Source organism: Notechis scutatus, chromosome 4 (genome assembly GCF_049901735.1).
Source record: "Notechis scutatus isolate UNSWTSFEM ecotype Mainland chromosome 4, rNotScu1.2, whole genome shotgun sequence".
Taxonomy (NCBI): Eukaryota; Metazoa; Chordata; class Lepidosauria; order Squamata; family Elapidae; genus Notechis; species Notechis scutatus.
Window position 1 is genome coordinate 68933604 of NC_142012.1, and position 144179 is coordinate 69077782.

The following is a 144179-nucleotide window of genomic DNA, read 5'->3' on the forward strand; positions in this document are numbered from 1 at the left end:
TTCATTTAACCTGGGGGATAGTGTTTATGTGATGAACTATGCTGGGCACCCACTATGGCTACCAGGGCTAGTAGTGGAAATAACAGGGCCTTACTCTTATACAGTAGAACTGGAGGGTGGAAGATTATGGAAATGCTACATTGATCAATTAAGGGGGTGGGACAGATCCCAACAGTTAAGTGAGTTGAGAGTGGGAGCTGCAACCTCTGAGAGAATGCTGCTAATAAGCGATAGCCCTCCCATCAGCAATGGTGCAGATGCACTCGTTGCAGATCAAGAAGAGAACTTACCGGTGGAGTCGGAACCAGCTAAGGTGGTGTCGCAGTATCCTGATAAAGAAAGAGCGGCAGAGAGTCTTCCTTCATCCACAGGCAAGGAGCTAAGATCTATGCGAGCAAGGCGTTGGTCGGCCTATCTGGATGACTACGCATGCACTTCACTAAGGGGGGAAGTGTTACGTACGGAGTCTTCACTCAGGTCCGTATACTAGGGGATGCGATATGGCTTCCTGATTGGCTGGCCACTGGACAGCTGAAAGTATAAAAGAGCTGTCAAACAGAACCACCTTTGGTTGCCGTTAGTGCAGGGGGCAATAGCTGACTGCCCATTGGCAACCCATGTTAGCAATAAACCTTTGCTAGCCACTGTTATTTTGTTTCACCTCAGTTCTTCTCCTGCCAATCGCAAGATCTAACACTGACCAGGTAACATGATCATGAATGTATAGTTTGCTCAGTTTATATATAGTAGCTTGCCATGTTAATGGGGTGTGGTTTGCTTGATAGTTCCTTGATTAATGTCTTCTATTTCATTGTTTGTCTGGTGTTAATTTGAATACAGCCTGCTGGAAAGCATATGTTCTGGTCTTTTTGTTTCCTTATATTTGTATAAAATAATATTTATTGTTCTGATTTTATTGTATCAATATTTTATAAATATTTATTGTAATGTATATGTTGTAATGTAATAATATTTTTATTGCATTAGTTTTAGATTAGAATTGACTCATGGATGAAAAAATAAATGGTTTTATTTAAAAAGAGTGCGTAGTCCAAATTCAATCCAAGTTTCCAAGAGTAAGATGAGGTAGTCCATAGGTCAAAATTGCATAGCAGAATCCACAAAAAGGGCATTGGTACTTACCTGATATGCCCATTCTCTGTGAGCTGTTCAGAGCATCCAGAAGTGGAGGTGCTTCAGTCTGAGTGCTTCAGATAAGACGATCGGGGGATTAGATAATTGCCTGAAGCGGCTGTCTCAGGCTGCCTGCAGAGTGGCAGGCTCTGCCAGCCACAAAGAACTGCTCTCCAACTGATCGGGGGGATGACCTAATAGAGCCACAAGCCTTGAAATCGCCAAATTAATTGGGGAAAAATTTACAAGCTGAATTAACCCAATAGCAAACCTGAATTTTGACTAGCTGAATCAGAAAACTGTTCCAGTCAGGGAGTGCACAACCTCTTACCACGAAGGCTGAGCTAAAACTGGGGGACACTGGGGAGGTGTCCCGTGGAGGAGGAGGAGCGTCCTGGAATTTTAAGCCCAGCCTTTCCAGAAGAGACTGAAGCACCTCTCACTTCTGGATGCTCTGAACAACTCATGGGAGAAACATCCTTCAACATTAGATGTTTTTTCCAACAAGGGATTATGGGATGGGGCTGCAATCTTAGATAAGATTGCAACCAGGGAACATTAATCAAGAGAGGAGCCTGTAGAAGACCTCTTCTCTGCTTATCTCTCTGTTTGTTGGATGCAGGGCCTTGGAGGCCTTCTTTCATCACCCTGACTTCTCCAGCAGCTTAGCTGGTAGCTATGTTTGATCAGCCTCATGTGATTTGTGACTTTGTGTCTCCTGAAACAGACATTCCACAGGTCCTGCTGGAGCAGCTTCTTCACATTTTAAGTCATTGTCCAATTCCTAGGTCATGACAGAAGAGAACAAAAAAGACCAAAATACATTATTTCCAGCAGCCTATAGTATCTGTATTCAGGTTATATTTTACTTTATTTTATTACTTTTTATTTTATTTTATTACTTTTTATTTTATATTTTATTTATTTTATTTTATTTTATTATTTTACTTTTATTTTAACTTTTATTTTAACTTTTATTTTATTTTACAGGCCAGGATCTGTTAGTTTAGTTATTATCTAAACTATTCTGAAGACATTCTAGTCTTTTTCAGTCTTCAATATTTTCAACATGCGTAATTGTTTCAAGAGCAGTGCCTCAAATTTTAAATAAAAAATTGATTGCCTAATTTCAATTCATATACTGTTTTATTCCATCTCAAGTGTTTGTGCCTCAGCGCCCTCTTATTATCTAGATCTGTTTCAAGCCTTTGCATAAGTTTTAAGCCTGGAAGTTGGATAATTGTTGTTTGCTGACAGTATAAACACGTCTTCCCTAAGGAGAACCAACTGTCAATATCCTGACCCATTCCATTCCCTACTCTCCATATCATTTGGCCTTTTTTGCATGAATGAAAATCTTATGTAGAGCAACTAACAGAGAATGTTAGTCAAACAGTTGATATTGCCTCCACCATACGCAGATACAACTTTTCACAGAATAACAGAGTTAGAAGAGATCTTTGGGGGTCCATCCTCCTGATCAAGCATTTCCACCCTATACCATATCAGACAAATGGTTGTCCTATCTCTTATTAAAACCCTCCAGTCTTGAAGCATCCACTGAAAGCAAGTTGTTCCACTGAATTAATTGTTCCACTGATAAATTGTTCTGTCAGGATATCTAAAACTTTCTTTGAATGTTACCCTTTGATAAATATTTGGATAACAATAAAAATCCTTCTTGTTTATGGAAGATACTGTAGTAAATTTTAAAATCTTTCCATGAATCAGTTATTTGTTACAATATTACATAATACTTTGTTTTACAGAAAATAGCTTTTAATGTTTTGATTTACCTGTGCAATTTTGATTGCCAAATTGTTTATCAGGAGTCACAGGGAAAGAAAAATATTGTGTAGGCTAGCAGGAAAGAATGAACAAAATAAAAACATCTGTTTCTCTTTCTCTAAACTTATCAATATGAAACCAGATATTTTTGTGATATCACTTCCAATTATTTTGGTATTATGTAATTGCAGAAAAATGGACTTTTCAGTGATGTCATGAGATTATACAAAATCCATCAGGATTGTTTTCATGCAGTGCTGTTAGAGACTAAAACATATTGTTCACTTTTTTTTAGACATGTAGTTTTATTTAGATACCGTGCATGCTTTTAAGATGCTATATATGCTCACAATAAACCCCAGAAGTTTTGTTTTTATTTTGTATTATTTTATTTGCTGTTTATGACACATTCTAGTGAATGAAATACAATTCCAAGATCCAATTCATTTTGGACCTGGAACTAAATGAGTGCTGCCCCAAAATTTATATTGGTCCTAGTAGTTCAAAAATAGGTAAACTAGAAGAGAGCCATACACTAAGATGACAGCTCTTTCCCCTTGCTCACTCTTTCTTATCTTGAAGATTTGCTTTCCCTATTTAATATAATGCTGCACACACAAAAATAACTGAGAACATACAGCTGTTCTTGCGAAATCTGCAGATTTCTAACAGTAATAGCTGCACGATAAAGGAAAAGTATGCTCAAAAGAATTGTGAATTCTTCCTTTGTGGAGATATTTAAACAGAGCCTGGGATGCAATAGTGAATTCTTGCACTGGGAAAGAGTTGGGTGATTATTTCCAAGATCTGTCAACTCTTAACTTCTCTGATTCTTTAGATAAGAATAGATCAGACATGAACTCTATTTTCATTTGATTTGCTATTGGAACTCTTGATTTGTCTGGCAACTGATGTGCACAAAAGCAGTTGAAGAAAATATAAATTGTTATATGCTGAACATGCATAAGATTTAATATATCAAGATCTATTGCTATGATGTAAATGAATCAGATTAATTATTGCTGTTTTATTGTATTTTTATCCTGCCTTTTTAATATGTTAAGGCAGTGAACATTTGTAATATTCCTGTCTCCTATTTTGCTTACAACAACCTTATGTGGTAGAGTTAAGACTGAGACAGACTGATCCAGTCACCCAATAGGTTTTCGATTTGTACTAATATACAGTACAGTATCTGCACAGCTCTTAAAATTGGTTTTGTTCTCCATCTTTGTGTGTGTGTGTCCCCCTTTCCATCTGTCTTGATTATTAAAAAACTGAATGTTACCATAATATTACCGTGTTTCTCATATAATAAGGCTGGGTCTTATTTTTTTTTGAGCCCCAAAAAAATGGCTAGGCTGTCTTTTCGGGGGTGACTTAATTCCCCCCTTGCATCTTTGGGCGGGCGGACAGCGACGGCTTGGATGTTGACCTCGGCGTTGGTGGGGCACTTCGTATCGGGTCAACGCAGGCAGCACCATATCCGGGTGTGCAACAAAAGTACTTCCTAACGGCAAGGCCCCCCCATTCCCCCCCATTTCGCATGTTTTAATATAGGCCTTAATTTGGGGGGAGGGGCTTAATTTCATTTCATGCCTATAAAACATGCTGGGACTTCCTATTGGGGGAGGCCGTATTGTTGAAGAAACAGGGTACATACCATGTATGTTCTCCAATGGATTCTATTATTATGATGATTATGATTACATTTTGCATTCTGTTTATGGAAACCAAGATATATTAAAAATACCATGATGACCATTATTAATTTTAGATGTTACTTTTTTTAATCTACAACATTAGTAAATTATTCTTGATCTCTTCAAATATTATGATTAAAGCTTGGTTTCTACTTAATCACAGTTCTTTAGTATTTCTAGCATTAAATTCATATTTGGAAAAGTAAGGATGAAAGTATGACGGTCATCACTTAATAAACCTACATTTTGAGATAATTTCAGGTTTAAAATAGGTAAATCTTTTATGAGTATTAGTGCTTCATATAAAACCTCTGAATCACATTTCTGAAATGTTTTGGATTATAATCAATAGTATTTCAAAGATAGTTGATAAACATTGTTAATGAACATTGTTATTTGCAGGTACTTTGGAATAGTGATAACTTCTCAGTTATCATTTATAACTGAGCATGAAACTAATATTTGTTTTTATATTTACAGTATTGGAGATCTCAGCAAATGTAGCTAAGATGGGGACTAGCAGTTTTGTACCATGAAAAAGTAATATCAACACTGGGTTTAATCTTGACAATTGTGCTATTGTGCTACTGTGCAATGTGATCCTTTTCTTAGCCTTTTGTTTTCCTTCTTTTTCTGTAATTTTCTCTTCTTCTGTTTTTCTGTTTTGCTCCTTTTTAATATTAAATTAAAAATAATTAAAAGATGCAAATACACTGGATGACACCATTATAGCATTACATTAACAGTAAAAAGTAAAACTTTTTGGGAAATGAAGATCAGCGGTTGGGATTTTTCTTTATTTCTTGCAATGCCCCTTGTAATTTTAATTGTTTTATCTCTGCCTGGTATTTTCACAACATCTACTGTTGAAAATAAACAATGTGGTTTTCCTTAGAACTTCTTACAGCAGAGGGGAAATGACTTTAAAAATAGAGGCAGATAAGGAAGTGATATTTTCCATTTTCAACATCAGGCTTTCTTTATAAATTTACACTTTCATATCAGGACACTAAATGACATTGCAATTGAGTGTTTTTAGATTTCAGTTTGATATATGGCACCCTTCCATTTTCTCTACTGATTCTAGTTTTCCACATCTGTCCAAATTGAAAGACATTGTTTGGGAAAAGAAATCAACAGTAACTCCTCTTGCACTTTTCACTTTCTATTGTGTATCCAATTTAGGCCTATTGTGCTACTGTGCAATGTGAATTTGCCTCCTCTGTCAACAGCTGCTGGACGTGGGTAGCAGGGACACTGGCATTTGCATGGTCATTTCTCCTGATCTCCCTCAAGGGACATATATTGTTCTGGTCCTTTTCATTTAATGCATCATAAATAAGATTAAGAAGGATTCCTAAAGAAGAAAGCACGGAGGAAAAGCCAGGCTAAGCCAGGCGCTCTAGCATTACATTTCTACAAATTACTCTCCACTTACGTTGCATGCTGTCGTAACTGCTGCTGCAATGCACCATTTCAAGACTGGAAGAAGCAGCCAATTGGGAAAACTGTTGGACTAGATAGGAAAGGTGGATGTACTACATGATCTCTCTTGTAACCCTTCAGATAGCCCCTGCCCTAAGAAATGGTGGTAGATGTTATCTCATTGACATGCAGATTCAGCCAGTATGATTGGCCTTGGTAGATGAACAATAACAATAAGGAAGCTTCAATCCAAAAAAGAGATCACTTTGCAGAAAAACAAATCTGGTCACGTTGCCAACTTCAAAAGCCGATACAAAAATTTATGCCACCAGATAAAGATTGAATGCACCAATTATCACATTAAACAAGAGGAAAACCTTCTACGCACAAATTCCACCCGTGCTTTCTACAATTTTGTAAACAACAAACTAAAAGACTCCAGGTCCATCCCACTCCTGAAAGGACCTAATGATAAAGACTGCAATGATGACACCATCAAAGCCAACCTCTTTAACACACTCTTTGGCTCAGGATTTGTAAACAGCAATGGATCATGCCCAGTATTTCCTAGTCGAACCACAGGCAACTACAACGATCTAATACATATCGATTTTACAGAAGACAATGTTGAAAAAGCACTACGCAATTTAAAACCATCTCGATCCATTGGACCGGACGGAATATGTGCCTACTTCTTAAAAAAGCTATCCACTGCCATAGCCGAACCTCTAAGCATAATCTTTGAAAAATTCTTCAGGACCAGCTCCTTGCCAAAACTATGGTCACAAGCCACGGTCATCCCCATCTTCAAAAAGGGAGACCCCCAGCCTAGTTGATAATTACAGACCAATCTCTTTATGCTGCGTCACCTGTAAAGTCATGGAATCAATTATTAACCAATCCATTATCCTCCACTTAGAGACAAACAACCTACTCTCTAATAAACAATTTGGTTTCAGAAAAAAAACTATCCTGTAATCTGCAACTCTTACACTGCAAAAACATATGGACTACACAACTTGATCAGGGCAAAGCAATAGACGCAATCTACATAGACTTCTGTAAAGCCTTTGATTCAGTGGTACACGACAAACTACTCCTAAAACTAACATCTTATGGTATCTCTGGACACCTGCATAACTGGATAGAAGCATTCCTGTCAAACAGACAACAAATGGTCAAAATTGGGAGCGTCCTATCAAATTTTGTACCTGTCAACAGTGGTGTCCCCCAAGAAAGTGTTCTAGGACCAACTCTCTTCATACTCTACATAAATGACCTCTGTGATCATATCAAGAGCAACTGCATTCTCTTTGCTGATGATGTAAAGCTATTCAACACCACAGACAATACTGCTACCCTTCAAAAAGATCTTGACTATATATCAGAATGGTCAAGCAAATGGCAACTTCAAATCTCAACAAATAAATGCTCTGTCTTACATATTGGCAAAAAAAAATCAGAAAATAAAATACAGGCTGAATAGTCAAGACCTTGTTGATGATCCAAACTCTATCAAGGATCTTGGAGTACTCATCTCTAATGATCTAAGTGCTAGAGCCCACTGTAACTACATAGCCAAAACCTAATCTTACGTAGCTTTTCCTCTGGTAATATTACACTACTAACTAGAGCATACAAAACATTTGTTGGACCAATACTCGAATACAGCTCATCAGTCTGGAACCCACATTACGTATCTAATATTAACACAGTTGAGAAATATTTCACAAGAGTTCTCCACTCCTCTACTCGTTGCAGAATACCTTATGCCACCAGACTTGAAATTCTAGACCTAGAAAACCTAGAACTACACCGCCTGCAGTCTATTGACTTCACCCCTTTCCCAAGAGATATGCAGGGGGTGTGCATGAGTGCACCAACGTGCCTACCATCCTTGTCCTATTGTTTCTTTATTTTTCTTATATGTATCTATTTCATGTGTTCATAACTATGTTTATACTTATACCTATTATCTTATAAGTGATTGACAAATCAAATAAATAAATAAATAAAAATAAATAGGTAAAGAAAGAAAGAAAGAAATGGAGGAAAGGAATCCATTTTATCCTTTGCTGCAAGCAGAGCCTGCCTTGATGCTATGACTCAGAGGTCAAGGAATAACTCCATTAGAATCTGGAATGTCAGCCAGCCTCAGGAACCAAAAAATAAAAGTCACTTTAGGCTAATCAAACACAGGTATACCTGTAGAGTTAGATGATTTTGATAACGTTAAGCATCCCAGGGTAAGTCAAGGACTACCTGTGTTTTAAAGAAATGGCTATGTGGTAGATCTTATTGTCAGTGGCTGACAATTTACATAATATCCAATATTTCCCCCATCTGTCCAACTTACCATAGTGCTTTATATTAATGCCAAAAGATTTTTGCTTGTTCATTTATATGAGCCATCACATTATAGCACAGTAGAACTTTGGCCTTTCCAATAAGGGGTTCTGTACAACAACTTGCCCTTAGATACTGGATCCTCTTCCACCGCACTGTACTTCTGAAGGATTATAAAAAACTGCCTTTGGAGAAATGCATCTGAGATGCAAAGTTTGAGGTGATTTCCATGATAGTATTGCTGTGGTACATACGATAGATGTTGAATATTGAATGTTTTTAAGATTGTTTTGGCATTCCATGAAAAGTGAAGATAGTGGCTGTGAAGACTGTATGGAGAACAAAAGGCTTTAGCTTAACCTTACCAAGACTGAGTAGCTGTGATTTTTGGGCCCCATGGATCCTGAAATTGGAGAGGTATCATTCCTGAATCATGAGAAAATTGCACTCAGATTCAATGCACAACCAGGGGGTTTCTTTTGGACTCACTAGTTCTACTTAAAGTGCAGGGGGATAGCTATGGCCACAGGTGTCTTTGCACAATTTCATATTGTGTGTCAATTGCATCTATTCCCGGGTTGGGAGGAGCTCTGCTCAAGATCACAAATGCTCTAGTTACTTCCTGTTTGGATTTTTGCAAAATGATATGTATAAGAATGCTGTTCAGGGTTAGATACTGCCCACATAATTCAAGTACCTGATCCTTAATTTCAGGCATTTACAAAATTCAGCTTAATTATCAGGTCTACCATTAGAAATAGTGCATATTCTATTTTTAATTATATCTATCTATCTATCTATCTATCTATCTATCTATCTAGAATGTTTTTCAAAAATAAAGCAGATTGTATAAATAATATTAAGAATAAAGTGTTTTTATTATATCTTTTCATAAAATTAACATATAATTTTTCACCAGCATAAAGGAGAAAAAAGAATATCTTACAAAAATCTATGGGGAAAATCCTACTTCAAAAACCTTCCTTGTGCACATTAATATAACATTTATACATATATTCTATGTGACTGTGCATATGTACACACTAACATACACACACACACACACACATATATATATACTGTATACATATATACACACACTAAATACCAACATATTTTATACATAACATTTATATATTTTTGTGTGTGTACATATATATGTGTTTGTGTGTATAATGTATATGCATACACACATACATACATACGGCTACCTGAAATGACTCAAGACAATGTACAATAGATTAAAAGCATCTTTAAACAAAGCAACACAAGATTAAATACAACAATGTCAGCAATTGGAGAATATACAATATTTAAATAGTAGTCATTCAAGCAGTTAATCGATAGCCTTGATCCAGGGCCTGCTGGAAAAGTCAAGCTTTTAAATGCTTTCCTGAAAGACAGCAGGGTCAGGGCTAAGTGGATTTCAGGAGGAATGCCATTCTGGAGTGCAGGAGTGGTGATCCGTAAGGTCCCTTAAACAGAAAGCTGCAAGAGCGTTCTGAGCACTAAAAAAGCCAGCTCCACCATGTGACCACCATCAGTACATTTTGGGTCCTTGATGACCTAGGTTAAGCTCATGGTGGCCATGAATCTTTGAGTCGCTTTTGAGCCATTTCAGATTTCACATGGGGGAGTGCCCAAGTCTAGGAAACTGCACTACTACAAGCTCTGCCACGGGAAGCAATTGCACACAGCTCAGGCAGGAGGGCTAGTATAGTAACTACAATCCCAACTGATCCCTAGAATGCAATTTCACAGACAAGTTTCACAATAAAAAAAAAATCAGGAAACCATCTGAGTCTTCACTCTACCTTCCCCTTAACCTTATCATCGTGATTTTTTCATATATATCTAATACAGATTCAAATATCAAATGAACTTAAACAGATCTATTATTTCCTACAATATATCTAAATTACATTGATTAGTTTGACATATTTGAAATATGGACAAATAACCAGGGCTTCATAGAAATATAAATGCTGTTTACATAAGCATTATGTTTCCATAGGATTATATACGAACACATGATGAATCTGATTCACCCACATATAATTTTATTGTTTTTAATCAATAAAATGAAGATAATTTGAAAGCTTCACTACTTACTCACATGTGAAATGTTTTACTTATGGAAAAACAGTAGAAAAGATGTTTTGCAGAACGGCATCATCATTAATTGGGAGATTCCACTCAGATGCAACTTGAAACAGAATTATATATTTTTCTTGTTCTTGCAATTATAAGCTTGGAAAAATAAAGGAGTACTACAGTATATATGAAATGCTATACTCTGAAGTTTTAGAAACCTGTATCATACAAACACATCACTTTCAGTGCTCTTGGCACAAATTAAATTATCCCCTCCCAAAAAAACAAGGACTTCTAGAAAGGCTACATAAGGACCAGATTTTTAAAATCTGAATGTGTTTTTCAAATTATTATTTTTTTACAGATCAAAGCATACTGGCAATCATATACTGTAATTTTCTTTAACATATTTTTTTTCCTTGGATGTTGCTAAAGCAACATTTTTTAAGCAATTTGCTACTTTCTGATTTGTATAATGGCCCCTTTTCATACATATTGGATAGATATGAGACATGCTTCCAAAACAAACCAGATCAGGGATCAAGTCTGATAAAATAGGGCATCTGATTTTTTCTGTGAAACTCTTTCCATCCCTAATTTAACACCTGCAATATTTAAACCAGTTATATACATAAAACATCTACTTATTGTGCATAATAATATAATCAGCTTAAGAGTAGAAATTGTTATTTATTTCCATAATCCTAACATTAAATTATATTCATTTCTTTTCCACATAGAAAATGCATATGTTGCCTCAAATAACAGCAGATACATAGTAAAAGACTAACTATGCAGAAACTACCTAACAGAATGGCTGCAATACATCGTAAAAGCAGATTGGAAGAAACAGGTGGATTAGTATTGATGATTGCGAAACAATGTTTATAAATTCTCTGGGTTTATGATTCTTGGCATCACAATTTCTCTTCTTGCAGAAACTATTTTGAGTACACAAGCATAAAGATAATGATTAGTCACTAAATATGGAGATGAAAAGCACATGTGTGAAATATTTTATGATTAGAAAGCATTTGCATGGATTATTTATGTTCATAATTTGGGAAGAAAGAGAAAAGATATTGAAACACACATACAGCATAAATACTATAATATACTATAATATTAAATGCAAACTAAACAAAAAGCAGCAAAAGCAGGAAATGTGATGCAAGAATTAATGCTTATTATGGAATTGGACATAAAATTGAAGCAACTGCACTCTTATCTGATTCTGCCAGACTACATAAATTGCAGGATAGGGTTCACTCTGTTCTTCTCCAGCATTTCACCTGGCTCAATTAGCATCATGTGTTACTTCCTTGAAGGCATGCAAAAAAAGTTTAAAAAGTAAGGTACTACAATCTAATAATCATATCTGGCATGTCAGAAATATACTTTAATTGGTAAATAACAGTAATTAAATAGTTTGAAACATTTTCTTCTTCCTCATAAAATTACTGATATTTTCCTGCAACCTACTGTGATATGAATGTGTGATGTCTCAAAGGATAGAGTAATATGTGAGTTAATTCTTTCTTCTCAATAATACATCAAAGCATTAGATTCTATTTATTTTAATTAAGGCTAGGCTAATCTTGTTTATTTATCTCTCAATTGGATATTAATTATTTACTATTTCCAAGAATGATGCTATTTTGCAGTCATTATATATGATAACAGTTTAATATGATACTGTGGCCATAAAAATAGATTTACTAAGAATCAAATGTAAGCGTTCCTCATATCCTTGGCAGAAGTTGGAAGTCATTCATTGTATATATATCTTTGTTTTCCTTTCTTTCTCTTTATACCTTTTTGCATTTCCATCCCTATTTTCTTCTCACTTTTTATCTTTTCTCTTGATTGTTAGTTTATGTTGTTTTTTTATATTTTTATGCTTCTCTCTGAAAAAGGGTGTCCTTGTTTTTATTTCCAACATTCCGATTATTAAAAAAAAATTATGCCACTTCAAATTTGCTATTTTGTGTTCTGAGCTTCATGTTGTTTATAGTATTTATGATTGGCTTTAAAGAAAAAAAAAATCTCCCATCCATGGAAACTTGAAGTACATCAGCAATTAAAATTAAGTAACTTTAAAAATCAAAGCAATTAAAATAGGCACAGAAACCATCCTTTCTGCCATTTGTTGCAGCTATAAGCAATAGAAAGAAGTAAAAAAAATATGTTCAGAATTTTTTTTTTTTTTTTTCATGATGAAAGACATAAATTAACTGTTGCCTGCTAGGTGATAAAGAGATTTCAAAGAGAGACGGAGATATATGGAGATGTTACATCATATTATAAGCACATGTGTGAGATTTTTAAAATATAAATATATTATAAAATATAAAGCATGTATGGAATATATTCTACATACTGTGTTAGAAAGAATCCAGCATTCTATAATTTCAGATTTTGATCCATCAGAATAAAACACGCTTGAAATTTTCCAATCAAAAGATTCAACAGCAGTTGTTTTAGTTGAGCTGTATAAATGAATCTGCTATATCCTTAATTAACTGAATACATATTAAGATAAATACTATTTCTATAGGCAGAACTTTAAATGCTCTTTAAAAAAAATCTAGACAAGTAACATTTTAGACTAGGTATAAATTCTATTACAGCTTTATTTCACACACATTTTATGCCTTGAAAATAATGTAGTTAACCGCTTTCTGCTCTGTGGCTGTGCCAAATATTGAACCTCAATCTATGTGCAAATGTATGATAAAATGTAACTATTTTTGAAAAAACATCTAAAGTTTAAACAGTGTAAAAAGAGTCTTAGACTATAATGTGCAAAACAGTAAACTATCTGATATCACTAGGACTAGACATTAAATAAATACAAATTCTAGTGCAGGAGGGGAAAATATTAAAATGAATGTTTAATCAGTTGGCATGTTCTCAAAGATTTCATGAAATACAAACACATAAGGTCTGGTAACATATAATAGATAGTAATTGGCTGTCAAAATAGCAAATATATTAACATAGCAAGATTTTTAAATGGCTCATTTCTTCAAGAGGACATTTAGTTTTGCCTGATTTAGACTTCATATATGTAGTCCTTGCATCATTTTTTGTTTTGTTTTTATTTTGATGAACATGATTTGATTACTCAAACCATATTTAGTCCTTGAATCACTTTTGTTTTCTTTTTATTTTGATGGAATGTTTTGGTTAGTCATACCTCTGTGCCCTTCCTGGACAAAAACCAAACTTGCATGGGTTCTTTTTTACCCTTCATAGAAACAGGACCTCTGTGTTCTAGATGGAACTGTGGATCTGAGTTTTCTGGACTCATCAGACATCTGAAATTAAACAGATTATAATTAAATAGGAGCATGAATGAAATAATAATAAGTGTTGTTGTTGTTGTTGTTGTACATATATAAAATGTAGAACACTGAATTTTGGAAGATTTGTTGACACCATCCAGGCTGGCCGTGATTCAATATAAACAAACCTGGAACAGTACTGGATGCTTCATCCATGAGAAACAGTGATTAGGTTTCTTCGGCTGCCAAAATCTGAATGACCACCAGAAGGGAGCAAAGAATTGCAGAAAACTTTTATTGTTTGCCGTCGTCTGGATTTTTACAGCTTGGATCTGGTATCCTAAGCCAGAGCCTTCTTGGGAGCAACTGTTTTTCTGGCGGCTATAGGATTACTAACTGAAAAGAATGTTAGAGAACATAGATTTGGCCTTTCAGTCAATCACTTCCTCCAGAGCATGACCACTCTTGTTATAAAATATTGATTATAAAATATTAAATCATATTCATATACTCAGAAGCACAAACAGCAAAAGCATCACTATAAGTCACACACATAACCTCGATCAGCAATTCAACTGCTTTTACAATAGCTCCATCAAATGTACCAAATAAACAAGTTCAAATAATCAACAAGTTCAAGTTTCGCAGCAAAATATACCATGGACTGAATCAATAGGACATAAATGCACGATCAAAACGAATACATACACCTAAATAGAGCAAGCTGACTAATACAACATCTTCTTGCATCTTTAGCAGTCTCTGCAAGCGAAAAGGCACAACATAATGTCTAGAGTCCAATGATGAAAGTATTCAAGTCATTCATCATTGAATTCATTCAATGTCAAAAAATCCCCCCAAAATCAATCAACTGTGAACAAGCTATCCGCAGCCTTGGCATATGCCTTGTGTGCCTTCAAGGTTTGTGAGGCAAGACATCCAGTTCATAATGAATGCCTTCCAAACCTGAAGGCATGCGAGATACGTGCCAAGTCTGCTACCAGTGAGGTCTAGCAAACCCAAAAGGAGCTAGACACCACAGTAGGAGTTTCGGTGCTCCAGCACTGCCTCAACTGTTGCAAACAGGGCACCTAGGGGAGCTGCCAGAGCTGCTGCCCTGGTGGAACTGGCCAGGTGAGAGCCAAGTGCCAAAAGATCTCACCTCTTCACGTGAAGTTCGATGAAGACCTCCAGCAGTTAGGATTCTTTCTGGCCCACATTCTGACATGTAAGCAAGAATTATGGGCAGGAGATCCCTATCGAAGGTGCCAAGGTGAGAAGCATCACCCTGGCATTGGAAGGGGCTACTGGATGCTGACCTTCCATAATGTAAATGCATCAGAGCTGAGAAACTTCAATCACTTTATGACATCGATTCGTCGGCGATTCGAAGACCTCCTAGCTGACCACAAAGCAAGGGACTGCATCAAGACTGTGCATTATGGTCACAGAGTAAGGGCAGAGTACACTGAGGAATTCAATGATTTGGCATGTCAACTTAATGACTGGCCAGAAGATATCCTCATCAGTTGCTCCAAAGATGGGCTGAACAATAATTGATACAATGCCTGCATCTCAAAGGGAGCCCCTGCCACTCATCACAACTGGTACGTCCTGGCTTAGGAGGTGGAGATCAACCAAGTACACAACACGTACTGCTCAATCCAACTTTGCAAGTAACCAGCCCCATTGAAGAGATAAGTGGCAAAACCACAAAACCTGCAGCCACATTTTTCTGCCCTGCTTCAAATATGGCCAGGAGGGGCACCAAGCGGCAGAGTGCAAGACCAGCCGCCCAGCCAAGAAAACACCTCATGCCCCCCCCCTCAGAAAAGCCACCAAGGCCTTATAGCATACCAGGAAAACAGTACTGAATGGAGTGGAGGTTGTTGAGTTCACTCCATCACTGAAGAGAGAGAGAACTCTGACCCCACCAGCCGACAGCCAGGAGCTAACTGTCACTGACGATGATCTCCTGGTAAGTGGTCCAGTCACACCAGTGATGCTCTCCATAGAGCTAAGTTTCCAAGCCTCAGGGTTGAAGGCCACTTTACGGACCCTACCACACAGGCTCACCAGGTACCTGGTTGAAAAATTAGGAATCCGCTTGAGGTGGCTGAAAGTATCCTCTGCATGTTGCCAACTAGACAGACATTTATCTTGTTTTATGTTCAGGACTAATGTCGCTATTCAGGGGGGCAGCATGTCACCGTGCCCTGCCATTCTGTTAGAAGGGGAAGGGATGAAGCTTGCTGGCATTGTTCATATGCTATTGCTGTAACTGCTAGGGAATTAGGGAGGGGGATTGTCTTTGGAGATGGAGCGGACTCCCTCCCAGCTGGCTCCAGCCTGGTTTCAAGGCTGTTGTGCCCTGAGGGTGAACTGTTATCTGCCTAGCACCTCTGAGTTCCCAAAACAACCTTGCAGCATCACATTGGCTGCTGGTGGACTGGTCAGGAAGGTTTGGGTTTGAGGAAATGAAAGAACTGCTGTGTGCTTCAAGAGATGTGATTCAAGAGTCTTACTTTCCTGAGGGACCAGCTGGAGCAAGTCCTTTCAGTCAACATCACCAAGAACCAAGACCATATACAATGCGCACACACACATAATGCCCCCTCCCCCCCCCTAGGGTCAGAAAATAGACAGGTTAAAGAAAAGAAAATGTTCAATGTCAAAAAAATGAAAGATAATAACAAAATAAAAACAAAACAGGAGACAACCTCTCACTTTCCTGTGGTGGTATGTGAAAGTAGTGACAAGCAAATAGAGAAAAGAGACACTAGAATCCAGTATCTTCCATTATGATCATCCAAAGCCATCATCTGAATAATAGTACATATCACAATCATCAATGCACATTCCTAGTTAAGCTACTGGTATCTTGGCTTTTATTTAAATATTACATTATATTTGGCAAAAGACCACTCAGACTGCTTGAAAATGATTGTATTACTCATCTGGGCAATGCTAAAAAATTTTTTTACTCTAAATAGTTTACTTAATATGACATGCATAAGTCGAAGCAAAGGGACTACAAGTAATTCTTAACTTACAGCCATTCATTTAATGACTGTCCAATGTTATAATAGCACTGGAAAAAGTGACTTATGACAGTCCTTGCACCATCACTGCACCATCCTCACAGTTATGTGATCAAACTCCAGGTGCTTGAAAACCAGTATATTTATTATAACTGTTGCATGTCATGTGAACCTCACAGTTGGCTTCTGACAAGCAAAGTTAACATGGGAAGGTGGATTCACTTAATGACCATTGGATTCATGTAACAATTGTGGCAAAAAAAGGTTGTAAAACAGGGTGCAACTCACTTAACCGCCTAACCAAGCAACAGAAATTCTGGTCTCAACTGTGGTCATAAGTGAGCATTATCTATATGATAAACTACTTCCATACTGTTATGACAAAAATAACAAGAGCGTATCCATATTTTACCAGCAATTTATCTCAACTTTAAACTAAACTTTAATTAGTTAAATTGAAATAAAATATTCTTGGAGTAAATTTCATAAAAGCACCTTGTGTTTTAAAATTTGTGGTTTGGAAATAGATACAATGATATAAGTAAACTGAATTTCTCACCTATAAGTATATTCGGAGACATTAATCTTTCCTTTTTCACCTGTCGTTTCTGTTCTGCTTGTGAGATTTACAGTGTTCCCAAAAAGACAATAACGTGGCATCCTTTGGCCAATGACACCTGTGACCACTTCTCCAGTGTGAATGCCTATTGTTATCTATTATAAAAAATTAATGGAAAAGAAAATGATATCAAGTTGATTTAATATTAGGAGAAGAGTATTGTTAGTCAGTAATGTGAATGCACTATGAATATGAAATTAAATATTAACTTTATGTTTTATTTTAATAGAATTTATATAATAAAATATGTAACACAACACAACAAATATAGCAGTCAGTCTATTTCAAGATTTCACTTATACAACTAAACTAGAAAATCGTTCAATGTAATTCTGAAAACATCTACACTTTCTCTAAGAATGGCAAAATAAAATTATGTTTTTAGTAATGTAACTAATTGCCTCGTAAAGAATTGCAAAGAAATGTTTATCTATTGGTCTGTTTTTTTCCTAATAAATTATGTGTGTGTGTGTGTGTGTGTGTGTGTGTGTGCGTGTGTGTGTTTTCTGAGGTTCTCGCGGGTATTTGTATGTGGATCTTTGGTTATTCGGGTTTTCTCCCACGTAAAATTGGAAGTATCTAGGCAACGTTTCGATGAAGTCTCATTCATCATCTTCAGGCTTGTGTCTTCGGCTCTGAGAAGCACAGAGCCGAAGACACAAGCCTGAAGATGATGAATGAGACTTCATCGAAACGTTGTCTAGATACTTCCAATTTTACGCGGGAGAAAACCCGAATAACCAAAGATCCATACTATATATATGTAAGTACCCGCGAAAACTTAAGAAAACATATATATATATATATATATACACACACACATACACACACACACACACACGCACACACAATTTCTTCTCCTTGTCCCTAATTTTATACTAATGACCCTCAGTTTTAAGAACTCTTTTATCTATACAGTAATAAGGAATTAATAAGTAAAAAAGTAGCAGACGGATTTCTCATGTGGGTCATCATCTTGCCTATTTTTATGGAGTTTAAAAACCTGAAAGTTGATCCTACATGAAGTCAGGACTGAAATTGCATCATAATAAAATCCCTAAATCCTATAATATGTTGCCAATCACTGACCTGAATAGATTCTCCATCAACTTGAACTTGTCCAGCTATTTCCATCATATCCAATGCTAAGTGGCAGATAGAGCGTGCATGATGAATGCATGGTTCTGGCAAGCCACTTACTGTCATATATTTGTCTCCAACTGTCTCAACCTAGCAAAATATAAATCTGAAAGTTATTATATTCCCTTCCTTTGCTTGCCTCAGTAAGATAATCTTTGATTATCAATCATCTGGAATTAAAGCAGTACAATTTCATTAGAAAGATTATTTTCACAGTTATCAAACATGGAACATATTTACTCGACCTTCCACATTTTTCACAAATCCTGAGAAGCTAAAATCTTCAATACATACACTTATATGAATAATTATGGGAGATGTATTTTTAACAAATACGCAGGAGATCAAGTTCTGGAAATTGTGTTAACTTTTCATCCCAATGTAGCACTTTTTTGCCCCAAAATAACACCATTTCCATCTTAATATACCCATTCCATTTGCCAAAATTTCAGTATGGTCAATACAAGAAATTTTATTTAAAAGTAAGTTTAAATACATATCTCCCAATAAGCCACAAAAAGAAGTGCAAGACCACAGATCATGAAAATCTTTTCCTGGAGGAATAAACCTATTATCTATACTATTTTATAGCAGTAGTTAAAACAATTTTCCTAAATGATATTCAACCCACAGTGACATATAATATTCAAAATTATCAATCTTGTATGGTTAAAGATAATAAAATAGAACATGTTATTATGTTTATCTGTATGCAAAGCTCTAACAATCTGTTGACCAAACTGACTTTCATTCTATTTCATGATAAACCAACCTGGAATTTAATTTCAGACTGTAAATACTGTGCCTAGCATCAGACTGTTAGGCAGTTGCCAAGAGATAGTTTGAGACTTTAGTAAAATGTTTTGGAATCTGCAACCCATTTCTCTAGAAACGTGCTCAGCCATACACCTTTGCACTATTTGTTATAAGCTGGTCCTTAAACAGTGTTACCCTCTTCACAGAACAGAAATGACATATCATATTTACCTTATAAACAAACGGGTTTTTTCGTGAATCAGTCAAAATATCAAATCTTGTATAAAGGTCATTTAAAAGATTGACAATTTTCATAGCTCCTTCGCCAGAGGCATGTTTACTGCAGAAGGCATTGAAACCAACAATGCCACTGAACAATATAGTCACATTATCGTAACGTTTTGCTGGTACAGGACGCTTGTGTCTCAGTTCATTGGCCACAGATGGAGGAAGCACAGAATACAATAATCTATATGTTTGTGTAACAGTAGCAAAGGGAAAAAAATAGAAAAAGAAATAAATTGATCTGATAAATTTATCATATTCGTGTCTAGAATTCACTGATTTAAAAACTTAGCATATTCTACAGCAGGCATAATTGCATTATAAAGTTTACTTCTAAGCAAACAACACAATAAATATGTATGGTAAATTTAATTTAATACATAATGACTTTTGTAACAGAAAATACTGTTACAAGACAAAAACTGCATGACAAACTCAGTGGTAGCCCATGATACATTAGGATTTCCAAAACAGATATCCTTGAGATACGCTCTCATAACTAGAAATTAATTCGGCAATGATGACTACATATTATGAGGAGTGAATTGCAACTCATTTAGATTGTGAAGGCTGAAGAATGCATTTATTACAAGGCTACATAACTATGTCTTTTAAAAAAATATAAAATTATTAATTTATATGATTCAACTACCGTGTTTCTCACATAATAAGGTCGGGCCTTATTTTTTTTTGACCCCCGAAAAACCGGCTAGGCCGTCTTTTCGGGGGGTGACTTAATTCCCCCCCCCTTGCATCCTCGGGTGGGCGGGCGGCGACAGCTTGGATGTTCGGGAGACCTTCCGCCACCGTTAATTTCCCTTCTCCCTTGCTGCCGTAGCGTTACAGCAACGCCGCGGTGTTTGGCGCAGCCACGTGCAGCCAGTCAGGGCTCCTCCTGCAACCGGAGCCCTGAGGAGACACTTGGCTTCAGGCGCTCCTGTGGCCGCCTTCCCTTTGCCTTCGATGGTAAAGTGAATTATTTTAAAACCTCCGCTCATCCTATCAGGGTCGTGCGAGCTGAGCAGAGCCGGAAAGCAAGCCGCGGGTGTTTCCTGGTTCTGCCCAGCCCGTACGGCTCTGCGCGCCCTGGCGGGATGAGCGGAGGTTTTAAAATAATTCACTTTACCTTCAAGGCAAAGGAAGGCGGCCACAGGAGCGCCTAAGCCAAGTATACCAACAACAAAAGGCAAATCCTCAAGGTGGGCTGGAGGGAGGTGGCTACGTGCCCCCCGGGCTGCTTCAATGCAAGGTCCTGACTTGCAGCATCCTGCCGTTGCCGCCGCGTCCTTTTCGCCACCGCCTCCCTCTCCGACTGCGAAACTCGTGTGCTTCGCCAAACGCTCCGAGCGAGGCGAGCTCTTTCATACATAGAGAGGGAAAGACGCCGACGTGCTCCGAGAGGCTGGCTCTTTTCTCTAGCCGAGGCTGACATCTGACTGAATCTCTATCCCGCTCCTTTATCCTCACGACGGGGTCGGCAGTGACGCTCTCTGGTGCGGCCACCTCAGCTTGCCAGCCTTGCCCCGCTATGAGACGATACTGTGACAGCCGCTGCTGCCGCACTCCCTTCTCTTTCCTCGCCTCTCCTCCCTTCGCCGGCAGGAGTGTGCGCGCCTGCCATTGCCGCCGCTCCTGAGGCCATCTGGGGCGGGCAGGTGGGAAAGCAAGCAAGGTGGCTGCGCTGTCTTCTTTTTCCCTCAGCGAAGCGCCGCCGCTTGCCGCCGCCGCCACCTGCGATGGGCGAGGAGGCGGCGGAGGCACCCGAAATGTCACCAAGGCAACGAGTGCCTCCCCGCCGGGCCCTCCGCTCATCCCGCCAGGGCCGTGGCAGAGCCGTGCGCGCTGGGCAGAACCAGGAAACACCCGCGGCTTGCCTGCCACGGCCCTGGAGGCACTTCCTGTCAGCCTCGGCTAGAGAAAAGAGCCAGCCTCTCGGAGCACGCCGGCGTCTTTCCCTCTCTCTCTATGTATGAAAGGGCTCGCCTCGCTCGGAGCGTTTGGCGAAGCACACAAGTTTTGCAGTCGGAGAGGGAGGCGGCAGCGAAAAGGACGCGGCGGCAACGGCAGGATGCTGCAAGTCAGGACCTTTTGTTGTTGGTATACTTGGCTTCAGGCGCTCCTGTGGCCGCCTTCCCTTTGCCTTCGAAGGTAAAGTGAATTATTTTAAAAACCTCCGCTCATCCCGCCAGGGCCGCGGCAGAGCCGTACGGGCTGGGCAGAACCAGGAAACACCCGCGGCTTGCTTTCCCGGCTCTGCTCAGCTCGCACGACCCTGATAGGATGAGCGGAGGTTTTTAAAATAATTCACTTTACCATCGAAGGCAAAGGGAAGGCGGCCACAGGAGCGCCTGAAGCCAAGTGTCTCCTCAGGGCTCCGGTTGCAGGGAGGAGCCCTGACTGGCTGCACGTGGCTGCGCCAAACGCCGCGGCGTTGCTGTAACACTATGGCAGCAAGGGAGAAGGGAAATTAACGGTGGCAGAAGGTCTCCCGATATGAAGTGCTCCACCAACGCAGGCAGCACCATATCCGGGCATGCAACAAAGTACTTCCTAACGGCAATCCCCCCCCCCGCCATTCCCCCCCCCCATTTCGCATGTTTAATATGGGCCTTAATTTGGGGGGAGGGGCTTAATTTGATTTTATGCCAATAAATCATGCTGTGGCTTCCTATTGGTGGAGGCCGTATTGTTGGAGAAACACGGTATATATGAACATTCCATTAGAAAGTTCAGACAGTGATGGCGAACCTTTTTGGCGCCAACTGCCCAAATCAGAACAAGTGCACATGCACGCCTGAGCGCTGGAAACCCAAAGATCAGCTGGCTGGTGCACATAAGCACGCCAGCCAGAGCTACTCTTTGGGTTTCCGGCATGCGCATGCGCACCGTCCGGCTGGTTTCCAGCACTTCAGTGCACATGAAAACCAGCCGGGAAACCAGAAGAGCAGCTGGTGACAGTGTGTGTGCCCACAAAGAGGGCTCTGCATGCCACCTCTGGTGCCATAGGTTTGCCATCACGGCTGCAGATTATTTAGTTTAGTGGCATGACGCTAAATTATCTTCACTGTATTCAACCCTTTATATCTTCTTTATCCACCCAGACTGATAAGAGAAATGGTGACCTAAATATAAAGGTCACATGTGTGCAAGAACTATAAACAGAAAACATTCTCAGGCTTCAGCAAGAGACATGTTTATGTTTCTTTGTTCAACATTTTTATCTTACTTTATCGAGAGTAATGTCACTGACTTTAACTAGGCAATTAGGAATCAGAGTTGTTTATAAGCCTCCAAAGAGAGACAGCAGAGTGATAAAAATTGATCATTTATACCACTTCATAGTCAAAGTAAGAGACTAAATCGTACGTATCTGTCTTCTTCTTTTCATCTTCCAAAGCTCTTAAAGTGTGCTGGAGCCTATCCGTTAATATTTCCAGTTCTTGGGTCAGTTTGTATTCCTCTCGGAATTGCTCTCCCAAAAGGACCAAATCACGAGTGGCATCGTGCAGGGGAATGTCACTTAAATACAGTCCTCTTCTAGTTAAGTCATCCAAATTCATCACACTAATGCAATTAAAAGTGAGAGGGAGAAAATGAGAGGGCAAGATTTTCCTGGCACTTATGCAAAAGATACTGATCAATCTGTTTTGCCGATTTTCCAATTGCCCAAAAGTAACAATACATCTCTATTTCATCATTGAATACACTATTAATATTGCATTTTTCTATTACGCTATGTGGTACATTTCTATAAAAAAAAAGCAGTTCATCAACTTAACGTAAGACTTATTCTGCTGAAATAACTGATTCTTTCATGACATTGTTTGAAATCAAAGTCAAAATACAAGCAATTAAAACAGTTGTTATCGAGGGACTTTAACCATGGCCACCCACCCTTCTGTTGCCTATTTTTTCCTTAGTGTTATTATACTTTAATACTTTCCCCAGCAGTGATATTATCATCCGCTTCAGGAATGGACCGTGTACATTAGGGATCCCTAAACTGTGGTTCATGGACAAACACCAAGCCATGACATGCCAGAACTTGGGCCACACAAACAAGCAAAGCCCCCATCTGTGGGATGCAGGCAGCACACAAAACCACACACCCCTCTGGTCCACGGAAAAACCTCTCTCCACGGAACCAGTCCCTGGTGCCCAAAAGGTTGGGGGCCGCTGTTATACAAGGATGTAGGACAAGCAGAAATGTTTAATCACCTCCTGATCAAGAATCAAAAGGGAGCTTCTAATGTAGCAATATAACATAAAAGAAACACGGAACCTTTTGCATCACAGCGTTTTGGTTTCAAAGGCTACAATTCTAGTTGTTGCAACACCATAAATGCACTACACACGCAAATCTTATTTGCTTACCTTGGCGAACAAAGGAAAAGAATACTATCTGCTTCAGGTAAGTAGATCATTTGCCCTTTCAGGCGTAAACAGCTAATTTCTGTACCAGTCAATTCATCTTCACATTCCAATTTTTCCACATCCAAAAGCCCTTCCTTTTAAAGAACAAAAGGAAACTTCAATGAAAAGTACCATTGTTATAAGCCTTGCCCTCAGGTTCACCCATAGAAAACTTTAGTGGGGTTTTTTTTTTCTTCTGATTTTCTGATCTTTACCTAAACAAATATTCTAAAGAAAAGCATTTATGTTGTTGTGAATAAAAGCCCAGTCCTCAACAAAACCAGGTGGCTCAAAACAATCAAAAGGAAGAAATTACACAATTGAACATTTAAAAAAGGAGAACAAAGATTTCGAAATAGATAACAAGAAAGATAGACTGAATGGAAACACAACAAGGGTCTCTCACTCTCCCTTGTCAAAGGACTGGTTGAAGAGCCAAGTCTTCGCCATATTCTGAAAAATAGCCGGGTAGGGGCCATATGGATCTCAGGAGAAATTCCATTCAGGAGGGCAGGCACTGCTACAGAGAAGACACACTTCCGAGGTCCAAATAGACCTTTGTTTAACCAAAGGAACTCAGAGCATACCAACTGCCATATGCAGGACAGATCAGCTAATCCATATTCAGAAATCAAGTCTTTACAAGGCCTAAGCCCAGCACTTTAATTGCACCCAAGAGCAAATTATCAATGGGTGCAGTCTGCAAAGCAGAGAGGTTAACTGGGAATAGATACCAAGGCATACCTATCACTGTTCATGATGCTGCGTTCTGGATCAGAGGGAACTTCCAGGTGGCCCAACCTCCTATGAACAGCCACAAAACAATATGACCGTGGCAGGAGTGACCATCTAAAGGCCCTGAAGGGGTGCACCAGAGGCTGCCTTTTTGACCACAACTACCACTGGTTCTTTAAGCATAAGCTTTAGGTCCACGAAGATTCACCGACCTTGCAAGCCCATCCAAGATGGAATATCCTCATATTATGGACAATCAAAAAATAACAGAATAATAGAATTGGAAGGGACCTTGAAGGTCTTCTAGTCCAGTGGTCCCCAACCACCGGGCCCTGGACCGGTACCGGTCCGTGGATCATTTTGTACCGGGCCACCTATTTTGCTTGGGCGCTTCCATCTTGTTTCGACGGCGCTTGAGAAAGTGCTTCCGGGTGAGCTTGTCGGTCGTCGGTTGGAAAGCGGCGTTTGGGTGCTGAAGGAATCCTTGCGCCTTAGTTTCGTCAAAGGGGGAGGGCGGCTTCGAATGAAGAGCCGTCCCGATGGCGATGGAGTCTCGCGTTACTCAGGAGGAGATTAAGAAAGAGCCTGAAAAGCCCATCGACCGCGAGAAGGTACAAAGGAGGAGTTGAAGGTGGCGGGGAGAAGCGGGGGACGGCTGGCTGGCCAGTCGCTCGGCTCGCCTTGCCTTGGTCGTGTGTGCTGATGCCGGTACCGGTCCGTGGATCATTTTGTGATGCCGGTACCAGGCCGTGGTACAAAAAAGGTTGGGGGCCACTGTTCTAGTCCAACCTCCTGCTCAGGCAGAAAGTCCTATATCTTTACAGACATATGGTTGTCTAATCTCTTCTTAAAAACTTCCAGTGTTGTAGCACTCACAACTTCTGGAGGCAAGTTGTTCCACTGGTTAATTGTTCTAACTGTCAGGAAATGTCTTCGTAGTTCTAGAATGCTTCTTTCCTTCATTAGTTCCCACCCATTACTTCTTGTCCTGCCTTTAGGTGCTTTGGAGAGTAGATTGACTCCATCTTCTTTGCAGCAAACTCTTAGATACCGCTACCACGTCACCTTAGTCCTTCTTTTCATTGAACTAGACATACCCAACCGTTCTTGATATGTTTTAACCTCCAGTCCCCTAATCATCTTTGTTGCTTTTCTCTGAACTCTGTCTCAACATCTTTTTTACACTGTGGCAACCAAAACTGGATGCAGTATCCAGTACCCCAGCCATGTGGCCTTCCTAGGACTTGTGTTTTTACTATTTCAAACTAACGTGAGTTTTAAAGCCTTTTCTTCTTCCTAATAAAACAGATATCTATTGAAAAATTGCAAACTGGGTTTTAGATTACCTTACTCCTTAACACAAACACTGTGTTGATATGTGAGAGGATTCCATGGAAGCTAATATCAATATGAGGCCGAACCAATGAAAATACTGATAATAGATTACAGTATCCTGGCTGGAGCTGAAATATAAGTAAAAAAAAGAAAAATACATTTTAAGACTTTGAATTCTGGTTAGTGATTGCAGTCCATTTCCCTCTGTACTGTCTGTGGCGTTAGTACAATAATATTTAGTGAAGTAGTGCTCCTATTGTACAATTAAATAATGGACTTTTTGCATAAAAAATTAAATGGAATGAGAGTTGTTCACACTATCCAAATTCTAGGATGAAAGAATGGATCCTATCCTATCTTCAATCACACTCAGCAAGGAAATATTCTAAAGCAGTCTTGCATGATGGCTGGGTAATTCCGAGAGTTGAAGTCCACATGTTAAAATTGCCAAGACTGAGAAACGCTGTTCTAAACAATCTCTATGACTAACTTTGTTTTATACAATCCGCAGCAATAATTCAAGCAACGTTTCTAGGAAGTGGTGGCCACTTCTACTTTGACCTGTTCCATGTGGCCCTATTCCCAAATGTCATGTTTACAGTGATTCAGGATGCAAAGGCTAAAATAAATTCAAATTGACTCTTTAAGGAAAAGTTTTGGAATGAAAAACTCTAGGCTTTTCATCAAGGATTGTATTCTAATGTCAGACTTTATGAAAATCAACCTGAAAGGGGTGGGAGGAGGAAAGGTAGAGGCTTGAAATAATATAAATCTTTTGAAATGCTAGAGTACTTAATATTTGCTAATTTAAAAAGGAAAAAAACTTTTCAGCAGGTAACATGGGCATAGCTAATTATGAAATAAAAACTATTTAAAACATGCAAGTACTAAACTACCCAACAGCTTATGCTTGTTTTTCAATATTAATATTTTAAATGAAATATTTAAAAAGTTGATCATTAAAATTTCATGTGTGCAGATTCAGACATAATAGTAAAAAGGGGAGAAATGTGGAATACATTTCATAGTCCAAATAGTGCATACAAAATATTGAATAAGAGAACTGGTATCAAAAAGTGAATAGGAGGATGATGGAAAATCTGGAATTCAAAAGCTTTGCAGGAAAAACAAGAATTCTTACCTGGGGAAGGACTCTATATATTGCATTTCCACACTGAGTGACAACTAGGTCTCTGTCAAATATAATGTGGAAAGGAAAAGCCTTACAAAACGTGTATGGACTGATGCGAGACTCTTGAGTACCATTCTCTTCAAATCTGTCAAGGTCTTCATAAAAATCTTCTTCTTTAGATTCTTTTTCTTCAATTAAGAACTGAATATGGTCACACTCTTCATTTCTTGGTTGAATAACCTGAACATCATAACGAAAAGGTGGTTAATCCAAGATTAGTCTATTTTTATTCTTCAGCAACAAGTGTTGCTCATACTAAATTCCAATCTAGACACCTAAAGTACATGAGTAAAAATAAACAGACTTAAATTAGAATTCCTGGCCGTGTTACTGCTGTGCAATGAACTAATAGCATAAACAATGAACTAATAGCATAAATGTAAGGCATGATGACTTAAGAACAAGAAAGCCTACTTTTGAAGCTCAATTTGCTCTTCAGATCAAGTAATTTACCAAAGAAAGAGGGTCATCAGGAAGAATCAATTTACAGCATAGAAAACTATAGGTTCCAAAAAGCCCCTTGCATGATGAAGAATAACTTAACAATTTGAATCTCTGGTTTCTAGAATACCTAAGTCTCTTTGCAATACTTCAAATACATCCAGTGTTTGTATAGTATATGAAATCAAGAAAGGAAGAATAGTGCCAGTGAGGAAGATGTGCTTTTAGTTTAAAATATAATGGAATATAATAAATGTTTTTAAGTTAGAGGTATTCAATCCAAATGGGTCACTTTTACAATACAGTTTTGTGAAACAGATGTTCAGCTATAATATAAACTCCTTTTCATCAGTGGTGGGATTCAATTTTTTTTACTATCGGTTCTGTGGGCTTGGCTTGGTGGGCGTGGTATTGCTTGGTGGATATGGCAGGGCAAAGATAAAACCTCCATTCCCACCCCACTCCAGGGGGAAGGTTACTAAAAAATGCCATTACCTCCCCACCCCACTAACCTGCTTTCCAGCTCTGTTCTCCTGTGCAGGGCAACAAAAGAAGACCCAGTCAAACAGCTGGGACTCGGGAGGCAGAGGTGGTATTTGCCAGTTCTCCGAACTACTCAAAATTTCCTCTCTCGGTTCTCCAGAACTGGTCAGAATCTGCTGAATACCACCTCTGCTTTTCATGCATTTACTGTTTTTTCACACACTGTGATCATATTCACAAAGAATCTTTCATTACCCTTATAGAGATCCAATAAACCTGAATTAAAGGTCAGAGTAGCAATTTTTAAATTGTATTCTGATTATATAAAGCTTTTGCCCAAGGAGGAAATTATCCCCCATGTCAAAGAGATGTATTCTGTCGTGTACCAAACCCGTCTCTGGACCCAAGCCAGATTTATTTCCATTGTTTAAGCTAGCTGCACTGTGGCAGAGGCAAGAAGGTGAAACTCTTAGTAATAAACGAGGGTTCCTCCAAAATTAAAAGAACCAATTCTATCTGTGGCTCACTGTTATTTAAACTGACATACATTCATAGCCTTCCTCTGATTTTATATCAACTCCATTGCAGAAAATAATGTACTTGGCATGATACTATTTATTTAATATCACTGACAAACTACCACACAATAAAATAAAAGAACTTGAAGATACTGTGTATATCTGGAAAAAAAATCCTATTAAGTTCACCATATCTTACTTCTGAGTAGACATGGATTTCAGTCTAACCCAGGGCTGTCAAACTCCCCGCCCATGGGCTGGATGCGTCATGCATTGGCCATGCCCACGCCCGGTTTAGCAAAGGGGGGAAAAGTCATGATACGTCACATGATGCCACCGTGACAATGTGAGTTTGACACCCCTGGTCTAACTTGTCATTTTTCAGCTATATCATACATATTAAAATTACAATGGTATCTAGTTACCAAAACCTTCATTCATTTTATTGGTTAAAATAATAATGATGCATTGTGACTGGAGAAATAAGTCTTAATAATCTTAGTTCTGACTAGTCATGTGTATGTCACAGAAAATATTATTTTAGAGAAATAAGAGTGCTGCTGCTGTTGCTGCTGTTGTTAAAGTTGTCACCAGCCAAATGCTTGATAGTTAAAGTGTGATTTAATAGCTTTCAAAAAAATGTTTTAAAATATTCTGACTTATTATACCCAGCTTTTATTAATCAAAGTTTGAATAAAGACATCAATTAAATCCTGTAGACCTATACAAAGAATACATTTTTGAACACAATAACTGAAATGTTCAAAATACCACTAAATGGTTTATTCATTTTCTATCCAAAGCCTTCTCTTTAACCACCAGATTAAAAAGGTAAGCAATACAAAATATTATCTAGAAAACAGGCATCCTTCTGCCACACAATTAGGCTGTTTCAAGCGCTGACACTAATATGCACTAGCACTGTAAACTTTCATAATTTGATAAAATTCATCTTTTAATATTCTGCTAGTCTCCTGTGTCACTAACAGCAAAGCTGCAAGGAAATTTATAGCAAATGATTTAGAATATATTGTGAGACATAGGGAGAATATGTGTCTAGAAGAAGAGAGGTCAAAAATGCGAAATAAGTTGCATGTAAAGCATAGCTGAAATTAGCAGAATTTTTTGCATTATACTCGGTCCACAATAGGAACATTGAACAAACTAAGCATTTGATGGAGTTAAAGAATATATATTACTACATATTACTGATATAAAGGCTCACTTCAAGGAATTTTACCTAAACTTACATAACACATCTATTAAGACACCTTAGAATTAGATGCAAGCTTTAAAATATTAACAGCTGCAAAAAGTTGTATTTTCCATTCCCAGAAAATTTGACAACCTTCCAATTTCCATTGTTTCACAGGACTAACAGTTGTATTCTCTTCAATATTAGACTGTGGTATTTTTTCAAGCACAAACACCTGATTCTGATAAATGGCAGGGGATTGAAAAATAAAGCCAACTCCTTTTCTATGAATTCTCTACATTCCATAAGCTTTCACACAGCTTTAGAGATAGATGTGCTAAAGAAGCTAAACAAGAATATCAGTACCAGTGACACAACCTGGAATAAAGTTTAAATTATCTTCTCCATGAACTAGCCAGCAAACTAGAGCAACCAGCACCATTTTCAAAGTCTTTCACCATGGCAACAGCAGTAAAAATGAAGTCAAATTGCTTATCAGGTTTCAAAGATGCTGCAGGCTCTCCTTCCCCGAGCAGCAGCAGAATGAATCTGCAAAAGGAGAAGTTTCTATTCAGCTAATGAAAGAGGGTCTAAAACCGCCTTTCTGTTATTTATACATACATACATACATACACACATACATAAACACACACATGCATCTAAGTATTTATGTATGTATAAACATTTCTCTGTTGGGAAGATTTCTATATAAATTCATTCCTATTCCTTTTCCAGATTTAAGCTCTGTTGTCACATATATTGTTTGAATAAATTAAATATTTTTATGTATTTAGCACCAGAAGAGAAGAACATTTGGTGTTTTCCTAATATATGCATGAGTTACAGTATAGATGTGAGGAAAAAAAATCATAATATATGCGAAAATGCAGGCCTAAACAGTAACTTATTAATTAAAATATTTAATGTTAATATAGGACGTAGGAGTTTTGAAGGGTCTGGATCTTTGGAAAGCATAACCAATGCCCTTTCTATTCCCTTCTTGGTCAATTTTCTTTGCCATTGTTGTTCGGTCTTGTGCTGTTTTTGTCTCTGTGTGTTTTTCTATCGCATTTTGTTTTTAAATATTTTTTTGAATGTAAGCTGCTTAACAACATTGGGAGTTGGCCAGTATATAACTTTGATAAATTATTGCTGGTCACATAGTCAGCCAGGTGTTTAGATTGGATCTGGCATTTTATCCACCTATCAAGTCCTTCCAAGGTATCAAATTTATGTCGTCATGACAGCATGGTGTCACGTATTGGGACTTTTTTCCCCTTCGCTAAACCGGGCGTGGCTAGCATGGGCCGGGAGTTTGACAGCCCTGTTCTAAAGGATTTGGGATAGGCAGATGTTGTTCGATAGTATTAAAGATACCATTACAAGATGTAAGTTGTTCTGCCTTTTTCAATTGATTGATGGGGATTTTGTCAATGCTGATGGTATTCAAGTGGTGCTCCAGATATTTTGGGATTGTGCCTACTGATAATATAATTGCTTTTTTTTTTTTTTTTTTGCCACAGTCATTCTATACCTATTTGCAGGTCTTCGTATTTTGTGATTTTATGCAATTATTATTAAAATTGTATCACCTTTTCAGAAATATTTCCAGAAATGGTGTCACCTTTCCAGCCAGCATTATACACAGATTTGCACCACCTCTTTTGGGAGGCCACATTGTCTTTGTTTAGTAAAGCTATTTCATTTACCTATGACTGACTTTTCTAGGAAGGCCTTTCAGTAAAATTAGACAATAGGTATAGTCCTATTACACTTCTAATTTCGCTAATGCTTTTCTTAGTCCATGTTAGGCAAATCAATAAAGATAGAGTGAGGATAGGGTGTTTTCTTTTTTTTTTTAAGTATTCAACTGGATCAGTTAATCAAATCAGTTATCCTCCACCCATGGTGCAATCCATCCTGTCCAGATTAAACAGTCAACATATATACTTTAAAAGATAAAACAGAAGTAAGGCAGTACAATATAAATTGTAGATATCATCTAGTTTACTTCTCAGCCTGTAAACAGTCACTTTATCTAACAATGCTTGATTGGTGCCTGCTATTTATTTATTTTTGGTATGGTCCGAAAAGCAGGAATTGCTCTTAACACATAATAGAAAGTGGCCCACTGTTGGCATCCCTCAGTTGAACCAGCACAAAAACAGCCATGTTATTTCAGATGGGAATGCTATTCTGCTACCAGGTAGGTATAGGCTATTTGTGGAGGACCTTGCTAGCCAACTACCATCAATAATGAGCCCAGCACCAATTTGTTCTCGTGGCAAAGCTCAATGTGTCAAGTAATTTGGTATAGATTATGGAAAATCTATATATATGACAGTGCCTTCAGTAGGCAAACAATGCTGTTCTTGTAGTATATATGCTACTCTTTTCCATATATGCTACTTTTTCTTTTATTTATCCTCTCTAATCAATTCCTGCTAAACTCTCATATCACCTGGTTTCTGGTATCTAGTATATAATGTATTATAAGCTGTTTAAGAGATTAAGAGTTGGAAGGGACCTTGTAGGTCATCTAGTACAACCCCCCTGTCCCCCCTAAGTAGGAGACCCTACAACATTTCTGACAAATGGCGGTACAATCTCTTTTAAAAGCCTCTAATGATGAAGCTCCCACCACTTCCAAAGGCAAGCTGTTCCATTGGGTGATTGTTCTCACTGTTAAAAAATTTCTCCTTATTTCTAGGTTGGATCTCTCCTTGATCAATTTCCATCCATTGTTCCTTGTTGGCCTTCGGGTGCTTTGGAGAATAGATTGACCCCTTCCTCTCTGTGGCAGCCCCTCAAATATTGGAACACTGCTATCATGTCTCTCCTGGTCCTTCTCTTCACAAGACTACCTGTGCCCAGTTCCTGTAACCGTTCTTCATATGTTTTAGTCTCCAGTCCCCTAATCTTCCTGGTTGCTCTTTTCTGCACTTGTTCCAGAGTCTCAACATCTTTTTTGTAGTGTGGTGACCAAAACTGGATGCAGTATTCTAGGTGTGGTCTTACTAAGGCTTTATGGAGTGGTATTAGTACCTAATGATTGTATCCCTCTGTTAATGCAATTTAGGATTGCATGGGTTTTTTTTTTTACTGCCACCACTCACTGCTGGCTCATATTGCTGTTCTATATGATCTCCTCCATAATAACACAAAATAATGTATTGGAAATTCTCAATTTATGGAGCAGAAATACAATTCCAAAAACCAGAAATCAGGCAGTCTTTATAACTAGTCTATGCAGTCTATTATTTGTGTATATTTTAAAAAAGAAGAGGACACAAAAAGAGAAAGAATTGGTGGGCCCTCACCCGAACATCTAATGATAGTCATTCCTAACTTGGTACTTCTCAAACAGTATGTTCAATGAGTTAGGAATTATGGTTACTAAAGTTCAAAGTATCTGAAGGACATCAACTAGAGAAGTCAGCTTACATAAAGAAGCTGAAGTATTCCCAAGTAACCCTTCTGTCAGCTGGTGCTCCATTCAAAATCCCAGAAAGAAATACTTAGATTCCATTAATTAGAGAAAAGATATCTTTTCCTGGAAATCAAGTGGTAGCAACAAAAGAATTCTGAATCTGAGAAAATGGGCGCGTAAATCACATATACAAAGTGATGGCAACGTTCCCACCCCCAATAGTTCAATTGGCTCATCCAATTAAAAGTTGTGTATATCATCATGTGGGCATCTCCAGGTGGTGATGAGGCCTCTGTCCGTTGACCTTGACATATTTTGATACAGAGTTGCAGCTGCGCATAGCATAGGATAGAAGCCTAAGCAAGAACCTTCCCCCCCTCAACTTATACAGTTCTGTTTTGTAACACCTCCAGCTCGCTTTCCATAACCATATCTCCCCTCCTCCCACCATTACTTATGACAGCCGAAAGATACAAAGCAAAGGGGGGGGGAAAAGATAAAATCTTGAAGGCTGACACTTTCTATGAAGACTAGAACTGGAAACTCTGTAGTAATATGTGTAGTTATTATTTTTGTCCATTCTTAAAAATCCTCCTCCCATCCTGAGTCAGATAATAAAATATTGGGACAAATCCTGATTTGTATCATAAGCACATTTAGGATTCTAGAATTGTTGGATCAATTAATATACAAATAGCCATAAACATAATTTACACAGATTTCTGTTCCTGATATTGCTATTTGTAATTTCCTATACATAAAAATTAACTCTTGAAATGTGTAATAGAATAACAAAGTAACGATGAGCAAAGTAATGATGACACAATAATCCTTGGGAGAGACTTTATCTTGACACTTACCTTCATATCTATTTCTGTGCCATGAATTTGTTGAGCAACTGTTTTGATGATTCCAATGACAATATCTTGGAGTCCTTCCCTCTCTGAATAGTAGTGCAGAATGAGGCCCTTCCCCTTTTCTGCATCTGTGCATCTAAAGGAAGGAGCACGCATTCCTGGGTATATTGTAGCAAGATGGTCATGTAAAGCATCAAGATTCTGAGAGAAAAATAATGACAAGAAAATGTTATAATCTAACTCTCTAGCATTCTCACAGAGAAGCTGTGCTCAAGCTGAGGTAAACAGAGATCCAAAGTATACCTAACATATATAATATAAAGGTGTTGGAAAGCAAGAAAGGAAATCAAGAAAACAGTACTTGGATGGAAAATCTGTTACCTTGCAAGTATCCCCTACTTTCATTAACTTACTTTTACTTACACTAAGATAGAAAAGGAAAACATTCACATAGTTACCACAATCAACATCATTTCCATCAGTTCTAAATTACCATACAGTCTTTATCCCTACTCCTGCATTTTATGCAGCTATATTTTGTTAATGTAACCCTAAAGCACATGAAGTGTCAGGTCCCTAAGATCCCACCATATTATCCTTAAGGAGTGGATACAACAACTTCAAAACATATGGCAAGTTATGAGAAAAGCCCTAGATGAAGATTAGAGTTGTTTATCTGGGTGCTTCTGACTCATGATCTGGTTTCGTCTTGTTTGATAGTTTGATGGTTGGCCAGCTCACAAGAAATTAGATCACGTCTCAGTAACAACAGCCAGCCACCCAAACTATCAAACAAGCCAAAACCAGACCATGATTCAGAAGCACCCAGATAAACAATTCTAATCCTAATCTGCACCAGACAGACAATACTTAACTGTAGCCCAGCAACAACAGCCAGACAATCAAACAGTCCAAAATCAGATCATGACTCAGAAATATCTGAACAAACAACATTCAGATTAATTTGTGTTTCATCAAAAGGTATTCAAAGACCTGTGTTCTGACAGACAAGCACAACTCAAAACACACTGACGATGTGTCCTCAAATGGTGATGAAACCTTTTTGCAACCAAATTGGCAAACTCGAAGTTCAAACCAACAGCATAGCATAGCTAGGAATTTGTCTCCTATGAGTTATGTAAAGCCTCGTCTTTCGGGATACATCCAAAGGAAACAAGGATCTTTTGAATTAATTTCTTAGGCACCACATAATCAGTTTCCTCCTTCACATACATGCTTGTTTTAAATTTATCCAAAAGAAGATTTTTTTTCCTCACGGAATTTAGTTTTGTTTTGAATTAAAAATATAGCAACAAAAATAACATACGCTATAATACAATGAGCTGTTTACTTGAACTCACTAATTATAAACCTCACTATTTCAAGGATATGCTTGTGGGATAAATAAAGCACAGCAACGTAGGGAAAAGCGTAATGAAAAAAGTGGATGAATTACTTACTTTAGATTTTTGTGTATTGTACTTCATAATTTCATTATACTGATAGAAACTTTGCCAGTATTGGAATAAAAATTTAAATGACTTATTTTATTTTTTCAAATAATTTCTGAAGTATTTCTAAATCATGGTACTGTAACACAGTGGTGGGATTCAAATAATTTAACAACTGGTTCTCTGCCCTAATGATTTCCAACAATCAGTTCAAACTGCTCAGAAAGTTAACAACCTGAGTGGTATGAACTGGCTGAATCCTACCACTGCTGTAAAAGTTTATTTAAAATGTGAATTCCTTTCATTTGAACACTTATAATAATTATGATGTTTCCAAATGCTATTAAACCCTCGCCTATGCATCAATATGGGTCATTCTGAAAAGGCAGGAAAAATGCATTATAATGAACCTTTTAAGCAACATGGTATTTCTTAGGGAAAAGTAAATGCCTGAATAAATCTCTGTATTATTCAGGAAAAAAACCAAAGGTGTTTGGATGCCTATGGGATGCTTAGAAACAGAGACACCCACTTTCTTTCCAAGCATCACATAGGCACCCAAACACTTTTTGCCCAGACAATTGACGCGGATTGAAAGCTTCATTTCCTTGCAAAAGGAATGCTTAAAAACTGAGCCATCCGCTCTGTTTCTAAGCATCCCTTAGGCACCCAAACACTTTTCACCCAGAGAACTGATGTGGGCTGGAAGCTTCATTTCCTTGCAAAAGGGGTGCCTAAAAACAAAGCCATTCATTCCATTTCTAAGCATCCCATAGGCGCCCAAACACTTTTAACCCAAGTGGAGAACTGATGTAGGCTGGAAGCACAATATTACAACACACAGGAGCTTCCAATGACTCTGCTGTCCCTCATAGGCAAAGAAACTGCAGCGGAGGACACAGATCTTTGCAAGGCAAGTGACTCTGGTGAGGCAGGATAGGAGGGGAAGGGAATTGTGGGGAGCGGCTAGGAAATAAGGTGAGTGTTGCAGACCTCTGCAGTCATTCGTAAGGGTGAACAACTGCCATGATGCTGCAACATTCGTAATTTTGGGACTTTTAGAGAACGCTTATTTCGTAACTTCAAATGGGTGCTAGATGAACACTTGTAACCCTGAAATTACCTGTACTTGTTAAATAAATTGTTTTTTAGTATAACTCTTGACTTTTAAACAATACATCAAAGGAAGTTGAAAGAATAAAAGATTCCATTTATTTCAAGTATCAGTGAAAAATATGGATTCCCAATCATGTTTTCCTCATTACATTTTGCTTAATGGTTAATAATTGTGCATAAAATGCAATTTAAGCACGTGGAAACATAAAAGATTTGTTTTTATACCTGGCCATCTTTAATCTAGCTTTCAAGGTTAAAACTACCTGATATTTTGCCATGTTTTTGAATATTATATCTTCAGAGAGTGCATATTTGTGTATGACTAGACTGTTCCCTAAAGTATTTTTTTATTAACCACTACTCTATGTCTGATTGATTTTTCTTTTATGCTATTAATACAAAAATACCCCTGGGATGCCTCAAATTGCACTTATTGACTAGCCATTCTTCGTTTACATGCTGCGTTAACATTGCCTTTCGCAATATTTTCTTCTGAAATTATGTACGGGAGATATTTTTATAGTCATAAAATTAAACTGTTGTATTTAAAACAATGGTTGCATTTTGGAATGATATATGGATATATACATACATGATGTATGGATAAATGAATGCACAGAATCGGCTTTTTCATTGTTATTTTTGTTTTGGAAGACTGTTATTTAAATATATTTCTTCTTATAATTTCCACTAATTTCCTAATTATATGAAAAACTGAAGTTTGATGTGTGTTATTTTGGTTCTTAAATGTAAATTATCAAGACATTATTTTGGGAGGCTAGTGTTATTAAAGTTACTGCCCATAAGTAGCCAGAGTGAAAGGATTTCTGACTCTGGATCTAGAGATTTGATAAATTACATTGTTGTGTTTAAGTAAATGTGCATAGTACCACAGCAACCACACTGTTCAAATTCAATTGTCCTGGAACTGAGCCATTGATGATTTGTCTCGGTTAACTTACTTGTAAAAATTCTCTAACATTTGATCCCAACACACGTAAGATTGTGTCATAACCAGATTCTTGGCAAAACACAAAAAACATCTTCCCAAACATTTGAAGGATTTCTCCAGCATTAAGGTCTGCAAAATAAACAAACAAACAAAATAACAAAATTCTATGTTTTGAAAGTGTCAAGGTCAAGGCTTTTTGTTAAGCAAGAAATTCAGCAAATTATAGTCTAGAAAGCCACATTATATCTATTATTTCTTTTCAAAACCAATTATAAAATCTTTATGAGAACTTAAAGTATGTTAGAGATATCAGATTAGATAACCACCACATTTAGAGGAGCTTCAAGAATTGTCTCAAAGTTCAATGGATTGGATTGTGTGAAACAAATTCTTCCAAAAATTCTGATTATACTTATGCATATTTGTTCTTCTAAATTGAAGCTCATAAGAATAACAGTGATATGCAAAATACATTTGAGAAATGCATATATTGTAAGTATCTTGTATTCTATCTCACAATTCTAATTTCAACAAACTACAGTTCATGAGTCTGTTTTAAAACAACAATTTGGGAAAACTATATGATGACAAATGCTCACATGTATTAGACCTGCTTGTGTTTATGTGTGCACATACAGTATAAACATGCACATTTCAGTGGCAGAAATCAGCCACTTCAGTGAAGGGGACACCAATATTTACTGAGATTATAGCATGTAGGAATATGAATATAAATTTAGCCACTTCACAGGAAAATTGATCCTCTGAATCAATTGATCCTTATAAAGAAAGGGTTCCTTAGCAGTCCTAAGGCCTGTTCTTAATTTAAAACAAACATTTTAAGAATGACTGCATGTACCATTGTCAAGTCATTGAAAAATAATAGTCCAGACTGAACTACAGCAAACTTTTTTTTTGTACTATGTGTAAACTATCATGTATATCATAAAACATAAAACTAGCTGAATTGCATTATACCCTTTAGAAGCAATGCTGAAAGAAAGTCAAGTTTACTCACTGAGGACTTTACTTGCTGCAGCAACCAAATCATATGTTTTGGAATCATCATAAATAATTCTGACCAAAAACTGTCCTTCCTCATCCAGCTGTGCCTCTCTCCTAGAACAAAGTACAGCATACTTTTTTTTAAAAAAATGATATATTTTAGACATTTATAAAAGAGATCAAATTTGTTAGTTGCTGAGAACACTGAAAATGTGCTAGGAGTGAAGATGTAATGTGGCCCAAGGTTATAATCTTAACAGAAAGAAAAAAGAAAGCATAAATGTCATGTTTTGACTCTTAATACTAGAAAAATCTCAAATGTAATGTAAGGTACCAGAAGTTTCCCCAAGCCACTGAGATGCCAAAGGGAGTGAAACTCAAGACGAGACTTGCAAAAATATCAGCTTTTATTCATGGCCAAAGCAAAAGCTGGGTGACAAAAATATATCCAAAACATACAGACAAAATGCATATAAGGAATAGCCACACCCCTGCAAAAGTGGCTCAGAGTATTATACACATTATACGCCGTTCGAAACAAGATTTACCCAATCAGACAAAGGTTCATTACCAACGTGATCTTTAAAGCATTCTTTGTATGGAGCATTCCTATTGGGGAGGTTTCTCTCCCTGGCCAAGTTGTTTATTCTATTTATTTATTTTATTTGGTTTGTCAATTGCTTACGAGATAATAGGTATAAGTAAAAACATAGTTATGAATACATGGATACATGTAAGAAAAATAAAAGAAACAATAGGACAGGGACGGTAGGCACGTTGGTGCGCGTATGCATGCTCCCTACAGACCTCTTAGGAAAGGGGTGAGGTCAATAGTAGAAAGTCTAAGGTTAAATTTTGGGGGTTTGGGGAAGAAATCACAGTCAAGTAGAGTATTCCAGACATTCATCTGTTGCTGAAGTCGTATTTCCTGCAATCCAGTTTGGTGCGATTAACCTTGAGTTTGTATCTATTGTTTGCTCTTGTATTGTTATGGTTGAAGCTGAAGGATTCATTGACAGATAGGACATTGCAATGTATGAAAATGCTTTCAGGATTCAGAATCTAAGAGGCAGGAAACTCCCCACTCTGGTTCTTTTACTTATTGGACTTGATATTCCTGGGTAACCATTTCTTCTATATTTTTAAGGATGTGCCTAGCTTCAAAGCCAAGAACAGAAGTGAGACACAGAAGCAAGATAGCAAACTTTGTACTAACGGTAACCGGTATCAAGGCTGCAATTTACTAAGCTAGAATCACGTTCACACTAGAAACTTGTGAATTGTTTAAATAGTTTTATTTTCATAATGCTATATATTAATATTTGAGTGTGAGTTCTAGACCTGTCTTAGAGCAAAGCTGAATGACCTTGAGCCAACAGGTCTGTACTAGGAAGCTGGTTGCAAGAACTTGTCCAGGCAATTGCTGGGAATCAACACTGCCTCAAAGGCACACACACAAAAAAAACCCGGTAAGTTGTTATGTTTGCTGTGTTAAGTTCTCTAGATTCTGGAAATATAAATAAAACGCTCTTTGATGTTGATCTAAATTAGCCTTTTTGATTTAAATTAGACCTTGTTCTTTATTGTGGTTATTTAAAAATACAGTAAAGTCCAATAACCATTTAGGGAGGTCCTTGTTAGCTATGAACATTTCAGGTTTCCAAACCTGTCTCCACGAATTGTTTCCATAAATCAGAAACAGGAACAAAATAATACAGCTGGAAGGGACCTGGTCTTTTAGTCCAATTCTGTGCACAAACAGGAGATCTGACACGAATTTAGACAAGGGGCTGTCCAGTCCCTTCTTAAAGGCCTGCCGTGATGAAGCACCCACAAGCTGTTCCACTGATTAATTGTTCTCACTGTTGGAAATTTCTCCCTAGTTCTTCTCTCCTTGATTAGTTTCCACCCATTGTTTCTTGTCTTACCTTCTGGTGCTTTGGAAAATAACAGAATAACACTGGGTGTTCCCCCCCCCCCTCAAGCTCTTTATTGAAAAGGAAATGACGGCAAACCAGACTGGTGGATTTATGATCAAATAATATCTTTTAATTTTGGTGATCTTATCCTCAAACCCAAAGGAGCTATAATCAGAAGGATATGTTTGCCATTGGTTCACATATTTACAATTGAAATAAAGTTTTAAATTAGATAAAAAGTTACAGTATGGTTTTGACGTGCAAAATGAATTGGGAATCCTACTGCCTGGTCGCGATGAACATATTGCTAAGGTTTATAAGTTGTTATCAAATTTGAATTTGTGAATATGTTAATCATCGTACGACTCAGTGGGCGAAACACTTTGGATATAATGTAATGCTTGAACAATGGGAGAATATATGGATGAAAGGTCTAAAATTTACACTAAATTATGATTTAAAACAAAACTTTTACTCAGATGTATTTAACACCAGATAAGTTGTCAAGAATGTAGAAAGGTATTTCAAATGAACATTGAAAATGGAAATGGAAAGAAGGGATCTTTTATCATTTATGGTGGTTATGTGATGAAAGCAAAGAAATATTGAAATAGAATTCACAACCTAATACAGGAGATTCTCAGTGTCAATATAAAGATAAAACCAGAAACTTTTCTCCTGGGTTTAATGGAAAAAGACTTACAGATAAAAAAGGAACTTTGATGTTATATATGCTGATGAATGGAATGAATTTTTTGCACAAAAACGGAAGGGCACTTTGATTCCTATGATGGATGAATAGTTGCAAAAGTTGATGGAATTAGCAGGGATGGCTAAACTGACTGCTTTGAGCACAGAAAAAAAAATACAATTACTTTTGTTTCTACTTGGAAATCGTTTCTGGACTTGGTACTTCAGATGGAAAAAGTGAAAATTTGATTTTGGGTTTTAAAGATTAATAGCTTCGTTGTTATAGAAATGACTAGTTTATATTATTATATAAAAGTAAAAAGTTGGTTTGATGTTATTATCTTATTTACTGCACCAAAGGGAGCCAGAAGTCAACATCTTTTCTTCCCTTTTCCCTTTTGTTTTTTTGTATTATCTATCTTCTATCTAATCTCCAGAACCATAAAGCCTACAAACTTTAAATTTGGCACGTATGTTCCTCTTGGGTTCTAGGTGCTCACTAAGAAAATATTTTTTGAAATGACCATCAGAGCATTAGTATTTCCTATATTATTAACACGCTCTGATGCGAAGGAGTTCTACTTCCCCTGCCCACCTTGAAAAGAAATCCGTTCCAAATGCAAAACACAAGGAGTTTGTTTCAGTTTCTGAGCATCAAGCAGCTTTAGTACAGAACAGTTGAGCTAAGCCACACCCAGGCTCCTTGCTGTCTCCTTCTTGCTGACACAGCAAATACTGTTTCAGTTTCCAAACAGCCGTCAATTCTCTCACACACTGACACGATGCTAGCCAGATGATTGCCAATGAATGCTGGTAGGCAGAGGCACAATTTTTTTCCTTATTTTCCTCCCCAAAAAACTAAGCCCGATCACATAGTTTTGAAGCGAAGCATGGGTAGAGAACTAGTATATTATAAACTAATGAATAAAATAAAATAATACAATAGCACAATAACAGAATTGGAAAGGACCTTGAAGGCCTTTTAGTCCAACCTACTCAGGCAGGAAACTCTTTACCATTTCAGACAAATGGTTGTCCAAACACTTCTTAAAAACTTCCAGTGTTAGAGCATTCACAACTTCTGGAGGCAATTCGTTCCACTGATTAATTGTTCTAACTGTCAGGAAGTTTCTCCTTAGTTCTAGGTTGCTTCTCTGCTTGATTCGTTTCCACCCATTGCTTCTTGTCCTGCCTTCAGGTGCTTGGTAGAATAGGCTGGCTCCCTCTTCTTTGTAGCAACTTTTTTGATATTGGAACATCATGCTATGTCACCCTTAGTCCTTCTTTTCATTAAACTAGACATAACACAATTCCAGTAACTTTTTAAAATATGTTTTAGCCTTCATTCCCCTAATTATCTTTGTTGCTCTTCTCTGCACTCTTTCTAGACTCTCAACATCTTTTCTACATTGTGGCAACCACAATTGGATGCAGTATTCCATAAGTGGAGTCTTACTAAGGTAGTATGAACACTTCACGTGATCTTGATTCTATTTCTGTTAACGCAGCCAAGGACTGTGTTGGCCTTTTTGGCAGTTGCAGAACGCTGCTGGCTCCTATTTAAGTGATTGTCTAATACAACTTCATGATCCCACTCACAATTATTACTGTTCGAGCCAGGTACCACATATACTATAACTGTGCATTTGGCTTTTCTTGCCTAAATGTAGAACCTTGCCTTTTTCACCATTGAATTTCATTTTGTTAGATAGGGTCCAGATCAGGGGTCTCAAACACAATTTACCTGGGGGCCGCTGGAGGCAGAGGCTGGGCCGCACATAGAAGTGTTTAGCCAGCTAGTGACGCATGGAGAACACACTATTATACTTTCATATCACGGTGGGGGCCACAGGATATCGTCCTGTGGGCCGCAATTGGCCCGTGGGCCGCAAGAATGAGACCTCTATTCTAGATCTTTCTGTATCTTATCTTCTGGAGTGTTGGCGATTCCTGCCAGCTTGGTGTCATCTGCAAATTTGATGAGTTCCTAATCTATCCCCTCATCCAAATCATTGATGAAGATGTTGAAGAGTATTGGACCTAAAACAGAGCCTTGGGGTACTTCACTGTATATTTCCCTCCATGTAATGCAGTTCCATTGAGAACTACATATTGAGTGCAGTTGGTCAGCCAGTTAGGAATCCATCTAGTGGTGATGCTCTCTAACCCACATTTTTCTACCTTATCAAGTAGTAGTTTGTAGCCTACTTTATCAAATGCCTTACTGAAATCCAAGTAAATTATATCAACAGCATTCCACTTTATCAAATAATGCAATAAGAATTGTTTGGCATGATCTGTTTTTGACAAACCCATATTGGCTTTTGGTTATTAATTTGTTTGCCTCTAGATGTTCAGATTCTTTGCTTGATTATCTTTCCTTTCCAGAATCTTTCCAGGTACCAATGTCAGATTGATAGGACTGTAGTTTCCTAGATCCATTTTTTCCCCTTTTTTGAAGATGGGAACTACATCTTCAAAAAAAAGTTGACTTCTTCTTCTTTGTGGAAGATCCTTAGATATTGGACCACTGCTATCATGTCAACCCTAGTTCTTCTCTTCACTAGATTTCTGCAACTAGATTTCATGTTTTAGACTTCATCCCCCTAATCATCTGCTCTTTTCTGCACTCTTTCCAAATTTTGTCTACATCTTTTTTTATAATATGATGAGCAAAACTGGATGCAGTATTCTAAGTGTTGTCTTACTAAGGATTTATAAAGCAGCACTAATACTTCATGTGATTTTGATTCCATCCCTCTGTTAATGCAGCCTAGGATTGCATTGGCATTGGATTTTTTTGGCTACAGATGCACGCTGTTGGCTCATATTTAAGTGATTGTCCACTTGGACTGCAGGATCCCTCAGATTTGCTGGCACTGAGCCAAATTCGTTCTAGCCTGTACCTGTACAGTTAGTTTTTCTTGTCTATGTCAACTGTAGAATTAGCAAACCCAAAACAAAGTACTCTCGGGAGAATTGAATTCCCAAAAGTAAAACTTTATTGGATACATCATGTTGGTCCTGAAGAACAAAACCCATGCAAATGCTTGCCCTGTCAAACAATACTTTCTCTTTCTCCTCACCCTTCTCATCACATTGTCCAATTATGAGATAGTTTTTTGTTATGAGAATGGTCCATCTCTTTCTCAAGGACCTGCAACAGCGACCTTGGTGGCTCCAAGCTCTCACGATCTCTGCATACTTTCTACACATTCCATCTCCCTCCCTCCCTCCCAGTTCATTGGCAAGTTGAAAACATTAGGTTTGAAAGAAGCAAAGTAGTTCAATCTTGACATGCAGACCCTCGAAGGAAAAGGGCACCTGGAAAATATTAAATACAGATTAATTATTGTTGCTTAGCTGGTCTTAGCCTTTACTAATCTCTTTGGTTGTTTGGGGTATTTTGCATGGAACCTTTCTAACTTGTCTGCACTAGTGTTTTGGGCACCTACTCACACCACATTGGCTGAGGGATGTGCTTTTCACTGCACTAAATATTGCAATTCCCCCTTAAAGTACCTTGAGTCCAGTATCCTCTTTATCTCTTTCTCCCCACATACACCATCACAGGAGGTGGCAGCTTGTCCTCAACTGGCCTTAGCTTTGAGCCTTGGAAGGGCTTCAATAAGCTACAGTGGAACACTGAGTAGACTCACCTCAGTATCTGAGGTAACTGTAACTCTGCAGTAACTGGATTTATGATTCAAACAATTGAGAATGGACCTATGTACTTAGGACCCAGTTTCTTACAAGGCTGGTTTCAGCTTTAAGTATTTCATAGACAAGTAAACTCTCTTCCCAATTCTGAACTCCTTTTGAGGGACTCTTTTTCAATCTGCCTGTTTCTTTTGCAAATCCCTGGCCTTATTCAGAACTCTCTGCATGTTTCCCCAAGCAGCTTTCAGGGTTTCAGTCTATTCAGCTATTGTTAATGAGGGAGGAGGTTCCCTCGCAAACACTGGCGTTGGTACAAATTCAAACCCCCCATAGTTACTTTAAACGGGGTAAATCCAAGTTATTATAAACCACTTCTGTGAAAGGTAGGAGCTCCACCCACTTGGTTTGCTGATAGTTTACACAGCAATGTAGGTATTGTTCCACCACTGTGTTAATCTTTTCTGCCACCCCATTGGTGCACAGATGAAACCGTGAACTATGCCCCTGAGCTGACCCTATTTGCTTTTTACTCTGCTGTAAACTGCACCCCCCCTCCCCAATCTGAAATGATGTGCCTTGGGACCCCATGCAACTGGTAGATGTGCTGCACAAACATTTGGGCCACTTCTGGGCTGAGGGAAGCTTCGAGCATGCAATAAAGTGTGCTTGTTTTGAAAGCAGGTCAACCACAGTCCAGATTACAGTGCTGCCATTACTCTCTGGCAGTTCCACTATGAAATCCATGGCAATTTCCTCTCATGGTCTGTTAGGGTCAGCCACCAGCTATAGCAACAAAGGGGTCTTTTCCCCTGGCAATCATTTCATAGACATGCACACTGGGAAGTTGGTTACATAGTTCTCTATGTCCTTCTTCATCTTGGGCAACTAGACTTGTCTTTTAGCCAGGTGAAGAGTTTTTACAAATCAAACATGTCCAGCCAGTTTTACATCATGGTTCCTTTGTAGGATTTGGGTCCTCTGACTGACTGGAATATACAGCTAGTCTCCTTTCTACGCCAGATCCTCCCTCATTGCCTGGTCGGCTCTGTGATCTCTGAGCCATTCATCTTCTTTCGTGGCTTCTTTTAGCTGTTGGAGTAGCATGCCACTGGCTGATTGAGGAGTGGCTAGTGTTGCTGCCTCACCGAGACCTGTGCTTCCAGTTGCCTGGAGAGAATGATGGAGTTAACTATTTCCTCTCAGGTGGTTTTGGACTGGGGCATCCAAGAAAATGCATCGGCAAGGAAATTCTTCCCCCCCCACCCCCACCCCCCCGGCAAGTATCAAAGGGTGAAGTTCAACCGATTAAAGTACTGTGCCCATCTCACTTGCTTGGGGGACAGCTTCCTCGGGGTTCTTAAGGCTTCCAGGTTCTTGTGGTCAGTCCACACTTCGAACAAAATCTTACTGCCTTCTAGGAATTGCTTCCAAGTCAGAAGTGCCCATCAAACAGTATGCACTTCCTTCTCCCACTCCCCTGGCTCTTCTCAGTCTGCAGCCCTCCACGCCTTCCATTTGCTTCCTCAAATCACGGCCTCTGCAGATGGAACCAAGGGGAAATCCATCTCAGCTATCTTTCCCAGTCTGCTCAGCCATCGCATTTCGGATCAGGGAAAATGGATCCAGCTACGATCCCCTCCTCACACACCTGTGGCTGCTCTGACTTCTCCACTCTCACTTTGGATTGGTTACCATTGTCTGGACTCTGGCATCCTCTTGAGTGACTACTAGTGCCTCCCAAAATGGGAGTGATCCAGGCTTTACTGTGGCATCAGCTTTTCACTCCGTTCCTGACATTGTTAGGTCACAGCTCTCTCGGGTTTACCTGAGTAGGCTGAGTTGACTTAGGTGAGCTGGTTTAAAATCAACTGTCCAATTAAGCGAACCCAAAACACTCTTGGGAGAATTGAATTCCCAAAAGTAAAACTTTATTGGATAAACCATATTGGTACTGAAGAAATGAAACCAACTCTGGTTTCCCACGCAAATGCTTGTCCTGTTAAACAATGCTTTCTCTTTCTCCCTACCCTTCATCACATTGTCCAATTATGAGATGGTCTTTTGTTATGAGAATGGTCCATCTCTTTCTCAAGCACCTGCAGTGGTGACCTTGCTGGCTCCATGCTCTCACGATCCCTGCATACATTCTCCACATTCCATTCCCCCCCAGTTCATTGGCAAGTTGAAAAGCATTAGGCTTGAAAGAAGTAAAGTGGTTCAATCTTGACAGCCTAAGGTAAAACTTTACTTTCCTCTCCACTGAATTTCATTTTGTTAGATATGGCCCAGTGTTCAAATCTATTGAGATCCATCTGAATCTTGAGCCTATCTTTTGGAGTGTTGACTATTCCTACCAGTTTAGTGTAGTCTGCACATTTGATGAATTTCCCTTCTAATCCCTCATCTAGGTCGTATATGAATATGTTGAAAAGTACTGGGGCTGAAATGGAACCTTGGGGTACCCACTGCATACTTCCTTTCATGTAAATGTAGTTCCATTGAGGACCACACTTTGAGTGTGATTTGTCAGCCAGTTACAAATCCTTCTGAGCTGATGCTATTCCATATTTTTTAGCTTACCAAGAAGTACATTGTGATCTATTTTGTCAAATGCCTTACTGAAATCCAAGTATGCTATGTTCGCTACATTTTGCTGGTCTACTAGTTTAGCCACTTTGTGAAAAAAAAATGAAATAAGACTTGTTTGGATGATCTGTTCTTGACAAATCCGTGTTGGCTTTTGGTTATAACTTTGCTTGCTTCTAGGTATTCGCAGATCTATTGCTTGATTCTTTTCCAGGATTTTCCCAGACATTGATATCAGGTTTATTGGTCTGTATCATTAGAACTACTGGAGCATGAGGGTGAAAGGATACTACTGAATGTGCAATATGCTACTCTTAATTAAAAATAAATAACAATAATAGAAGTAACTAACTATTTAGAAAGATTAGAACATGTAAAACAATATCTAGCCTCTGAAATGCTGCCCTTGACTGAAAAATGTAAAAAATTAATGATTTCATGCATCTCCCTAATAATCAATCACTGGACAATTTTCATGTAACAGTCTCATTATTTAATGAATTGCTATTCTAGCCAAACTGATTTGCAAAAAACAAAAAAACAAAACACCAAACAAACATGGTAAAGTTATAAATGGGAAGGAAGTGACAGTAATGGAGGATACAAAGGAGCTTAATTCCAGATTATTTGTAATAATATAAAACTTGTTTGTTGATTCTATTATTGAAGTATTTTGATAAACTTTGCCATAAATAAAGTAATGTACTGAGACTCATGAATATTGCCATCAAATATTAAAGTACATTTCAAGTTATTACAAGCAAAAACAATAATTTACAACAATTAATAATTGCTTAACACTTCTTGTCATACACAAAATTGTTTTCATATATCATTAGCAAAATAATAAGTTAGGAAAAAGATTTCAGGCCACAGCATAAATGGACTCTCAGAACCACCTGGATTCATTAACTCTAGTTAATTTACATATTAGAAATAAACAATAATAGCATAGTTCTAACTGTTCTTTTCCTGTCAACTCTAAAATAAGAAAAAGTTAGTGCTACCAGATCTGAGCTACAAAAGTTTGTACATCTAATTAGAGTCACTTTTTGGGGAGATGGATGGCATAAAAATTTAATAATACATAATTTAATAATAAATAATTAGATGGCACAAAAAATACAGGAAAGTAGATTTTGTACCTAATACAGATATGCACTATAAGCTAAATACATTCATTGTAAAACCTTAAATTGTGGTTTATCTTATCAAACCATATTTCAGAATTAGCACATTTTAGGATATAGAGGAGATGATAATATATTGTTAATCAAAAGTTTTGCAACCTACTCTCACTCATGGTAGATGATGAGTGTGTGTAAATATTAAAGTAAATAAGTCTAATTCTTTTTCTATTTTTTGTGATCAATGAATAGTCATTTATTTTTGCCCTATTTTTATCACAATTTGGTTAATTCAAGGACAAGACAAAGAGAGCACAAAGTGGATTAGCAGTGAAGAGCAACACAGAAAGAAGTGGAATTTAAAGTCACTGCTTATGTTTTGAAATTAAGTTGGGTGAGCATATGCAGACAGTAAACAGATTACAAAGGACAGTCACATACTTATTTTACCCCTTTGGATAAAGGGCAGTAGCTGTCATTCAGTTCAATAACCCAAATAACTGAGCACATTTAAGCTGCATTAAACTCAGTGAGAGAGATTTATATAAACAAATAAATCCTAATGTTTGCAGACAACATTAAAACAACTTACTTTGGTGTATTATGTGACCTATTACATAGTCTATTATTTTGATCTACCATATTATATAAGAGTATTTTCTAAATTTTCCTTTCCTTTCCAAATTTTTCTTGGGTGGACAAATGATATAAATTAAGACAATTAACTTTGACTTTCTAACAAATAGTTTTTTTTGGTTTTTTTGCAAAATAGCATTCTTAATATTTCTGCTATTTGTTCACTCTTTGTACCAGCCTTCAGCCTTAGAGTGGTAACTATAAGCAATAAGGCAAAATGACAGCTAAGCAACCGGCTAAGCAGAGGAAGAACAGTGATCATGTTAACAGTTCAAAATTTTGCTCCATATTTTACAAGGAAATGCAGCATTCCATTGCTCTTCTGCTAACAAAACGATATGCGACCTGATTACATAGCACTGTTTTTCCTTACCCCTGATTTATGGCCATGTCAGAAAACATGACTTATAACCTTGATGCTCTATCTAGATACTGCACTTCGTATTCACTGTGAATTCTCATGCAATAAATTTTTAATGTAAAAAGGAATAGCTAATCAGTGGAAATGCTCCCAAGAGAACAATGGCAAAATAGAATGGAGATCATCCTAAAGAGAAAAAAGAAAACACTACACATCTCTTTACAAATGTTAATACAATTCAACTTTATCTAGGACAAGTTTGATAATAGGCTCTTAACAATTTAGTCAGACACAAAATCTTTATTCCATGTGACTTGAAATGTTTAACATTTTAAATACTTCTCATTAAAGCCCATATTCAAGAATCATTGTGTGCACAGAAGCATTATTGCTACTTATTTATTTCTTGTCTATTAGAATATCAGGAATTTTGTTAAAATGTCTTATAATGTATCAGTGGAATTGATCATCTTGGCATCCTAGCAAAGCAATGGTAATGTTTTGAAGGATCCACAAGAAAGTTCCTTCATTCATTTTATTCAAGAAAGATTACATTTTTATTTTGAACCTGATTTATTTTGGCCTATTGAGAGAAACATAAACTACTTACCCTACTTACTTCATTAATTGTGTGTATTGCTTTTATTATTCCTAAATATGCAGCAAATATTGTTTACACTGATTAATTGGGGAAACATATTATACTAAAATCAAATATATATGCTTCTGTCAAAGAATTAAATATTTGTATTAACAAAACAGTAATGTTTATAGGATTCAGAATGAATGACTATTTTTGCTGGTGGGCGGGTGTTTTTAATGTAGGGTTTCAAAATATATGATGCTTTGATGATAAAATCAGTAGTAACATATATGAATAGGATAATCAAATGCACATTGCATTCATTTGTGTGAAAATAATAATGAAAAGAGCTGGATTAAATTGCCTATTTCAATCAAAACAGAATTTTATTATGGCATAAAACATGGAATATTTTATTAAACTTGATTTCAAGAAAGATTAATGCATAAAATGTGCATAAAATGAAGCCCATAATATCTAGCCTCCATATGCTTCCTTTTATTAGCATGTTGTAAATATGCATGGGAATGTGACAATAGCAATTGCCTGCAATTTCTCATATTAAACATCCTCTTTCCAGGATAATAGAAAATGCAGAAGGTAATTGAGCAAATGTGGGACCATTGTTCTTTTAAGGAATTAAGATGGAAGCTAGATATTCACGTATTCTAAAGCATCTTTTCTTTAAATTCCAAAGGTTCCACAACCCTAATTTTTAACTTTATTAATATACAGGAGTGAAGCTCACACATCTCCCTCAGCTCAAAAGATATCCCTGGAAAACCGTACCTGGAGATGGTAATGTCTTTGTAAGAACTTGAACTGAAGTTAATATGAACAAAAAAAGAAAACAAGGAAAAGAGGCAGAGCATGGTTTCAAGGACAAAAGAGACCTTTGACTACTATTAAGTGTGATACCTATGATTAATGTATTTTTTTCTTTTTATGAACATTGAGAGCATTTGCACCAAAACAAATGCTCCTTGTGTGTCCAATCACACTTGGCCAAAAAAAAAATTCTATTCTGTTCTGTTCTGTGCTGTGCTGTGCTGTGCTGTGCTGTGCTGTGCTGTGCTGTGCTGTGCTGTGCTATGCTATGCTATGCTATGCTATGCTATGCTATGCTATGCTATGCTATATGCTTTACTCTGATCACAATGAAGCTTAGCAGTTGCCTCTCTCATAGGGATATATTGCAGGAATTTTTCAGGAATGTTTGTTCTGCAGTCCCCAGCCAGACCCAAGACCATTTTCAAATTCAATCTTTCCTTTGCTCTTTTTTTTTCAACACCAAATTTGGTCCCATTGTGTTTCATTTTTGGAAAGTTATCTTGCTGATGGACAAGAATCTCAGAACTGTCTACATATCTTCTTTCCAACATTCCATGGTGTTGGAAAAAATAAAAATGAAAATGAAAAAAATCTCATTTCCCTGAGACATTCTTCTTTATCTAACATTTCAAGCTATTTCCCTATGGTATTTACATTTTTGCAGAGTGTTTAAGATTTTCTATCACAATCATGAATTACAAATAATGAAATAATAAATATCTATAGCAAAATATCTTGTAAACTCAATCCCAAGGAGTACAACCTTTAATAGTTCTTTAAATGTTATCAGCAAGGAAAAACAAAAACTTGATTTTTCATATAAAGGCAACATATGAATGGAAGTAAGCCAACACCCAATTCTTTCTTGTTAGTTCCCACACTTTAATTCTACTTGGAGTTGAAATATCTGAAAATGTCATGTCTTGAGAAATTGTCTATTAATGATAATAGCATCAGCAATTACTAGACTTTTTGAAGTTGCAACTTTATGCAGATTAATCTACAATAAACCCCTGTGGTAGGATGAGTTGCATTGTGTTTTGTTTCAAAGATGAATTTTTCACCATGTGCCAATTCCATACAAATAGTCATGTCAATAATTAGAGGATTCTGAAACTAGTGAAGGTACATTTGCTGTTTAGATAAGATTAACAAGCAAGCATAGTTAGAGAAATGTGCAACTGAGAATTTAACAGGACTCAGAAGAATGAAAAATCACACACACACACACACACACACACACACACACACACACACACACACACGTTTGCCTATAATCTTCATGTTCATTTAAAACAGATATTAAATTTTATTGCTTAAAAATTATAATTATAAATGTATATTTATAATGAAATAATTATACATGCATATTTATAATTATATTTTTAATAATTAAACTTTGTTTCATGAATTGCCAGAGTAAAGTAATTTAATTTGACTTTCTGTCTGCGCTATAATGCAAAGAATTACTCTATTGATGTAATTCATATTGAAAATTATCTTGAGCAATATCTGTTTTAAATGAATATGAAGGTTATTCTATAGGTAAACATCTTGTCTCATTTTATCATCTTAAGAATCAAAACACACACAAGACTGGTATTTGACGTTACAGTATACTGCCAAGCCATCTGCCTAATCCAAAACCTCCTCAACTCTCTCACATACATATAATGAATGAGAAGGCTCTAACCTTGCGAATGCTACTTTTACAATGCACATTTTTTCACAAGGTGAAGAAATGCTACCAATACATTTAGAAATACAGAAAAGTAAGCAAAATTTCCAAAATTCCAATTTCCTTACATTTCCAATTGCCTCTGAATACATATATAAAAATATAAAAACTACACATTTTTATCCAGTGAGATACCATTTCATATAATAAATTTTGTCTTTATTTATTGTAAAATTTACTGACAATGTGATATATTGTCTTTTATCTATGTGATGATTTGGCATTTACTGTTCAGGGAATAAACTTCAAATAAACTTCAAGGAAGCGGAAGACAAACTTTCACTGGCTCTTAAGAATGGGCGTCGGTAGAAGTGACCCTGAACGCCCTTTCTATCTATGCTGCGAGAGAGCCCAGGATGGGTTGACTCCTTCCTATGACGTCATTTAGCTGAGTCTGTACTAAGATATAAAAGCCAGCCCCTGGGAGAGACCCCAGCTTTAGCAAAGATACTTGACAGACTGAAAGGTGTCTCTGAAAGCACAAAATGAATACAGAAATATGACTTACCCTCTCCGGACAAATCAAGGGAGGGGCTGGGCTCTCTCGCAGCATAGATAGAAAGGGTGTTCAGGGTAACTTCTACCAACGCCCATTCTCCTCCATGCTGCATCGAGAGCCCAGGATGGGACATACCAAAGCTTGCATGTCCACGGGCGGGTCCTCGTCTGGCTCATCATACCGACTGTTGAACCACTTGTTGAAGCACCCATCTGCTGAAGGCTGCAGTCGCTGAGGCAAAGGCATCCAGACAGTAGTGTCTGATGAAAGGAGACGGGGATGTCCACGTGGTCACACGACATATCTCCTCCAAGGGTGCTTGGGTCGCTCAGGCAGCAGAAGTGGCCGCACTTCTGGTAGAATGCACCATCAGACCTTGAGGAACCAGAAGGGCCGCAGCTTTGTAGGCCTGCTCAATGCAAGATCTCACCCACCTGCTAATAGTAGGAGAAGAGGCCTTGTGCCCCAAGTGAGAAGGAAAAAGGAAACAAACATGGCTTCTGACCTCCCAAAGGAGGAAGTGCACTTAATGTATATTCTAAGAGCCCTTCTTACGTCTAGCGTGTGCCACTGATGCTCTAAGTCATGGTGCGGGAGGGGGCAGAAGTAACGCAACACAATGTTCTGGGACCTGTGAAACCAGGTGTTAACTTTTGGAATAAATGAGGGGTCCAGACAGAGAACAACCTATCATCGTGAAAGGAACAAAGGTCCTGTCTGATGGAAAGAGCAGCGAGCTTGGAAACCCGCCTGGCTGAAGTGATGGAAACGAGGAACACTACTTTCAGAGTCAGAAAATGGAGAGACACTGTTCTAAGGGGTCCAGAGGGGGGCTTCGTAAGGGCATTAAGGACCACATGAAGATCCCAGGAAGGATACCTGTGAACCACCGGTGGGTGCAGGTTGGAAGCCCCTTTCAAAAACCTTCTGACTGAGGGATAAGGAAGGAAGCAAACCCCATGAAAGAACCGAGGAGAGGGCCTCAACCTGCCTGCATAAGGTGTTGGGAGTCAAACCTTTCTCCAGACCATGCTGAAGGAATCTAAGAACCTCTGCCAACTGGGCTGAAGCAGGAGAGAGACCTTCCCTAAGGCACCATCAGGAAGGCCTTCCAGGTGGCATCATAGATGCGCCTTGTAGAAGGTTTGCGAGACGCCAGGATAGTGATGATGACCCTTTCTGGAAGATCAGTATCCTCTAGCCGCTGCCACTCAAGTGCCACACAGTCAGCTTGAGCCACTGGGGCTCTGGGTGGAGCAGAGTCCCCTGATGAAGGGAGATTAGATAGGCTGGGATCCTCCAAGGAGAAGCCACCGATAGGTTGACCAGGTCCGCAAACCAGGGCCTCCTTGGACAATAGGGTGCCAGGAGGAGGAGCTCCACTCATTCCTCCAACATCTTCCGAATTACTGCCGGAATGATGGGAAGTGGGGGAAAGGCGTAGAGACCTTTGGGCCATCTGCATCGAAGAGCATTGGTCCCCTCCACTTCCTGGAAAGGAAACCTGGTGAAGAATCTGGTGACCTGGGCATTTTGAGGAGTGGAGAAGAGATCTACCTCCAGTGTTCCGAATCTGAGGGAAAGGTTCCTGAATAGAGACGGAGGAATGGACCATTCTGCCTGGTCGACTAGGCTTCTGCTGAGCCAGTCGGCCTGGGAGTTGTCGACCCTGGAGATGTGGTCCGCTGAGATTGACAACAGGTGTTTCTCTGCCCATAACCCCAACCGTAGAGCCTCTCCCATAAGGGCTATGGACCTCGTCCCCCTTGCCGATTAACATGAGCCATTGCGGCCATGTTGTCTGTAAGGACTAGACACATGAGAGCCAGTCATTGAGTGCCTGAAATTCTTGAGACAGAAAAATGGCTCTGAGCTCTAGCCAATTTATGGGAAGGGTCTTTTCTGACCTGGACCAAACACCCTGAGCTACCTGGCCCTGCATATGGGAACCCCAACCCAGGAGGCTGGCATCGGTGGTTATCACTAGCCTGTCTGGGACCCTGAACAGGAGTCCCTTCCAGATTAACGGGGAACGCCACCAATTGAGAGATCTCCGGATTTGTGGCGGGAGCGGGACCTGGATGGATGAGTGGCTGGTTCCTGCTCATTGGTAGGGAAGCAGGAACCATTGGAGTGGACGGGAGGGGAAAAATCTGTGGCTCTGGAGATATGACAGGGTAATTTGCAGATCCCGATGGGCTGCATGGATGGAGGAGGGACAGAATCAAAATGTCGTCCAAGTAGCATTGGATCCTCACTGGAACAGAACGCAGAGATGCCATCAATGCTGCCAGAACCTTTGTGAAGACCCTAGAAGCCGATGAGAGGTCGAACCGAAGTGTTCGATACTGGTAATGGGTATTCTGATAACAGAAATGGAGAAACTGACGATGATGAGGCCAAATGGGGATGTGGAGGTAAACCTCCGTGAGATCAATGGAAGAAAGGAGATTGCCCTCTCGAACGCTCTCTAAAATAGAATGCAGAGTCTGCATTTTAAATCGCCTGTATTTTACAAATTGGTTGAGAAATTTTAGATCAAGGAAGGCTTGCCACCCCCCCTGAGGCTTTGGGAACAATGAAAAGGCGAGAGTAAAGCCCACGTTCCCGTTGAGAGGGGGGAACAGGTTGAATAGCTCTGATTCCAAGAAGGTGTTGAATGGCCTGATTCATGAGGGCTTGCCTGGAAATGTCCCGAGACACAGGACAGATCAAAAAATTTTCTGGGGGTGGCGTTAGGGAGTCCAATTGTAACCCTGACCTAATAGTGCTGAGCACCCAGGCGTCCGTCGTTGACTCCTCCCATTTGGAGGCAAAGAAGGCTAGGACCCTCCGATGGGTGGGGAGAGCGAGGGATTACTTAGAGCGACAGAAGGAACGACCCCCTCCCCCCCGAAAGGGCCGTTTACCAGTAGAAGGTTGTTGCCTGCCAGATGTTTCCACATGTTGGTCTTGGCATTGGGAGTACGGCCTCTGACACCGGGGGAAGCGGGATGAGGTCTCCGCTCGAAAAGCAGGAGCACGATAAGGAGCTGTGCGATAGTCAGCTTTCTTCCCAGAGGAAGAGAGAATTGTACGTTTATCTCTGGTTATAATGAGATAAGGTTCCAGAGCATCGCCAAAAAGCTTATCGCCTGCAAATGGAACTGAAGCCAGCTTCCATTTTCAGTATGATTCTGCCTGCCAAATTCGGATCCATAACAGTCTTCTTGTTGCTACTGAAGATGCCATAGCCCTAGATGCAAATTTTGGCGGAACTGAGTGGCATCTGCAGTGAATTCCGCCGCTGCAATAATCTTATTAAGGTCTTGGTGAGACCGAAGGTCAGAAGCAGCCAATCTATTCTGGAGTTGGCGCAGCCACCGTATGGATGCCCTCATGAAAAAGGATGCTGCTGTTGAAGCCCGAACAGCCCATGCAGCGGCCTGGTGATTGCCCTTGAGGGTCTGTTCGAACATTTATCATCCGATTTCAGGATATCTACTGGCTCCGTGGGAGTGCCAGAAGATGAGAACGAGGCCAGAACAGGAATGTCAACAGAAGGCACTGCCAGGGCATTGTCCAGGGCTGTGCTGACGTTGTAGAAATGCTTATCCAGAGAAGATGGGCAAGGACCTGCTGAAGGGGAAGCGCACTGTTCCTTGACCATGTCCAGGAACAAAGTGGGAGAAGGCAAAACCTCTGCATGCACTACAAGCATGGAGAAGAGCAAGTCTCCCTGGCTAGAGGGATTTCCTCATGGCTCGGGAGCCACTTCCTCTGGCGACAGCTTGGCAGTGACCAAGGCCTTGCTGAGTAATGGTCTGAAGAAAGAAGGATTGAAGACCAATGCAGAGGATGTCTGCTCTGGGCGAGAATCCTCTTCCTCTGAAAGATTTTGGTCAAAGGTCTCGCCCTCTTCACGCTCTGAATGAGAGGAGTAACTGTGTTCAGATGGTGAAGCCCTTCCCTCCTCATCAACCTCCTCCCATTCTGGTAGAGAAGAATGGACCCCGAGGTCCTGGGGCCTGTGTAAATCAGGGTGATGAGGCAAGGAACTTATAGATTGAGAAGGGAGAAGGGCCTGAACCCTTTCCAGAGGTCGAAGAATTTGCTTGAAGCCTTCAGCCAATCCCTGCCTAATGGCCAATGAGACATCTTGGATTGTACTGCAAAAGCCTCAGGAGACAAGGATGGAGGATGGAAAGGCTCATAGATAACTTCTCCTCCCTTGGGAGGGCTTGGCTGGGGCCCACAGGTATCACCTGAAACATGCTGTAGTTGCACTCCCTTCTGTTGAATAGTTCTGTTGAACTGCCTCTCTTGGGCTGCATGTCTGCGTTTTTCTGCTCTCAAATCAGCCTGAGTTGCCTTCTTAGGGGCTAGAGCCTTAGCTCTGATTTTAGCAGTCACCTCCCTCTGGACTGATTGGGTGCGTTGCCTATGTCTTTTTCCCATATTGGGCTTAAGAGACTGTTCCACTGGGGGTGAAAACTCTGCCTGAGCCTTATCTTGCTCCCTTTGTAGAATAAAGGCTCTCGTGATGGAAAGAAACTGTTTGGAAATTTTTTGTATTAAGCCCCTTAGGGTATAAATTGCCCCCCGGGCTTACAAAATGGCCGCTCACCTCGTGGTGGAAGGCTTCAATCCAAGATGGCCACTGACTAGGGGAAACAGGCTCCGAGATCAAAGAATCACTCCTTAAGCTATAAAGAGCCCCGAGCGAAGTCAGCAAAGGAAAGGGCAGCCTCCGGCCGCACAATCAGCTGACTGACGCTGTTATCAGTTTTACGACCGCAGGCATGGGGGAGGTCTACAGACACTGCCTAACTTGCCTGAACAGCGCTCTGGCAACGCTACTCCCAATGTTGCAGGAGAGAGAGCCCTGCTCTCCTGGAAGAGCAGCTGCCCAGAACCTGGGAGCTACTTGAAGCAAGAAAAAAGTTACTGAAGATCGCTGTTGATTTCTATCTAACAGAACGCTTTCAGAGACACAGCAACTGACTGAAAGGAGCTGAGTCAAAAGCTGGGGTCTCTCCCGGGGGCTGGCTTTTATATCTTAGTACAGACTCAGCTAAATGACATCATAGGAAGGAGTCAACCCATCCTGGGCTCTCGATGCAGCATGGAGAATATGTTGGAATACTATAATGTACTAAAACTTAATCCATCAAAAACTAATGTCTGTGCATTAGATCTCAAAAACAAGCAGGCCAGATGCAGGCTCAAAATTATCTGGGATGGAATGAGTCTGGCCCAGTGGTGGCTAACCTTTTTGGGCTCCTGTGCCAAAAATTGTGCGCGCCCTGGCGCGTGTATGCTCATATGCCACCACCCAGAAAGCAATGTGCGTGCCCCTGCCCCGTGCTCATGCAGCGCAATCCTGCCCCCGCACCACCAACTCCCTTACCTGTACTGTGCCTCACAGCTGATTTTTGGCTGGTTTGAGGCCTTTTTCGGCTTGAAAAAAGCCTCTGCAGGCCGAATAGACAAAACAGACCTATTCAGCCTGCAGAGGCTTTTTTCAGGCCTCTGGGAGGCCAAAGAAGGCCTCAAACCAGCTGAAAGGCACGCATATGCGCAGTGAGGTAAGTTTGCCTGCAGCTCACGTGCCTGCACAAATGGCTCTGTGTGCCACCTGTGTGGCATGCGTGCCATAGGTTCGCCATCACGGATTGTGAGACACCATATTACCTTGGCATTACACTGGACCAAACATTACCTTTAAAATGTATTGTTGCAATTTAAAGCAAAAAAAAATCTCTACCAATAATAATCTTCTAAGAAAGATGGCTGGAATTAAAGGATTTGGGGGTGCCCACCCCATTATTCTATGAATGGCCATCCTTGCACTGTTACTCAGTGGCATACACCTACTCCATTTGGGTCTGGTCTGTGCATTCTACACAGGTGGATATGGTGCTTAGTGATACATGCCGCATTGTTACTGGATGACTGCACCCCATCCCACTTGACAAACTTTATATCTTGAGGTGTTAGAAGAACTGTGGCACGACATAGAACATAGAAAGGTGTTACATGATCCAGCACACCCATTATTTGGCCGAGTATTCCCTACAAAAAGATTGAAATCAAGGATTTTTTTTTGACTGCACTGAGGAGATTGTTACCACACCTCAAATAGAAGAACTAAAAAGATGGAAATCTCAAGTAAAATATCTTTATGATTGGATAGAACCACTTGAGGAGTTGCCTGGAGAGGAAGTGGACAGTTTGGAGATATTTAAATAGACACCCATTGTAACATGTGTCCTTTAGTTCTAGCTAACTAAAGTTAGAACTAAAGAACACATGTTAAAATGGGTGTTCCTTTCTAAGGATAAGGATGCTTACAGTGAATGTGGCACTATTCAAACAACTAACATTTTTTGCACTGCCCCCTGGGACAGATATGGACACAAAATGACTTGCTGGTCAGAAATACCTCTGCCATTAATATCTGCCATTAATACCTGCCATTAATATGGCCTAGCACCAGGCAATATTATATTTTTATTAAAGTTTTTAATTTTTAAAATTTAAATTAATAATTTCCCTCTTTCTAGTTTCTGTAATTTTGACATGAGACAAAAAACACCTAGGCTGTAGTTCCTCCTCCTCCTGTTTCTCAAATTTATTCTCACAGACCATTACAATTCTAAAGTTTCCCTTTGTTCTCTGCTATTAATTCAGAACATTGCTTTGTCAATTATATATTGCCAAGGTAGATTATTCCAAATTCTTGATAGGAAATTTTGACAAAACTGTATTTCAGTGATTTTTCATTTTCAGCAAAATGGCAATAGTTTACAATGGAAGCCCAAATATACAAGCTGTCAAAATATACTTTGTCATGCTTGTTGTCCAACTTCATGCAATTATGCTTGTTTATTTTTGTTTTTAGAATTGCTTAAAATAATTTGGATAAATCCAACTCCTATATACTGTAGATTCTTCTATGTCTTTTACTATTCAAATCAAATTGGAGGTTACACATTTGAATATTGAAATAGATGTTAGGACTTTCCTTTATGTAAATCCATTGTCTCTGATGCATGTGAGAAGAGGGTAAGGGTGGATGGAGTGCATATAAATAACTCCAATTAGTTAGGACGAGCTGGAACATTTGGCAGTTGTTATTGCTGCTTACTGTTAAAGTCCAAGAGCAGGAAACCATATGATTCCAAATCCTCAGGAAGCAGTTGGACTATTTCTGAGAGATAAACCTGATGTTGCACTCTAAATAAGATAAATGCTACTTTTAGCCTTCCCTTTTTGAGAGGAATAAAAAAAGCAAGAACTACTGTTTTATGGTTTAAAATATTTTTAAGACTGGCTTTCACTTTAGCAGAGCTGTCAACAACAGCTGAAAATAAGAAAAATTCTTGTTCTATTAGCTTCCATGTTTCTTTCTGCAGATAGACAAGGTAAACAGCAAACATTAGCACATTAATTCATACAATGTTAACTGGTTTTATATAAAAGCATAATAAATACTGTATGATAGATATAATAAATGTTCATATCTAAAAAGACTGCAATGCTTTAAGAATTTTTGTTTGGTAGGGGTTATTTGTTTCATAAAATAAAGTATTCCAGAATGTGTAACCGTTATTTCCTATTTTTAGGGGAGAGGGAAATCCCCTTCATAGATTTCACCATGTATGGAAACCATGATCTACAACTCTGAACACATGTCAACCCACAGAACTGTCATGTTATTTTAAAGCGTTACTTTAATATTAATTCTGAACTTCAATAGAAAAGATTAAAAAGATGTGTTTTCAGAATTAGTTTTTCCCCCCAAATATTCTGATCTCAATGGACAGGAAATCATATTATTAGCATCCACTATACATCAGTAAGGTGCAAGCAAAGAAAAGAAAGAACAATTACCACTGAAATCATTTCATGAAATCATGAAAATGTCTCTGTTTTTCTTGACCTTTGCTAGTCTATCATACTGTCTGGGGAGAAGGACTTCTTCTCAAACTAACCAAGGTTACATCTTATCATAACACCACTGCCTTGATTGACAAGATGTTGAATAATAGGTTATTTCAAGTTTTCACAGAATTCAATAGAAGCAGATATCGTAAGCTGAATAATGGACTACCACAAGGATCAATGCTACCCCCTACATCCATTACCTGCTTGAAACGGTTTCTCTTTATTTAATTATTGTAGACACTTAGCAATGACCTTAGACACCATACTGATACTAATACTAGCAATTAATAGAATAAAAGTGAATTACTATACAATAACAAAACTACCTTAGGGTTCCACATTTAATTCCCAAAGCCATTCCAGAACAGCAGTCTTGCCTCTTCTCTAGGAGGGGAGCCTCCACAGAGAATGTGCAGGATCAGGCCCTCTACCATGGCATCTCATAGTAAGTGGGGATCATTAACAGATGCTCTCTGGTCACACCAAGCAGGCAGATGTAAAGCAATATGGGTCTCTAAAAGTAACAACTAGCACTTTTAATAATAGTAATAGTAATAATAATAATAATAATAATAATAATAATAATAATAATAATAATAATAATAATAATAATAATAATAATATATTTAATATAGAGCAGCACTCTGAAATATTTCATTAGCCAACAGAACTCCTGTGTCAGTGTAACGTGGCAGTTAATGCAACTGACCAGAAATGATTATTTTGCACCAACTGAAGTTTCATGGTGGTCTTCAAGGACAGCATAATATAATGCAAACTAATGTAATAGAAGTTGAAGAGTTTGTTGCACCACATTTGGCCTTAACCAACTTTTTAGTTAGATATCCTAGAGATATTTCCTTTTATAGGCTTGGAAAATTGCCAAGATCATAAATTTAAACCTATTGCATTGCTGCAACTGACCGTGTCACCTTGTGAAGACTGACAGACAGGCCCTCTTCTGTCTTCACTCTGGAATATTCTACTTCATGTACTATATTAAGAAGGAACATATTATCCTCTTTAGATCCTTCCCTATATGAATTATTTTGTTTTGTTCCCCACCTTACAAACACAATTTTAATAAATATATTTTATGCAATTATAATTTACAGTGGTTTTAATACTGTATTTTAACACTTTTTATTATAAACTGCTTTAAGATATGTCTACTTTGGACAAAATTATGTTAAATGCATTTTAAAAATCAGTGTGTATATGTAAATATATATATTTTTTCCTGAAAGATTCTTTCTCAAGAAATAATTTACTTTGTTATTTTTAAAAGTAAATAAATCATTAAAGTGCACTGAAAATAAACTAAGGTAATTTTTAATAGGTTTTTTTCAGTCATAGAGCAGAGACCAGAACAAATAAAAAAATTCACTAAATATACAATTAAAAATTCTAGTATAAAATAATAAATAACTAAAATCTATGATAAAATCCAATCTGTCATGCATGACCTAACTATATTACAATTACAATCCATAAACTGCGTGGCCCGTTGTCAATTTAATACTAAAAGGGAAAGGAATAAGCAGAGCAAAGGGTTTGCCACATTTGTTATATAACGTAACTATGGTGGATTATACAGGCGTTTCCGATAAATCCCCAGTGCTGCTACGCAGAATCCAGCCACCTGCTCTGGAGTTATGGACTGTTCGTCCTTAAGCAGCCACTGGAGATAAGCAGTGTCAGAATGGCCAGGATACCTAGCAATTATTGACAGAATATGTTTTTTCCCAAATCTCAGTGTAAAAGGAACATCGAAGGAGTATGTGACCCACAATCACCACCTCTCCTGAGACACAGGAACAGAGTCTTTCAGTCAATGGTATATTTTTATACTTGTCATACAGGACAGCCAATGGAAGCACAAGGCACCATGTGAAAATGCTTTCCAGTGGTTTGCTGACTCCAACTGGCTAAGATAGCTGACAAGAGCAACAACATATATCTAATGGTGTCTGGAGACAGAAACAGCAGAGCTTTCCCTAAATCCATTTGCCTTTCGATGTCTTCTACCCTTTGTCACAAGGTTTTGCTTGGTCGTAGTCCACCTTGAGTATTGAAGCTGGGGAGAGCCTAGTTTGGCAAAGTTGGACTTGACAGCCTTGATCCATGATGAGGAGAATTTGCCTTGGACAATTAATGGAGCTAGACCTTGCAGAAAGAAGTTAAGCTTTAGCCAGAGATTCTTGCTTCGACTTTTGTCAATCCTGTCTCCAGGTGCAGAGTGCATTTGAAGCCCAACAGGACATCTGGAGAATTGATCTAATGAATTTAGATTGGACTTTTTCCAATGGTGTAAAACACAAAGCTGAGGGTCCAAGCAAGGTGCCATAAAGAAGCTTGGCCAGAAAAAGTTTAATTACAGCAGACACATAATATCCTCCCTTTGTGCAGAAAAATGTAAGGATGGTGCTTGCTGATCTTTGGCTCAAGGCAGGCACATATTCATCATGTTTTTCGTGACCTGGATGACCACTCCCAGGTATTTGAAGGTGGTTTCCTCCTCTATTTTATGGCCATTTAGATACCATGAAGAGTTTTGGCCTTTTTGCAAAGCCAGTAATCTTTGTTTTCTCATAATTTATGTCCAGTTTATTGTAATTACAATCCTGGATAGGGGCTCGCAAGGTTCTTTTAATCACCTACTGGTGTCCTGGAGAGGTTCACAGCATCATCTGCATAGAGCAGGGTGATGCTTCGATCAACTATTTTTGTGGGGTGGTAAGTTGTTTTTATTTAACCATTTTACCATGTCATTTATATAGAAGTTAAAAAGCAAGGGGGCCAAAATGCACCTATTTAACCCACTTGAGTTTTTACTGACTTCAAGAGGGAACCTTGCATATTACACCTCACCTTTTAGGGATGTTTTAGTGTGCAGGGCACGTAATAGATGAAGAAGCCTGGGGTCAATTGAGGCAGCTTCCAGCTTGTCCCATAGCTTAGATCTGGTAATCGTATCAAAGGCTATCTTGAGATCTATAAAAATGGCATATAATGATACAGGTCTATTTTATAGGTATTTTTCAATCAGATGATGAAGAACTAAGCACTGATCTGTGGTGCCCCTCCCCTCTCTAAACCCAGCTTGCTTTTCAGCGATCAAATTCTCAAGATCCAGCCACTCCTTTAATTTATCTTGTAGAGGTGTTTGGCATAGAGTTTGCTGATTGTTATTTAGCAGACTTATTCGTCTGTAATTGTAAGGATCATGTCTCTTTCCCTTTTTAAAAATTGGGACAATTCCCAAGCCCCAATCTTCTGGGACATGGCCAGTGGAGTCGATATAAGTGAATAGCGGCGCCAGAACTGGTATCTACCACTCCAAATTGTTCTTTAATAATTCAGCAGAAATGAAGTCAACTCATGGGGGGCCCTCCCAGTCCTGAGTTGGCCAATGAGCGATTTAATTTCGGAATCTGAAACTGGGAGAAATTCAGGTAAATCCCTCACTGTATACCTTATACTCTCACTGGAGGGGTCTTCATATATTCTCTGAAAGTGAAGTTCCCAGGTTACAGGCCTCTAGTGGGATATAAATTCTGTCAGGGTGACTAGCTATTAGACGCCAGAATAGAAGAGAGTTCTTTTGCTTTGCTGCCACAATAAGCTGTTCCCAGGAGGACATTGTGTCGTGTCTCTTCTTAAGAACAATCAATTGCTTGAATTGTTTTGAGTGTAATGTTTAAGAGTTGTTTTATTGCCATTCCCAGTTTCGCTTTTATACATCTTATTAGGCCAAGGTGAGAGTTTTTCTTAGCTGAGAAGTTCTGGTCATGTGCAAGTAATGGTTGTAGCTCATGAACTATACTTTTATATAGTTCTAATCAGGGGTGGGATTCAAATTTCTTAACAACTGGTTCTGTGGGCATGGCTTAATTTGTCGGTGTGGCTTGGTCATGTGACTGGGTGGGCGTAGCTTGGTGGTCACATAACTGTCTGGGCATGGCTTGGTAGTCATTTGACTGGGTGGGCATGGCCAACTCTAAGTCATTTGCTTGGGTGTTGCCTGTATGGGCCAGGAGGAAAGAAAGATCCAACCTCTGTGTATGTGTGTTTGTGTGAGACGGGGGGGAAGGGGGGAGGTTGGAGAGGGCGGAGATAAAGTTGTGACAAAGAAATCCCAGGGTGGGGGCAAGGAAAGAAAAGGAATCCCTGCTCTGAAAAGGGAATACCCTCCCAAGAAAACAAAGGAGTCAAAACCTTATTTACTCATACTTTTTTAAAAAATAATTTAACAGACATTAAAAAGCAATTTCACTTTCACTTTCCCAGGTTCAAGTCTCTTTGCTTAACATATGTCATATACTAACATATTTATACCCCTCTATGTTTTTAAGCACTAGGAATTCTCTATTTAACTAGATTTAAGAAAAGCATTTACATTAAGTTAGTGGCAATGTTCTATATCTCACAGGTAATGAATTAGTGTGGAACTTTATAACCTTCAGACATAAAACTTTTGGTCTTTTTTTATTCCATCTGTCTTCTGACACATCTTCATTCTTAGATTCCAAAGTGGTTTTCCTTTTCAGAAATTCTCCTGTGAGTCTCACCCTCAAATACTTTGTGGACTTATCTACTCAGAGAGAGATGAGCCTTTAATAGTACAAAAACTACCCAAACCATTTTAGGCTATCTAATCACTTTTTTCTGGATTAAATTCAATAATTATCACAACCAAATCTATTCTAACCAATGTAGTACCTCTAGTACTGCCAACATCTCTATAACCATACATCTGCTTTCCAGAATTTTGTCATATTTCATCTTGTATTGATAAAGACTGTCTTCTTATTACCATAGCAGAAGATATCTAGTACAGAAAGTATTTAAATTATTCAGGGATGCAGCGATACATGAAGAGCTAATGAAACAGAGCAAGGTAATCCCAAAACCTGTTTTGTATTTTGAACAAATGAATCCCATAAAGGGAAGGTATCTTTAGGGCATCTCCTGATCTTAGCCTTCAGACTGGCTCATATCGAGATAGTTTTTCAGATAGCCTTGAAATCATTTAAAGTTTAATATCTTAAATTGTTTTTGACAATCACTGTAAATTTTATAACACATCTAGCAATTTAACTGCTGCATTTTAGTTAAATTTCTGGAGATTCAAATGCAGCACTGCAGATAACACATTGCATAATCAGTTAATACGTAATTAAGGAATAGGTGACTCCTGCTAAATCTTTTAGCTTAGAAGTTGTTGCCACTTGGTGTAATTGTGCAGTTGCATTCTTTTCCAGCACTGTCACTTGAGAATCCAAACATTATTGAAAAGTAGAAAGTATTTCCAGATCATTCAAAGGGATAATATAATATATATTCACGTAAAATAGAGAATATCCCAATTTCTGATCATCATACTTATTGATCAGTTCACTTCTGCTTCAGCATTTCCTTCATTAAAATCAGGATTGGCTAAATCAGAGGTCTCCAAACTTGGCGACTTTAAGGCTTGTGGACTTTAACTCCCAGAATTCCTGAGCTAACATGACTGGAGGAGGAATTCTGGGAGTTGAAGTCCATAAGTCTTAAAGCTCTCAATTTTGAAGACTCCTGCCCTAAATCATGTCACTCGCTAGATCAGGCTTGAGTTGGAAGCTGGGGTGGGTGCAAACGCACAGCAGCCTGGAGGGTTGCATCGCCAAGCGGGCTTCCCCTCCCACCTCACCAGCTGCCAGTGGGTGTCACCAGCAATCCGGTCGGTGAGCTTGGTCACCCTGCTGACTGCAAAGCAAAGGCCCAGCAGCACACGGAGGGTGGAAAAGAGCAGCGCCCTCATTGCCTGTTTCTACTGCCTTTCCCGCCTGTTGGCAGCCAGCCAGAGGAGGTGGAACTGGGGAAGGAGGCTGGAAAAAGTGAAAGCCACCCCGGATGAGGCAAGTAGGTTCAGTGCGCCCCCCCCACACCTGCTTGCTGACCATCCAAGCAACCCTGGGTGGCTTAGTGAGACATAAAGAGAGCGCTCCCACGCATGTGCAGAAAGCTTCAGGGTGACGCCCAGACTCCGAAAGAGGTATCGGAATTGGTGCGCTTTTCTTGCTTCTGTTGCAGCCATCTTGGGCAAGACGAGTTTGACGGCGATTGAACGACTGTCTTCCAGCTTTTCAAGATTGAGTTTAAGAGCGCCCCATGGAAGAAGCCAAGAAACCGAGAGCAAGGCAGGGGTGTGTCCCTCCACAAGGAGTGTGAAGGGAGGCAGACACTGCATCTCTGAGGAAAAGAGGAGGCAAAGCCCTGGCTGTCACCTGAGAGGGGACTACGGAGGGAAACGTCACATGCCCCTGTCGCCCTTGCAGTTGCTACTTTTGCTCTTGGCTTCTTCTGGGGCGCTCTTAACCTCAATCTTGAAAAGTTTGCAAGTTCCCCTCCCATCAGGAAACGGGCTCAGCTGGTGACAGAAAAACAGCCAGGTTGCTCTCTGTTTCTCTTTGCCCAGGAGCCGTTTTCCCGATGGGAGGGGGACTTGCAAGCTTTTCGCTGTGCCGGAAAGTCTCTCTTGCTCTCCCAGATGGAGCAGCAGGCGAGAGCACGTGTTCCCCAGTGGAAGGCAAGTGGTGGTGGTGGGAAAAAGCGACCAGCGGCGGCGGCAAAATGCAAGTGGGGGAGGGCTTGCAGAGCCTCACTCACCCAGGGAGATCAGATCAGGCAAGACTGCAGCGGAAGGCAGACAGCAATGGCTGGCCAGGCAGGTGGACAAAAGCAGGCTGCAGGCATGTCATGCATGCGTGATAAGGACTGACTGGGCAGGGAACAGAGAAGCGGGTAGAAGGGTGGGGCCAGCCAGTGGCCTGATTTTCCAGTTCTCCGAACTATGGAGAATCGTAACAACCGGTTCTACTGAACTGGTCCAATACCACCCCTGGTTCTAATAAATCTTGGGAAGGTATATGAATTGCCTATCTGTTCTTCCTGTGTGCATTTGGGAGATGGGAGTGGCTTAAATTCAGAGTTTATGATTCCGATTGATTCTAACTCAGGTAAAGGTGTTATAAATTTTGTGTAAGTTTATTAATTTATTTATTTATTCAACTTATATGCCATCCTGATTTAAAAATCTTAAAATATCAAAGCAATAAATAGTAACATCAAATTGGCTTAAAACTGAACAAAGCTCGGGGGAAGGAAGCAAGATGTACATAGGAGTTATCTTAGCCCTTTAGCTATGTCTAGAATGGTTGGCGTCCTTGGGACTCTAGGCCAGTTGGCAGGATCAGGTCTTCAGTCCCTTTAGGAAAGCTGAAAGCGTACGTACACCATCTTCCAAAGGGCAGGAGTCACAGCGGAAAAGGCTCTTTTTCTGGACCCCAGCCAGAATTCATTGACTAACTGGGTTCATAGCATGTTCCTTCAGCTGGCTTGGAAAGGACAAGTAAATCCCATTGGGGTAAAATAGTTCCTCAGATAGCCCATTGCTTAATCTTTTCAATTGCTTGAAGGATGCAAATCATCTGTTTAATTTGTATGATAGATATATTAAAAAGCTCCATTTTTATGACCCTGTAATTCCTTAATTTGGGGTAGAGTCAGGGCAACTAGATGGAGATGAGCATTTACTGGCCAGATGCCCTTCCTGATGCCATGCAGTTTGCAGCAAGTATTTTTTGCTTTACACCCTAGGAAAGAAACATCTACCATTACCTAGGATTGAACTTTCAACCTTCCAAGTGGGAGGCAAGCGTTCCATCCCACCGCTCTTATGATAGATTTTTTTTATTTTTAAATCATGTTTTTGTGCACCTGTATGATACATATACAGGTGCACAAAAATATGATTGTTGCCTTTTACAGTCCATAAGAAAATTGAAGCCTTTAAGATCTAGTTAGAAAATAAATCAGAAGGTCAGGTTTGATTCAAACGGAAAGTTCAGACAAAAGAAGGTAGGTAATCTAAAACAGGATACAAGAGTGATTTGTCCTGTTATACAGGTTTGCTAAGCATTTGTGTGTGTATTTTTAGGAGTATTGTTTTGTTTCTGTCTTAGAAATGATGGATCTCCTGTTTCAGTTTAAACAATATTGTTCTGGTTCACTTTGTGTAAATCAAAGAACTCAGGTGCAAAACTCTGAAATTTCATGTGTGTTACAATCATACATTTACCTCTTAAGAGCTAAGTCCCATAAACTCAATTACTTTTAGCAGATAATATATATTGCACTGTCAAATACTGTGTTTATGACAGATCTATTTCATTTGGCAAAGGTCCCATGGAAGGACTAGAAGCACTGTCTGTTGAAATAGCTAAATTGACCTCTCTTTTTGCATCTTTAATTAAATTACAGTAGCGTAATTCAGTTTAATATTATGCCTACCAGATTTAATTAAGAAAATGGAAATATATATTTGTCATAGGCAGAGGTTAAATTTGGGCATGCTACTTCATCACTATTACATTAATCATAAAGAAAATAACAGTATAAAAGGACTCTATATGAAAAACTTATTTACTTTCTTAAAGAACAATATGAATTTCTCATTCTGTAATATAAACAGAACTCTGTTAGCAGCACAAATCATTTGCTATCCCTTTGTCAAAAATTTACCTGAAACACAGTATTAATAGTTTGTATTTCATTCCAATTCCTCCTGTTATACAACGGTATTTTTTTTATCCTTCTTACTAATCTCTTTCCTCAGGTGTAGGTTTTGGTCCTCAGAAGATTGGCAAGATAAATGTGACAGAAAGTAACTGCACTTTCAGAAATACTTGAATTTTTAATGGAGAAAAGGCTGTATGCTAAAAATTCAATCATTATAAACAGTGAGTTCATTGTGTAACGACCTACTTAGTTACACAATGAGAATATTTAGCAGATATAAGAAAAGAAATCAGACATCAACAGAGGATAAAGTATGTGTGAAAAACAGAACATGTTCTATCACTAGCATTTCCAGGTAGAATTTTAAAAAAATCATGCCTGAGATCCCAGAAAGTAACTGGCAGTTAACATAAAAGTGTCCCCTAAATGAATTGGGGGACTGACTCATGAAGATGGGCTTCCTTCTGTAAGTGAAAATCTAGGAGCACCCAACTGTTCTACCCTCTCTTGAATGCATAGAACAACTACCTGATATAAACTATCAAAAGAAAAATGAAAAATGGTTTTTCTCCTATCACTAAATGCTACTGAACTTTTGCACCTTCTTGAATGAAGACAAATGGGGAAAATTGAAATCCTTCTGAATTGTTCTTCCACTCTTTTCCTATTATTTTTAATTAAAGGAAAGTAAATCTAATTGAGAGTCTATTTGAAAGGAGTTATCTTAATTAGTTTTATGTTTTTTTTCCCTGTCTGTGCAACTTGTATAGTGTGTATTTTTGGATTTGTTATGGACGTTTTGTTTTTGGCAATAATATGAAAATAAATTTCCAGTGTGCTCTGACATGTTTTTTTTCCAGCTTTCTAGTTCAGTTTGTTAATGGTCTTTAATCCAAGTGTTATCAGATCCAACTGTGGTTATCTTTCATGGACAGCCAAATGTGCCAAAGTACAAAGGAACATTCAACTCCCTTTGTGAAATGCTGGTCATAGACTGAGTTAAGGCACGTAAAACCAACCCGCAGAAAATAGGGGACTGTCCTTTGTTTTTAAGCTGAAGCTAGCCAGTATGTTAATTGAAATTCCTTTTGCAAATAAGATTCATAAGCTCAACAGCCATTTCCAATTCTATGATTCCACATTTTCTATACATGATCCACAGCATTAACCCAGTTAAGAAGGGATGATTCAGACATCCTGGATAAGATATTATCTTATATATAAATACACAAAGTGTAATGCAGTCTCCCAGGTGAAACTATTTGTTTGAACGAAGAACTGTGCCAAATGACAAAATGATAAGCATATAGATTTGTCTGTTAACATGTGGCATTCAATTATGGCAAAGAGAAAGAAAAAAGATATAACTTATTAAATTAAGTTACATCTAGGCAGCTTTTCTTAATCTATGTACCATGGAAGAACCCTCGAAACAATTTTCAGGCCCTAGCAATCAAATTGCAGCATGTCAAAATTCCTACAGTTGCAAGCATTAACACCATGTATTTTTAAACGTATTTTTTCAATTACAATAGCTAAGGTTCCATAGAATCCCAGTTGGCCTAAAAATTAGACAATCCCTTTTTTTAGGAGTCTTAGAAAAGACACTTACAGCTTGTTACTTAAAACCTATACCCAATTGCCACATTTGCAACCAACATATTAAAATATCTTTTTCTATTCCTTTTCCATATATTTTTGGGTTGGCTTTGTGATATTGGGTAGTTTACATACATTGATTTTAATATAGTAATCGGGCTAATAATTTTTGAAAATTAATATTTAACAAAAGTTTGCATATATAACATATAGCATGTAAGTCTAACACAATAGTTCTATAAATCCATAGAAAATTATACCTAATCACTTGCCCCACATAAGGCCCATTTAAGATTTTCCAACACCGATTTTATGAAAGCTCATTTAAAATTTCCCAGCAAGAAAAATAATTTGTGATAAACATGTATTAATTTTTGCAGACCCGAGCAACCAATTGCTCAAAAAAAAAAATAAGTCCTCTCAGGAACGATATTAGGAATAATTGGAATTAGGAATAATTTTCCTGCTCAAGTTACATACTAATTTTATGCATAATGGAATAATTCTTATATTTGACCTAATAATAAATATAACCCAGTGCAGTGTGAAAGTTTTTGCATTCTACAGAATTTTGCATTCTTAGGATAGGATAGGATAGGATAGGATAGGATGGCTCTCTCTTGCTGGCCTCTTTGCATCCACATATAAATATACAGGTTGTTTTGTATTTAGCATCTATAAAGGCATATGGCAAACCTGCAAGCTTGTATTTTGTTGATCCTAATAAAATGATGGAGATAACTACTGCTGTCTGTTGATGTGATTAAAACACCAAGTCAAGAACCTGGAGAGCACGAGTTCTAGTTCGATCACAGGCACAAAGCCAGCTGTGTGATCTTGGGCCAGTCTTTCCCTCAGCTCTACGAAGGAGGCAAACGACAAAACCACTTTTGAAATCTTTCCAAGGAAAGCGCAGGGGCTTGTCCAGGCAGTGGCCAAGAGTCAAGACTAACTCAAAAGCACCAAAAAGCACGTTCTGTGTCTTCCTGACACAGGTTTTAGGTTTATACGTTGTTTTTGCAAACCTAATTATGCATTTACTTCAGAGATTATATTAAAGGAAGCAAAACAGGACACAATTCCATTTAAGGGAGAGCCAGAAAAAAGGTGCGTGGAAAAAAGGTGCTTTCTCCTGCTTGATAAATCAATGAAGCAGGAGGTACTCTTGCCTGACAACAAGAAATGCTAAAAACTTAAAGATGTTATTCATCCTCTCCCCCATGGAGATTCTCAACCCTAGAAGTTTTGGCTGCCTGTTTTGTTTTGTTTTTTCCCATCAACTTTGAGGTCAGAGTCAGCCCCGAAAAAGGGTAACCTCTTCCCACGACCAATTGAGTGCCAAGCTGCTCTCACCTCCTCTTTCTCCCATTAGGGGAAATCAGAGTCTTCCGCCAGCCCTTCTCTCTCTCCTGCACCCTTCCAGAGCGTGAGAACCAGGCAAAGCCTGGAGAGAGAGAGCCCCCAGCGTAAACAGCCTCGCTCCATGAGACAAGGAGGAGGAAGAGCCAGGAAAAACTTTCTCGGCGGGGCTTCCTGATTTAAGAAACAAGGAAGCAGGGCTGGTTTCCAGTGGGGGGGCGGAGGAAAGGACAGTCGGTGCCCACAACGTTTGGCCCCGGGGGTGGGTGGGAGGGGGGTTTGCAGGTGAACCTGAAGCCCACCTGGCTTCTCACTTACTTGATGTCTTCCCAGACTTCGGGGCCGTAATTTCGAATCACCAGCAGCTCCAGGGCGTGATTGACAAAACCATACTGTCAAAAGATAAAAAGGGGGAGGGAGGGAAAGTCTTTTGTGGCTACAAGGCTTTGAAGCAAAAGAGGAGCAAAAGAGGGAGAAGAAGATGGGTGGAAACCCCAGACAAGAGGGCGTGCATAAGCGCAGCAATCGTGCCTACCGTCCCTGTCCTATTGTTTTGTTTTTAATTTTTCTTATAAGCATCTACCTCATGTATTCAAAACTGTATTCTTATACTTATATATTCTTATATATCTTATATATATATATATTCTTATATTCTTATATATTCTTTTATATATAATATTATATATACATACACACACACACACACACACACACACACACACACACACATATAAATACCCGAACAAAGCTGAATGCCATACATATAATATTTAGATAGATAGATAGATAGATAGATAGATAGATAGATAGATAGATAGATAGATATAGATAGATAGATATATAGATAAATAGATGTATTATATAATATTATATATTCTTATATAATATAATATTATATATTATATTCGTATATATTCTTATATATCTTGTAAGCGAGTTTACAAATCAAATAAATACTAAAAGAAAAAGAAAAAAAGCCCAGGTGGGAAAGCTGGCAACTGCCCCTTCATCTATTCCAGGGATTTAATGCTTCTTATCCAAGACAAATCTGAATGCCCCACTGAAGGAGTTAAAATTATTATTAAATTAAAATTATTATTAAATTATTATTCAATTAAAATGTTAAAATTGGCACAGAAGGGCGGGGGGGGCCATCCGGAGTGGGACGGATAGGAAGGAGCCGGGCGGGCCGCTGCATCCCCTCAGCTTACGTCGTCCCCCTTTCCCCCCCATCTTCTCTTCCTACCTTCTTCCCCCCCTTTCACCTCCCCACCTCAAGCACCGCGCATCTTTGCCTTCCCCGCTTCCCGCTGCTTCGAAGGCGACCGACCCCAAAAAGCACCCAGCTCCGACGGGCCTTTGCGAAGCGGTCGCCCCCGGACACTCACCATCGCGCCTGCCGTCTAGCACAGCCCCGTCCCCGGCTTGACGGGGCGGACGCCGTTCCAGGAGCGGCAAAAAAAAAGAAAGAAAAGACCGAAGAAGAGGCAGCAAAAAAGCAGCAGCTCGGCGCGCCAGCCGCCCCCGCGTGGGGGGGGACATTCTCTGATTGTCACCGAGCCGTAGCCAATCGCAAGATCAAGCCAGGAGAGGTGGCTTCCAATCAAAAAGCGGAGAGGAGGAATTTGGGCGCTCTTCTGGCTCCGGGGGGGGGGGGAGGAAAATGGATTCGAGGGTCGGAGAATGCGGGCAGGCGCGTAGACAAAGCTCGCGAAGGCGGGAATGATCCCCCTCGGCTGTGGGGCAGAGAGAAGGGGAAGAAGATGCGGAACGTCGCCTTTGAAGTGCGAGGCCCCCGATCCTGTGAGAACAGGATCTCTTCCCTGTTGCGCACCCCTCGTACCGCTTTCCCCCAGTAATAATATGAACACGCTGCCCGGTCGCCTTAGGGACCGGTTGGCTTTTTCCTGAGAGAGATTTTTACTTTTTTATTTATTTATTTATTTTTATTTTTCTATAAAAAATAAAAACATATGTCTTTCGAGAAATTGAATTTTTTTCGGCCTTGCAGGGAAACTGCCCCTGCTATATTTCATTGCCTTGGCTGTACTTGAATGAATAGAGTCCGAATAGAATAGAGTAGAATAGAATAGAATAGAATAGAATAGAATAGAATAGAATAGAATATATATTGGATGAAGAATAGAATAGAATATTGGGATGAAGAATAGAATAGAATTAGAATAGAATAGAAATAGAGTAGAATTAGAATAGAATAGAATTAGAATAGAAATAGACTAGAGTAGAATAGAATAGAATATATATTGGATGAAGAATAGAATATTGGGATGAAGAATAGAATAGAATTAGAATAGAATAGAATTAGAATAGAATAGAAATAGAGTAGAATTAGAATAGAATCAGAATATATATTGAATGAAGAATAGAATAGAATATTGGGATGAAGAATAGAATAGAATTAGAATAGAATAGAATTAGAATAGAATCAATAGAATCAGAATAGAATAGAATAGAATATATATTGGATGAAGAATAGAATAGAATATTGGGATGAAGAATAGAATAGAAATAGAATAGAATAGAAATGGAATAGAATAGAATTAGAATAGAATAGAATAGAATAGAATAGACTTCTTTACTGGCCAAGTGTGATTGGACACACAAGGAATTTGTCTTGGTGTAAATACTCTCAGTATACATAAAGAAAATGTACATTAGTTAAGAATCAGGAATCATAACGTACAACACTTAATGATAGTCATAGGGTACAATAAGCAATTGAATCATACTAGGAAACAGTCAATATAAATCGTAAGGATACAAGCAACAAAGTTACAGTCCTACAATCACAAGTGGGAGGCGATGGGTGATAAGGAGTGGTGAGAAGATTAACAGTAATAGTAGTGTACACTTTGTAAATAGTTGAATAGTGTTGAGGGAATTATTTGTTTAGCAGAGTGATGGCTTTCGGGAAAATTTCCCCTCCAGGAAGTACAGTATAAAGATTCTTGTAATGGCGATATATGTTACTTTTTTATTTATTTATTAATTTTGTTTTCCGCCCATCTCGCCAACAAGGATATCTGGGTGGCTTACAACACTAACATGAAGCTGTAAATATATGAATGAATATATAAAATCACATTCAAATTAAAAATGCAAATTATAACTAACGATGGGGAGGAAGGGAGGAGACTATGGGGGAGAGGAGGGAACTGCTATTAGTTGAGCAATCAACCAGTGTGAAATTTCCCCTTTGGAGCCCCAAGCCAACTGGCAGAGCCAGATCTTCAGGCTTTTGTGGAAGCCCTCTGATGCAACAAGCTCATGGGTGGTGCCTGTTGATCCTTAGATAGTCTGCCCCATCAAGAACTGGACATTACAGATTGTCCCTTTACAGTCTGTTCCAGTTCATTTCAGTTGCCAATTGACAATGAAGATGTGGATTCTTTGTCTGGAACCCACATTATGTATCTGATATTCACACAGTTGAGAAAGCCCAGAAATATTTCACAAGATAGAGTTCTCCACTCCTCTACTCGTTGCAGAATACCTTATGCCACCAGACTCGAAATGCTATACCTAGAAAACCTAGAACTATGCCGCCTTCAGTCCGATCTAAGTATAGTATATAAAATCATATATTGCAATGTCCTACCTGTCAATGAATACTTCAGCTTCATCCATAACAACACAAGAGCAAACAATAGATACAAACTCAAGGTTAATCGAACCAAACTTGATTGCAGGAAATATGACTTCAGCAACAAAGTGGTCAATGTCTGGAATACTCTACTTGACTCTGTGGTTTCTTCCCCAAACCCCAAAAACTTTAACCTTAGACTGTCTACTATTGACCTCACCCCTTTCCTAAGAGGTCTGTAGGGGGCATGTATAAGCGCACCAACATGCCTACCGTCCCTGTCCTCTTGTTTCTTTTTATTTTTATTTTTTATTTGTCTTATATGTATCCATGTATTCATAACTATATTTTTACTTATACCTATTATCTTGTAAGCAATTGACAAACCAAATAAATAAATAAAATAAATAAATTCTATTGTAGCTTAGATCTCATTAATAATTGCATAGGGAAGAGCCAATTTGACAACACTCAGCTGAAATTATAATTACAACTGAATGACCAGGAGTAACAATACTAGCATGGACTGTTGCCCAAGGAAATGGGAAAATACTGTGATTATTTACCAAATTGCTTCATCATTAAAGTGAACATTAAAAACGGGCTAAAAACCATAACATTTTCCCAAATTATATCTGTACATAGATGGCAAGTAAAACAAGGATAAGGGATATGAGCCTCTTCATTACTGAATTACAACTTTCCTAACTGTTATGGTGTGGGAAGCCCTGCCCCCCAAGAGAATGAAATATTTTGGAGAATATTAAAAGAGGCAGAATATTATATTTCCCCAAAAAGGAAATGGAGAAAAATCTTAACAGAAAGCAGCCCCATAGCCTCAAGCAGAAGCCTCAAGTCTTTAGATATGAATACTTTGTCCCATTAAGAAATCCAGGCCAATCTGTTCATAAACAAAACATCTTCAGCCCAGCTACCCCAGAGTTTATTTATTTTATTTTATTTATTTATTTGATTTGCCAATTGTTTACAAGATAATAAGTATAAGTGTATACATAGTTGTGAATACATGAAATGGGTACATATAAGAAAAATAAAAGAATAAGAGAAACAATAGGACAGGGACGGTAGGCACGATGGTGCGCTTATGCACGCCCCCTACAGACCTCTTAGGAAAGGGGTGAGGTCAATAGTAGACAGTCTAAGGTTAAAGTTTTTGGGGTTTGGGGAAGAGACTATAGAGTCGGGTAGAGTATTCCAGACATTGACCACTCTATTGCTGAAGTCGTATTTCCTGCAATCAAGTTTGGTGCGGTTTACTTTGAGTTTGTATCTATTGTGTGCTCTTGTGTTGTTATGGTTGAAGCTGAAGTATTCATTGACAGGTAGGACGTTGCAATGTATGATTTTATATACCATGCTTAAGTCAGACCGAAGACGGCGTAATTCAAGGTTTTCTAGTTTTAGAATTTCAAGTCTGGTGGCATAAGGTATTCTACAACGAGTAGAAGAGTGGAGAACTCTTCTTGTGAAATATTTCTGGACTTTCTCAATTGTGCTAATATCAGATAAGTAATGAGGGTTCCAGACTGATGAACTGTATTCGAGTATTGGTCTAGCAAATGTTTTGTATGCTCTGGTTAGTAGTGTGATATTACCAGAGAAAAAACTACGTAGGATTAGGTTAACAACTCTTAATGCCTTTTTGGCTATGTAGTTGCAGTGGGCTCTAGCACTTAGATCATTAGAGGTGAGTATTCCAAGGTCCTTTACAGAGCTTGGGTCATCAACAAGATCTTGACTATTCAGCTTGTATTTTATTTTCTGATTTTTTTTTGCCAATATGTAAGACAGAGCATTTATTTGTTGAGATTTGAAGTTGCCATTTGTTTGACCATTCAGATACATAGTCAAGATCTTTTTGTAGGGTAGCAGTATTGTCTGTGGTATTGAACAGCTTTACATCATCAGTGAAGAGAACGTAATTGCTCTTAATATGATCACAGAGGTCGTTTATGTAGAGTATGAAGAGAGTTGGTCCTAGAACACTGCCCTGGGGGACACCACTATTGACAGGTACTGGATTTGATAGAACGCTCCCGATTTTGACCATTTGTTGTCTGTTTGACAGGAATGCTTCTATCCAGTTATTCAGTTGTCCAGAGATACCATAGGATTTTATTTTTAGGAGTAGTTTGTCGTGTACCACTGAATCAAAGGCTTTACAGAAGTCTATGTAGATTGCGTCAATTGCTTTGCCCTGGTCGAGTTGTGTCGTCCATATGTTTTTGCAGTGTAAGAGTTGCAGATTACAGGATAGTTTTTTTCTGAAACCAAATTGTTTATTGGAGAGTAGGTTGTTTGTCTCTAAGTGGAGGATGATGGATTGGTTAATAATTGATTCCATGACTTTACAGGTGACGCAGCATAAGGAGATTGGCCTGTAATTTTCAACTAGGCTTGGGTCTCCCTTTTTGAAGATGGGGATGACTGTGGCTTGTGACCATAGGTTAGGCAAGGAGCTGGTCCTGAAAGATTTTTCAAAGATTATGCTTAGAGGTTTGGCTATGGCAGTGGATAGCTTTCTTAAGAAGTAGGCACATATTCCATCCGGTCCAATAGATAGAGATGGTTTTAGATTGCGTAGTGATTTTTCGACATTGTCTTCTGTGAAATCGATATGTATTAGATCATTGTTGTTATCTGTGGTACGGCTAGGAAATACTGGGCATGATCCATTGCTGTTTACAAATACTGAGCCGAAGAATGTGTTAAAGATGTTGGCTTTAATGGTGTCGTCGTTGCAGTCTTTACCATCAGGTCCTATCAAGGGAGGGATGGACCTTGAGTCTTTTAGTTTGTTGTTTACAAAATTGTAAAAAGCTCGGGTGGAATTGGTGCTTAGAAGGTTTTCCTCTTGTTTAATGTGATAATTGGTGCATTCAGTCTTTATCTGGTGGCATAAATTTTTGTATCGGTTTTTGAAATTGGCAACGTGACCAGATTTGTTTTTCCGCCAGAGTGATCTCTTTTTGGATTGAAGTTTCCTTATTGATATGGGTAATCTGCTTTTTTGTTTTGTTTTGGGAGTTGTTGTTGGAACATATAGTTTGATGACTCTTTTGACTTCAAGTAAAAATATGTTATAATGGTCTTCAACGGTATTGCATCCAGTGAATAGAGATTGCCAATCAAGGGATGAGAAGATCGTTGTCTATAAGATCATAGTTGCCTTTTTGAAGTTACAATAGGGGATTACATCATTGTGGTGATTTTTGTGTGGATGTATGTTGAGACAAAAGTCAATCATATTGTGGTCACTACTGGAAAAGGGTTCTTTAGTTTGTATTCCGTAAATTAGGTTCAAACTGTTGCAGAAGATGAGATCGAGGCAGTTGTTTAGTCTAGTGTTGTTGATTACTAGTTGTTCCAGTCCCAGATTTGTAATAGCATTGTAGAAGGTTGTGTGTATGATTTCAGTTGTACAATCATTTAGGGTCCAGTCAATATGAGGTAGATTGAAATCACCAAGAAGGATAAAAGGGTATGGGCAGGATGCAGCCCATGTTAGTAATGTATTTAGCTTGTTTACATGTTCGATGTCATAATCAGGTGCTCTGTAACATAGTAAGAATCGAATTGTGATATTTGAGGATAGTTCACAGATGATGGTTTCAGGAAGGGCAAGCTCCTGGGTAACTTGGATATTTTTAGATGTAAGGATTTTTATAGAATATAGCAACACCACCTCCTCGACGATTTTCACGATCTGATCTGTAAACATGATAGTCTCTTACTGTGGTAATGGAGTCGGGGAGAGATGCATTGAGCCATGTTTCACAGACAAATATAATGTCGAAGTTAGCCATATTTAGGAGGAAGAGAAATTCAGGTATTTTATTCACGAGGCTTCTTGCATTGAGTAGTTTGCATTTAAGGCCGGCAGTAGTTGGAATTGAGGTAGTTGGGGCGTGCGTGCCAGTCTTGGGTGATGGTGGATCGGTTGAGGTAGGGTTGTGGTTGAGGGTAAAAAGCTGAGTATTGGGTTGCGTGGCTTACTTTTGATACAGTCAGCATGGTAGTCAATGTACAGGTCCTTCTCTCCATTGTCTAGATGGTTTTTGAGTTCGATGCGGAGTACACGGGAGCGGGCACGTTGCTGTATGGTTAGGTCAGGGCGGCAACGGAGGTTCTTATGGTTGGTGTTGGTTTTGGCGAGTGAGTTTATAGTATAAATGAATTTACGTTTGCTTGATTCATTTTTGCAAATGACCCTGCACAAGCGTGGGGCCACAGAGCCGTCTCTATTTTTGAGCTCTCGGTCGATGCGGGAAATGTCAAGTATTTCATCAGCGGAGATGGTTGATGCTTGATAATTTCTGATGATGTTTCAGACAGTTGTGATGTCATCATTGACATTGATGTCTTCTAGACCAAATAAGATGGCGTTTGGACGTTTCCGTTCACGCTCAACGGCTTCTCTGATGAGGATTGGGATATCAATATTTGTCTGGGTTGTGTTTATTTGTGGATTGGGTTTTGGATTGGATTGTGGTTGTTTGGTAGAGATGTGGTTTGTAGCTATTGGATGTTCAGGTTTTTGCGTTGTGTCTTTTTTTTCAAGGTTGGATATTCTTTCTTTTACGGCATCCAGGGATGCTACTATGATGTTGAGGGATGTTTTAATGGTTTCGATGGTAGGGGATGTTTCAATGGTTTCAATGGTATCAACTCTTTCAGACAGATCCAGTTTGGGTCTGCATGATTTGCAGAAATATGGAAACTCATTGGATGATTTTAGGTATTGAATCATCTGCTCAGGTAATCCCAAGCAGTCATGATGAGTGTATTTTTACACAGAGAACATTTGATGGAGTTTTCATTATCCTTTAGATTTTTGTAGCATTTAAGGCATGTGCAGGAGTCTTGTGGTTCATTGGTGGGGATCATCTTCTCTTTAGGTTGTGGTTTGACGTAGGATTTTCTTTTTGGCATGGTAGGATTGTTAAAATAGTACGTTGATTGAATTAATTAAAGGAACAATTTTGGGTAATCTATATAGCCAATATTACATCAAACAATCAATTGCAGTAATCTCTCAAGTCAGATAATATTCCTGAGCAACAATCAGCCTGAACAATTAATTACTCTAATCACTAATCAATTAATTACACTAATCATTAATCACACTGTTCATTTAAATTCACTAGATCAATGATTTTGCTATTCAATTAAATTACATGAATTTTGATCTTTTAAACTAGTCAGTAATCACACTATTTGCACTAAACACTCTAATCACACTAATCAATTAAAAACAATAAATCAGTTAAACCATTAATAAAATATTTTATAGAAATTGATTATCTAATCGTTGATATAGGTGATGAGGTAGAAAAGTTGTAAGATTTGAGGTAATGAGGTAGTATTAAGAGTCTGCAAGGAACGGGTTAATTGTTTAACTGGCAGCTGAATGGGAGGAATTTATCGCTGTTTGAATAGCAGATCGCTATTACTCTGTAAACAGGAAGTTGTAACACAATGATCCAAGGGTTTTTATCTGAGTGAAGGAAAGATTGAACAGCTCACAGGAAACTATTTGTTTTTGTTTTCCCTTGATGAATGAGATGGCCCTCGCCCGCTTGCCTTTGCGCCTCCGGGCTGTCTGTTTGCGCTCTTTCGCGGGTCGTGAGAACGCTCGCTCCGTGCCCCGAACGAATCTTTGTATCTTTGTCTTCTCTTACTTTTCCCTTCTCTCGTGACGATCGAGGATGCTCTATCCGCCGTCCCGTTTATCTCTAATTACTTCTTAGTCCAGGTTTCTTCAGCTTTCACGTGGGCCGATATTGTTTTGAAAGGCCAGCAATCCGCCAAACGTTTACTCTAAACTAGTTCTATTCGAGTCTAAGTCCCGAGGGCGCCAAGCAAGAGGCCCCGTCGGGCTATCTAGGCGAAGTTCGCCTGATGCCGCCGTTTCCCTCACCGTCTTCCTGCCCCGCCGATCACGGGCGCCGCCATCCGATCACGGGCGCCGCCATCCGAGGCAGATTCTTGGGGCGCTGATAAGATCGCGCCTGCAGTCCCCACTTTCTCTTGGGGGAGATGATTCTGCCGGCCCTTCCCGATCGTTTCCCGGCACTTTCTCTTTCCCCTCTGGGGCTGTTTCCTTTCCCCTCTGGGGCTGTTTCCCCAAACTCCACTCGGGAAATCCGCTGCTCGAAACGCCGCTGGGATTCCGAGCTCGATTCCTCCGTGGGCTCCTTTCTCTTCGGGCTGAACCCGGGACCTTCTCGAGACTCGGCGCCCGCCTGCGGTCCGATTGAAAGCGCGCTCTCGGCGGACCGCGTTTCTCCTGGACCCTGACTGGGTATTCAGGACTTACCGAGCTTCTCCGCTGAGCTCCCGGACAACGATATCCCTCAGGAGAACGTTAGGATGAGTTGAAGTATAAGGTGGCCAAACTCACTGAACAAATAACTTGCTTAGCTACGGAAATTTTGGGCTGAGCTGTGGTCGTAAGTCAAGGACTACCCTGCATTGGAAGGGGATGGGGGGGAGCTTGGCTCCTCTAGGAGTTTGCCAGGCACTGGACTAGAGACTAGAAGAGGGGTGTCCAACCTTGGCAACTTTAAGACTTGTGGTGGCAACTTTAAGACTTGTTAACTTTAAGACTTGTTGATAGGATTGAGAATCTACATTTCCCTGAGGAAAGGCCACATAATAGGATATACCCACCACCATTAGAATAGTAAAAGACACAAAGTTCACTTATGTTGCACAACCCCCTGAAGCATCTCAAACACAAACCCCCAGAAACTTGTAAAGATCCATCCACTCATTCAGCCATTTTGTCAGCCACCCCAGAAGCATTGCTGTTGTCACTGAAGTTTCTGGAAACAAAATAAACCTTCTTTGCTTGCAGTCAGTCATCCTCCATTTTATTTGAAACCAGACCGGATTTTTCTTCCTACAATGGATTATCGTGAGGAAAATTGGTAACTGTAATAGAACGATATTTTGAGATCCACAGTTTTACCACCCATTGGAATGCCAAGTGTTTCAAAATTATTTCTTAAGGTCTCATTTAAAATGTTTCCTTCTACCACCCCGGGTCTTCAGAGATCCATTTTAAAATTGCAGCAATGTACTGTACTGTACTATACTATCTTGCAAAAGGCATCAGTAATATACTGAACAATTGTATGAAATACCTCTTGGCAGAAATAAACCATATTGGTGTCTTCTACTTTTTTGAAAATAACTGATAAAAATATGGAATACAATGATTGATTCAAAGCAATAATGTGAATTCAGAGGTATGTTATTATTGGGCATTTAATTATACTGTAGTTATTAACATCTATGGAGTAGAAAAAGATAAATTGTAAATTATTATATATGTTTTGATGATGACACAAAATTAGCTCTTGTCAGCATTATCCAAGCTTCTCATTATCAAAATTTATTACATTTTATTGCAAATTATGATTCAATTCAAGTCACTCCCTTCCAATTTGCATTTTATTGGTAAATAAAATGAAATATGAATCCAAATTTTCATGACACCCAGGTGCAATTGACTGAAAAAAAATCTGCAAATTGATTAAAAATCTGCAAATCAGAGCCTAGCTACATATCTAGTATGAAAAAGTGACATAATCCATCAGTGAAATCTAATCAAATAAAATTTCTATTATGATTGCTTTGTTCTTCAAATATAATCAGATGATTTTGCCAAACTGATTCGCTTTTTACAAATTACTGCATTCACTTTCTATATTTATAATTTACACTTTTCTGCTTCATCTGAATTTTTTTCATATCACTGAATTTACAAAATGTGATATATGAACTTATGGATTTTGATGTGCTTTTCACAGGCCTATATTTATAATTATTCAAATGTTCCTACATGTGTGTGAGAGAGAGGGAGGGAGGGAAGGAGAGAGATTGTTTGTCCCCATCTATCCATATAAATTGATTCCTATTTCTACAGGAAATATAAAGAAAGAATATGGTGGGAGGAGCTCTTTTGACATCAGTATTCCTATCCCTCAAAATGGCACTACTCCATTTTCTCTACACATCTTCAACTGACTTGACTAAATCAATCTGAAACAATCGGGCAATCTGGATTTTAATGCCCATACAATGTATTGTAATTCTACACAGCCGTGGTGGCACAATGGTTTAGAATGTAGTACATTACTGTGGCTAACTCATTGCTCACTCCAGGAGTTTGATTCTGAAAGGTTCAAGGTTGACTCAGCCTTCCATTCTTCTGAGGTCAGTAAAATGAGGACCCAGTTTGTTGGGGGCAAGAGGCTGACTCTGCGAACTGCATAGCGAGGGCTGTAAAACACTATGAAGTGGTATATAAGTCTAAGTGCTGTTGCTATTGCTACTTAGACATCCTCAAATACTGCAGCTCTCCAGATCAATACTTTTGAATCAGCCATGCCTATATCTATTAAATCTGTTATATAGAGAATTGTAGCTTTCCAAAATACATTACCTGGTTGATCATCCAGTGTTTTCAAATGATAAATTGGAACTTGATTTCTTCTACACAGAAATAATTTTCTGTACAGGTACTCAACTGTACTCAACTTACAACCACAATCGAGCCCAGAATTTATGTTGCTAAGTGAGAAATTTGTTAAATTTTCTTGCCACAATTGTTAAGTGAATCACTGCAGTTGTTAAATTAGTAACATGGTTGTTAAGTGAATCTGGCTTCCCCACTGCCTTTGCTTGTCAGAAGATAGTAAAAGGGGATTACATGGGACACTGCAACCGTCATAAATATGAACCAGTTGTCAAGCATCCGAATGTAAATCACATGATCATGGGGATGCTACAAAGGTCATAAGTGTGAAAAATAGTTATGTCACTTTTTTGGAAACATTGTAGCTGTGAATGGTCACTAAATGAATGGTTGTAAGTTGAGGACTGTGTGTATTGTCAAGATTAGTTATCTATTTGGACTTTCCTTGTATCCCATCCCTTATCTATCTGCATTTGTAGTGCAATAAAATTGAACACTTGCTATCATCTTTTGCCAGGCTTTTCATTAAAAGTCAATATTGAAAAATATTTTAGCTGATTATTTTACTTTACTTTTTTTTTTCCAAATATGCTGTCTATCATCAAGCTACATACTTTTTAAATTGAGTTAATGTGACACAAAGTTTACTTAACTTTGCTGAATAGTGGAAATATCTCTTCGGTCCTTTTATGGGCCAATTCCTGCTCTCAACACAACATATTAAAAATTGAATAGTATAACAGACAAGGCTGGTGATCTCTGATATGTTCTTTCTCAGCTAGTTTTTTCTTTCCTACCCTTCAACCAGAGATGAAACCTTAGTTATTTCAGTTTCCAGAGAAGTTTTCTAACTACATGCCAGTCATTCTCAGAGCCACACATTCCTAATTCAGAGCCAGTTGTTTAAGAATTATTTCAGCAAAGACACTATCAAGACTATATAAAATATATGAAAGGGTTAATTGGGTTGTGTTCATGTATTTCAGGATATGAGGTCTGAGTAGATATAAAAGAAAAGTAGAGTTTGTCTTCGCTTGCTACTCTGAAAAGCTACTCTGCTGTCAGCTCTGTAACCTCCGAAGCCCAAGGGACATATATTGTTAGAGGATTGTTTACTTTATTCCAAATTCCTGAACAGTTTATTATTTCTTTGACTGTATGTCTAACCTCATGTTCCAATATAACTGCATATTTAACATTCAGATCTACCCTTTGTACTTAGGAGAGAAACATCTTGAAATGTTGTATTTGGGTACTATGGAGCATTCTTAGCAATGGGTTATATGTTTGTATATGCCTCATATAAATGGAATTTCATGGCATTGAAAGAAAGTCATATAGTGCAAAGGAAACTTTGAATATGATTGATACAGACTGCATATAGGAAGGCAGTAACTTGTTCTCTTTTTCTAGTTCTTCTGTATAGCAATAGCACAGGTCATCATTTCTGATGAAAACTGGAAAGAAAGAAAGAAATTATATAGGCAAGATTTATCAAACAAGATAAATATTGGCATCTTCCATGCTCCCTACTAGCTGTAGAATCTTCTCTGATCATTGTTAGGATCCATAATAAAACATCCAAAGCAAATGTCTACTCCTGCTTAAAAATATCCACCATTTCCTATTGAAGTGATCTTTAACTTTCCACTAGAATATGACTTTATGGTACCTTTAAAACATTATTTTTTTATCCTGCAATCTGGACAAAATCCTCCCCTCCCTTGCTGCAGCTTCAGCCCGTGTCTACATCCGTGCAGCTACAGCCCGTGTTTAAAAAAAGCTTACTGAATAGTTTATTTATTTATGTATTTATTTATTTATTTATTTGATTTGCCAATTGTTTACAAGATAATAAGTATAAATGTATACATGTTGTGAATACTGAAGTACAAAAAAAAGAAAGAGAACAGACGGACGGTGGCACTGAATAGTAACACTGGTAAAATTATAACCCTTCATACAGAATTCTAAATCATAGGTGGAATCTGCATTTGAAGCAGGCTTGTTATCCAAAATGTGCCTTTCCAGCAAGTGACTAGTAAGTCTAGAAATCATCTTGAGATTTTCCAAAGCGTTATTTAACCAAGGGACCCTAAAATTCAAACTTTTTTTTACAAATGGACTATTGGTGTTGCTTTATGTCATTGATTTGTTCCAATTACACATTAGAGCCTGAAACCATATTTTAAAGCATCCCAACAATTTTTATATCATATCAGAAGAAAAAAAATAAGGCTAAAGATATGTTGTTTTTTTAAACTGAAATACAGAAGCTACTGTTTATGGAGAGGAAAAGTAGTAATACAAGATGTTTCAGTGATCTGAGTTTGGCTTTTTTTCTTTTTTTGTAGTTTCCCAATCTACACAGCGTGCCTAACATAGAACACAGATTCACTGGGCCAGGGAGCTCAAAGTTTTCTAATCCAACCCACCTGCTCAAGACAGGATCCCAATCAAGTAGTTATTCAGTCTGTTTTTGAAAACTTTAGTGATGGAGCATCCACAACTGTGGGAGGATAACTATTCCACTGATTAATTGTTCTCATCGTCAGAAAACTTCTCCTTGCTTCTAGGTTGGGTCTCTTTAACAAGGTTCCCCACATTACTTCTTGTCCTGCCTTCTGGTGCTTTGGAGAAAAAACCAATCCCTTCTTCACTGTGACAGCCCCTTAAATACTGGAATGCAGCTATCATGTCACCCCTTATCCTTCTCATTGTTAGGCTAGACATATCTAGCTCTCTCAACTGTTCATCAAATGGTTTAGCTTCCAGACCTCTTCTCTTATTAGGGGTGGGTGACATGATAGCTGTATTCCGGTATTTGAGGGGCTGTCACAGTGAAGAAGGAATTGGCTTTTTCTCCAAAGCACCAGAATTTCCAGGATTCATATGTCATATATATATATATGTTTTCTGAGGTTCTTGCGGGTATTTGTATGTGGATCTTCGGTTATTGGGTTTTCTCCCACGTAAATTGGAGTATCTAGGCACGTTTCGATGAAGTCTCATTCATCATCTTCAGGCTTGTGTCTTCGGCTCTGTGCTTCAGAGTAATGCTTCTTACTCTGAGAAGCACAGAGCCGAAGACACAAGCCTGAAGATGATGAATGAGACTTCATCGAAACGTTGCCTAGATACTTCCAATTTTACACGGGAGAAAACCCGAATAACCAAAGATAGATAGATAGATAGATAGATAGATAGATAGATAGATAGATAGATAGATATGGATATGTGTGTGTGTGTGTGTGTGTGTGTGTATAACTTGCACTGTACTAATTCTGTTCAATTTCTTCTTACTTTTGCAAAATTATGCAATTTTCTGGCTTAAAGTCATTTGATACAAATACAGCAAAGGGAAGAAAGAAATGAAACAATATAAGTACACTGCTCAAAAAAATAAAGGGAACACTTAAACAACACAATGGAACTCCAAATAAATCACACTTCTGTGAAATCAAACTGTCCACTTAGGGAGCAACACTGATTGACAATCAAATTCACATGCTGTTGTGCAAATGGAATAGACAACAGATGGAAAGCAGAGGCAGTTAGCAAGACATCCCCAATAAAGGAGTGGTTCTGCAGGTGGTGACCACAGACCACTTCTCAGTTCCTATGCTTTCTGGCTGATGGTTTGGTCACTTTTGAATGCTGGTGGTGCTTTCACTCTAGTGGTAGCAGGAGACGGAGTCTACAACCCACACAAGTGGCTCAGGTAGTGCAGTTCATCCAGGATGGCACATCAATGCGAGCTGTGGCAAGAAGGTTTGCTGTGTCTGTCAGCGTAGTGTCCAGAGCATGGAGGCGCCACCAGGAGACAGGCCAGTACATCAGGAGACATGGAGGAGGCCGTAGGAGGGCAACAACCCAGCATCAGGACCGCTACCTCCGCCTTTGTGCAAGGACGGACAGGAGGAGCACTGCCAGAGCCCTGCAAAATGACCTCCTGTGGGCCACAAGTGTGCATGTGGCTGCTCAAATGGTCAGAAACAGACTCCATGAGGGTGGTATGAGGGCCCGACATCCACAGGTGGGGGTTGTGCTTACAGCCCAACACCATGCAGGACGTTTGGCATTTGCCAGAGAACACCAAGATTAGCAAATTCGCCACTGGCGCCCTGTGCTCTTCACAGATGAAAGCAGGTTCACACTGAGCACGTGACAGACATGACAGGGTCTGGAGACACCGTGAAGAATGTTCTCCTTCCTGCAACATCCTCCAGCATGACCGGTTTGGCAGTGGGTCAGTAATGGTGTGGGGTGGCATTTTTTTAGGGGGCCACACACCCCTCCATGTGCTCGCCAGAAGTAGCCTGACTGCCATTAGGTACCGAGATCCTCAGACCCCTTGTGAGACCATATGCTGGTGCGGTTGGCCCTGGGTTCCTCCTAATGCAAGACAACGCTAGACCTCATGTGGCTGGAGTGTGTCAGCAGTTCCTGCAAGACGAAGGCATTGATGCTATGGACTGGCCCGCCTGTTCCCCAGACCTGAATCCAATTGAGCACATCTGGGACATCATGTCTCGCTCCATCCACCAACGCCACGTTGCACCACAGACTGTCCAGGAGTTGGGAGGAGATCTCTCAGGAGACCATTCGCCACCTCATCAGGAGCATGCCCAGGCGTTGTAGGGAGGTCATACAGTCACGTGGAGGCCAAACACACTACTGAGCCTCATTTTGACTTGTTTTAAGGACATTACATCAAAGTTGGATCAGCCTGTAGTGTTTTTTTCCACCTTAATTTTGAGTGTCACTCCAAATCCAGACCTCCCTGGGTTGCTAAATTTGATTTCCATTGATAATTTTTGTGTGATTTTGTTGTCAGCACATTCAACTATGTAATGAACAAAGTATTTAAGAAGAATATTTCATTCATTTAGATCTAGGATGTCTTATTTTTGTGTTCCCTTTATTTTTTTGAGCAGTGTATAATGGAATACAAATATTCATGTCCCATCAGTCACAAATTTGTGAAAGATGTTATATAATATGATCTAAAATAATATCTAATTCTCTGCATCATTAAACATACTATTTTTATTACCATGTGCTATCATTGATTTTTCCTCATTTCAGTGCCTCTGAAAATCAGCTATCCATGAAGGACTAAGAACATTGCAATGAAAAAGTTACTTATGTAGTTTTTCCTCCCATAATAGATGTGTTGCACAGCATGAACTGTGTGGTATCATCAGAAGTCCTATGTGGCCTCTGGATACCTAGAAACATTGTTTCCAAACTTTATAGTACATTTCATTTTAATATAAATTGTAAATGAAATGAAATGAGTCTTCAATTTCTCTACCCATTTTTTTCATATTATGGTGGTAGCATAACTCCCAAAGGACAAATATGTTTCTTAGTCTGGTTATGTGCCTCTCAGGTATGACATGGAACAACAAGCCCTAATTAATAAACATACTGGCACTAGTGAAGTGGAGTAAGCATGTCTAGTTATTCAGAAATATTAGGAACTATAAGAGTAATGTGCGTTTGTTAAAAATAGAATTATACAGGATCTACTCAGGACTGAAAAACATAAGGACTGAATTAAATTAAATGTTGCCCTATGACATTGATGTTATTATTAAACTTAACTGGCAAATAAAATACACCAAGGCAAAATAATTTTTCTGGTATCGAAATTCTGTACATGCTTTCTGTGTAATTTTTTTTATTGAGCTCAAACATTACCATAATGCATTTAAAGTCTCTATATACATATATTTGATTTATAAGTCCTCATATTTTCCAATATCTGTGCTATGTTAATACTGTTAAGCAAAGATTATACACATTTTAATCTAAACTGTTAAAATTACTTAACTTGAGAAAACATTTATTGCTATTATAGAGAACAGGGTATATACAGGATGTGCTTCCTATAAAATGTGTGCCTCCTAAACTTAAAATGCTGTTTGAATATAGATTTTAGATTTGATTATTTAAAATATTACAAATTTATAGACAGTGCTAGCAGTGACTAGCATCTTTTGTATACTAGTTCTAAAAATTGCCAACACCATACAAATAGGGAAATAACAATCCTACATGTGTTTACTCATATGTCCTACTGAACTCATTGGCATTTATCTAGAAAGGTGCAAATAAAATTGTCATCTAAATGACATAGTTTACCTCTTAGTATCTCCATAATCTTTGGTATTATCACCTGACCAAAGCGTTCTTGTTGATGTTAAGGAACAAATATTGCAATAGTGAGTAATTTCAATGGCCTTCTCATGAACTGGATAAAACATATATTCTTTTCATGGAAAGATATATATTGTAGATAATATTAAGAGTTGTGCATTAAAAAAAACTAGACATAGAATAAAGTAGAGGAAATTCTGAATTTAAGTTCATGTAGTACACAGGTATAAATATTGCTTTATAAGAAGCACAGTGTCAACTAAGTTAATTTATACATAACTTGAAAATTGCCAAGGAAGTCAATCATAAAAAAGACATTAGAAGGGGAAAAAAAGCACACCAAGAATTGGGTTTCAACAGGCAGGTATGAAATCCAGATATTCTGGACTATAATTCCATAAATTATGGCTTTTTGGGCTGGGGTTATAAATGTTTTAGTCTAAACAGCTTGTTGACATCCTTAGCAGTAAGTAGACCATAATGTATGGCTGCACTTTCCAATTCCTTATGAAATCATTTAGAAAAATTCACTAAAACAGCTGTGACATTCACCTGGCGCTTGCTATTTACTTAATTAAATAGTTATTTAATTTTTATTCCACCTATTACTTTATAAATAACTCAAGGTGATGAATATACGTATTTCCTCCTCCCATTTTACCCACAACTGTCCCATGAGGTGAATTAGGCCGAGAGTCACTGGCAAGGTCACCTAGTCAGTTTCATGCCTGAGGTGAACTCGGCCTCCTATCTTCCAGGCCAGTACCTTGTCCACTACACCAAACTGCTCTCTTAAAAAAAGAAGAAAACTGTGGTACATGCTCTGATGTTCATACAGGCCAGGTAGAGCTGTAGAATGCTGAGAAACTGTTGTGAAAGCCGATTCTAAATCTAGGAATTGGGGCAGGTGCAAAGCACACATTATCAAAATCTGACTTCAAAGTTCATTGCTTGGAGGGACGGAATTCTTCAAAGGTAGATTGTCTCTGTCTTGTTACTGCTTCAACTATTCTTTTTTATACAATGAATATATTATCTCAATAAAAATTCCACATAGTATGCAATATCCTTTTTATCTAAAATTTAATACTGGCTTTCAAGTGATTAATAAGCTAAAGTGCTATTATGTTTCTTTAAAAAAGGGAAATAAAAACTCAGAAATATTATAAACACACACACAATATTTTATCTCCAAAATACAATTTAATCCACTCCTGTGGATGTCCCCAAGAAATTTGTCTTGTCTTCTTCTTCAGCACCTTTCTTCTGAAACCAGGCCTTTGTGCCTTTCCCTTGAAGATACGCATCAAGAAAGTAACAGATGCCAGGTATATCACTTGGAAAGTTGGAAGGAAGTTCTTGCCTTGAGCGAGGAATAAACACGAAGCCAGGGTGATCCTTTATCAACCTGCAATGTGAATGAAAACTATCATTACATATTTCAGGTATTACCTGTAGATCTCACCAGCATAGTTAGGAGAATGTAAGGGCTGTCATCAGTACGTACAAAGTAATAGGGCAAGAATTCAAAAGAATGCCATGGGAGAGAAGGAAGGTTTCAGATTATTGTTAACAGTAGTAAGAAACAAGCAGCAAAAGCAAATACTTGACATGGTAAAACTACTATACCTGTAGGTAGTGGGGCTAACATTTATTTTCCTAGGGACACTGCAAGATTCAAACTTGTTGGCAAGTGTTACGTTGTTTCCAAACAGGCAGTAACGGGGCATTTTCACACCAACCACACCAGCAAAAACAGAGCCAGAATGTAGTCCTATACGCATCTTTTATAAGAGAGTAAGAAGAAAAAGATGTTAAAAATCATAACCACATTTAGCAAAAATGAAAATATTATTGAGTTCTACATATTTCTATATGTCAGGATGAATTGTGAGCTCAGCTTGGAAGCTGTATTCAGTGGATTCCAGTGCTTAAATTTAGAGGTTTCTAATGAATATGAATTACTGAGATAATTCAAATCTATAGTATCCCCCCCCCCCCCCCCCCCCCCCCCCCCCCCCCCCCCCCCCCCCCCCCCCCCCCCCCCCCCCCCCCCCCCCCCCCCCCCCCCCCCCCCCCCCCCCCCCCCCCCCCCCCCCCCCCCCCCCCCCCCCCCCCCCCCCCCCCCCCCCCCCCCCCCCCCCCCCCCCCCCCCCCCCCCCCCCCCCCCCCCCCCCCCCCCCCCCCCCCCCCCCCCCCCCCCCCCCCCCCCCCCCCCCCCCCCCCCCCCCCCCCCCCCCCCCCCCCCCCCCCCCCCCCCCCCCCCCCCCCCCCCCCCCCCCCCCCCCCCCCCCCCCCCCCCCCCCCCCCCCCCCCCCCCCCCCCCCCCCCCCCCCCCCCCCCCCCCCCCCCCCCCCCCCCCCCCCCCCCCCCCCCCCCCCCCCCCCCCCCCCCCCCCCCCCCCCCCCCCCCCCCCCCCCCCCCCCCCCCCCCCCCCCCCCCCCCCCCCCCCCCCCCCCCCCCCCCCCCCCCCCCCCCCCCCCCCCCCCCCCCCCCCCCCCCCCCCCCCCCCCCCCCCCCCCCCCCCCCCCCCCCCCCCCCCCCCCCCCCCCCCCCCCCCCCCCCCCCCCCCCCCCCCCCCCCCCCCCCCCCCCCCCCCCCCCCCCCCCCCCCCCCCCCCCCCCCCCCCCCCCCCCCCCCCCCCCCCCCCCCCCCCCCCCCCCCCCCCCCCCCCCCCCCCCCCCCCCCCCCCCCCCCCCCCCCCCCCCCCCCCCCCCCCCCCCCCCCCCCCCCCCCCCCCCCCCCCCCCCCCCCCCCCCCCCCCCCCCCCCCCCCCCCCCCCCCCCCCCCCCCCCCCCCCCCCCCCCCCCCCCCCCCCCCCCTGCCCCCGCCGGCCCCCCCCCCCCCCCCCCCGGCCCCCCCCCCCCCCCCCCCCCCCCCCCCCCGCGGCCCCCCCCCCGCCCCCCCGCCCCCCGGCGGGCCGCCCCCCCCCCCCCCCCCCCCCCCCCCCCCCCCCCCCCCCCCCCCCCCCCCCCCCCCCCCCCCCCCCCCCCCCCCCCCGCCGGCCCCGGCCCCGGCCCCGGCGCCCCGCCCCCCCCCCCCCCCCCCCCCCGCCCCCCGCCCCCCCCCCCCCCCCCCCCCCCCCCCCCCCCCCCCCCCCCCCGCCCCCCCCCCCCCCCCCCCCCCCCCCCCCCCCCCCCCCCCCCCCCCCCCCCCCCCCCCCCCCCCCCCCCCCCCCCCCCCCCCCCCCCCCCCCCCCCCCTATAAAGATTCAACCACAGCCTATAATGAAGAAACATCAAAATCCCGAGTCTCAAACACGTACAGTATGTTATCACTGTTGCATGTGATAATATAATAACATACTAAGCATTATATACAAAATAGTCTAAGAGCAAGCACCATATCTCAAAATCAATTTTGAAAAAAAAATGTTGTTTCTCAGTCATCTTCTACTCAAACTCAATTTTACAAGCTTGGGAAATTTAAAAAAAGCAGGGCAACAAATTATATGATGTCATTCATCTGTCCTACTATTGAACTGTAAAAAAAACCCTCAAGTTACAACAAATAGATTAATGCATCATTAATATGAAACATTGTTCGCATATTAAATTAAAATGTGTGTGAAAAAAAAGTATAACCAGTAATATTACATGGGACAGGAACAACAGAAGATATTTTCTGAGAGCAGATGATCATTGCAATAACATCAGCCATCTCTCCCATTGACAAAAGAGTGGCTAAACGTCATAACACTAACACACAAGTGGGAAAAAAAGATATAAGGTTTGAAATTTGGATTTGTTATATTTAAACGAAGGGTGCTAGTTTTATTTGTATTAATGGGTTTTTTTTTTTAAAAAAAATAGCAAACTAAAAACTTGTTAAGAACTATATCCAGGAAACCCAACTGTGAGTCTTCAGCTGCAAGTATCACTTTGGAAGAAGACTGATTACTATTCAAAAAATAAGTGAAGTCATGTTCAAATAGCTTGCTAACCTTTATGGATTCCCCATGTGGTGACATCACTTCATTGGACAGATCCATCATTTTAAGTGCCATTAGTGCAATCTGAATCGCATGGGTTTCATTTTCTTTATGCAAGCCTCCAGCTACACAATATGCATCTCCAATGGTTTCTACCTAAACATTAAAATGAACAATTTATAAGATGAAAAATTAAAAAAGGAAACCTAAAATGAAGTTTGAAATGCTTTTGTCAACCATGTTTTTCCCCAAACCACCCATTATTTTAGTCAACATACATAGTTCTGTTAAGCAATCTATCAACTGCTAAATATTTTTGCATAGCAAAGTCGGATTCATTTTTGGCAATTCTTTATTATAATAAAAATGTTATGTCAACATATTTACCCTGAATTCTACTTCTTTGAGGCACTATCAGCTATCCCAAAGCACTTTCTCATAAATAGTGTCATTGAAGTCAATGTCTTTCAAGGTAAATGTAGTAAAGATTGCAGTCTAAAGCATATATCGGTAATTTCCCATTTTACAGCTAAAATATCAACTTGTAAGTTACCGTACATTATGCTTCCTACTTGATTACACTTACAGTTTAGCTGCAAATAAACATACTCCGTTATATATGTTTAAAAACCTGTTATAATTTTGAATCAAAACAGTTCTTCGTATCCATTCACTTCTTTTGCAATTATTTCTCTTGGGAAAACCATTCTTTACCTTGTAGATATCCAGTTCTCCACACTGATAATCAAAGCGAGTGTAAAGCTCATTAAGCATGGTGATAACCTGCATGGCTGAACACTGAGAACAGATTGCAGTGAATCCTACAATGTCAGAAAAAAGCATTGTGACATTATTAAATTTCTTGGCCTGCACAACTTGTCCTTGCCATAGCTGCTGCGCAACTTCCTCGGGGAAAATAGAGCACAAAAGATCAACTGTCTTTTTTTTCTCTTCTTCAAGAGCTTGATGAGCTTTTTCAAGAGTTGCTTTAAGCTTCCCTAATCTTTTCTTCAATCCATCTTGAGCTCTGGCTTGTTCACCTATTAAAACGACATCCCTAAGTGCATTATGAATTGGAATATCAGAAAGATATAAGCCACGTCCTGTAAAATCTTCCAGTCTGTCCACACAAGGAGATCCCAAGAATAAAATGGCATTAGACTCAATAATGTAAATCATTTGTCCTTTAAGATCCATAACCTAAGCCAAGAGAGAGAAAAATGAAGCAGTGAGAGAATTCTGAAGCTCCTTAACATGTACAAAGATAACAAAAATAAACTTATTTACTGTGGTATCTATCCACATTCCAGGCAAACGATTATGCATTTAATAGATTTTGATTTTCTGATGCCTATATTCTACCTTCTTTATCTTCTGATAAAGTTAGTTATAAATGTGTACGTTTTTCAAAGTATCTCTAGACTTTTGCAATTTTCATCAAGATGAATATCATCTATTAATCTGAAGACCTAACCAATGTTTTGCACAAATGCATGCAAGAGCATCTCCCACTTTTGAAAAATCTATTGTACTGACTGAAAATGAACATGCATAGAGGAAAGATACAGATTTCAATATTTAACATGTGTCTCTCCTTCATAAATTCACAGTGAAGTGTATTAAATGAAAACCTTAAAAAGTGGAGTGGATCATTTACACAAATCAATGATAGGCTGGGTTCATTCATCATGATTAGTCATAATCAGACCTGTTTTATGGACCATGACACTGTAGGCTATGAATTATGGTTGGTGGCTTATTTATCCGAACAAAGATAATTAAGCAAACTGTAGCTCACCACAGTACATACAAGTTGAATCATAGTCTCATATTTAATTAAAGAAAAATGGATTTAAGGAAGAAATGAAGAAAAAAGATACATCCAATTCTTACCCCTGTTGACTTTTTAAGAACTTTGTCTCCTCGTCTCACTCTTATAGTAAACTGCATGTTCAGCATTGTCATGATCCCACTAAATGTGCAATTTATTTTAGGAGCTAAAATTTCAAACCACTCATCAAACTGTGGCTTTGCTTGAAATTCTCTTTTGTTTAATAATCTCCTGATGCCATTGCCAACTTGCAAAATATCCATGGCCTTGTCAAACATGCAATGGAAAGGAAAGGTCTTACAGAACATAGAAGTAGGAATGACAAGAGAAGATTGGGGTTTACAAGGTGATAATGATGGCTTTGTGCTTTTGATGTTCACAGAATATAACAAATAAGGTTGATCAATAAACTCGGAACTGTCTTTGCAGAAGCTAGGTGGCATTACCATTACTTCCACCTCCATGTCATACAAAATGAGAGCTGCTGCCTTAATAATGCCAGACAGGATGAGGGTAGTTGGTTTTTTGGGAGAAAAATAGTATACATTTAAAAAATTGGGATCTTTTTCCAAGCACAAAATTGAGACTTCTTCAACTCTGCCCATTTTTCCAGCTTCTTGGCAATGAGAGCTCTGCTTCAGAAGAGTACTGAAACTGTTTAAAAAGTCTTTCAGACTCCCCCCAACAACTCCAAGGATGTGTTCATCTTCTTCATAACATATTTTGAACAACTCTTCGCCAAGTGATTCTCTTATAACAGTGACTGGAATTCCTGCCGGCAATAAAACATTTTGATTACCGATATTGTTCTAAATACAATCTTTAAATTCCCCCAGTCAACGTACTTTTGATTTTCAAAGTACATTCACCTTTCATTTCCTTTACCTAACCCTGTTTTCTATTACTAAACATTTCAGATAAATAACTATTTTACATCATTTTCTGAAATCAGTTTTTCTCTCCTGAGACCTTATATGGTTGAAGCAAAGTATTATTTTTCTTCTTGCTCTTTTATTTTATTTTTTTGTAAAAATCTGGTGAGCAGTTATTATTGGCTGTTGCAAGAGAAATGTAACCACCAACTAGGCACATACCACAAACTTTGGGGTGCAATTGCTCTTATTAAAAATTACTATTGGTGCAAGTGGCAAATGTAAAATGGGTCACAGGTGGATCTTTAACCCTTTTTTAAATTTAATCTGCTCATAGCCATTTGGCCTTCTGAAATGAAAAGGACAGAAATGCAATGAATTAAATGAAAAATCTAAGGATAAGAAAAAAAAAAACTCTGATTGCTGCTTTTTTCCTACTAATCAAGGGAACAGATTCTACAGATTTGGAGTTCTGTCTTTACAGCTTAACATTTAGTTTGAATTTGAGATTATCTGAGATAACGTTTAATTTGATGTTTTTCACAGAGAGACACCATTAGAGGAGATCTGCATTCTAATCTTTTATTCAGGGAGCTGTGAATAACATGTGAATAACAAAAAAGAAGAGCATAAAAATGGAGTATAAATATCTTACATACATACACACACATATACATACACATATAGTTAGCATTGTCGACAATTTCACGCCATGCTATCAGAGTATAAGGGATATAAATTCAATATTGTTGATTATCTGTCTGTTCAGCTGCATGTTTTCCTTTTGACAGTAAGACATTAAAGAAGACTCTATGTCATTAGTAGTCTTGGTGGAACTCGGGTTATTGGGGATGCTAAATAAACTGATTCTAGTGTTAGTACTTGCTATTCATAAATACATATTTACCAGCCAGATTTGCATTATCAGTGAGTAGCTTCTCAAAATCTTTTTCCTCACACTGTCTGTAAAGGAAGAAAATACAAATTTAAAACTACAATTGTCTAGTAAAGACAAAATAAAATTTAAATATACACACTTAATAAAACAATAAGTAATGTATAGTATAATCCTCATTCTTAGTCTGGTTTTCCATTTATCACAAATTAAATGATGATCACTCTAAACATATATCCAGTGGTGGGATTCAGCCAGTTTGCACCAGTTCCGGAGAACTGGTTGTTAACTTTTTGAGCAGTTTGGTGAATTGGTTGTTGGAACAAATCATTAGGGCAGAGAACCGGTTGTTAAATTATTTGAATCCCACCACTGCATATATCCATATACACCCATGAAATTCTGATCAAATCTAAATTTGAAAACTGATAGAACATGCAGCCAAATCAGTTTGCTTGCAACTGCAGTGCCACAAATAGATCATAACCCTTGTTCTGATTATATCAAATTGGCTAAAGAAGCAGCTAAAATATTAAGAAATGGTGCAATCCAACCTGAAGTCTGGCTTTTTGGCATCTTCATAAAACATATGTAAAACTTTTAAGCTGTCAGTTTTCATGACTCAGGACAGCACAGCTTGAAAGGAAAGGAGAGGAGAGGAGAGGAGAGGAGAGGAGAGGAGAGGAGAGGAAAGGAAAGGAAAGGAAAGGAAAGGAAAGGAAAGGAAAGGAAAGGAAAGGAAAGGGGCACAAGCTATTTTCAAAGTGAAATATTTTACTCCTTTCTCCTAAAAAGGAGGTACAACTCAAGATTCAGTCTTTTAACCCTGTGTTGATGAAAAAGTCCAAATTTTTCTACTAATTTATAGTTCAACTTCTTTGCTATTTAGTACAGAGGACACTATTTTATAGATCAGCACAAACTGAGTCCCTGGGCCAAAGCTGCAAAAATTTGATGATCACAAAATGGCAACAAAGATCATATTTATATACATTTTTATTGCCATCGTGTGGTCTTCTTCATACTTCTTGTACTTATTGGATAAATGTGACAGAAACCCTTGCTAACTTACAGAAAAATCCCTCAGAGATTTGTTAGTTCATTTTTTATTTTCTCACCATTTTTGTAAAAAAAAATATGAGTGTACATTTAATAATGTTAAAGCCTTTGTTTAATAATATACATCCCTGTACCAACAGCATATTAAGTGTTACAATCCAAAAATACCAAGAGAAGAAACTATACTATAAAGCTGCAATTCAACTATGACTTTGCAAGTATTAAAACTTAGTCATTATACAATAGGAAATTGAAATTAATGAGGCAGCAATAACTGCTAGATAAATCTATCACTCTTTTTGAATTTAAATGCTGCAGCTGCAGATAACTTACCTGATTTCTTTTATGTTATTATTGGCTAGGCTTCTTTGAAATGCAAGATACAATTTTTCATACTGAAATGAGAAAAGGTCATATTAAATCAGATTTCAATAGGTAATATTGGTGTCAGAGAGAACCTGGCCCTTTAAGCAGAAGAAGAGAAAAGGCACAAAGGTCATTTAGCTCAGGTGTAAATCCATTCTATATATTTAATAGAAATATATACTTAATTAGGAAGGTCCCTTTCAGAGAATCTGCACATAATGTGTGACCTTTTGTCAACTACAGTTTAGACCAGGGGTTCCAACCTTGGCAATTTTAAGACTTGTGGACTTCAACTCCCAGAGTTCCTCAGCCAGCTGCTGGCTGAGGAACTCTGGGAGTTGAAGTCCACAAGTCTTAAAATTGCCAAGGTTGGACACCCCTGGTCTAGAAAAAAGATTGGAAAGGGGTATTTTTTTTAAAAAAAACCACAGCATTTCCCAATTGATATTCCAAACAACTTACTTCTGGAGAGATGAGCTTGTAAATGCTCTCCGCTAAAGTATGCAGAAATACTCTGTTCCTGCTGATTTTCCTTTGCGGCAAGTTCCCACGAGGGACTTTCTCTCTGCAGATGGGCAAAGAAGCCTTAGAACTGTTGGGCACTTCAGCACATTCTTCCTCGTTTTCATCTGGAATGCAACTTTGGTTGAGCAAGGAGAAAGGACATTCGCCAGTGATCTTCAGCTCTTTCAGTTTTGTGCAGAACATACTGTACCGATCACTGTTATAAAATCGTTGTATATCTCTACTTTGTGCTTAATGTGCCACTTCCATTAACCAACAACAGAAGAAAGAGCTAACCGTAGGAATTCTTCTGGCAAATTACTTATGACTGTAAAATCAACTTCCAAAACAACTTTTATCTTCTTTTAGCCTGCAACAAAAGGGAAAAAAGTGAAAGGAGTATTATATTATACTTTGCACTATATTAAAGAACCGGCATAATTTCTCCATTCTCAATTTCTGATCTCTATTTTTTTGGACATCTTATTAAATGATACAGTAATTGGTGACATAATAAGCTGCAGGCACATGAATTCTTACATTCTTCTCTTTTGGGAGCAAAAGAAAAAGATATGAAAACTTAGTTTTCACTGGGTTGCCAAGAAACAGAGAGATATTTCTGGAACAATGAAGCAGAATCAAACTAAATCAATTTGGGGGACAATATGAGAAAAACAGTTCTGAAGAAAGTCAATTGTATAACACTTTAATTCTTTTATATATCATATATCAAATGGGTAAATTCTGTTTTTATTGCTTCCTAAGGCAAAAGATTTTAACTGATTATGGACTGGATGCCAATTGAAAAAATTTTTTTACATGATACAGCATGATGGTCTGCGGGAAACTATCTGCCTTGCTTACAACCATCTTCATATAGATTGCTGTAATATTTATTGATATTTTTCTTGGTGCTTTCCATTTAAGTTATGAAGATAACTTTAGCTGGTATCATCATATCCTGATTGTAAAAGGCAGCATTTGCCCCCACATAATTAATCTGGGTTAGATAAATGGGGCCAAATCTAACCCACAATTTACAAATTGGTCTCACCTCATAAAACATACATCTAGTCCACAAACAGTTCACCTGGCACTAATTTGGGTCAACTACAATATATAATAGAAACTATTTCTGAATTCAGAATGAAGAACAGATATGCTGTCAACTGAATTAGATTGGAATTCTATAGTGACTTCCTAAGATCCATATATGAACTTCTATTTTTTTTGTTCTCAAAAATAATCTGATTATTTGCCTCCAGCACTCTCCCAGAAGAAAAGAAATAGAACTAAAATATATTGCTATGAACTAGTGGAAAGAAAGAAACCATCCAGTCATCCATCTATCTATTCCTTCCCAACTTTTACCAACTGGGAATTAACCTCTGTCATAAGCAGTGAAATCAGCTTATATTTTGAGGGGGAAGCATAGATGGCTAAGAAAATTGATGATAATGGCTGAAGGCACGTGAAAGTTTCCTTACAGAGCACTGAAGCATATTAGACAGAAAATTATTTTTTCCCAGCTCTGCCTCCAGATTTCATTCCTGTGGTTCCAACAACATTTAAATATGATTACTTTGTATGCAGCTCTGCAGTTTTCTAAGAGATTTTGTAGCACTACAGGGCAGTTGACTACCCGTACAACTGCATGATGCTGCAATCTGTAATGTTGGAAAGTAATGAACCATACTTCAAAATAATGTGCAATAACAGAAAATGTGTAAAATTAATTGTAACTTCATTGATATATATCTGAACAATTAAGTATTCTATTTACATAGGTAGAAATATCATTAATTAAAATGTATATATAAACAGATTGCAGTTTGGGATATTAGATATTAAGGCCTAGAAATGTTGAAACTGAAGTCTTAGCTCCTCAGTGAGCAAGCAGTTATTAAGAAATTGAGGAATATTAACTGTCTAAAAGAGAGATGTCCCTCAATTTTAATTTAAAACCCTGTTTAGAAGTCAGGGCTTCGTAAAAGTCATTATTATTACAGAAGGTTTTGGCATTAAGTCTCCTTCCAACTGGATCTTCCTGTAAACATAGTGATTTATTTGATCCTTTAATACTTGACATTTCAAGCCCAATTTACTGGAATTAAATCCAAAGTAATTAGGAATGTATCAAACTGACTACAAAAGGATATTCTAAAGTAGCGTAACATTTTAATTAAAAGACAAAATGCAATATAATATTTGAGATTTAAAAGCAATATTAATATGCTCTCATTTAATACCTAAATTTTATGATATATTTAAAAGTATACATAGTACTGTTATTTTATTAACAATGGGAAACATATTTATTTTAATACTAACATTTTAAAGCATGATTTTGATAGAAAGCAGGGTTCTTGACTGAATAATATTTAAAAAAAACAGAGGACAACTATAAATGGAGTTTTGATCACATCTTTCAGAACCTTCATTTTTAGTTCAAACCTTAAGAACTGTGACACAGGGAAAGAAAACTATAATAAAACCTCTGGGTCACTAAAAGACAGATCATAAGACAACATGGCTAAATGATTAGCATTTCTCTTCTAGGAGCCATATTTCCAATCTTATTTAAATTCACCCATAACTATTTTTAATTAAAAATGAAAATGGGTTCTATCATAGTTTAACCATATTAGGTATATTTGGCACATAGCTATTTTAAGAACAGTTTGCTACAGTTAAGTGTTATACTTAGTCACAAAATCAGTAATCAAAGTTGAAATTTCTAACAGAAAAGCAAACAAAATTCGAGTGCAAGGTGCAATTCCAAATCAAAGTAGTCATTTTAATGCATTTCAGTGCCATTGTTTCACACAGACTGTTTACTAGTATCAGCTATAGCAAGTAGAAGCAAAATAATGCAGGATGCCAAATTAGTTTTTTATTTTCATTCTGTTTTTTTTTTTGTTATTTTTAAAACCTTATATACAATATAGATATGAAGTCTTAAACCATTTATTACATTCTTGCAGCATATTTGTCAGGTCCACCATTGTATTCTGGTGTTCTGCCATTGTGCTGGGGGCCATGGGGTTTGCTATGCTTGGGATTTTTCCTCTTCTGCTGCATGCTTGGGAATTAGGGAGATTATTATAATTATTATTATTATCGTACAAATAAACATCACGACAAATTCTATAGTGCAATCAATCATGTTTTCCTCTAGTACAATTTGATAGTGATTTAAATATTCCATCTAGATTATTAAGTGGCGGTTACTTTCTATCCCTTGTAAAATACCTATGTTAATAATATATATTACGTATTAATCTATTCTTACTCCTGGATTACAACTATATAATTTTATAAATAAATCATTTATTTGGCTTAATCAAAATGAGAAAGGAATAAAAACTCGTACTCGATTATTTCCTGTCCTTTAACCTATATATGGTAGTATATTTCTTAAAGTCCTTATTTCTTTTTATTTTATACATTGTTTTTCTTTACAATCTATCCACTCATACCATTTATCCCAGATCTGATAATATTCCGTATCATCTTTCTCTTTTAATTTAAATGTAAGCCTTTCCATTTTGGCACATTCATATATTTTCTGAATAATGAAATATATAGGTGGTAAATTAGGCTTTTTCCAGTAGTATGCAAGTGAGATTTGTGCCGCTGTTAAGATGTGAATAATCAAATACCTTACTTTAAGTGAATAATCCCCTTTAATTATACCCAGGAGAAACAATTCCAATCCATCCTGGATTATTTCTTCTATCCATGACTTAATCCTGATCCAGAATTTTTAACTAACTTTGATAAATTTGAAATTAATATTTTATTGTAGAACTATTACTAAAGACATATAAATTGTTAATTATAATAAATATAAGGCTCAATATTTTAATTCAAACAAATATGGAATTAAGACTTTATTATAGGATGATTATTTAAGATTGATAATTGTTAACTGAAATATGTATGAAAATTAATATGATATTGTAGGGAAAGAAATGACATGTGGAATATGATAGAAAGAAAAATAACACAGTGTATGGTAATAGATAAAAATAATTATATTATTATTAGAATGCATATTTGTTAAATGAAATAAGATGGAAACTACAATGTGTGTATTACAATAAGATTAGAGAGGGACTTTGTTTTAAATATATAACAGTGGCATAATTAACATTAAGAAGGGGATGAATACTGGAAAATGTACATTAATATGAATTTATGAATGATTACTTAAATAATATAATTTGTTAAATATTGCAAATATGACTATTAAGGGAATATGTATAACAAAAAATGATAAGAGCATAGAGATTGACATAAAGTAGCATATGGGAATGAATACTGATTGATAAAACTGGTAATACATAGTAATACTAAGTTACTTAAGAAAGTTAATAGTATAAATTTGAAAATAGGGTAATGTTTGTTTTAAAATGTTAATTGACCTGGAACCACACTGTTCACACAATGTTGTATTTTTAGAAATAAAAATTAAAAAATTAATTTAAAAAGAGATTTTTACTAAATTGGACCTGCAGGAGGTGTACTATCGGGTGAGGATCAAAGAAGGGGATGAGTCAAAACCACTTTCAACTGTCCATTAGGGTGTGTCCAGTTTAACGTCCTCCCTTTTGGCCTCCAAGGTGTTCTGGCTGTTTTCATGCAACTGATTAAAGAGGTATTGCACAAGCACCTATACAAGGGGAAGTGCTCGTGTATTTAGATGACATATTAATTTAGATGGAGGTGAAAGCTGAGTATATGAAGTTGGTGAAAGTGATTCTGAAGAAGCAAAAAACTGCTAAACTGTACACCAAACTCTCTAAGTATCCATTTCACCAGAGCAAAATAGACTATTTCTCTCACAAAGTTGAAATGGACCCCCAAAAGGTCCAGGCAGTATTGGACTGAGCTCCACCACACACCAGGAAGCAATTGCAAAGCTTCCTGGACTTCAGCAATTTCTACCAGCAATTTATCCCATCGCTTGCCCAAATTGCATTCCCCATCACTAATCTTTTGAAAATGAAAGAAGCAGCCAAACCTAAAAGCAGCTAACCTCTAAAATGAACTATGGAATGCCAGGCAAGATTTGAAAAACTCAAATGTTAGGGACACTGCCATTCTGGAGGGGGCAGGTTGTTGGAGCCGTATTCTTTGCATGCTTCTGCTTTTGCTGTAAGACATAGGAAGGGGGGGGCAGGTCTGTGCGATAGATGGGCTTCCTCCCAGCCAGTTCCAGCCTGTTACCAAGGTCAAAGCACCCTGAGAATGAACTGCTATCAAGCTAACATCTCAGAGTTCTCACACCTTTGCGGCATTACATTGACTACTGGTGGACTGGGGGATTGGAGTGAGGTTTGAAGATGAAAAAATAGCTTTGTGTGGGAATTTCAGATTCCACCTGAATTCTCTGCAGGCACTTTCTCTCAATAATTTTTTCCTTTTGAACTACCACCATTTCAAGAATCATGCTTTCCTGCAGACAGCTGAGGCAGGTCCTTACAGTCTATTTGCAACTGAACCTGTCTTAAAACACTCAGATCCAACCACTTCATTTATTATTTGAGCAGATGCTAGTAATGTGGCAGTAGGTGCCATGCTTTTGCAGCAAAACAAACAAGGAAACCTTTCGAGCCTTGCACTTACACTTCTAAGAAATTGTCAAAGACTGAACAAAGATGGACAGTTTGGGAGAAAGAGGCTTTTGCTGGGATCTTGGCTTAGAGGCATTTTCTAGAATGGAACAAGGTACTTTTGAGGTGTGGACCGACCACAAAAACATAGGAACGCTGAAAACCCCCTGAAGGCTGTCGCCCAAAGAAGTCCGATGGGCACATTATTTTAATCGATTTGACTTCATGCTACTTCCCAGGGTGTGTGTGTTTGGGGGGGGAATTCCCTGGCTGACGCTCTGTTATGAATGCCTCAGTATAGATCAGGGGTCTCAAACTCGCGACCCGTGGGCCAATTGCGGCCCGCAAGACGATATCCTGTGGCCCCCACCGTGATATGAAAGTATAATATTAGTGCGGCCCACAGGGGGAATGGACCTCTGAAGGAAGTCCCACCCGCCGTTCCTCGTCGTGGCTTCTTCTCCACCCTGAACTTTAACAAGTCCAAGTACAGGTCCAGACTTACTGATGATCATCTTCAAGCCATACTGAGGGTCTCAAGTGCCTCCTCTCTCAAGCCAAATGTGGCTCAGATATGTGAGAGGAAGCGTTGTCAAGTCTCTGGCAGCAAGGGGTAAGCTGGAGGAGCCATGTTCTGAGGAACTGTTCATGATCTTCATTCAATGTTCCATTCATGTGTTCAGGACAGTTCATGTATTGGAGAAATCATTAACTGTTGATGACATTTGAGGATATTTTTTTAACAAAGTTTTTTGTGGAATCCCTTATGCGGCCCAGCCTCACCCAGACTCTGCCTCCAGCGGCCCCCAAGTAAATTGAGTTTGAGACCCCTGGTATAGATAGATGTGGTCAATCCATTAATTCCATCATGCCAGCTGGCTGCGCAAGTGAGAGAAAACCTCAGATAGACAACAGTGCAACAGTGGCTCTTAAAACCTCACTGCAGGAGGACAAGTGGTTTCAAAGTCACAACAATGAATGATCCATATGGGACAGACTAGCTTGGCTGGGGGCTAAATTGTATGTGCCCGAAAGCCAAAGATTATTAATCCTGGGTAAAAGCCATGACTCAAAAGAGAGACATTTTGGCTTTGTGAAGACTTTGCATCTAATTAAGGAACAGTTTTTATGGCCATCGTTAAAAAAGGACATTGAAAACTATGGGACAAGTTGCCCAATCTGTGCCTCTGCCAAACGTGGCAAAGGAAAACCCCAAGGTGGCAAGAGAAAACCTCAGCGCTCCTGCAACCAATGACTGAGCTGAAAGCATCATGGAAGGAAATCTCAATGGACTTCATAGTAGGACTCCTAGAAAAGTCAGGAAATAACTGACTTGTCCTCCAAACAGATACACCTCGTCCCATGTCAAAAAATCCCCTCAGCCCACATACTAGCCAAGCTTTTTGTGCAACATATCTATAGGCTGCATGGGGCCCCACAATATAAAATTTGACAGGGGAATGCAATTAACTTCCAAATTCTGGCAGGAGTTTTAAACCTGTATGGGGCTGACCAGGGGCTTAGTTCCAATTATCACCCCCAACTGAATGGTGTGTGTGAACGTATGAACTCAGTGTTAGAACAATATCTCAAGTCGCAATGGTGGGATTCGATTTTTTTTTTTACCACCGGTCCTGTGGGCATGGCTTGGTGGGTGCGTGTGCATGCCAAATGCATGCAGAGAGGGTTTGCTACTGACCTCCTGCAATCCTGCACTGTGTGTATTAAATGCGCAGCAATCCGCTGTGCCGCGTGAAGCAGCTGAGCTTCAAAACCAGGAAATAAAGGTCAGAATAGAGCCGAAGCGGGTGATCAGGCCCAGCAGCTGATCATTGGAGTAAACTGGTTTGCTCACAGATAATCCTTGGAGTATCAGTTTGGACAAACTGGGCTGAACCAGTACAATACCACCCTACTCAAGTGCTATATTAATTATCAACAAGACAACTGGACAGACCTCTTACCATTTACAGAGGTAGCACATAATAATTTGGGACATAGTAGTACCAGATTTACCCCTTTCAAAATGGTTACAGGACAAGACTTTACTCCCATGTTCGAGCTGCCTCTTAATGACTTTCCTGTGCCTTCCCAATTACGGAAAACATGGCTGATCTTGAGAAAATCCCTTGCAGATACAAGGGAGGCATATAAAAAGTAAGCTGACAAGAAGTGCATAAAAACCAAAGTCTTTAATGTTGGTGACCATGTTTATTTATCCACTCAATACCTGCAATCCCAGCAATCGAAGAAATTAGGACCCAGGCATATGGGTCCCTCACCTATCAAACACATTGTCAACCAGGTAATGATGAAATTAGATTTGCCTGAGTCTCTTTACTGGATCCACCCAGTGTTGCAGTTTGTTAAAGACCAAGATCACCTGCCCACTCAGAGGTGTGAGCCACCTCCACATGACTCTTTAATGATCAGAGTAGAAAAACATTTTGAAGTTATTTTAGATTGAAGACATTTTAGATTCCAAAGACATTGGGAAAAGGTGCAATATTTAGTTGCTTGGAAAGATTTCTCCAAATCTCAGAATAAGTGGGTTGACCAACAACCATGTCAAAGCTGCTAGGTTCATTAAACTTTTCATAAGCCAATATCCAAATAAATAAGTTATTTTTACCTCTTCTCTCTTGTTTATTATTTTTTGTTGTGCAGGACTGATCTTGCTGTTCAGGGGGACAGCATATCAGATCCACCATTGTATTTTGCTTCTGCCATTGTGCTGGGGAGGAGGGGGTTTGTCATGCTTGGGATTTTTCTACTTCTGCTGCACGCTTGGGAATTAGGGAGGTGGGATGTCTTCAGGACTTCTTCCCCATTTTCACCAGGGTCCAAGGCCTTCACGCCCTCAATGTGAAGTATTATCTGCCTAATACCTCAGTTGTTTTCAAAACATCTTCTCAGCATGATATTGCCTGCTGGTCAAGGGGGTTGGGAAGCCAAAAGAATTGCTTTTGCATTGGGTCGGAACTTCAGATTCCGCTTGACTTTACTGCAAACCAGTTTCTCCCAGTAAATGTTCTTTTGATTCAATTCAAAGGATTCAAGTGTCTTGCTTTCCTGAGGAGGATGACTGGGGCAGGTCTGACAATATTGTATAATATGTTGTATAATAAAACAGGCACTAAAAAAATAAAACTGGAGAATATACTATATTCATGAGCAATTGATTTCAATTGCTACACTGGCCAATTTGTTTCTAGGGCCAATTCAAGGTGTTGATTATTACCTTTAAAGCCTTTGCGGCATGGGTCAGGGATTTGTCCATCCCACTGGTGCTGGCCGAAGAGGCCTACTGCAGACCCTTTTAGCCAAGGGAATTGCAGCTGGTGGGGGGCAGAAGAGCCTTTTCTGCATGGCCCCACCCTTTAAAACATTTTCCACAGGAGATGAGGTCCACCCTCACCCTTCTGGCCTTCACGAAATGCCTTAAAACTTGGTTATGCTGGTTGGCATTGAGCCCTGAGGGAGAAGCTATTGACTGGAGGTGGCCAGTGTAGTAACAAGAGAAATAACCATCAACTCTCCACTCTAAACCCATGATTTTTTTTGTTTCTTTTAATCTCCTCTAATTTGTATCTGTTTTGATATTTTTACAATTTTCTATTTCCATATATTTTATTATGTTGTAAGTCACTCATAAATAAATAAGTAAATACAAACAGACAGACTTTTTGGCCTGGTCCTGGTCCATTTTGATCAGATGTTACTGGACTACAACTACTCATTTTACATGATCCCAAAGTCTGAAGAAAAATGTTGTCTGCCAAAGACGTTAGTTGCCAGATGGTATGTCAAGATTTTGTGGTAATGGTGCTTTTTTAATAAGTAATTTTACCTCACTATAGCAGACAAGTAACAGAGGCTTTGTTGTGTGCAGAATACACTAACTTTTCTGGAACAGCTCAATGGTTGATTTACTTCAAAAAAGCAGACTATAGGATCAAGCTAACAGCTGCTTAATTAAAGAATTGCTGTATATTTTGAAATGTGGACAACCAATTAAGGATCCTCTAAGGTCTTGAGGGATCATGAAAGCTGTATTTCAAAAATATCTGCAATCAAACATATCCCTGCTTTAAAAAAAACTAGCAATGAATAACAATTCTACAATATATATTTGCTGTTCTTTTAGTGGTTCTCATTTGCATAATTATTACAAACTTTGAATTGTAAAATTCTTTCCACTATCTTTCTTAAAATTCTCCTACTGTTTGTCCCAAAGGTGTTTTTTCAACTTTGTTTTTCTTTGAAGATATTTTGCTTTTCATCCAAGAAGCTTCTTCAGCTATATTGAGATTTCTTTATTTTCAAAGCATGGCTGGCTGAGGAATTCTGGGAGTTGAAGTCCACAAGTCTTAAAGTTGCCAAGGTTGGAGACCCCTGGGCTAAACCATTAGTATCTAGGTTATACAATATAATATATAATATATAATATCATATAATCTGGGATCAATTTTCTAAGAGTATGAAGCCATCTTAATACCTTAGCATTTTGAGACTTTTTCTTGTTAATCAGGCCTGATTGTTTCTCTTTTGTCTTCCTCGGCACATATTCCAAGACAGAACTCTAGTTTAAAACCCTAAGCAAGTACAATTGAGTTCCAGATGTGAAAACAGCGGATATGAATTACAACATTTATAACGTTTTTTTTTTCAATAAGCACATTTATTCAGATAGCCCATTACGTTCAGTTTAACTTGCAAACAGATATGTGTAGAGACCTACAGTTATTGGGGTAAATCCTTACAGTACTTATTCTGAAATGTATTTATAATATTGCATGCAATTGTTATTAATAAATATATGTAACTTTGAAAAAAGGGATATAAGAACTGATAGGTACTATCATAACAAATTGTCTACACTGCAAATCACCCCCTTACAAAACCTATCACTCTTCCAATGATACTTCAGTCACTCTTTCCATCCACCTTATCAGTCTTCCCATTGTTTTACATAAGCATTTTTCTAATCCATCTTCTGCTTCTATCATGCCTAAAATATCATCATTCCTAGAAAGCAGCCAGCTTTTTGAATTGTTAACTAGATTGTTCTTTTTGAAGTCCACAATACCCTTAGTCATTACCTCCAAATCCATCATTTGAAGATGTCTTATTTTTCTCTTTTTCAATGTCTAATTTTCACAACCATATGTTACTAGCTTATTCATCGCTATCATTCATTTGCAGTGAATACAAACTGGAGTTCTATATGTTTAAAGTCCTTCATCTATGAATTGGTATATTTTAAATATGGACAGGTATATATATCAAGAGGCTAATAATTCAATGTATATGAACAATGAATGCTACTTTTCTAATTTTCAATTTGTCACTTTTACAAACATAATTATTTATTTTTCATGGCTTCTCCATTGACTTTGCTTGTCAGAAGGTCACAAAAGGTGACCACATGGCCTGGGACACTGCAACTGTCATAAACATACACCAGTTGCAAACTTTGATGACATGATTGTGGGGATACTGTGACAGTTATAATGTGAAAAACAGTTGTAAGTCACTTTTTTTCAGTGATGTTATAACTTTGAACAATCACTAAACAAAGGGTTGTACAGAAAAGAACAGTTGTAAGTTGAGGAATACCTGTATACAGTTTTATTTATTTTTCTCATACTTATTTTTTACATTAATATGCCATAGAAGAGGAGTTTGATATTTTCTATTAGGCATCTATTTGCAATGCATTCTTTGGAGAATATATGCAAGGCGACATCTTATCCCATTTCCCATTATTTTCAAAGTGTATTAATGACAACAAATTAATTTCACTAAGACTTCCAAGCCAACTACCTTGGAATGTTATGAGTTTTGACAGTTCTGTGATTTAAGGTAATGCCCTCCAAGGAATTCTGAATAATAAAAGTTAACTACTTTGTTACTGTTTAAGGAATATGAATTTTTTGAATATATCAATGGTAGTACAGTATATGAAAGAGGTAGAAAGACAAATGGAGAAAACATGTTCCTCCTGGCTTTAAATACCAATGAAAGAAATTATGGTACAACTGAGACAAGGCATACTTCTTGTATATATTTTCCACTGCAGTGGAATTCAGATAATTCAAATAAATGTCTTTGTCTGATTTTATTGTTTTTAGATAGACCCCTGATCAGCTGTCTCACTTTTCTGTCCAGCACCAAATTCCGTAGTCTCCTGACTGACCTGGCTGACAAAATGTAATGAGACACAATCTTAACATCATCATACTCAAAGTAATGCACAGAGATGACCATAAATTAATTCACTGAAGAATTATATGTCCACAAATTCAGAAATACTGATAACACCCATTAGTTACTTTATTCATCCAGTGAAAAATACTGCTGTGTCTCTAAATAATAATATTAAATTTCAACATTGTAAAGTAAAATTTCAGTAATCTTTCAACTCAGTGATATGTTTATTAACAGTATTAGCCATTCTTATTCTCCAATGTTATTTAATTGAACTTGATTTTCTTACTCCTTTAAAATTTTATGAAAGGCTCCTTATTATCATAAGTTGATCATTTGATATGTTGTTCCGGTGTTACTATTTCATCAAGATGAAAGGTATTCTCTCCACTAGCCTTGCAGTGCCTATCAAAAGGTAGTTGTGAATAACATGCATGTAATAAATGACAAGGTATCAAATCATAAGAAAGTATAATAAAGTTGCAAAGATTCTTATGATATATTAAAAAGTTGGAAGCATTGTAGCACGCTTTTGTATTACCAAGCTCCATTTTTAATGCATTTAATAGAGTAAGCTTGTAGTTATGCCACAATAAATTTACTAACTCTTCATTTGCATCTAAATTCCAACCAATAATGAAATTTTAAACTATTAAAGTAAAAAAGTGGTTAAAAATCAGAAACAAATACATAATGCATAGCTTTCACTTTTCCTTCATCCCAATAATAATTAAACATTCAAATAGCAAACATAGCACAGAAATCCTTGCTATACATCTAGCAAAATCTTGCAATCTGATGCCAATATACTGCACGAGTTAAAAAGAGAGCTGTGAAAATATCTACAGACCCCTCACATCCCGGACATAAACTGTTTCAATTCCTTCCCTCAAAATGACGCCATAGAGCCCAGAACACACCAGAACAACTAGACACAAGGACAGTTCCCCCCCGAAAGCCATCACTCTGCTAAACAAATAATTCCCTCAACACTGTCCAACTATTTACAAAGTCTCTATTACTATTACTGTTAATCTTCTCATCACTCCTTATCACCCCTCCCCTCCCACTTGTGACTGTATGACTGTAACTTTGTCGCTTGTATCCTTACGATTTATATGGACTGTTTCCTAGTATGATTTGATAGCTTATTGCACCCTATGACTATCATTAAGTGTTGTACCTTATGATTCTTGACTTTTGAGGAATGTATCTCTTCTTTTATGTATACTGAAAGTATTTGCACGAAGACAAATTCCTTGTGTGTCCAATCACACTTGGCCAATAAAGAATTCTATCTATCTATGTATCAAACCACATGTTTCAGTGTTTGGTTGACATCAAAATAAATGATGTCAACCAAAATGTTTCTAACTAATACAAACAGGCCTTTCAGAGGACAACATCCTATTATAATAAATTCAAAATGAATCTATTAGGCATAGCAAATTTTAATCAATTATTGTCTAAGCTTATGGAAAACAATATGACTATAAAATAATTTGTAAACAAATGAAGCCAAACTACAGTAGAAAACAAACTGCTTTTTGTAAAATCTGTTTTTGTATTTATTGTACCAATCAAAGCTTGAAATAAAAGACAGTTTTTTAAGAAACTGAAAAATCAAAGATTAATTTTGTACATCAACAAAATTTATCTAGTATTCTACTAAAAATGGTTCTTGGTAACTAACAAAATGATAGACAAAAATTTAAAATATAAGTAAAATGTAAAACTAAATATTAAAATGAGCAAACATAAAACAATCTTTAAAATAACTAACTTGTTTTGTTTACTTAGCTACATCTTGTGCTGCAATATATTTGGAGCTAAAATATTTAGAAATAGGTGTCTCTATGGCTGCAAGCTATTGTTTCCGCTATTCATTAAAATGAATGTATACGTCAATAATAAATCAACTAAAAATAGAGCAGACTCAGTTGGTCTTTCACTTTTAATAGTTGTCTGATGAACAAAATTCCAAAAGCCAAGTTTTTCCACAAAAGAAAAGATACCGATAGCCTTCAAAGCTTTGGGATTTCCTTTTGCTTGAAGACAGGTGCCTGATACTATATCCGTATTTTCCTGAAAGACTTTTCTGGGTGGGAACTGATTTCCTGTTTATTTCACAATACTATGCAATTGGTTTTAGAGTTTATCTTTTTTTCTCTCATTAAAATGTCCGATTAAATGACATTCATACATTGCAGGCTTTCATTGTTAGTATGCATTTCTTCACCTATTCTACATATAAAAAGGCAGTGGTCTAAGGAAATAGTGCATTCATTTGGAAGAAATCCATAAACACAATTCTTACCCAGCCCCTTCAGCTCAGCCAAAACGACCTGGCTGGTCAATGACCCTGCAGCCTAATTTGATCCATACCAGTTAATGACTACAAGAATAAAAAAAGGGGGGGCAGGGAAAATCTTGTAAATCCTCCAAAATCCAGAGGCAGGCTAGAATCAAAAGCAACCAATCCATCAGTAAAGCAAACCGTTTTAGGACTACCCACGTCTTGTGGGAATCAGTCTTATGAGTGGGCAACCAAGGCTTCTACACCAGAGAGGGAAGCTACTTTTAGAGGCAGAGATACAGTTCAATCTTCAAGGAACGCCAGCCAGGGTTGCAAGGCTGCAAGCCTCGGTGCTATTAACCTTCCCCACCGAGTTAGGAGGGGCTCTGCTCGCCTGTTCCCACGAACCTGCCCCGCTGCCGGTTCCTGGAAGCCCTGACCTCCAGGGCCTCGTGCCCGGCCATTTCCCCTCGGCTGCGCGCGATCCGTGGGAAAACCCGAGGCGCGCTCGAAAGGGGAAGGCGGGGCCGCTGGGGGGTTCTGCAGCGGCGGGAGCAGCTTGGGATCGCGGGACGGGTGGCCGGATGCGGCGAAGGGGGAAAAAAAAAACAGACAGGCTCCTTTCCAAGAAAAGAGAGTACCGTGGTGGTGGTGAGGGAGGGAGGATCTAGCCACGCTGCCACCTGTAGCTGCAACTCGAAGAAGCCATGGCTGTTACTTATTTTATTTTATTTAGTTGGTTATTTTTGTCAACGGCTTGCAATAGGTATAAGTATAAACATACTTAGGAATACATGGATACATATAAGAAAAATAAAAGAAACAATAAGACAGGGACGGGAGGCACGATTGGTGCGCTTATGCACGCCTCCCTACAGACCTCTTGGGAAAGGAGTGAGGTCAAGAGTAGACAGTCTAAGGTTGAAGTTTTTGGGGTTTGGGGAAGAAACCACAGAGTCAGGTGGAGTATTCCAGACATTGACCACTCTGTTGCTGAAGTCGTATTTCCTGCAATCAAATTTGGTGCGATTAACCTTGAGTTTGTATCTATTGTTTGCTCTTCTGTTGTTATGGTTGAAGCTGAAGGATTCATTGACAGGTAGGACATTGCAATGTATGATTTTATATACTATACTTAGATCGGACTTCGTGGAACATACCTGACTCTCTGGTTTCTTCCCCAACCCCCAAAAACTTTAACCTTAGACTATTGACCTCACCCCTTTCCATAGAGAGCGTGCATAAGCCCACCAATCGTGCCTACCTTCCCTGTCCCATTGTTTCTTTTATATATTTTTTTATTTTTCTTATATCTATCCATGTATTCATAACTATGTTTTTACTTATACCTATTACCTTGTAAGCAATTGACAAGCCAAATAAGTAAATAAATAAAAATATATCCATATCCATGTATTCATAACTATGTTTATCCTTATACCTATTACCTTGTAAGCAATTGACAAGCCAAATAAGTAAATAAATAAAAATATATCCATATCCATGTATTCATAACTGTTTATCCTTATATCTATTACCTTGTAAGCAATTGACAAGCCAAATAAGTAAATAAATAAAAATATATATCCATATCCATGTATTCATAACTATGTTTATCCTTATACCTATTACCTTGTAAGCAATTGACAAGCCAAATAAGTAAATAAATAAAAATATATATCCATATCCATGTATTCATAACTATGTTTATCCTTATACCTATTACCTTGTAAGCAATTGACAAGCCAAATAAGTAAATTAATAAAAATATATCCATATCCATGTATTCATAACTATGTTTATCCTTATACCTATTACCTTGTAAGCAATTGACAAGCCAAATAAGTAAATAAATATATATATATCCATATCCATGTATTCATAACTGTTTTTACTTATACCTATTACCTTGTAAGCAATTGACAAGCCAAATAAGTAAATAAATAAAAATATATCCATATCCATGTATTCATAACTATGTTTTTACTTATACCTATTACCTTGTAAGCAATTGACAAGCCTAATAAGTAAATAAATAAAAATATATCCATATCCTCTTGTAAGCAATTGACAAGCCAAATAAGTAAATAAAAATATATCCATATCCATGTATTCATAACTATGTTTTTACTTATACCTATTACCTTGTAAGCAATTGACAAACCAAATAAATCAATAAAAATAAATAAACCCTCTCGGCTGGGATGGAAGAGTGCAAAAAATCCGCCGGTGGGATTTACACAGAGGCAAACGAGGAACATTCCCCCGCGCTCCTTCCATTCCAGCCTCCCTTTCGCACACCAACCTGCCTCGGCTGGATGATGCCCGGGGAAGGGATTCCACTGAAGCCAACCATGAAAGTAGAAGCGAGGAAGAAGGCGGGGGAAGCGACGCCCGCCCTGGAAACAACCAAGGCGCCGCGGCTTATCCAAGCGAGGCTGCAAAGCGCGAGCCAAGACAGGGTGGCAGCTTTTAAACCCCCCCCCCCACACACACACACACACGGGGCACCTCGCCGGGCGATCCAGAACCCCTTCCCGGCTCCTCTTGCGCTTTTCTCCTGGAAACTATGCGGGCGAGCGCAGTCACCTGTTCAATATCGCCTTGGGGCGGAGAGACATTCCGGGGCAGCTTAAAGCGGCCGGTCTGGGCGCTCCTCGCTTCGGGTGCTTGCGCCGCCGCCCAGCCGTGCTCTTCGAAGGGCAGCGAGGGGAAGGAATTGCAGGCGCGCTCCCCCAAGGCGCTCAGCCTTTTCCCAGCTAATTCATGTTGGGAACGTGCGTTGAGGCAGCTGGCTTCGGCTGCCCCTTCTGGCCCCTCCCCAGCGGCTCTCTCCCAGCTAGAAGGGAGAGGATGTGGGTTTGTGTGTGTGTGTGTGTGTGTCCGTGTGTCCAATCAGCAAGCGCCTAAACTAGAACTCAGGCGGCTGAGGGGAAAGCCGCACACGAAAGAGACGGAGGAGGGGAAAATCGCGGATTCGCCAGTATAAAGCGGGTCCCTGCAGGGTCCCCGCGAGATCCTTCGAGTGGTAGCCAGACGGAATAAAGACCTTTTCTCATGAAAGGCATACATCTGAACTCCCAAGCAAAACGGACACGGGTTTTGTCTCCTGGGCAGCGCTCCCTGCGTATCAGAATATCAAAATTACGGGAAAGGAAAGCCATTGGGCTTAGTTTGCTGAGGGGCCCGCGGTTGCTCCCCAATGGCTGAGGGGAGCCAGCAATTGCTCCCCAGTGGCTGAGGGGAGCCAGCAATTGCTCCCCAATGGCAGAGGGGAGCCAGCAATTGCTCCCCAGTGGCCGAGGGGAGCCAGCAGTTGCTCCCCAGTGGCCGAGGGGAGCCAGCGGTTGCTCCCCAATGGCTGAGGGGAGCCAGCGAGGTGGAGCAGAAAAAGAATAAATAAAAGAGAAAAAAAACCATGAGAGGCAAAAAAAAAATAGGGTACAACTGAATAAATGGGGAATTGATATGATTAATAGAAATTAAGGCTGTTCAATATTACATTAATAGTAAATACCTGAGTATATTGGGGTGTTTGTTTTTTAAAAAGAATGCTTAGGATTTAGCCCTCAGTAGAATGTCAGAAACGATAGTAGGATGGTATATAATATTTAAGAAACACCATAAAACTTAAATATTAAAAGTTTACCGTTTTTTCGGTATAATTTTGAATATGGTACAAAGCTATATATAAAATTGTAATATAGAATAATGGTTAAATTGAGTTAAATTTTTGGTAGATTTATTTGTAAGATACAACATTGTTTTGGACATTGAAGCATCGCTCACACTGGACATCGACCAGTTTCATGGGATCAACGACGAAAGGGGAAATTTGATCGTCAACCCCAGAGACGCCGCCGAGAGGTGGCGGCAATACTTCGAGAAGATCTCCACCGAGAGTTCCCACACCCACGAACCCGCGAGGTGACCCCGTCGAAGGCCCAGTCTCAGGCATTCACACCAGTGAGGTCACCGACGCCATCAAGGCCATGAAAACGGTAAGGCAACAGGACCAGATGACATCCCTGCCGACTTCTGGAAAAAGGCACTACCGGGCTCGGCATTGTGGCTGTGCGAGCTGTTCAACAACATCGTCTCCACGGGAATAGTGCCACACGACTGGTACCGCAGCACCACTGTTCCGATCTGGAAGGAAAGGGCAGCCCAGCGGACTGCTCCAACTACAGACCGGTCAGGTTACTGTCACACACTATGAAGATCTTGAACGCGTCCTCGATAAGCGCATTCGGGACATCGTCGACATCAGCGTCAACCAGGCCGGATTCATCAAGAACTGCGGCACCACCGATGCCATCTTCGGGTGTGCGGATGCTGATGGAGGCTCACAGAGAGAAGAAAATCCCGCTCCACACCGCCTTCTTGGACTTGGAAAGGCCTTCGACCGAGTCCCGCACGATCTCATCTGGTACGCACTGCGAGATCACGGCGTGCCCGAGCTACTCGTACAATGGGTCCAACTCCTATACAGATGTCACAAAAGCCATGTAAAGCGGCAGCTGGGATATCAGAGGAGTTCAATATCACCGTCCGGCGTACACCAGGGCTCTGCTCTCACCACTGCTGTTCATTCTGGTGATGGACACAATTACACACGACCTGCACACGCCCGCCCCATGGACGCTGCTCTACGCCGATGATGTGTTCCTGGCCAACCTGTGCAAGGCTGAACTCGAGCACCTAGTCCAACAGTGGCACGACCGCCTTGAGCAGTTCGGGCTCCGGTTGAACCTAAAGAAGTCCGAATACCTGACCACTGACAACGAAACGACAGGCTCCATCCACGTGAATGGGCAGGAGCTACCGCGCCTCCACCTTCAAGTACCTGGGAACTACTCTTGGGGAAGAAGGCCTACTACAAACTGAGGTGGCAGCCAGGATCACGCAGCGTGGGGCAAATGGAAGTCCGTCACGGGCGTCCTCTGTGACAAGAAGATGCCGATGCACCTGAAGGCGAAAATCTATAACTCTGTGGTGCGCCCGGTGGCCATATACGGCGCAGAGTGCTGGCCGACGACCAAAGAAGTCGAAAGCAGACTCCAGACAATGGAGATGCGAATGCTCGATGGTCGGTAGGCCTCACCCTACTCGATCGCGTCAGGAACGAAGAAGTGCGTAGACGGTTCAACGTCGTGCCCATCCCCACGGTCATGAGGCAGTCCCGGCTACGATGGTTCGGCCATGTGAGTCGCGCCAAGGAAGAATCCATCATCAAATCTACGATGAAGGTGATTGTCGGAGGAGCGAGACCGCGTGGTAGACCTAAGCAACGCTGGATGGACACGATCAAGGCCGATCTAGAGACCGCGAAGGCAGACCCGACATACGTGGCAGACAGAGAGGCGTGGAAGCAGTACTCAAGGACATTAGCGGACCTCGCCAGAGCGCGAGACAAACGCTGAAGAAAAAGAAGAAGAAGGTTAAATTGAGTTAAATTTTTGGTAGATTTATTTGTAAGATACAACATTGTTTTGGACATTGAAGCATCGCTCACACAGTTCAGCTAGTCTTTCTAAAGAGACCAAAAGTTATTTCTCCAAGAAATACAGGATATCATTGCAGGGTTTAGCATGATCAAGTATGGAATAAATATATTTTGTGGAAATTTATGGTTTGTAAAGCAAGTACACTGGGGATTGAAATAAAATTCACAATGGTATTAAGGAAACCAAATTGAAACATACACTAAACTGAGCAGATTTCTCATCTCCCTATGATAGACCAAACTGGGGGGAGGACGGCAGACTTTTGGGTAGATTCTTCTTTCAGCAAACCTTAAACTATTATTGTCCAGGGCTTACTTTAAAAAGCTTTCAACCTTACATGTCTTCTAAGCATCAGATATTTCTTGCTGAAATAGTTTGTTTATATATTTTGATATTGGGTTTTTTAATGGTACTGTTGGAAGTTAAAACCCACCCCTCTCCTAGGAAAATGAAATATTTTAGAATATATTAAAAAGGCAGAATATTTTCCCCAAAAGAAAAGTAGAAACTCAGAGAGGCAGAAACTCAACCTCCCCCCCACCTTTGCTAAGGGGCCATTACTCTGGCCTGGGCCACTCTATTTTACATAACAAAGTTCTACCTCCTCCAGGTAGAGCCATATAGGAATTGCCCAAAGCCCTTTCATTACATCATCACCCAGCAAGGCTCAACCAAGCCTGGGACTCAGGACAGCCTACAGAGTTGCCCCTGCATGGCCCCATGGGAGTCTGACAACCAATCAGAATACAAGCTCAAATTCAAATTCCAACAGAAGGCATAAAACCAAGGGACTCTCAGCATCTCTGTCCTTTTTTTCTGCCCAGGAACCTATTCTGTTCATCAATAAACCATTTTTCCAAGCAGTCACCATGTTTCCAGAGTCTTTTTCCCCCACTTGGAACTGGACCCAGAAGGATATTTCTTCCAACAGTACTTGTTGCCTTTCTTCTTTTATGTATTGTTTATGGTATTAAGAATAATACCAGACTATACTTATTCTATCATTCCACTGTTTATAACAATTTCAAAAAATGAGACTTGCACTGGCAAATATAGATGCTGGGAAGTGATCCCTCTGTTGGCTACATTTGGACTTCAAGGGTTGTAGGATTTCCACATTCCAATTTTCCATTTCATGTTCTACATGGCTTGCTTTTACTCTGTGATGAAATGCTGGCTATGCCTATGAAATAAAAGTGGATAATTACAAAACTTCCATTCTAATAATGTGGCCTGCACTTCTAAATGCATGTGTACCAGATTTAAGCTTCAACTTTTTTAAAAAAAAATACCATAAAGGTATTAATACCATAAAGGTATTTCACAGGGGTAGCCAACCATCTCAGTGATCCCTGGCTAATGTGCCATACGCTAAATAAATAAATCTCAGCTTTTATCACATTGATTTTACTTAAGGTAAGAAACGCATTTTCACAGTTCCTAGCTCAATATAAATGTTATCTGACAGCAGGTCTTTGCAGCACAAAGACCTTTGGTGTTCAGAGTACTGTAAGGTAATTTTAAATAAAGTGTTGTTTGATCATTTTAGTACCAATAGCATGTACACAGATACATATAGAGTAAACATAAAAGCACTGTATGCCATTAAAAAACATTCTGATTCCCATTCTAAATAGCTACTTAACCCATTTCCTTTGCATTTCTTTCCTTCTTAGCTATATTGTGGAGTCAGGCTCTTTATTTCTAAACAGAACACCCCCACACCAAATGTGTTTCTTCTCTGGGCACCATTTGAATAAAGATAACGCTGGAAGAAGTACAAGTGGCGATAGATAGATAGATAGATAGATAGATAGATAGATAGATAGATAGATAGATTCAACTAATACAATATGGAGATTGAGACTAAAATAGGGATATGAATTCTGTATGATCATTATTTTCAGTTGTAGCAAAACAGGTTCAACTGCATGAAGTTAACTGTACAACAAGAAGTTCTACAAATTAATGTACCATACTCTCTTCTATGAAATTCACGATTGCACCAGTCTGTTGGAAGGAAAATCCATCTGGTTCAGTTCCAAGCGAGAGAAAGATGCTGGAAACAACACAGAGGCTAATTGGAAAGAAGTTTATCGATGAAGCAGAAGCACCAACTATATGTGATTCTGTGCGGCTGACAAAATGGAGGCGAGGGTGGGTTTTATATCTTCCTTGGGCTTTGTATTTGAACTTCCTGTTCCTGTGCAAGAACATGTCCTTTAATATTATATTGGCTGTTGTCAGAATCCTATTGGGTCATATTGGGGTTATATAGGGGTCTTAGCTGGCTCTATAGTTAAAAGAGGAAATGCAAATCTTAGGTGTTTGTCTGAGCTAATTTTATCAACCTTTGGCTTATTGTTTATCTGAGTTCCCAGGTTTCTGTGACTTTGAAGTTTGGACTGCTCTGGGGGTGGTGCAAAGAAGGGGCTTGTGTTCTAAAAGGCTGTTGGGAAATTCCTTTCATCCTGTTTTGGATCTTGGGCGAGGGCCTGCTTTCTAATCCTACCATTCTGCCAAGGAGTTTCAAAATATCCTGTCTTAAATGAATTTCTGCCTGCATTATTTGCTTTGCTTATGAATAGAGCTATCTAGATACTTGTCTTCCTCTTTCAATAAGCTCTTTATCTTTTAAGTGTTGGCATCTACTATGGGCTGCTTTCTATCTTTAAGAGCATGTTTTCCCATTTCTCCTTTAGGGAAATATAATATTCGGTCTTTTTAATATTTCCCAAAATATTTCATTCTTCTAGGAGGAGGGCTTCTCACAAAAGAGTGGAGAACTGTATTTTTATGTCCAAGGGTCTGTAAAGTATAACAGGTATAATAAAATGCAATTGCCTGTGAACTGTTGAACTATTCTTAATTATGTGAGAATCCCCCTGCAGAACTCCTGGGAGAGGAGCTGACACAGCTCTCTGAAGATGAGTTTTTGGAGCAATCCGGGCATTTACTGATGTGGTGACTCCAGTTCCACTGATGCAACACTTTCCAGCTACTTCAGAGTAATTAACCTTAGCAGGACAAGCCATGGCTAGGAGTTCTGGTTTCACAGTAAAGCCTAAATTGCAATTTTTCCTTTTGTTTTCAATGCAAACAAACACCTCTTTATCCCTTCTATGTCCATAAATTCTATGATGCTATAATCCAAGGAGGCTGTTTGTGTGTGTATGTGTGTGTGTAGTGCAACAAAAGGCTGTAAAATATCTTCCCTTTGTTGTTTCATCCATGCCTTAATTTTTCAGATCACCAGGTGATTCACACAACACTGAAACAATACTTAAAAATTGTATAATTTTGTCTTACTAATTCATCCCTCAGTTCATCAGAGAATCCTTTCTGAAACTGGTCAATCAGGGTAAAATCATTCTAATGCACATCTCTGGCACGTACTGGAAATCAGCTATATAGTCATAAAGTTGATGATTTCTTTGCTTCAGCTTGCAAATCACCCAATTTGCTATTCTTCTCTTAATTAAATCACCAAAAGCAGGCGTACATTTTTCATCAAGTTATGATACTTATCCAACAATGCAACATTGCTCTCAATGAAGGGCATAGCCTATCTGGCTGCCCCTTCTTCCAGCAGACCAGGAATAAAGGCCAACCTGGGATTTGTAGGAAATTCCACTGGCCAGGCTGTCATAAACAACTCATACTATGTTAGTGAGAGTCGGGAAATGATCTAGGTAGGAGACTGGAGCAAAACCTGGTGGGCAGCAAGTTATGGGACCACTAAACCTGGCCTGAATAGCTGCATCATGCCATTGCCATTGTGCAGGTTTGTTATTTGCATAAATGATGATGTAACATCATGTACGCAATTAATTAATTCATTACTTTCATTATCTTACTTCATTGCTTTCATTAGCTCAAAAAAATCAATTTCTTTAAAATAATTAATTTTTATCAATTGATTTATTGTTTTTATTGCTTAATATGATTGAGTGTCTGGTGCATATAGTGTAATTACTGAATATGTGATTAGTAAAATCAGTGATTTAGTGAATTTAATTGACCAGTGTGTTTAGTAATTACTGTAATAAATTAGGCTGTTTGTTGCTTAGCAAAATTATTTGATTAGAGTGATTTGAATAACCAATTGATTGATTGATTGATTTTTAGTAATAAGCAACCTTACTTTTGATTTGTTCTCTAACATATCAATTAACATTAATTACCAACATTCATTAAGTAACTGTCTACCTATCACATTAACTAGCTATTGTAATTGATTACTGTACTATTGCCATTGACCATACCAGCCAAAAACTCCAAACCAAAACAAAAGAAAAATATCTCTACCAATGACCTCCCAGACTCCTGCACATGTTTCAAATGTCTTAAAACCATCAATCAAAGAGAAATTTACATCAAATGCCACCTATGCGATAATCTAGCCCACCCTGCCTGCTTAAATACAAATAAAAGCCTAGCTAATATGGTTAAAAATTCAGATACGTTATTTTATCTATGTCCATCATGTTCTCCTAAGCTAAACAAACTGAGTACCCTACCTGACAGAGTTGAAAGCATAGAATCACTCATTCACTCAATAGAAGAATGCTTAGCAACACGTTTTGAAACAACTATACAAGCAAGCCTAATTTCTCTTGAAAAAAAATACAGCACAGATAAGTGAGTACCTATCAGCTCAAAATCAAATCCCACAAGAACTACAACCACTACCTGAACTACAATCACAACTACAACCAAAAATAACCACCAAACCACAGCCACAGACAATTACTATCCCTTCAAATAATTCCACAAATAATATCACCTTACTCATCAGAGACACCATGGAATGTGAACAGAAACGTCCAAATGCCATCTTATTTGGTCTCGAAGACACCAACGAATCAGATGACATCACCAAAGTTTGTGATATCATAAGCAACTCAAATACAACAAACATCTCTCCTGAAGATATCATTGAAATAACCAGAGATGGCCATGGGTACAAATACAATGACAGCTCTGTGGCCCCAAGATTTTGTAGAGTTGTATGCAAAAATGAGTCCAGCAAATGCATATTCATTCATACAATAAATGCCATTGCAAAAACCAATCCCAACCACAAAAAACTTCGCTCAAGACCAGACTTATCCATACTGCAAAGAATCCACTCCCATGAACTCTGCAATGAACTCAAAAGACATCTAGACAATGGAGAAAAGGACCTATACATTGATTGCTGATTGTATCAAAAGAAAGTCACACAACCCACAATTCCGCATCCAACCCCACCCCATCCAATCCAACATCACTCAAAACTAGGCATGCACGCCCCTAACTACCTGTATTCCAACCACAACTGGCCTTAAATGCTAGCTGCTCAATGCAAGAAACCTTGTAAATAAAATACCTGAATTTCTCCTCTTACTAAATACGGCTAAATTTGACATATTTGTTTGTGAAACATGGATCAACGCATCTCTCCCTGACTCCATTACCACAGTAAGAGACTATCATGTTTACTGATCAGATCGTGAAATCCGCAGAGGAGGTGGTGTTGCTATCTTCTATAAAAAGTCCCTACATCTAAAAAATATCCAAGTTACCCAGGAGCTTGCCGTTCCTGAGACCATCGTCTGTGAACTGTCCTTAAATATCACATTTTGATTCTTACTATGTTACAGAGCCCCTGATTATGACATAGAACATGTAAACAAGCTAAATAAACTACTAACATGGGCAGCATCCTGCCCACACGCTTTTATCCTTCTTGGTGACTTCAATCTACCTCATATTAACTGGACCCTTAACGAATGTACAACTGAACCCACACATGCAACCTTCTACAATGCAGTAACAAATCTGGGACTAGAACAACTAGTAACCAACAACACGACTTAACAACTGCCTCGATCTCATCTTCTGCAATAGTTTGAATTCAATTTACAGAATACAAATTAAAGAACCTTTTCCAACAGTGACCACAACATGATTGACTTTTGTCTCAACATACATCCACACAAAAATCATCACAACGACGGAATCCCCAATTATAACTTCAAAAAAGGCAACTATGATCTTATAAACAACGATCTCTCATCCCTTGATTGGCAATTTCTATTCTCTGGATGCAATACTGTAGAAGACCATTACAACATATTTTAACTTGAAGTCAAAAGAGTCATCAAACTATATGTACCATTAACAACTCCCAAAACCAGAAAAAACAAATTACCCAAAACAATAAGAAAGCTTCAATCCAAAAAGAGATCACTTTGGCGGAAAAACAAATCTGGTCACGTTGCCAACTTCAAAAGCCGATACAAAATTTTATGCCACCAGATAAAAACTGAATGCACCAATTATCACATTAAACAGGAGGAAAACCTTCTATGCACCAATTCTACCTGCTCTTTCTACAATTTTGTAAACAACAAACTAAAAGACTCAAGGTCCATCCCACCCTTGAAAGGACTTAATGGTAAAGACTGCAACGATGACACTATTAAAGCCAACCTCTTTAACACATTCTTTGGTTCAGTATTTGTAAACAGCAATGGATCATGCCCAGTATTTCCTAGTTGAACCACAGACAACTACAACGATCTAATACATATCGATTTTACAGAAGACAATGTTGAAAAAGCACTACGCAATCTAAAACCATCTCTATCTATTGGACCAGATGGAACGTGTGCCTACTTCTTAAAAAAGCTACCCACTGCCATAGCCAAAACTCTAAACATAATCTTTGAAAAATCTTTCAGGACCAACTCCTTGCCAAAACTATGGTCACAAGCCATGGTCATCCCCATCTTCAAAAAGTGAGACCCCAGCCTAATCTGCAACTCTTACACTGCTAAAACATATGGACTGCAACTCGATCAGGGCAAAGCAATAGACGCAATCTACATAGACTTCTGTAAAGCCTTTGATTCAGTGGTACACAACAAACTACTACTAAAACTGAAATCTTACAGTATCTCTGGACACCTGCATAACTGGATAGAAGCATTCAAACAGACAACAAATGGTCAAAATTGGGAGCGTCCTATCAATTTCTGTACCTGTCAACAGTGGTGTCCCCCAAGGCAGTGTTCTAGGACCAACTCTTTTCATACTCTACATAAATGACCTCTGTGGTCATATCAAGAGCAACTGCATTCTCTTCGCTGATGATGTAAAGCTATTCAACAGACAATACTGGTACCCTTCAAAAAGACCTTGACTATGTATCAGAATGGTCAAACAAATGGCAACTTCAAATCTCAACAAATAAATGCTCTGTCCTACATATTAGCAAAAAAAATATATCAGAAAATAAAATACAGGCTGAATAGTCAAGACCTTATTGATGATCCAAACTCTGTCAAGGATCTTGGAGTACTCATCTCAAATGACCTAAGTGCTAGAGTCCACTGTAACTACATAGCCAAAAAGGCATTAAGAGTCGTTAACCTAATCTTACATAGCTTTTTCTCTGGTAATATTACACTACTAACTGGAGCATACAAAACATTTGCTAGACCAATACTCGAATACAGCTCATCAGTCTGGAACCCACATTACGTATCTGATATTAACACAGTTGAGAAAGTCCAGAAATATTTCACAAGAGTTCTCCACTCCTACTCGTTGCAGAATACCTTATGCACCAGACTCAAAATTCTTGACCTAGAAAACCTAGAACTATGCTGCCTTCAGTCCGATCTAAGTATAGCATATAAAATCATACATTGCAATGTCCTACTTGTCAATGAATACTTCAGCTTCAACCATAACAACACAAGAGCAAACAATACATACAAACTCAAGGTAAACTGCACCAAACTTGATTGCAGGAAATACGACTTCAGCAACAGAGTGATCAATGTCTGGAATACTCTACCTGACTCTGTGGTTTCTTTCCCAAACCCCAAAAACTTTAACCTTAGACTGTCTACTATTGACCTCACCCCTTTCCTAAGAGGTCTGTAGGGGGTATGCATAAGCGCACCAATGGTGCCTATCGTCCCTGTCCAATTGTTTCTTTTTTTCTTATTTGTATCCATTTCATGTATTTATAACCATGTTTATACTTATACCTGTTATCTTATATTTGCTTGACAAAATAAATAAATAAACAATCAAGAAACATGTCAGCAACAATCAAGAGAAATGAGTGGCATCTGAGTTAAATTTCAAATGTTGTTGCAAAGGGTCTGAAAATTTATGCCAATGTGATGTTTCAGTTTTTTCTTTTTAATAAATTTACAGACATTTCTAAACTTCTGCTTTTACTTTATCATTATGGGATACTGAGTGTAGATTAATGAGGAAAAAAATGAAATTCAATCACAGTAGAATCAGGCTGCAGCATAACAAAATTGACTATATGTATATATATATATATATATATATATATATATATATATATATATATATCACACACACATATGCATATTTATATATATATATATATATATATATATAAACTAATACAAAAATAAACTTTGTGTGTGAAAAACTAAAAATGCAAAAAAAAGAAAAAAAAAATAGAAAAAAAAAAATGATGCAAAATATCTTTCATCTTCTTAATAGCAATACACTGTGTATATAAGTATAACTTATGTATTAGTTACAATTATACATTTACTTCTTACTCTATGGTTACAACATGACTCATCTTTCTTTAATCTGTGCTGTCTAATCAAAAACCACAAATAACTACTTCATTTTTTTCTATAGGGAATTTCCAATCAGAAATAAACATAGTTAATCTTTTCTCTGATCAAGGAAGTTAATTCTCACAAAGTTCCATCAACTTTAACAAAGCTCCCCCCTCCCCCAAGTAAAAACTTGTAATAGCAATATAAAACAAAATACATTTTCCAGTATTTAGCAATTTTTCCTGGTATTTAAGTAGAAATATAGTACTGACATTCTGAACAATTTACTCAGAGAACAGACAAAAGCCCTCTTCAAATTCAGAGTTCGGGGGGAAAAATTGCAAACTGATGTCTCACCATGGCAACACAGCAGCAAGCTAGAGGAAGCAAGATAAAGTTGGAGGAAGAAAGATAAGTTGAAGAGAGTTTCCTAAACATAAAAACATTTAGGGACTGGAACAAATTACACAGGAAGTTGTAAAGTCCTCATCAGTAGAAGTGAACTTCTTTAAAAATAGATTATTAGGTAAACATATGTCAGACTGTTTTAATGCTGTTTTGTACAGTGCAATAAGTAAGATTATCTGTTATAGTATTGCACTAGAATTGAAGAATGGGACGACAGAGAATGAGGTGGCTGGATGGAGTCACTGAAGCAGTTGGCGCGAGCTTAAATGGACTCCAGAAGATGGTAGAGGACAGAAAAGGCCTGGAGGAACATTGTCCATGGGGTCACGATGGGTCAGGCACGACTTTGCAACTAACAACAAATATGTAAACAATAAAAAATTATATTAAAAAAAGTAAAGTGAGAAGAGAGGATAGCCACAACAATATTCCTTCTCCAGAGCTCAAGGCTAAGTCGCTGGAGTTTGGAGGGGAGTGACTGGACTTGGTGGGAGTTCAGAATGGAGGTGGATTGGAGAGTGTTCCCCTTTGGGTCATCAGGAAGAAAGTTGTCAGGATTCAGGCAATCATCTAATTAAATCATGATTCTCCAGCCAAACATCAATAAACTTCAAAGGATTCATTAGAGGCAATATACTGGTATTACCCAGTATGAAGCCAACTCTGGCATATGTAATTTACTGTCTTCTGTGACCCTGTTTCCCCCCTTCCCCTCTGGGTGTCTCATAAACCAGATTCTCCAATTGAGCACGTTCACAGGCTGGGTGTCATCATTCACGTTCTCCAATTAAATATATTCGCAGGCAAAAACTCTGGTATTTTAATTACTGCCATGATTCGAGGCTGGCTGGACATTTGGGGTTCCCAAAACCCTCCATTTGATGTGGCATCAAGTCTGGTGGCAAAAGATGAAAGCCAATATAGATAAAAGCTAATTATGTCAAAAGCTGCTCCACCTGTGCGGCGATGAAAATGTGGCCAGGAAAACTGCCAGGTCTGCTGCAAACTGTAGCTGATCCCAGCCACCCTGGGAGGAAATAACAATGGACTTTATTGTAGAACTTCCAGACAGTGGGGGAGGGTTACAGTTATCTTGACAGTGGTTGACCTCTTTTCTAAGCAAGTGCATTTTACTGCTTGCCCTGGATTACCTTCAGCCAAGAAATCGGTGGAAATGTTCAGTAAACAGATTTAGAGACTTCATGGAGTGCTGCCACAGATCATCTCAGATAGAGGAGTGCAGTTTACCGCTAAGTTCTGGAGGGAATTCCTATGGTTCGTTGGACCCTCGCAAGGGTTGAGTTTGGCTTTTTATCAAAGCACAAATGGGGCCATAGAACGAACTAATGCAATGGTGGAACAGTATCTGAGGTGTTACGTGGACTAACCACAGAACAATTGGGGTGAGTTCCTGCCATTCGCTGAGGTGGCTTATAATAGCGCAGTCCATAGTAGCACCGGCTTAACCTTGTTCCAGATTACCAGTGGAATGGGTTTTGTGCCAATGCCTGAACTGCCTAGAAAACCTCCCACCTCAATGTCCTTGACTGAATGGATGGACTCCTTAAAAAAGGGTTGGGAGAATACCAAACACGCTCTTGCCCAAGCCGCTGAGAAATACAAAAGTCAAGCAGACAAACACCAGTTCCACAAGCCCTTTCAAAGTGGGTGACAGAGTCTACCTATTGACTAAATATCTTAGCCTAAAATTGCCCACAAAGAAACTAGGTCCCAAGTTCTTAGGTCCATTCCCTATAGCAGGGGTCTCCAACCTTGGCAACTTTAAGACTTGTGGACTTCAACTCCCAGGGTTCCTCAGCCAGCATAGCTGGCTGAGGAACCCTGGGAGTTGAAGTCCACAAGTCTTAAAGTTGCCAAGGTTGGAGACCCCTGCCCTATAGTAAAAGTTATTAACCCAGTAACTGTGCAGCGGAGTCTCCTTTGCTTTCTGTGGAAGGTGCATCCAGTTTTCCATAGTAGCTTACTAAAGCTGACTGTTACTTTCCAAGTAAGACCTAGTGAATGACCAGCACCAAAACTAACATTGGTCCAGGGAGAAGAGCATTACAAAGTAAAGAAGATCCTTGATTCTAAGTTGCATAGGGGCCGATTACAATATTTAATTCAGTGGAAGGGGGTACCCTTTGTCTGAAGCCGCTTGGGTAAAAAGTTGGAATGTGACAGCAGAAAGGCTAGTGAAACGGTTTCTAGAGAAATTTCCCGATAAGCCAAAGTGGCCCCCTGGGGGGGAGGAAGAGGTGGTCAGTTGCTGTAATTTCTAACTTCCGTCACTTGTTTCATTTCAGGATGTTATCATCGCTTGAGGGGATGCAAACTGTCTGCCCTGGATCCATCTTGAATCAGATTTGGGGCTTCTACAAGGGAGGATGGGTAACTGTGAGAACGAAAGTAAAATGACAAGGGAGGATAGCCACAACAACGGTCGTTCCCCAAGGTCAAGGTCAAGTCACTGGAGTTAGTAGGGGAGTGACTGGACTTGGTGGGAGTTCAGAATGGAAGTGGATTGGAGAGTGTGAGTTGTAGATCATCAGTAAGGAAGTTGAATGTGAGTTTAATATAGCAGGACAAAATGCAGGATTTCAGATTCAGGTTTTCCCAGATATGTCAATATGACTTCTCTAATAAATTCTTACTTGAATGGACTTTATTTCTCAGTGCTGAATTGAGATGGAGAGTTTGGTTGGAACACTGACAGAATATTTCCCTGAAGCAGCTTCTTGGATGAGAAGAGAAATGTTTTCAAAGAAAAAAAACTGAAGAAAGTCCCGTTCCTTTTGGGAATAGTACTCTTGGAATAGTTGCATTTTGATTCATCCATCTTGCTAAGTACCCGTCATGATAACTTTTAAGCCACAATCTACAGCCTTAATGCTAATTAAACTCTATCTGGCACTACATCAGTCCCAAAGAAATCAAGTTATGGCTTATGATCTATGATCCAGCCATTCTCTGGAATAATGGATTCTTTTTCTTGTTCCTTCTTTCACTCTTTGCTGGTATGATGTCTGTAGTTCCGTTACAGTTTCAAGTAGCTGAATAGTTTATAAATATATTATTCTTAATAATACAAATTATTTCCAGCTATGTGATAAGAAGATAGCTCTTTTTTGTGCGGAAATGATTTTTCTTAATATGAGGAAAATTAAAATACTAGTTCAGATCTTGTCTATTCTGGTCTACCATGCAGACTTATTTATAGACTTTGAAAGTACATAACCAAATATGGTCAAAAGCTATTCAAGGAAAACAGATACATATATTCACACATAGTGCATTTCCAATGTATTATTAAGAACACAGGACACTGCATCTGTAATTCATTATCTTGTAGCCTGTGAAGCATTGAGCAAATTTGCCTACTTGATTGAGCACTGAAAAACGATCACCATATTAGCAATGTGGAAATTCTCAGGATCAATGGGAAGAGAGGTTTTAATTACCTAACTGCCTTGTAATTTTAAAAAAATATCTGCTTGTTTAATATAACAAAAAGAGGCCCCTAGAGGAATGCTTAAGTATGCAGGCATATGTATGTCTGATACAGTGACTTTCTATTAGCTTCCTCATGGACATTATTGTGCAGTGCCTAATTCTCTAAATAAGTGCCTGAGGTAGGATGATGAAGAGAGGAAGGTAAGATTATGTAACTTAAATGTATGTGTATCTGGTTTAACAGATGTATCTGTGGCTCTCAGAGCCAAGTATAATGTCCACCTATTCTCCAATCAAAATATTGGCCATCAAAGACCTATTTGGTTTTTTTTTCTCCAAACAGATCATAATTCTGCTTTTACTCCTACTAAGGTTTCCCCATATATTTTGTAATATATCGACAATAATGTATCTTTGTTTAAAAAAAAAGTACCCTACATTTTATTTAGTTTCTTGGGGTTTCAAATATTTTATTAGTCTATCAAAATATAAAATACAGAAATACAGAGCAAAATTTAGTGTGTTTTTTTAGAATTCTTTACTGGCCAAGTGTGATTGGACACACAAGGAATTTGTCTTGGTGCAAATGCTCTCAGTGTACCTAAAAGAAAAGATACATTCATCAAGAGTCAAGAATCATAAGGTACAACACTTAATAATAGTCATAGGGTACAATAAGCAGTCAAACCATACTAGGAAACAGTCAATATAAATTGTAAGGATACAAGCGACAAAGTTACAGTCATACAGTCATAAGTGGGAGAGGATGAGTGATAAGGAGTGATGAGAAGATTAATAGTAATAGTAGTGCAGACTTCGTAAATAGTTGTTGAGTGAATTATTTGTTTAGCAGAGTGATGGCGTTTGGGGAAAAAACTGTCCTTGTGTCTAGTTCAGAGGTGGTATTCAGCAGATTCTGACCAGTTCTGGAGAACCGGTAGTGGAAATTTTGAGTAGTTTGGAGAACCGGCAAATACCACCTCTAACTGAAGATTTTACAGTATCCTTCCCCTGCCATACCCACCAAGCCACGCCCAAAGAACTGGTAGTAAAAAATTGAATCCCACTTAGTTTTAGTTCTAGCGTCATTTTTGAGTTATAGAGGTGCAGATGACAGACTCAATAATTCCTCTATAGCAGTGGTCCCCAACTTTTTTTGTACCAGGGACCAGTTTCAAGCACAAACACTTTTTCAAGGACCGGGGGAGAATCGAGTTTGGTGGTTTGCTTGCAGACGTTTCATTACCTGACTAGGTAACATCTGATGTTGTTACCTAGTCGGGTAATAAAACATCTGCCAGCAAACCACCAAGTTCAGGAGCGCCTCGGCCCTGCCTCCCTCAGCCCCATCCCTCAGGTGTCTCCCTCCCTCCCTCAGGTGTCTGCCTCGTTCCTCTCTCAGTCGCTCTCTCGCTGCTCCACCAGCCCAGGAAGAAACTGCTTCAAAGAAGCCGGGGTGGTGGCTTTTCCTGTCGCCGCAGCTCCTCCGGCGCCCATTTACCCCCACCCGTCCACCACGCACGCGGTTCAACCCAGTGCTCCGTTCTGCCTGCCTGCCTGCCTTCGTTTCGGAGCAGCTTCGGCTGATAAAAAGAGGCGAATAGTTATTATTCTCAGCCAAAGCTGCTCCCAAACAACCAGACAGGCAGGCAGGCAGAACGGAGCACTGAATTGAAGCATGCGCTGGCAGGCGGGGTGGGGGTAAGCGGGCGCCGGAGGAGCTGCGGCGACAGGAAAAGCCACCCCGGCTTCTTTGAAGCAGTTTCTTCCTGGGCTGGTGGAGCAGCGAGAGAGCGACTGAGAGAGGAACGAGGCGGGAGGAAACCGAAGCTGCTGAGCCAGAGAGCAGGACAGGCTTCGGTTGCTTCCTCCCTCCCCTTCTTTCATTTGTGTCCTTGATCCCCGATCCCAGCAGCATTCACCGAAGGCGAAGAAAGCCGCCATTTTTTTATTTATTTTTCTTTGCGGTACAGAGTGCTCCACGGACCGGTACCAGTCCGCAGCCCGGTGGTTGAGGACCCCTGCTCTATAGAACTGTATCAACAGCTCCGTGGGCAGTTTTGTTAGGATATGTGCAGAGTAACTCTTGTATAAAAAGGATATGCACACAGAAATGGTTTATGAGAACAGTTATGAATAAATATACAGCCACACAGAGTTGAACAAGTTGAATTAATGTTTACTTGAAGAAATAGCACAGTCCAATAAACAGTCCATGTCATACATGTTTTTAACAGTTCAGAAATATCCAGATATAAAGTCTTCTTACCAGTTCCATATCTTTTACAGCACACAAATATCAAACCATAATACAACAAATAACCTTCGATATCAACAGAATATCAAAATAAACAGGGTTAGTCAGTATCGGTCTGTATTCAGTCAGTATCAGTATAAAGAGAGATCAGCGCAAAAGAGAAAAAGAAAGAGAATTAAACCATGATCTATAGCTCTCTCTTATGGCAACTTGTAGCATAATTAACCAATCAGAACGCAGCATAATACATTACAGTATTTTTCCTTAAAGCTACAAACATATATATTTGTGGTTTATACAGTATATTGTCAACCCAACTACATTATTTACATAAACATAACAAGTTTGAGCTTTCTGAGTTGGCACAGAAAGAACATTCTTTGGTGTGCTTTTTTGATGATGTTTTTGATGTTAATTCTGTCACCTTTTCTGTAGACTTCCTCTTTGGAATCATGTAGCTGCTTAAGTTTAGCTGTGAACCAAGGTTTATTGTTATATATATTTTCAGGTTCCTTGTTGGTACACATAAGTCTTCGCAGAAGCTGACATATGATGTTACAGTATCGGTGAGCTCATCTAGGTCTGCAGAGGCATCTTCAAAAACATTCCAATCAGTGCAATCAAGGCAGGCCTGGAGTTTCAGCTCTGCCTCATCCGATCAAGTCTTCACTGATTTAATCGTTGGTTTCATGATTTTAAGTCTTTGTCAGGTACAAGGCAGGTACAACGTGAATCATGCAGTGATCCCAGTGACCTGCTCATGATAAAGACCTATAAGCAGTGGTGGAATTCAAATTTCTTAACAACTGGTTCTGTGGGCGTGGCCTAATTTGCGGGTGTGACTTGCTGGTCATGTGACTGGGTGGGCATGGCTTGCTGACTGGGCGTGGCTAGGTGGTCATGTGACTGGGTGGGCATGGCTTGCTGACTGAGCATGGCTACGTGGTCATGTGACTGGGGTGGGCATGGCTAGGTGGTCATGTGACTGGGGTTGGTGTGGTCAGGTGGCCATGTGGCTGGCAAACCAAATATAAGTGGTCCTCACTTAATGGCCAGTTGCTTAGCAAGTGTTCTAATTTACAACTGAACTCCACAGAGCTACTTGACCTGTTTTTGGTGTTTTGACAGCGTTGTATGCACAGACACGCACACACGCACACACGCACACACACTTACGACCACTTACAACATCCCACACAGTCTTGTGACTGAGATTTTTTGTTTTTTGCCAGTTTCCAAGGCCTGGGGAACCCTGGAGAGGTCAGGGCGAGGCCCGGGCAGCTACAAGGAGGGCTGGACGAGGCCCAGGCAGCTACGAGGAGCTACAGGGAGGACAAAGCGAGGCCTGGGCAGCTACGAGGGCAAGGCGGGCTCGGGCAGCTATGAGGAGCTACGGAGAGGGCAAGGTGAGGCCGGCGCAGCTACGAGGAGGGCTGGACGAGCTCCAGGCAGCTACGAGGAACTATGAGGACAAGGCGAGGCTGGCACAGCTACGAGGAGGGCTGGACGAGCTCCAGGCAGCTACGAGGAACTATGAGGAGGGGCAAGGCGAGGCCGGCACAGCTACGAGGAGGGATGGACGAGCTCCAGGCAGCTACGAGGAACTATGAGGAGGGCAAGGCGAGGCCCGGGCAGCTACAAGGAGGGCTGGGCGAGCCCCAGGCAGCTACAAGGAGCTACGGGGAGGGCAAAGCAAGGCTCGGGCAGCTATGAGGAGCTACGGGGAGAGCAAGGCGAGGCCCGGGCAGCTACGAGGAGGGCTGAGCAAGCCCCAGACAGCTACAAGGAGCTATGAGGAGGGCTGCAGTGGGCTGGGTGAGGCCAACTCAACATCACTTCTTTGCCCTAATGACTAAGTATTTAAAAAGATATACCAAAACAAAAGGTAGTTTATTACGTCATGTCCTTAATGCTTAAATAATAAAAAGGTACACAAAATGATATTGTTACAACAGTTTAAAATTTTAATCAAAAACTATGACATAACAAAACTTTACAAAAAGCAATAAAACTTATTTAAAGTACTGCCAAATTGCTTTTCTATTATTGTCCCGAGTTACAGTTTTCTTGTGTTTAACATGAGCATCATCAGCTGTGTGATGATGTGCCCGTAACCACTTCTTTACTATAGGAACAGGGTCCCATTCTTGCACAGGTCAGCCAATTAGACTGATGGTCAGGAGGTTTGTAATATTGGAAACTGTACAGCGACTTCTGCCCTCTGAACATATTATGTTCATCTGCGAGATGCCCCTTTCCGCCTCTGCTGAACTGACTGCAGTATTTTTAATAATATCTCTAGGCTTTTTAATGCTGCAAGGAATTGTATATTTTTCCGGATCTTTTAATACATTTCCTATAAAATCACGATAATCATTAATATTGATTTCATAATTGAAAATTTCACCAAATGCAACCAATTGTTCTTCAACTGCTCTCCATGAAACCACCACTTCTTCAATGTTCCAATAATCTGGCTCCAAATAATTTAGACATTTCAATTGATCAGTGTCTTTAAATTGGCAGCCTGTTTTTAAATGTTCGCAATCCATCAATCTTTTCTTCAAATTAGTTACAATGCTTTGTATAAGTTTTTCACGAGGAAGTCCCACAAATCGATGATTTTCCATAAAATTTATATTTTTAAAGGTTTCTGAAGTAATTAATTCATCAACCTTTTTTCATATGCACCCTTTTCCTCTATAAGCATTTCAAATGATCTAATTGATCAAGTTTTTCAGCCTTTATAATGTCTATGTTTCTCGCCTGCAATGCATTAGAAAGAAGAGATATTTCAGTTAGCATATCAATCATCAAAGCCAAATCAGTGAGAAAATATGTGTTTTCAAGATCGGCAGCCATACCGGAGTATTTTTTATTTGAACAGAAAAACTGATGTAGCGCTGGATAAGCCCACCACACAGCTAGGGTTGATCTTAAACTACAGGCAGCCTATCTTGGTCCAAAAACTCTACCAATTTTTATAATTTCAATCCCAAGTTGTTCGGAAATTTTGTTAAGTTCAATTAGGTTCTTATTCGATTGATGGAAAATAGAATATATTTTATCAATAAAAATTTGAAAATGATTGATTTGCTTTATTTCCCTAATAGAATCATCTAAAACAAGTTGCAGATGATGGTTTAAACAGTGCCATATTATAATGTTTGGAAACTCTTTGGCTATCCTAGTGCTTACCCCAGATTTTCTCCCAAGCATAACACTGGCTCCATCAGAGCAAAATCCTATAAAACCCAACTTTATTCAAACTTTCTATAACCAAACAATATATCGTCTCTGCATCTTGTTTATCTAATTCTACTAGTTCAAGAAAAATTGTTGGTGAGAAAGCTGGATCCTCAACTTTTAAGTACAGTATAAGAACGGGTTTGGAAGATATTGTTGAGGCTTCATCAATTATCAAACAGATTTTGCGAGTTTTCTCAATAATTTTGCTAAATAAATGTTTCCTGATGTCTTTTGCAATGAAATCTACTATTGCAACTGCAGTTTTGCATGAATGCAACCCTGTTCCCAAATCTAAACCATTTGTTATTTGTAATTCTGTTGTAATGATGAGGGAGTCAAGTTGTTTGATCATGAACAACTGAATCATGATGATGATCTTTATTGAAGTATAGCCTTGCATTTATATACATTTTTAGTTATCCTCCATCATTGGTTAACTTTGGTTACTGCTTAACTTTGGTTACTGTTTAGTACAGTAATCCATACAATTAATTATCTCTAGTTTACTTCCCCTCTCTAATCCTCCTTTATCCATAGATTAGTGACTTTGTTTGCCTGAGTTGTATTTGCTTGGAAACATTCTTTATCTGAGGTTTGCCATCCGAGATTGGAACATTCCTGCAATTACAACTCTACATAATTCAATCAGAACTTCCATATATGAAAATGGTCTGCACGTTTGTGCCAGACTATACACTGCAGTAAACACTCTACATGTACTCCCCAGATATTTCTCAGTCATCCTCTCCAGTCCTTTACTTATCACATCCTGCTCACATTGCTTCAACTTCTCTGTACAGAAGTTGTGAGCCTTAGATGAGAAATGTTCCTTCAATTTCTTTCTGAGGGAAGCTTGTTGTATTTCTTTATTCTTTCTTGATGATTCAATGTGGTAATTCTTCTACTCCTTAGCTCTGTGGACACCTTTTTCTTTGGTCAAAATTTCAAATCTTCTGCAATGCTTGCAACCTATTTTTTTTCTGGGAAACGCCCAGTCCATCATATTTTCCCCTAAAATCATTGTACTGCTGCAGTGTCCAGCAGTTAGGAAGGTTCCCTTCAATGTCTGATTCAGTTCTTCCAGTCCCTGGTTGAGATGTGGATGATGTTCTGGCTCTTTCCTCTGGTCGTGGCGTGGATGATGTGCTGGCACCGCTATCCTCAGACTCCAATGGTTGTGGTTGTGACTCTTTTCGGTCTCCTTTTGTTTTCTTGCCGAAGAAAGTAGCCAAACTCATTTGCCTTTTCATCTTGGTAATATGCTGCAAAAAAAAATCAACAATGTAGTGGTTTGGACTTGATTGTTGTTGTAAGTTGAGTGGTAAAGGCAGTGGCAAGTGAAGAAAGCAGGCGAGGAACAGAGATCAGTAATATTCAATTACTTTTAAGAGTCCCTGACACTATAGCTAGTTAGTGTTTAAAAGATGTTATGGAAGAGGAACAAGTTTCACCAGACATGATTGAGATGGAACTGAAAGTGGATTTGAAAATGACAGTCTATAAAAAAGATGTTGCACTGTGTATATAAAAGAATGGTTGATATTTTCATAATTACAATTCATTAATTGAAAAAGAAACACTTAAAATGGAAATACTATTAACAAACCAAAGGAGTTTGTTATTTTGTGCCAGTGGCACAAAAATCTTTCCTAGCCAAAACTACTTACCTGGACCAACAGTCCCTAATGGAATGATCTCTCTATAGCAGAGAGAGAGAAGCCAGGGGAAGCCATGTTTGGTCGCCTAACCTTTTTAGAATGCAGCTTAAAAATGTACTGAAGCTTTTTACAGCCTTATGCAGATATATATATCGTACAAAAAAAAGATAATAGTACCAAATCATCTAAGAAGTTAGATTAAGAATGAAATTGATAGTCACATTCACAGAGCAATACTGAATTCTTTTCTGAAATTTGTTCCTCAGTTTAAAAAACTGGAATATGAATTTGGTTCAGTATTGTGCTCTGCTAGTACTCAAACAGATATTCAAGATTGTGTCAATGTTAGCAAAAATGGTAAGGAAACATATAGATTTAAATTTTGAAACCAGAAATATTTTTGTTGGTACCCACATAAATAAAGGGAGTACAATACATATTTAATGTTATACATGTTAACAGCGGCTAGAATTATGTTTGCACAACAGTGGAAAACGAAGAGATCCATATAGATGAAAATGAAATTAAAAAATTACAATGTGCAGAAATGGATAGAGATAAGAGGTAGAAATTAGGCTGAGAATGATCATTGCTATGTATGGATTAAATGCAGAACGTTGATAATTATAAACATGTTGATATAATTAACAAAATTAGAAATAAGCCAATACAAAGACATTTAAATATTTTTTTGTTACACTGCTGTTACATATTGATGCTTATTGAAACTTTTTCCGAATAAGAAAAAGCAAAGCAGAAACATAAGTATCAATATGTAACAGCAGTGTAACAAAAAAATTCATTTATGAAATATTTTATAATACTTTATAATATAAGTATAATAGAATTACAGAGATAAGGTAAAGTAAGGATATATTGTTATAGAATAGATTGGTGATGATGAAATGAACATTATAAAGTAGATTAAGTAAAAATGGTGATTTGCTCACATAAAATGATGTAATATTAGTAAAGTCTAGTAAGTAATTAATAATAGTAATAATATAAATATATATAATGGATTTATGATAAAAGGATTAATGTAAATTGGAAGGGAAAGACTGCAGAAATTGTGCACAAGTGATTTGTATCAACCAACACACTGTATGTAACTGACGATGGTTTGTGTTTTATGTTTGTTTTGTTTATGTTTGTGTTTAAAAAAAATAAAAAACTTTTATTTAAAAAAAATCCATTTATGTATGCAAGCAGGTTTTTGTTACATTGCTGTTGTTATATATTGATTTAAGAAGAAACATAAGTATCAATTTATAACAACAGCAATGTAACAAAAAGTTGCCTGCCTCATTTTTGGTAAGTTGCTTTTTTATTTATGTATTTATTGATTTTTTTAGTATCTGGTTTTTATTAATCATAAAAACAAAACAGATACTAAAAAAATAAATAAATACATAAATAAATAAAATAAAGCAACTTACCAAAAATAAGGCAGGCAACTTGGCTAGCCAGCTACGCCGGGGTCCTCCTCAGTCTTCTTCAAGCTTGCTGTGGCGAGGACAGTTGGGCGGGCAGCCCGGGAGCCGGCACTCGACTGGGCTGGCAGCATCAGCAGCAGGAGAAGGTAGGCGACCAGTGGGGCTTGCTGCCTTTGCCTCCTCACTCATCAATCGGTGGTGGGAAGGCAAGGCAGCAACAATGGAGGGCCGCGGTGGACGAGGGAAGATGGCGCCGGTCTAGCCAAGATGATGGCCAGCCAAAGATGGCAGCTGCCAGGTGGGCAAGGCAAGTAACGAGGGTGGCTGAGGTAGCCCGGAAGTCGGCACTCGACCGGGGCTGGTGGTGGCAGTGGCAGAAGGAGGTAGGGGACCAGCGGGGCTTGTTGCCTTTGCCACCTCACTCACCAATCGGTGGTGGGAAGGCAAGGCAGCAACAATGGAGGACTGCGGGGGAGGGAAGATGGCGGCAGGTGAGGCAGGGAGCATCAGCGAGGATGGTGGGTGGCCCAGGAGTCGGCACTCGACTGAGGCTGGTGGCGGCAGGTAGGCAACCGGGTTGGAGGAGGTTGTAGTTACTGATCCTCATCTTTGGTGGCCGGGGGAGGCAGTCCGGGAGAAGCAGATGGTCCGGGCAAGGCAGGCAGGCAGGCAGGTGGTCCGGGCAGGCCTGGGAGGCAGGCTGGGAAAGGCAGGCCTGGGAGGCAGGGTGGGCAAGGCAGGGCTTGGGAGTCAGGGTGGCCGGGTGAGGGTGGCTAGCAGCAGTGGTGACCAAGGCTTGCGGCTTGCCCTCACTCACCCAACAGGGCGGCAGAAGGCAGGCAGCGACGGCTGGCTGGCTCGGCTGCTGCTGCTGCTGGGAACAATGGTGCCGGGTGGGAAAATGTTTGTAGGTAGCGCACATCGCACATGCACAATAAAGAATAACTGGGCCATGGAGGGAGGGGCAGGCGGGGGAGAATGAGGCAAGGATTGTTGCGCATGTGTGAAAAATTTCGCGCATATGCAGTAAAAAAAACCTGGGTTTTGGAGTGGCGGAGAGGGATGGGGCCAGCCAGGGGTCCATTTTACCAGTTCTTAGAAGTACCGGTAATGTTAACAACCGGTTCTATAGAACTGGTGCAAACCGGTAGAATCCCACCCTGCCTGTAAGCATCTTTTATTGTTGTGTAGCAGTATTCTAAATAATTTTTCCCTCTAAATTGGCAATTCTTAATTCAACAAATTTACAATATGAATTTAGGCACTAAATTTGAAAACATCGTAACCACAATTTACGCCTCACAAAAGGCGAATATCATAGTTAATGGAGAATATATGTGCTCAATAAAAATAGAGAAAGGAGTTAGGCAGGGATATCCACTATCTTCCCTGCTCTTCATACTATCTTTGGAAACACTGCTTACACAAATTAGGCAGAACCCAGGAATAAAGGGGTTAAAGATTAAGAAAGAAGAATATAAATTGCAGTCATTCGTGGACGATAATGTCTTTTTCATAGAGGACCCAATTGAAGTAGGTCAGGAACTGTTGAAAGAGTTAGATCAATTTGGGAAAGTCGCAGGACTCAAAATTAACAGGGAAAAAATGAAATTACTAACCAAAAACTTAACAGAAAAACAGAAACCAGAATTGGAAAAGGCAATGGGATTACACGTGGTAAGGAAAATTAAATACTTAGGAATATGGCTGACAGCTCATTGTAAGACACTAATGGAAAATAACTATAACAAACTCCCAAATTGGGAACTATATCACAGTGCAGCCTCCTTACTATGGCTGCAAGAATGGGTAAATTTATCAAATAAAAGATTTTATTTCTAGAAGGCCATGTTTTACAGAGGGGGTGGCATGCATCCTTATGGGACACGGGGAAAACAGAATTACTTCCACAGACATGTAATTAGAGACTCTCTATTGGCTAGTTGGAATAAAATAAAGAAAAAACATTATCTAAATATCCCAACTTGGATCTCAATGATGGAGGCGATGTTATATCCGAACAATCTGGATCTTAACAAGATGATAAAATACAAAGATATACTGGATGCACAAGGAACTTTAAAATCATGGCAAGATCTCCAAGAACAAGGGCTACAAATTGACCTGTGGGCTTACCTCCAAATACAAAATAGATATAGACAAGATAAGAAAGCTTTTGGAATCTACAGTAAGCCACAACAATTAGATAAAATCTTACTAGGTTCAGACAAAATAATATAACCAAATTTTACTACCTATTAGAGATAGAACTAGAGGAAGAAGTAGTCAAAGGCAATATGATAGCTTGGAGTAGAAACATAGGACGTAGCATCACTTTAATAGAATGGGAAAAGGTCTGGACCAGGAACTATAAAATCACAAATCGGCAACATATAAAGAAAATGCCTATAAAATGTTTTACAGATGGCATCTCTCTCCTTCGAGATTAGCGAAGATGTCTCCTAACATGAATCCGAATTGCTGGAAATGTAAAAAGAAACACAGAACATTCTACCATATGTGGTGGCCCAAAGATACTGGCGGAGAATTCAGAAAGACCCTACACCATTTCTGACAAATGGCAGTCCAATCTCTTCTTGAAAGTCTCAAGTGATGGCGCTCCCACAACTTCCGAGGGCAACTTCTGTTCCATTGGTTGATTGTTCTTACTGTCAGAAAGTTTCTCCTTATTTCCAGGTTGAATCTCTCCTTGTTCAGTTTCCATCCATTACTCCTTGTCTGGCCTACAGGCGCTTTAGAAAGTAGCTTGACCCTTTCCTCCCTGTGGCAGCCCTTCAACTATTGGAAGACTGCTATCATGTCTCCCCTGGTCCTTCTCTTTTGGATGATACCCAAAAGGGCATCTTCACAGAGATCTTTACTTTATATTTATTCCAGACTCATAGAATGACATATCTACAA

At 39.1% G+C, this 144179-nt stretch overlaps 2 protein-coding genes across 7 annotated transcripts; both read right to left on the bottom strand.

Annotated features, from left to right (window-relative positions):
- Positions 1 to 1012: 1012 nt before the first annotated feature.
- GUCY1B1 (guanylate cyclase 1 soluble subunit beta 1) lies at positions 1013 to 82461 on the bottom strand. 5 transcript variants are annotated; one of them, XM_087963680.1, is made up of 15 exons: positions 74212 to 74352; positions 73139 to 73212; positions 38755 to 38855; positions 37747 to 37865; positions 34221 to 34418; positions 27243 to 27473; positions 26113 to 26229; positions 23993 to 24126; positions 22985 to 23182; positions 19565 to 19802; positions 18527 to 18667; positions 17378 to 17532; positions 13690 to 13810; positions 12622 to 12645; positions 9256 to 12584 (listed from the first exon to the last, which is right to left on the bottom strand). In XM_087963680.1, the coding sequence occupies exons 1-15, from the start codon at positions 74212 to 74214 to the stop codon at positions 12564 to 12566; spliced, it is 1875 nt and encodes a 624-aa protein (XP_087819806.1). In that variant the 5' UTR covers positions 74215 to 74352; the 3' UTR covers positions 9256 to 12563. The 5 variants fall into 5 exon arrangements, with proteins under 5 accessions (XP_087819804.1, XP_026531628.1, XP_087819806.1 ...); XM_087963678.1 differs by lacking the exons at positions 9256 to 12584; positions 12622 to 12645; positions 74212 to 74352 and adding exons at positions 1013 to 1918; positions 82453 to 82461 and having other exon boundaries at positions 73139 to 73213; XM_026675843.2 differs by lacking the exons at positions 9256 to 12584; positions 12622 to 12645 and adding an exon at positions 1013 to 1918.
- An 8140-nt stretch (positions 82462 to 90601) lies between these two features.
- Positions 90602 to 117503, bottom strand: GUCY1A1 (guanylate cyclase 1 soluble subunit alpha 1). Of its 2 annotated transcripts, none has more exons than XM_087963681.1 (9): positions 117270 to 117503; positions 100515 to 100926; positions 100020 to 100081; positions 98640 to 98695; positions 96923 to 97632; positions 95744 to 96229; positions 95042 to 95185; positions 92728 to 92882; positions 90602 to 92506 (listed from the first exon to the last, which is right to left on the bottom strand). In XM_087963681.1, exons 2-9 carry the CDS (start codon positions 100758 to 100760, stop codon positions 92302 to 92304), a joined length of 2064 nt encoding a protein of 687 aa, XP_087819807.1. In that variant the 5' UTR covers positions 100761 to 100926; positions 117270 to 117503; the 3' UTR covers positions 90602 to 92301. The 2 variants fall into 2 exon arrangements, with proteins under 2 accessions (XP_087819807.1, XP_087819808.1); XM_087963682.1 differs by lacking the exon at positions 117270 to 117503 and adding an exon at positions 116986 to 117251.
- Positions 117504 to 144179: the final 26676 nt, after the last annotated feature.

Coding starts and splice junctions, on each gene's coding strand:
- GUCY1B1 (XM_087963678.1), bottom strand. Junction 24,127..26,112: donor TGTTTGTGTTAAGGAGTAAG/GTAATCTAAAAC, acceptor GTTCTTTAAAAG/GAAGGGCTTTTGGATGTGGA. Junction 17,533..18,526: donor TTGATGGAGAATCTATTCAG/GTCAGTGATTGG, acceptor TTTTTATAATAG/ATAACAATAGGCATTCACAC.
- GUCY1A1 (XM_087963681.1), bottom strand. CDS start 100,760: ATGTTCTGCACAAAACTGAAAGAGCTGAAGATCACTGGCGAATGTCCT. Junction 95,186..95,743: donor GAGAACTGGATATCTACAAG/GTAAAGAATGGT, acceptor TTTAATGTTTAG/GTAGAAACCATTGGAGATGC. Junction 92,883..95,041: donor CACATGGGGAATCCATAAAG/GTTAGCAAGCTA, acceptor CTCTTATAAAAG/ATGCGTATAGGACTACATTC.